This window comes from Oncorhynchus keta, chromosome 15 (genome assembly GCF_023373465.1).
Source record: "Oncorhynchus keta strain PuntledgeMale-10-30-2019 chromosome 15, Oket_V2, whole genome shotgun sequence".
In the NCBI taxonomy this organism is placed as follows: Eukaryota; Metazoa; Chordata; class Actinopteri; order Salmoniformes; family Salmonidae; genus Oncorhynchus; species Oncorhynchus keta.
This window is the reverse complement of record NC_068435.1, coordinates 21,271,765-21,395,887: the sequence shown is the minus strand read 5'-3', so window position 1 is coordinate 21,395,887 and position 124,123 is coordinate 21,271,765. Positions and strand designations below refer to the sequence as shown.

General features: G+C 46.1%; 1 protein-coding gene across 2 annotated transcripts; it reads left to right on the top strand.

Annotated features, from left to right (window-relative positions):
• Positions 1-40,577: 40,577 nt before the first annotated feature.
• LOC118370781 (neuropilin-1a-like) lies at positions 40,578-121,107 on the top strand. 2 transcript variants are annotated; one of them, XR_008065180.1, is made up of 19 exons: positions 40,578-41,251; positions 41,943-42,117; positions 64,116-64,297; positions 73,474-73,701; positions 76,210-76,374; positions 79,222-79,388; positions 88,172-88,327; positions 88,765-88,909; positions 91,581-91,815; positions 91,968-92,064; positions 93,941-94,085; positions 102,517-102,687; positions 105,732-105,779; positions 107,827-107,973; positions 108,180-108,529; positions 109,165-109,258; positions 116,604-116,657; positions 116,982-119,065; positions 119,113-121,107. XR_008065180.1 is itself a non-coding variant. In XM_035755921.2 (18 exons), the coding sequence occupies exons 1-18, from the start codon at positions 41,185-41,187 to the stop codon at positions 117,269-117,271; spliced, it is 2,916 nt and encodes a 971-aa protein (XP_035611814.2). In that variant the 5' UTR covers positions 40,578-41,184; the 3' UTR covers positions 117,272-121,107. The 2 variants fall into 2 exon arrangements, 1 of the variants encoding a protein (XP_035611814.2); XM_035755921.2 differs by having other exon boundaries at positions 116,982-121,107.
• Positions 121,108-124,123: the final 3,016 nt, after the last annotated feature.

Sequence of the window (124,123 nt, the reverse complement as noted above, 5' to 3'; positions counted from 1 at the left end):
AGGGCTAGAGAGGAATGGCTAGAGAAAATAGCTACAGAAGAAGGGCTAGAGAGAAAAGTTGGAGAGGAAGAGCTGGAGAGGAAGAGCTAGAGAGAAATTGGAGAAGACGAGCTAGAGAGGAAATGCTAGACATAAATAATTGGAGAGGAAGATGAAGGGCTAGAGAGGAAGGGCTAGAGAGGAAAATTGGAGAAGAATAGCTAGAGGAAGTGCTAGAGGGGAAGCGCTATAGACAAAAATTGGAGAGGAAGGGCTAGAGAGGACGGGCTAGAGAGGACGGGCTAGAGAGGACGGGCTAAAGAGGAAGGGCTAGAGAGGAAGCGCTAGAGAGGAAGCACTAGACAGGAAGGTCTAGAGAGGAAGGGCTAGAGAGGAAGAGCTAGACAGGAAGGGCTAGAGAGGAAGGGCTAGAGAGGAAGCGCTAGACAGGAAGGGCTAGAGAGGAAGGGCTAGAGGGAAATTGGAGAAGACGAGCTAGAGAGGAAATGCTAGAGAGGAAATGCTAGAGAGGAAGTGCTAGAGAGGAAGTGCTAGAGAGGAAGTGCTAGAGAGGAAGGGCTAGAGAGGAAGGGCTAGAGAGGAAGGGCTAGAGGGGAAAGGCTAGAGTGCTAGAGAGGAAGTGCAAGAGAGGAAGGGCTAGGGAGGAAGTGCTAGAGAGGAAGTGCTAGAGGGGAAGAGCCAGAGAGAAGAATTGGAGAGGAAGGGCTAGAGAGGAAGGGCTAGAGAGGAAGGGCTAGGGAGGAAGAGCTAGAGAGGAAGTGCTAGAGGGGAAGAGCCAGAGAGAAGAATTGGAGAGGAAGGGCTAGAGAGGAAGGACTAGAGAAAACAGCAAGAGAGGAAGGGCTAGAGATAGAAATGGGAGAAGAAGGGCTAGAGAGGAAGGACCAGAGAGGAAGGACCAGAGAGGAAGGGCCAGAGAGGAAGGGCCAGAGAGGAAGGGCTAGAGAAAATATTCTAGGGAAGAAGAGCTGGAAGGAAGGGCTGGAAGGAAGGGTTAGAATGATGTGCTAGAAAAAAGAGCAAGAGAAGAAGGCTAGAGAGGAAGGGCTGGAGAATAAGGGCTAGAGAAGAAGAGCTAGATACGAAGGGCTAGAGATTTTTTTTAAATTTTTTTTATTTCACCTTTATTTAACCAGGTAGGCTAGTTGAGAACAAGTTCTCATTTGCAACTGCGACCTGGCCAAGATAAAGCATAGCAGTGTGAACAGACAACACAGAGTTACACATGGAGTAAACAATTTAGCAAGTCAATAACACAGTAGAAAAAAATGGGCAGTCTATATACAATGTGTGCAAAAGGCATGAGGAGGTAGGCGAATAATACAATTTTGCAGATTAACACTGGTGATAAATGATCAGATGGGCATGTACAGGTAGAGATATTGGTGTGCAAAAGAGCAGAAAAGTAAATAAATAAAAACAGTATAAAAACAGTATGGGAATGAGGTAGGTGAAAAAGGGTGAGCTATTTACCAATAGACTATGTACAGCTGCAGCGATCGGTTAGCTGCTCGGATAGCTGATGTTTGAAGTTGGTGAGGGAGATAAAAGTCTCCAACTTCAGCGATTTTGCAATTCGTTCCAGTCACAGGCAGCAGAGTACTGGAACGAAAGGCGGCCAAATGAGGTGTTGGCTTTAGGGATGATCAGTGAGATACACCTGCTGGAGCGCGTGCTACGGATGGGTGTTGCCATCGTGACCAGTGAACTGAGATAAGGCGGAGCTTTACCTAGCATGGACTTGTAGATGACCTGGAGCCAGTGGGTCTGGCGACGAATATGTAGTGAGGGCCAGCCGACTAGAGCATACAAGTCGCAGTGGTGGGTGGTATAAGGTGCTTTAGTGACAAAACGGATGGCACTGTGATAGACTGCATCCAGTTTGCTGAGTAGAGTGTTGGAAGCCATTTTGTAGATGACATCGCCGAAGTCGAGGATCGGTAGGATAGTCAGTTTTACTAGGGTAAGCTTGGCAGCGTGAGTGAAGGAGGCTTTGTTGCGGAATAGAAAGCCGACTCTGGATTTGATTTTTGATTGGAGATGTTTGATGTGAGTCTGGAAGGAGAGTTTGCAGTCTAGCCAGACACCTAGGTACTTATAGATGTCCACATATTCAAGGTTGGAACCATCCAGGGTGGTGATGCTAGTCGGGCATGCGGGTGCAGGCAGCGATCGGTTGAAAAGCATGCATTTGGTTTTACTCGCGTTTAGGAGCAGTTGGAGGCCACGGAAGGAGTGCTGTATGGCATTGAAGCTCGTTTGGAGGTTGGATAGCACAGTGTCCAATGACGGGCCGAAAGTATATAGAATGGTGTCGTCTGCGTAGAGGTGGATCAGGGAATCGCCCGCAGCAAGAGCAACATCATTGATATATACAGAGAAAAGAGTCGGCCCGAGAATTGAACCCTGTGGCACCCCCATAGAGACTGCCAGAGGACCGGACAGCATGCCCTCCGATTTGACACACTGAACTCTGTCTGCAAAGTAATTGGTGAACCAGGCAAGGCAGTCATCCGAAAAACCGAGGCTGTTGAGTCTGCCGATAAGAATTTGGTGATTGACAGAGTCGAAAGCCTTGGCGAGGTCGATGAAGACGGCTGCACAGTACTGTCTTTTATCGATGGCGGTTATGATATCATTTAGTACCTTGAGTGTGGCTGAGGTGCACCCGTGACCGGCTCGGAAACCAGATTGCACAGCGGAGAAGGTACGGTGGGATTCGAGATGGTCAGTGACCTGTTTGTTGACTTGGCTTTCGAAGACCTTAGATAGGCAGGGCAGGATGGATATAGGTCTATAGCAGTTTGGGTCCAGGGTGTCTCCCCCTTTGAAGAGGGGGATGACTGCGGCAGCTTTCCAATCCTTGGGGATCTCAGACGATATGAAAGAGAGGTTGAACAGGCTGGTAATAGGGGTTGCGACAATGGCGGCAGATAGTTTCAGAAATAGCGGGTCCAGATTATCAAGCCCAGCTGATTTGTACGGGTCCAGGTTTTGCAGCTCTTTCAGAACATCTGCTATCTGGATTTGGGTAAAGGAGAACCTGGAGAGGCTTGGGTGAGGAACTACGGGGGGCGGAGCTGTTGGCCGAGGTTGGAGTAGCCAGGCGGAAGGCATGGCCAGCCGTTGAGAAGTGCTTATTGAAGTTTTCGATAATCATGGATTTATCGGTGGAGACCGTGTTTCCTAGCCTCAGTGCAGTGGGCAGCTGGGAGGAGGTGCTCTTGTTCTCCATGGACTTCACAGTGTCCCAGAACTTTTTGGAGTTGGAGTTACAGGATGCAAACTTCTGCCTGAAGAAGCTGGCCTTAGCTTTCCTGACTGACTGCGTGTATTGGTTCCTGACTTCCCTGAACAGTTGCATATCACGGGGCTATTCGATGCTATTGCAGTCCGCCACAGGATGTTTTTGTGCTGGTCGAGGGCAGTCAGGTCTGGAGTGAACCAAGGGCTGTATCTGTTCTTGGTTCTGCATTTTTTGAACGGAGCATGCTTATCTAAAATGGTGAGGAAGTTACTTTTAAAGAATGACCAGGCATCCTCAACTGACGGGATGAGGTCAATGTCCTTCCAGGATACACGGGCCAGGTCGATTAGAAAGGCCTGCTCACAGAAGTGTTTTAGGGAGCGTTTGACAGTGATGAGGGGTGGTCGTTTGACTGCGGCTCCGTGGCGGATACAGGCGATGAGGCAGTGATCGCTGAGATCCTGGTTGAAGACAGCGGAGGTATATTTGGAGGGCCAGTTGGTCAGGATGACGTCTATGAGGGTGCCCTTGTTTACAGAGTTAGGGTTGTACCTGGTGGGTTCCTTGATGATTTGAGTGAGATTGAGGGCATCTAGCTTAGATTGTAGGACTGCCGGGGTGTTAAGCATATCCCAGTTTAGGTCACCTAACAGAACAAACTCTGAAGCTAGATGAGGGGCGATCAATTCACAAATGGTGTCCAGGGCGCAGCTGGGAGCTGACGGGGTCGGTAGCAGGCGGCAACAGTGATAGACTTGTTTCTGGAGAGAGTAATTTTCAAAATTAGTAGTTCAAACTGTTTGGGTATGGACCTGGAAAGTATGACATTACTTTGCAGGCTATCTCTGCAGTAGACTGCGACTCCGCCCCTTTGGCAGTTCTATCTTGACGGAAGATGTTATAGTTGGGTATGGAAATCTCTGAATTTTTGGTGGCCTTCCTGAGCCAGGATTCAGACACGGCAAGGACATCAGGGTTAGCAGAGTGTGCTAAAGCAGTGAGTAAAACAAACTTAGGGAGGAGGCTTCTGATGTTGACATGCATAAAACCAAGACTTTTTCGATCACAGAAGTCAACAAATGAGGGTACCTGGGGGCATGCAGGGCCTGGGTTTACCTCCACATCACCCGCGGAACAGAGAAGGAGTAGTATGAGGGTGCGGCTAAAGGCTATCAAAACTGGTCGCCTAGAGCGTTGGGGGCAGAGGATAAGAGGAGCAGGTTTCTGGGCATGGTAGAATATTTTCAGGGCATAATGCGCAGACAGGGGTATGGTGGGGTGCGGGTACAGCGGAGGTAAGCCCAGGCACTGGGTGATGATGAGAGAGGTTGTATCTCTGGACATGCTGATACCATTGGAGAGGAAGGGCTAGAGAGGAAGAGCTAGAGAAGAAGGGCTAGAGAGGAAGGGGTAGAAGACTGAGCTCGGAAAGAAGGGCTAGAGAGGAAGGGCTAGAGATAAAAATTGGAGAGTAAAGGCTAGAGAGGAAGGGGTAGAGAAATGAGCTAGGAAAGAAGGGCTAGAGATAAAACATTGGAGAGGAAGGGCTAGAGAGGAAGGACTAGAGAAAAGAGAAAGCGAAGAAGGGCCAGAGATAGAAATGGGAGAAGAAGGGCTAGAGAAGAAGGACTAGAGAGGAACGGCTGGAGATAAACAATTGGAGAAGAAGAGCTAGAGAGGAAGTGCTAGAGAGGAAGTGCTTGAGAGGAACGGCTGGAGAGGATGGGCTAGAGAGAAAATGTGGAGAAGAATAGCTAGAGAGGAAGTGCTAGAGGGGAAGAGCTAGAGAGACAAGTTGGTGAGGAAGGGCTAGAGAGGAAGGGTTAGAGAGGAAGGGCTAGAGAGAACAATTGGAGAGGAATAGCTAAAGAGGAAGTGATAGAGGGGAAGAGCCAGAGAGAAAATTTGGAGAGGAAGGGCTAGAAAGGAAGGGCTAGAGAGGAAGGGCTAGAGAAAAGAGCTTGAGAAGAAGGGCTAGAGAGGAAGGGCTAGAGAGGAAGGGCTAAAGATAAAATTGGAAAAGAGGGGCTAGAGAAGAAGGGCTAGAGAGAACAATTGGAGAATAATAGCTAGAGAGGAAGTGCTAGAGGGGAAGAGCCAGAGAGAAAATTTGGAGAGGAAGGGCTAGAGATAGAAGAAGCTATAAGAGCTATATATAAGAGCTAGCGAATAAGGGCTAGAGAGGAAGTTCTAGAGAGGAAGGGCTAGAGAGGAAGGGCTAGAGAAAATATTCTAGGGAAGAAGGGCTAGGAGGGGCTAGAGAGGAAGGGCTAGCGAAAAGAGCAAGAGAAAATAACAAGAGAAGAAAGGCTGGAAGTGCTAGAGGAAGGAAGTGCTGGAGATACAAATTGGAGCAGAAGAGCCAGAGAAGAAGAGCTAGAGAGGAAGGGCTAGAGAGGAAGGGCTAGAGGGGAAGGGCTAGAGGGGAAGGGCTAGAGGGGAAGGGCTAGAGAGGAAGGGCTAGAGAGGAAGGGCTAGAGAGGAAGGGCTAGAGGGGAAGGGTTAGAGAAGAAAGTCTAGAGATAAAAATTGGAGAAGAAAGGCTAGAGAGGAAGGGCTAGAGAGGAAGGGCTAGAGAACGAGCTAGGAAAGAAGGGCTAGAGAGGAAGGGATAGAGGTTAAAAATTGGAGAGGAAGGCCTAGAGGGGAAGGCCTAGAGGGGAAGGGCTAGAGAGAGAAATTGGAGAAGAAGAGCTAAAGAGGAAGGGCTAGAGACGGGCTAGAAAAGATGAGCTAGAGAGGAAGAAGAGCTAGAGAGGAAGAAGAGCTAGAGAGGAAGCGGAGCTAGAGAGGAAGCGGAGCGAGAGAGGAAGCGGAGCTAGAGAGGAAGCGGAGCTAGAGAGGAAGCGGAGCCAGAGAGGAAGCGGAGCCAGAGAGGAAGCGGAGCCAGAGAGGAAGCGGAGCCAGAGAGGAAGCGGTGCCAGAGAGGAAGCGGAGCCAGAGAGGAAGCGGAGCTAGAGAGGAAGCGGAGCCAGACAGGAGAAAGGGCTTAGAGAGGTGGTTATATGATTGGAATTCCTAAAGTATACCTAACGTAACACCTATGATGTTGATATGGCTGGTGGGGAAATAGTGTTCAATCTAAATGAGAGAGGGAACTAAGGAAAAAGGTAGAATGACATTTCAGTGTGACATGTGTGACTGCTCAGTGCCGTGACATTTAGAAAAAAGCCCGGTAGACAGCCTGGGAGAAGGGCCTTATTGGTGTGGGATTCATACAGAATGAGAATGTGAAGCCTATCCCACCATGACTCTTTCCTCTCGGCTCTGGCTCTCTCGCTGCATGACCTAGCTATCTCTCATTTCTATCAAGACCCAGTATGATAGGATAGGAATGTGTTTCACGTTTTGGAAAAGGCTATATTGTCATGAAGGAATGTGATGGAAGGGAGGCAATAGACTGAACTGAAAGGCGTGTGTGTGTGTGTGTGTGTGTGTGTGTGTGTGTGTGTGTGTGTGTGTGTGTGTGTGTGTGTGTGTGTGTGTGTGTGTGTGTGTGTGTGTGTGTGTGTGTGTGTGTGTGTGTGTGTGTGTGTGTGTGTGTGTGTGTGTGATTGGTGCGTGTGTGTGTGTGTGTGTGTGTGTGTGTGTGTGTGTGTGTGTGTGTGTGTGTATGTGTGTGTGTGTGTGTGTGTGTGTGTGTGTGTGTGTGTGTGTGTGTGTGTGTGTGTGTGTGTGTGTGTGTGTGTGTGATTGGTGCGTGCGTGTGTAACAAAAAGGTCAGAGAGGGTTTATCCAGACACTCTACAGGAACACTGACCGTCTCAGGAGAATGGATATATGACTGGGGCTGTGTCTTAAATAACACCCTAATCCCTATTTAGTGCACGACTTCTTACCAGGTCCCATAGGGTCAAAAGTAATAGGGTCCGTTTTGAACGCTTCCTGGGTGTCCCCGGCCTGCTCCAGTAAACTCGCATGCATCTCTCTGATGTCTGATAGGTAATAATCATGTAATGACACTAGAACACAGTCAGATGTGAAATATGTTACATATGTTTCATATATCATTTGTTTGGATTTTCAACACTGTCATATCGGGGGCCAAGAAAATACATGACTGAAACAGGTTGATAAATTGTTTACATGCACTTTCTCAAGGTTGAGTGAGAATGATGACTATTGTATACAATGTTCTAATGGGATATGTTTGAATCACCTGTTTTTATCACAGGGCACAAACTTGTCATGATTTAAGTCATATGTGATAAACTTCCAACCATTTCATGCATTTGGTGAAAAAAAATCTAGTCCTCTAGCTTGGCACTTTTCACAACATTGTCTCTGAGGAAATAAAAGAGAGAAAAGTGAATTTTGTATTGAGGTTTTATTTTGAGCGATGACTTGTTGGTTTATCTCTTTCTTTCTTCGTGTCCATTAATTTGATGGATGAGAAATACACTGCTGTTACAGGTCCTGTTTGAACTCAGGGGTAACGTCTCTGTGTTATTGTGTCATGAGTCATGTTGTCTGTCTGACAGAGGGAAACGAGGAGCAGTGAAGAAATGGTTCCACGGCTGTTCATGCCTCAATATACCCCTGACACACACGCATGCACCCTCCACATGCACACACATGCGCATGCACACACCATCCACACACACACACACACACACACACACACACACACACACACACACACACACACACACACACACACACACACACACACACACACACACACACACACACACACACACACACACACACACACACACAAACACCTCTCCCCCCACACACACACACTCTCGACTAAATGAGTCATCTGGTGGGCTTCATGTTTGCCCAGAGAGAGCAGTTTGCTGCTGTTGCATTCTGGAGCTGAGAGGATGAGAGGGGCAAAGCCTCTCAATCCTCCTCTCTGTACCAGAAACCCATTTCAAGGTCCCCTGGTCTTAAACACCACAGGCTGGCTGTCTGTCAAATAGATATGCTGAGGTAGGGTGGACTGGAACAGGGCTGTGTCTACAATGGCACCCAAGTGCATTATAAAGGGAGTAGGGTGCCATCTGGAAGGAAATAGGGTGTTGTTTGGGACACATCCCATTGTTTACTAGAACAACGGCAAGATGACACACAGACATGTTGATACAGGAGATTGGTTGACACACTCACACCCTCTCACTCGTTTTCTGTTCTCCCCTCTCTATTTCTCTCTTTCTTCATCTTTCTCCCACTGAACTTGGAAGGGATGGTGTATGTTTCATACATAACAGAATTGACAGAATATTTGTAACCATTGAACGTAAACAATCACCAAAACCTGAATCGTGGATTATTTTCCAGCTGAATTTTGCTAACAAGATGACAACCTCCACAATGTGTGTGCCTGATCTAGTTTATCTATGCCTCTTAATGTAGACATCACAATGTGTGTGCCTGATCTAGTTTATCTATGCCTCTTAATGTAGACATCACAATGTGTGTGTCTGATCTAGTTCACGTACTGTATGTATTTAATGTAAACATCACGGAGGTGGACGGAAATGTCAAGTAAATGTCACAGGCATGATGTCATGCACACTGCGGCCTACAACTGGATACTGATAAAAGTGATTTAGGGCTGTCGTGTATGGATGCATATTTGGCACAAGGGAAAGTTATATATTTGAATTTGGACTGGTGAGCTGACATAATTAGAGGCTACGTTTATCCAATGTGCACTTAGCTCCACTGTATGAGTGTGTGAGCTTATACCATCTCATGATAGTTTGCCTTCCTGATGATAGAGTACAATAAGCTTAATGGTGAGATGTCCTAACACACCCCTCATCATCCATTCTGAATACAGATGAAGACCTCACTACCTCAGGGTTTTCCTGACTGGGACTGTCTGGACTCCAAACCAGTATTAACCCTGAACCCTACCCTGCTGGGCTCCTGGTATTGAGGTCCATGTCGTCTCTGTGTTGAACTGTCAGTGAGGTGGTAAATAGCCAAATAACATTCTAATGTTCTAGAAGGCCATCTGCTTTCAGAATGGAGACGGTACTTTCCACAAGCCTTTACTGCTTGGCCATCATTGCCAATCCATTCATAAATAGTATAGCAGTATGGTCTATAGAGGAAATGTACACTTAAATGTCCAGTCAATGACAATAGCATCACCACAAAATGAGTGTCAATTTGCTTTTGTTAAGAGGTGTGGCAGAAAATTGCAATGGCCATCTTAAGTAACTGTAAATGTCATTCTCCTCAGTGTTGAGAATGAGTGTGACAGACAGGCAGAGGTGATTCTGCAGTAGGCTATAATGAGAGTGTTTGTGTCCCAAATGAGTCCCTATTGGCTATGTAGTGCACTACCTTTGATCAGGGCCCATAAGGCTCTGGTCTGAAGTAGTGCAACAGATAGAGAAAATGGTGCCATTATTGGGATGCATCCAATCTGTTCTCTTCCCTAGTCTGGTGTGTCTAGCTAGGTAATCACACTAATGCAACAGCCATCTTTCATGACATTTTTCATTCCATCATTCCTCCACTCTCATCAGTGGTCTGAGCGATCCTGCATAATCCCCAGAAATGGGAAGAGGCAAAGGCTTAGTCAAACGATAGTGAATGTCATTATCACTTGCGACCAAGGGGAGATGTGTGTGTGTGTGTGTGTGTGTGTGTGTGTGTGTGTGTGTGTGTGTGTGTGTGTGTGTGTGTGTGTGTGTGTGTGTGTGTGTGTGTGTGTGTGTGTGTGTGTGTGTGTGTGTGTGTGTGTGTGTGTGTGTGTGTGTGTGTGTGTGAGAGATTGACAGTGGAGGGTAAGCTCGTGAGGGTTATTGATTGGAGGCCAGTAGAAGCTAGTCAATCACCAGTGGCCTAGATAGTGTTAGCGAAGCAGACTGTATTAATAAGATATCAGTCTTCTACTTTAACCACCTTGAGAAGTGCGCTTTCAGTTGATTAAATACTCTTAAATTCAATCAGGGCTATTGATATTCTTTATCATTGATTGGTTTGAAATTAATGTTTTTTTAACCAGAGGAATAGGTTGAACTATGGGAAGTAAGAAAGAGAGCAGCAAGAGAAAAATAATTAACAGACAGACGGACGGACAGAGAAAAGACCTGCAGTAGACATAAGGAGAGAGGCAGTGAGTTGGGTGAGCAGGTTGAGTGAGAGGGCCTGAGTGACAGATGCTCCCTGAGGGCAAAGCTGGAGCTGGTGTGTGTTAACGCTAGCAGATGATAGCACTGAGTGAGCAGACGGAGGGTGTGTGTTTGTGTGTGCGCGCATTTATGTATGTGTGCGCATGTGCATGCGTACGTGTGTGTGTATGTTTGCATGTGCGTGTGTCTGCTCATGTCTGTCTGTGTGTGTGTCTGTTTGTGAGTCTGTTTGTGTGTGTGTGTCCTACTATAGTAGGAATATTATGAAGAAAAATACAATTCAAGGTGTCTGAATTCTTTCAGAACGCAATCTATCCCTACTATAGACATATAGCCCTACTATAGACATATAGCCCTACTATAGACATATAGCCCTACTATAGACATATAGCCCTACTAAAGACATATATTCCTACTATAGACATATATTCCTACTATAGACATATAGCCCTACTATATAGACATATAGCCCTACTATAGACACACAGCCATACTACAGCCCTACTATAGGCATACAGCCCTACTATAGACATATAGCCCTACTATTGACATATAGCCCTACTATATAGACATATATTCCTACTATAGACCCACGGCCATACTACAGACATACAGCCCTACTATAGGCATACAGCCCTACTATAGACATATAGCCCTACTATTGACATATAGCCCTACTATAGACATACAGCCCTGCTATAGACATATAGCCCTACTATAGACATACAGCCCTGCTATAGACATATATTCCTACTATAGACATATAGCCCTACTATAGACATATAGCCCTGCTATAGACATATATTTCTACTATATAGACATTCCTACTACATATCCTGCCTGTTTGGCCCTGTCCGGGGGTATCATCGGATGGGGCCACAGTTTCTCCTTACCCCTCCTGTCTCAGCCTCTAGTATTTATGCTGCAGTAGTTTATGTGTTGGGGGCTAGGGTCAGTCTATTATATCTGGAGTATTTCTCCTGTCTTATCTGGTGTCCTGTGTGAATTTAAGTATGTTCTCTCTTTCTCTCTCTCGGAGGACCTGAGCCCTAGGACCATGCCTCAGGACTACCTGGCATGAGGACCCCTTGTTGTCCCCAGTCCACCTGGCCGTGCTGCTGCTCCAGTTTCAACTGTTCTGCCTGCGGCTATGGAACCCTGACCTGTTCACTGTGATTATTATTATTTGACCATGCTGGTCATTTATGAACATTTGAACATTTTGGCCATGTTCTGTTATAATCTCCACCCGGCACAGCCAGAAGAGGACTGACCACCCCTCATAGCCTGTTTCCTCTCTAGGTTTCTTCCTAGGTTTTGGCCTTTCTAGGGAGTTTTTCCTAGCCAACGTGCTTCTACACTAGCATTGCTGATGTAAGAAGGGCTGTATGAATAAATTTGATTTGATATAGACATATAGCCCTACCATAGACATATATTCCTGCAGTAGACCTATAGCCCTACTATAGACATATATCCCTACTGTACAGACATACAGTTGAAGTCGGAAGTTAGGTTGGAGTCATAAAAACCCGCTTTTCAACCACTCCACAAATGTATTGCTAACAAACTATAGTTTTTGCAAGTCGGTTAGGACATCTACTTTGCCCTGACCATAATCCCATAGAAAATGTGTGGGCAGAACTGAAAAAGCATGTGCGAGCAAGGAGGCCTACAAACCTGACTCAGTTACACCAGCTCTGTCAGGAGGAATGGGCCAAAGATCACCCAACTTATTGTGGGAAGCTTGTGGAAGGCATCCCAAAACGTTTTACCCAAGTTTAACAATTTAAAGGCAATACTACCAAATACTAATTGAGTGTATGTAAACTTCTGACTCACTGGGAATGTGATGAAATAAATAAAAGCTGAATCAAATCATTCTCTCTACTATTATTCTGACAATTCAAATTCTTAAAATAAAGTGGTGATTCTAACTGATCTAAGACAGGGAACTTTTACTAGGATTGAATGTCAGGATTTGTGAAAAACTGAGTTTAAATGTATTTGTCTAAGTTGTATGTAAACTTCTGACTTCAACTGTATATCCCTATTATAGACATATATCCCTACTATAGACATAAACTCACCAAAAAATAAATGTCCTGTCACTGTGAACTGCGTTTATTTTCAGCAAACTTAACGTGTAAATATTTGTATGAACATAACAAGATTCAAGAACTGAGACACAAACTGAACAAGTTCCACAGACATATGACTAACAGAAATTGAATAATGTGTCCCTGAACAAAGGGGGGGTGGGCTGCATTAAGTACTGCAGTGCGTCTCCTCCTCATGGACTGCACCAGATTTGCCAGTTCATGCTGTGAGATGTTACCCCACTCTTCCACCAAGGCACCTGCAAGTTCCAGGACATTTCTGGGGGGAATGGCTCTAGCCCTCACCCTCCGATCCAACAGGTCCCAGCCGTGCTCAATGGGATTGAGATCCGGACTCTTCGCTGGCCATGGCAGAACACTGACATTCCTGTCTTGCAGGAAATCACACACAGAACGAGCAGTATGGCTGATGGATTTGTCATGCTGGAGGATCATGTCAGGATGAGACTGCAGGAAGTGTACCACATGAGGGAGGAGGATGTCTTCCCTGTAACGCACAGCGTTGAGATTGCCTGCAATGACAACAAGCTCAGTCCGATGATGCTGTGACACACCGCCCCAGACCATGACGGATCCTCCACCTCCAAATCGATCCCGATTCAGAGAACAGGTCTCGGTGTAACACTCATTCCTTCGACGATAAACACGAATCCGACCATCACCCCTGGTGAGACAAAACCGCGACTCGCCAGTGAAGAGCACTTTTTGCCAGTCCTGTCTGGTCCAGCGACGGTGGGTTCGTGCCCATAGGTGACATTGTTGCCGGTGAGGATGTGCCTTACAACAGGCCTACAAGCCCTCAGTCCAGCCTCTGTCAGCCTATTGCGGACATTCTGAGCACTGATGGAGGGATTGTTCCTGGTGTAACTCGGGCAGTTGTTGTTGCCGTCCTGTACCTGTCCCGCAGGTGCGATGTTCGGATGTACCGATCCTGTGCAGGTGTTGTTACACGTGGTCTGCCACTGTGAGGACGATCAACTGTCCGTCCTGTCTCCCTGTAGCGTTATCTTAGGCTCCTCACAATACTGACATTGCAATTTTATTGCCCTGGCCACATCTGCAGTCCTCATGCCTTCTTGCAGCACACCTAAGGCATGTTCACGCAGATGAGCAGGGACCCTGGGCATCTTGGTTTTGGTGTTTTTCAGAGTTGGTAGAAAGGCCCCTTTAGTGTCCTAAGTTTTCATAACTATGACCTTAATTGCCTACCATCTGTAAGCTGTTAGTGTCTTAACAACCATTCCACAGCTGCATGTTCAATAAGTGTTTAAGGTTCATTGAACAATCATGGGAAACAGTGTTTAAACTAGATGATAGGAACACTGTGGACAATTTTCAGCAAGTTGCAACAATGAAATACAGAAATAAACACTTTTCCATAAACAAGGTCTAAATCCTGTTTGATGCACTCTGTAAGTTAATTGTTTTGCAGTACAGTTTAAACTAGATGATAGGAACACTGTGGACAATTTTCAGCAAGTTGCAGCATTGAAATACAGAAATAAACACTTTTCCATAAACGAGGTCTAAATCCTGTTTGATGCACTTGATGAGTATTTATTTTTTGCTGTACTGTTTAAACCCTTTACAATTAAGATCTATGAATTATCTTTTTTAAACAGGGTCCTGAGAAAGGGCTGTTTATTTTTTTGCTGAGTTTATGTCCCTATTATATACATATATCCCTACTATAGACCTATAACCCTACTGTATGCATATAGCCCTACTATCGACATATAACCCTACTATAGACATACAGTTGAAGTTGGAAGTTTACATACACTTAGGTTGGAGTCCTTAAAACTCCTTTTTCAACCACTCTACACATTTCTTGTTAACAAACTATAATTTTGGCAAGTTGGTTAGGACATCTACTTTGTACATGACACAAGTTAGTTTCCCAACAATTGTTTAAAGATAGATTATTTCACTTATTCACTGCATCACAATTCCAGTGGGTCAGAAGATTACGTACACTAAGTTGACTGTGCCTTTAAACAGCTTGGAACAGCTTGTCGTGACTTTAGAAGCTTCTGATAGGCTAATTCACATCATTTGAGTCAATTGGAGGTGTACCTGTGGATGTATTTCAAGGCCTACCTTCAAACTCAGTGCCTCTTTGCTTGACATCATGGGAAAATCAAAAGAAATCTGCCAAGCCCTCAGAAAAAAAATTGTAGACCTCCACAAGTCTGGTTCATCCCTGGGAGCAATTTCCAAACCCCTGAAGGTACCACATTCATCTGTACAAACAATAGTACGCAAGTATAAACACCATGGGACCACGCAGCCGTCATACCACTCAGGAAGGAGATGCGTTCTGTCTCCTAGAGATGATGTACGTTGGTGTGAAAAGTGCAAATCAATCCCAGAACAACGGCAAAGGACCTTGTGAAGATGCTGGAGGAAACAGGTACAAAATCTATATCCACAGTAAAACAAGTCCTATATGTTTTTTAATTTTTTTATGAATTTTTAATTTCACCTTTATTTAACCAGGTAAGCTAGTTGAGAACAAGTTCTCATTTACCACTGCAACCTGGCCAAGATAAAGCAAAGCAGTGCGACAGAAACAACAACACAAAATTTCATGGAATAAACAAGTGTACAGTCAACACAATAGAAAAAAGAGTACATACAGTGTGTGCAAATGGCGTGAGGAGATATGGCAATAAATAGCAAAGGAATTACAATTGATCAGATTAACACTGGAGTGATAGATGAGCAGATGATGGTGTGTAAGTAGTGATACTGGTGTGCAAAAGAGCAGCAAAGTAAATAAAAACAGTATGGGGATGAGGTAGTTAGATTGGGTGAGTTATTTACAGATGGACTACAGTGCCTTGCGAAAGTATTCGGCCCCCTTGAACTTTGCCACATGTCGCAAAGTTCAAGGGGGCCGAATACTTTCGCAAGGCACTGTATAGCCGTACTATACAGACATATAGCCCTAATATGGACATATATCCCTACTATACAGAGATATAGTTCTACTATAGACATACATCCCCACTACAGACATATAGCCTTACTACAGACATATAGCCCTACCATAGACATTTAGCCTTACTATAGACATATAGCCCTACTATAAAGACACAGTCTACTATAGATATATAGCCCTACTATAGACATATATCCTTACTATACTATTGCCCTGCTGTAGACATATAGCCCTGCTATAGACCTATAGCCCTACTATGGACATATATCCATACTATACAGAGATATAGTTCTATTATAGACATATAGCCCTACTATAGACATATATCCCTACTATACAGACATATAGACATGCCGCTACTATACTGACACATAGCCCTACTAGACATATAGCTCTACTATAGACATATATCCCTACTATAGACATATAGCCCTACTATACAGACATATAGCCCTACTATAGACATGTCGCTACTATACAGACATATAGCCCTACTATAGACATATAGCCATTATTTAAAGACACATAGCCGTGCTATAGACATTTTTCTCTACAATAGACATATATATAGCCCTACTATAGACATATATAGCTTTACTATAGACATATATAGCCCTGCTATGGACATATAGCCCTTTTATAGACATGTATAGCCCTACTATAGACATATAGCCCTACTATAAAGACACAGCGCTACTATAAAACATATATAGCCATATTATAGACATAAATAGCCCTACTATGCAGACATATAGCCCTACTATAGACATATAGCTCTACTATGGACATGTATAGCGCTATTATAGACATGAATAGCCCTACTATAGAAAAATAGCCCTACTATAGACATATATCCCTACTATACAGACATATATCACTTCTATACTTACATGTAGCCCTACTATAGACATGTATAGCCCTACTATAGACATGAAGCCCTACTATAGACATATATCCCTACTATACAGACATATATCCCTACTATACAGACATATAGCCCTACTATAGACATATTGCCCTACTATAAAGACACACTATACAGACGTATAATGCAGATCACCAGCAGGATAAGTGTTTGACACTCGACTGTTGGTCACAGTGGCTTGAGATGAAAAGTAAAGAGTGTAAACTTTCCCCTTCAAAAAACATAGTGACGTTGGTAGACTTAGACTTATCTGTAAATAGGGTTTATTACCTTGAAGACAGTTGTCAAGCTTTAAAACCACATTGCAATTCTCCAATAAAAAAAATGGAATCAAGTAGATTATCAAAGCATTTGCTTCAGACTCAAGAGGAGTTCCTTCCTCTTATTCCTCTGTTCTAAGAATAGAGAAATCAAACGATTCTCAATCGCCCCAGTTTTTTCCAAAATGTAATGACTTTCCATTCCAGGTGACCTTTCAACAGTGGCTAATATTAGCACTGTGCTCAAATCTCTGCAGGCCCCTTTAGAGAGAGGGGATGGGGGGAGATACCTCTTCTCTCCCCGTGGAGCATCTGTTTGAACCAGACGCACAGCAGGGGATAATGGCACAATGCCACCAAAACCAGGGGGATCCTTCCAACCATGGGTATCACACTGTATATCTGCCATTGTGCCCCTCAATACCCAGTAGTTATTTGTCCAATTTTATGTTAATATTGTGGCAGACGGCAGGGAGAGGTGAGGGGAGTTGTTATTGAGGGGAGATATCTGGCAGCCTGTTGACTCCACCCCTGGGCCCTATATGGAATTCCTGCCCCAACGAGGCAAGGCTGTGATCGTTAAGCCAGGGAATGCTCGGGGATAAAAGGGGAAGGAACCTGCACAAAGGGGCAGAGTAGGAGAGAGCCACGTGCGTGATGAAGAGTGGAAGAAGAGCAAGCAATACCTGTGTGATTACCCGTTGTGATCCCAACTTGGCCAGCGATCTCCAGCAGGTGACCATAGTTGACAGAAAGCCCGTGGGGAGGTTAAGTCAAATAACCTACCCCCATTTCGCTATAAAGAAGAAGTTGCTGTATCAGGTTGTGAAGAAGAATGACAAATGTCTGGAGTTGTTGTTAGTGCCCCGTCCCTTTGTACATCTTTCCTGCAGTTTGCGCACTCCCACCTTAGACAGAATCAAGGCACGATTTTACTGGCCAGGGGTGAAGAAAGCAGTGGAGGAATACTGCCGCAGTTTCCCGGAGTGCCCGCAGGTGGCTCCAAAACCACATTTCCGCAGTCCCTTAATTCCCTGCCCAGTTCCTTTCAGCAGGATCCCAATGGACCTGGTGGGACCTCTACCCAAGAGCAACCGAGGGCACCAATACATTCTGGTGATTTTGGATTATGCCACCAGGTACCCAGAAGCCATTCCCCTGTGCACCATGGACACCAAGGGAATCGCACATGAGTTGGATATGCTGTTCTCCCGAGTAGGCATTTCCGATGAGATATTGACTGACCAGGGCACCCCGTTCATGTCACGAATCATGAAGGATCTATGCAAGCTTATGAGAATAACCCAGTTGCACACCTCAGTGTATCACCCTCAGACAATGGATTGGTGGAAAGATTCAATCAAACCCTGAAGCAGATGCTAAAGAAGGTGATGGAGGCAGACGGAAAGAATTGGGACCAGCTGCTACCCTACCTGATGTTCTTGATCCGAGAAGTGCCCCAAGCTTCAACAGGATTTTCTCCCTTTGAACTGCTGTACGGGAGACGACCCTGAGGACTGCTGGACGTGGCTAAAGAAGCCTGGAACAGCAACCATCACTCCACCGAACCTTGGTGGAGCATGTGGGAGAAATTAGAGATTGGATGGAAATCCTGTGGCCCCTGGTACGGGAACATATGCTGGAGGCCCAAGAGGCCCAAGCGAGGGTGTACAACAGAGGGGCACAATGAAGGGACTTTCAGCCAGGAGACAACGTGTTGGTGTTGGTCCCCACCTCAGAATGTAATTGAGAAGGTGGGTGAAGTTAACTATAGGGTCAGACAGCCGGGACGTAGGCATCTGACCCAGATTTACCATGTGAATCTGCTAAAGAAATGGAATGCACGTGATGTACTCTACTCTATTTCCCTGAAGAAGGCTACCATAGTGACCAAGCCGGCGGAGGTGACAATGGGAGAGCAGTTGAGCCAAGCCCAGAAGCAGGAGCTGAGGGAGCTGGTCAGCCGAAACCAGGATGTGTTCTCCAGTGAACCAGTAGACAACGATTTGGTACAGCACCGCATCATCACCGAACCTGGGAAAAAGGTGAAGTTGAGACCCTACCGCATACCAGAAGCAAGGAGAGAGGCTGTCAGGACTAAGGTAAACGATGTTGGAAGCTGATATAACCGAAGAGTCGAATAGTGAGTGGTGCAGCCCCATAGTGTTGGTGCCGAAACCAGATTGCACTTGGAATTCTGTAAGGATTTTAGAAAAGTAAATGAAATCTCAAAGTTCGACACCTACCCCATGCCCCGAATTGATGAATTTATTGAATGGCTAGGGACTGCCCTATTTATCAGCACGCTCGACCTGACAAAGGGATCCCGGCAGGTGTCGAGGCATGGGAGAAAACTGCTTTCGCCACCCAGGATGGTCTGTTCCATTTCAAGAAGCTGTCCTTTGGACTGAACAGGGCCCAGGACACCTTCCAGATGTTGATGGACCGGGTTCTCTGACCCCATTGGAAGTACGCGGCGGCATACATACATTGATGATATTATGATCCATGGGAGTGAGTGGGAGTCCTATCTAAACAAGGTGAGCACAGTAGTGCAGGCCTTACGGGAGGCAGGGCTAACAGCAAACCCAAAGAAATGCCGGCTTGGCCTGCGGGAGGCTGAGTACCTGTGGTACATGATTGGGAGGGGATGTGTCAAACCCCAGATGTAGAAAGTGGTGGCAATTTGGGACTGGCCCCGCCCCCACACCAAGAAGCGGGTACGCACGTTTGTGGGGTTGACTAGTTACTACCAGAGATTTATTCTCCACTTTGCCTCCCTAGCCAGCCCCCTTACAGATCTGACCAGGAGCCGTCTGCCCGCCCACGTGAAGTGGACCAAGGAGGCAGAGAAAGCCTTCCAGGACCTAAAGGGAGCACTGTGTTCTGGACCCGTGCTGGTGACATCGGACTTCTCCAAACCACTGGTGGTACAGACCGATGCATCTGAAACAGGGGTGAGTGCCGTCCTAACACAGCTCCAAGAAGGTGAGGAACACCCAGTCATGTACATTAGCCGGAAGCTGTTGCCGCGGGAACAAAGATATTCCACGGTGGAGAAAGAATGTCTGGCAATCAAGTGGGCTCTAGAAACGTTGAAGTATTACTTATTGAGACGGCACTTCACCCTCGTATCGGACCATGCACCACTGGTTTGGATGTCACGGAATAAGGACAGTAATGCCTGGGTCACCCGCTGGTTCCTATCCTTACAGCCCTTTGCTTTCTCTGTCATCCACAGATCAGGTGCAGCCCATGGAAATGCCAATGGCCTCTCCAGGAGGGATGCTCTAGGAAGCTAGACCGCCCCTCCCTCCCGGTTGGAGCTGAGGGGAGTGTCAGATGGCAGGGAGAGTTGAGGGGAGTGGTTATTGAAGGGAGAAATCTGGCAGCCCATTGGCTCCACTCCTGGGCCTTATATGGACGAGGCAAGGCCCCAATGAGGCAAGGCTTTGATCGTTAAGCCAGGGAGTGCTTGGGGATAAAAGAGGAGGCAGCCTGCACAAATGGGTAGGAGAGAGCCAAGTGCGTGATAAATAGTGGAAGAAGAGAACAATACCTGTGTGATTACCGTTGTGACTGTCGGACTCCCTCCCTTGTGTACCGGACAGGATTGTCTGAGAACCCGAGTGTGAGGATTACCCCTGGAAAATGGATCGGACAACGTGAACGACTTGTGGACTGTGAGGTGATTGGTGAATTCCCCCTTCTTCCCGTGTTCAAAAATGTGTAATCAACTTCCCATTTGCATTCTATTTGTGCTAATGGTAGATGTTTTGGTATTGAACTTGGTGACAATATAGAGTGTGGGTGGATACAAAATTATAATTGCGTGAATCAACATAAAAACATTTGAATCAACTACTATAGTAGTCATACTGTAGCACAGAAAGCACACTTGACATTGGAGTGAAGAGCTTTGCTCAATGAGTAACAAGATGCTTGGAATGGAAGCACTGTGGTTATTTCTCGTTTTGAGGCACCAGAGGACTTTGAATCACCGAGAAGGCCTTTGCTCCATCATTTCTCTCTTGTGTCCAATCAGCAATCAACAGTCAGGCTCTAGTTAATGTGCTTCCCAAATGGGACCCATTTTCCAACATAGGGCTCTAGTCAAAAGTAGTGCACTGAAGGAAGAAGGTGCCATTTTGGATGCATAGGTAGTATACACGGTCGCCATGGAGCCCTTCAGCTCATAGGGAGCCGCAGCCGTGTTCCAACGCCAGGCAGAAATTCCCCATCGTCCTTCACGCCATGCAGTGTTAATCCTTAGAGCAAACTTCCATATGTCTGGACAAACTTAATTAACACCAGTCACTTCCTAACAGAGCTGCATTAGTCTAAGCTGGGTGTTTTTCTTCTAATTAGATCATTTTTACACAAGCGACAATGTTCAGGCGATGTTTAACGGCCATCGAACACTACTAACATATATTGTGGTCTTCATTTCAATTCCTCCTCTGGCTTTTGCATCAGCCATCAGTCATCAGCCATCAGCCCAAGTGATGCAAAGCCACAGCACCAAGGCAATTAATCACTAAGTCATTAGCTATGCATCAATTACTCAAGACGCCTGCCACGTTTTTGATTAGAGTGAACGAATCATGGAAGGCTGACTAACTGAATATTTAACAGTCCGCTCCAATAAGCTCTTTAATCCCTCTCTGTCTGACGACCCCTGACAGAAGGCAGAGCACATCTGTCCATGATGCAGGAACTTATTGATCAGAACAACCCTATATCAATAGACTAATACACATACATTCCAATGGTGGGTTCCCCAGTTCCTTTTGTCAGAAACTTAGTCCACTTGCTGCATGGTGCCCTCTCAGTGAAGTGGCTGTATACCTGTCTGCCAGATACCTATATGCTGCTTCTTGTAGATTAAATCATAACTTTAGTTGGACAATAATCAGATCTGTAGCCCGTAGCCTGTATGGTTCAAGTATCATTGCCCCTCCCCTGGGATGTGTGCTCACTGTGCTACTATGGGCTGTGGTGCTATGGACCCACTCAGTACTCAATAGTGGTGCGAAACATAACTCTGGGTATTAGTTAATAATTGTTTACTAGTCAGATGATAGGAAGTCATTGTTCATCTGTTGGGCCATAAACAAAAACAGATACATTAACAGTAGGGTTACATCCCTGGCACCCGATTCCCTATGTAGTGCACTACTTTGGACCAGGACCCATAGTGGGGTGCCATTTGGGACACAGTCATTGCTCACCAGACGAAGTCATTGCTCATCAGTAGGGCCATAAACAAAAGCAGATACATTATATTACCATTTGATAATAGGACTGGTCCTGCATGAAATGGAATCTTCAACACCAATGGCTTTTGCAGACCAAAATACTAATGCAGATGTGAATATGAAAATATAACGGTTGTAAAGAGGTAGTAAAAGAGGACTAAAAAAACTGTATCCCCCAAGGCCAGTGATATCCAAGTAGTGGTCCAGTGTAGATTGGAGGAAGGGCACCTTCAGGGTGGAACACAGTTGGTGTCTGGGAATTGTCTTGCTTGAAGGCTTTAATGAAATTGATGAAAAGTACAGGCTTCAGTTCAGAAAAGTGTTTTTAATAAATAGAGCAATGGTTGACATGAAAAAAGGTTCTCAAACATTAATTGGCACTCCCAGGTCTATTAAATATACGTGGCAATAGCCGGGTGTAATTTCTCTCCATCACAGGCACTCAATACACTGAGTTCAAAGTGATTGCAGACGTTAATTATGTTCAAAAGAGCTGTGTTGTTTCATCACACTAGATTGCAGGCAAATTAATGGCAGCAGGGGTGGAAGGAAAACCCAATAGAAGCATCATTAACATTCTCCTTTGAGATACTCATGCAGGTTCAGTGTATTGCTCAATAATCACTGCATACTCTCTGTTCATCATCATAGTCACTAACCATATATAAATGTACATACTACCTCAATCAGCCTGACTAACCGGTGTCTGTATGTAGCCTCGCTACTTTTATAGCCTCGCTACTGTATATAGCCTGTCTTTTTACTGTGGATGTATTTCTTTACCTACCTATTGTTCACCTAATACCTTTTTTGCACTATTGGTTAGAGCCTGTAAGTAAGCATTTCACTGTAAGGTCTACTACACCTGTTGTATTCGGAGCACGTGACAAATAAACTTTGATTTGATATTCCTCTTCTCAATACTGAACATGTAATTCCCTCCCAACAGGAGAGTGTTTTGTATCAGTGATATGAAGTACAAAATAATTTTGATGGAAACATTTTTCTGTTTCACCAAGGGTTTTTTGTGACTCTATATAGCTACAGTATTGTTATTCATTTTACAGTAGGTACCTGTTATTAGCTATTGTAGCAGGGGAGATTCATTATTTGGTTGTCTTCCAGAAAGGTAGCAGGGTCACATTGCTGAGAATGACACTGCTTGTCTGGTTGAACAGACCTTGCAGCAAAGGTCAGCCCCCATGCCTGTATCTCCTTCCCCCCACCTCAGACTCATTTCTGAAGCCCTGCATCCTTCAGAGCTGCACCAGGCATTGCTAATGGTGCTCAGGCATTCGCCCCTCTCCTCCCATGTGGTGTTCAAGCACTGAAATGCTCCTCCTCCCATGTTAAGCTCTGGGCTGATTTTATTTATATTTCTAGCATAAATATATTTTACCAGACACTCTTATCCAGAGTGCATTACAGAAACAATAAGGTTTGAGTTCCTTGCTCAAGGGCACATCGACAGATTTTTCACCTAGTCAGCTCGTTAATACGAACCAGCGACTTTTCAGTTACTGGACCAACACTCTAAACCACTAGGCCACCTATATGTATATGAGTCCTCCTCCCCCCTTTCCTCAACCAAACTCCCATGATCCAATTTGCAAATATAATTGCAAATCAATGTATTTCGAAGAAGCTCTATCGTAATGGCATCCCTGGGGTACCTGATGGTGAACCTGTAGACTAAGGATCCTACTGAAGCCTCGATACTTAAGCATCACTGTAGGGTGTTGACTCTGAGATATAGGGTGATTTACATTTCCGACAACTGTTATATTACTGTTGCAAGTTACATTATGGTTAGTAACCTATTCATTTCCCCTTTCCAATGAACTGACTTCATTCCTGATCAATGAAATAAAGACACAGTCGATACACTGATGAATGCTCCTGCAGTTTATACTGGGCAAAGTTTCAATCCGAACGTGTTCATCAGGCTTTAATGATGAAGACCTAGTCAGTATTTATTTTATTATAAAGACCTGGTGGTCGAAATGTTGTCTAATAATTTCACATGGTAGCATAAAACAAGCTGCCATAATGACAGTAACTGTCTGTTGTGACACAGAGGTCTGCTGTGAATGAGAACCTACATGGTTATGTGTCAACAATTAGGGATTCTCGTTCACACTTTGCATATTGTATGTTGTGTCGCGGCTGTCACCATCAAACTAATGGAAATGTCACTCCGCTGAATGACACATGACAAATTGAATCTCTTGACAATTTGTTGTCGACTAAATGGAGTCTCTGGTCTCCATATCTGAAATCAATTCATTGCTTTTCTAGGATACACCAATACCTGGTCAAGCCGGGTTGTTCTGATAAGGACTATGTTTGCATCCCAAATAGCACCCTGTGGGCCCTAGTCAAAAGTAGTGCACTATATGGGGAATAGGGTGACATTTGAGAAGAGCCTTAAAATGAACATGGTACATGTTTGACACCAACCTAAATACAGTGTAATTTTATCGTTTTCCCCCAAACCCTGCCAATCAGTATATCCTAGTACTGGATCTGATCTGCTAGCATGCAGCACTAATCATGTTAGAAACCAGTTCCTACAGAAAGACACCCATCTGGTAAACACTTCGAATGGAACCATGCAAATGAACTCTGGCTGATTATCAGTTTGATGGGAGGGGAGGTGACAAAATTACAACTCACCTGTTGATGCTGTTGGGCTAAGTGATGAATATCGATATTGCCATGGAAACGGCGAGTTGCGTATTTACTGTGCTGGAATGTTAGGAGTGGTGTGGGTGCTGGGTGTGGAGGGGGAACTGGGTGGATGTTTCAGAGAGAGGTGGCATAGCAGCACGGAGGGTGTCAAGGATTGTGCATCCCAAATAGTTCCCTATTCCCGATATAGTGCACGGCCCTGGTCAGAAGTAATGCACTACATAGAATAGGTTACCATTTGGGACTGAGCAAGGGTGTCAAGGATTAGTGCTCCAACCTGCCGGTGATAAATAACATGGACATGCTGATATTCCCCTGCTAGAAACCCCTCATATTTTAAGTGGTTACCTAGGAAACCAGAGCGAGAGAGAATGCCCCCTAATTTCATGTTGGACTCTGAGACAGATGAGCTCTTGAGTGCACAGGGTGGGTGGATGGGGAGGGGTTTGTTTTGTGGACTAGGTCTAGTATAGTTACAGTAAAATGCATGCAAAAGCACTTCATATACAGACAATCAATATAGGGCATAATAGCAACATAAACATGCTGTAATGCTCCTGTATCATAGCTACAGCTACGGTAAATGACGTACCTCCTCAAACTGCATAGCGGTCAAATTGAGTCTTGAGATTGAGAATCAATCTACAGAGGATGATGTATTGTACAACGTTTCTCTTTTTCTCATTCAATAATTCATTTGCCAATCATGTTCATCAAGAAATGACCTTGGCAAGTTTAGCTATCTCTAATTCGTCAAGGCGACCGCTTAATGCTCTAAATATTGAACAACAGCTTACAGCTCTAAAAAATCCCTCAGGACTTGGAGGCCTTCCATAATGAGAAGACGTCTCCCTGGTTCAGTTTCTACATGGTATGTTCTACAGCAGACTCGAAATCAATACTGTATCAGTGGGAATGACATCTGTGGGAAGGCTAGGGAATCAGTACCTTTAGGCAGAGAATGTGGATATGGGGAGACATGTTATCAAATGATCAAATAATGAGCATCTCCAAGAAATGTGAGTGTGTGTGACAGACGCAAAGAGAGTTCAGTGGATTAAACTCTGTCAAGTTGAATCCATTGAAAAGGTGCACATGTCTTTTGTGTGTGTGTGTGTGTGTGTGTGTGTGTGTGTGTGTGTGTGTGTGTGTGTGTGTGTGTGTGTGTGTGTGTGTGTGTGTGTGTGTGTGTGTGTGTGTGTGTGTGTGTGTGTGTGTGTGTGTGTGTGTGTGTGTCTTGCAACGTGCGTGTGTAAGGTTTTGGCTGGATTTCTGAGTTCATTCATAATGTATCAAGGAGAGTGCTCATAAAGTATTACCACGCTGATCATCTCTCGAGAGTCATCTGGCACTGATCCCAGTGCTGCCGTGGGCAACACAGGGCAGGACACACTGGGGAGGAAACCAAAGCACTTCTATTCAAATATTGATCCAACGCCAGCGTCTCCCACCCAGTCAGACTCAAACTTCTGAAATCCACATTCACTTCTTACAGAAAGACAAAGAGAAAAACAGTGGCCATAAAGTGAACTGTATCAATGAAAAGGGCTAACGTCTATATCAATGGAGAATTGAGATGACAATAACATTTTACACACCTGAAGGTAAAGGCTGCTATGAGTTGGTTTGTTGTGTTTGATTGTGTTTTTCTTACCCTGAATTGATTTATTTTAAAACACATTCTATATAATAAATGTTGACAGTTCTCTAGTCAATGTTTTCTCTCTGCAGACCCACCCAGCGATGGACTGGGACCAGAAATTCGCTCTGGCGTTTCTAACATGAACCATTTCTATCCTCAAGGCCCCCACACCTGCCCATTTCTTTCCTCAGGGCCCCCAGACCTGCCCATTATTATCCTCAAGGCCCCGACACCTGCCCATTTCTTTCCTCAAGGCCCCCACACCTGCCCATTTCTTTCCTCAAGGCCCCCAGACCTGCCCATTTCTTTCCTCAAGGCCTCCACACCTGCCCATTTCTTTCCTCAAGGCCCCCACACCTGCCCATTTCTTTCCTCAAGGCCCCCAGACCTGCCCATTTCTTTCCTCAAGGCCTCCACACCTGCCCATCTCTTTCCTCAAGGCCCCAACACCTGCCCATTTCTTTCCTCAAGGCCCCCAGACCTGCCCATTTCTTTCCTCAAGGCCCCCAGACCTGCCCATTTCTTTCCTCAAGGCCTCCACACCTGCCCATTTCTTTCCTCAAGGCCTCCACACCTGCCCGTCTCTTTCCTCAAGGCCCCAACACCTGCCCATTTCTTTCCTCAAGGCCTCCACACCTGCCCATCTCTTTCCTCAAGGCCCCAACACCTGCCCATTTCTTTCCTCAAGGCCCCCAGACCTGCCCATTTCTTTCCTCAAGGCCCCCACACCTGACCATTTTCCTCCTCAAGGCCCCCATTTTAGCCAAATAATGATCACTCTTCACACCAAAAAATATATATATTTAGACCGGCCCACTGGGCTAAAGATAGGGACCAGACCATCTGGCATTTGCCCAAACTACCCTATTTCTGGATCTGGACCTGCCCCCAGTAACTAAGTGAGTAAGTGAACCTCCACCTGTTCAACCCTCCATAGCCTAAAGAGTAGAAGACAGATGAGTGGCCTGGAACGGTCTGGTCCTAATGGACTGTGTGGAAACAGCGTAATGAGGCGATGTGTCTTCTGTAAAGGAGGGAGTCTATGGCTGTTGTCTTCATTAACCCCCAACACTGGGCTTGTGTTACATCATTCAGTTACAAAGCAGCAGGGAGAAGGTAGAGTACAGAAGTATTCCTAAAGGAGTTCTGTTGCTGGTAAATGTAATGAACCACAAGGGATTTTAACACTAAACTCCTGATGGTCTGTGGGTTAAACCGAACAGAATGGAAAAGCTGTGTAGTATGTCTTAATTGTTCAATGGCCTAATGCTTGAAAGTGGACGTTAAGGATATGACCTATTCTCCATGTATTGTTTTAACAGAATAGAAACATGCATGTACAGCAGAGGCTTCCACAAGACATTTCTGCTTCCCTGAAATTATTACTGATTGAGATGTAGACCCAGGCTGTGTCTCAAATGGCACTCTATTTCCTGTATAGTGCACTACAGTAGAAAGGGAATAGGGTGCCATTTGGGACACACAGCCTGTGAGCAAACTCACCCTCTCACCACCCCCATACCTTACCATGGAGAGCTGAGCTGAGACCATCTCAGAGAGTGAACAAATGTGCTCCTTCAAAGCTCAGTAAACCATTAACTCAGAAACCACTGGAGCCAGTGGAGCAGGAAAGATGCATGGTCCTTTAAGCCATTCCAGCTCTCCTGTCCATGCGGTGAGACTGTAACCTGGCACCGTGGCACTACGCATCACATTCAGAATAAAAATGAGGTGAGGCAGCACAAAAATTGAAAATGTTGTCAGCTGGGAATGGCCGTTCTGGGTGATTTAGTAACTGTGCTGGAGTCCATTACTGCCATTTATTACGCAAATGTAAATACTATGGCAAGGTTGGTCAGGTGGTTGGCTAGGGCTACTTTTAGAACTGTTGATGGTACTAAACTGAAATGAATGGGAGATGTTATGGAAAATAAAGTGGGTTACTCCCATTTTCTGTTTTCTGAAATGTGTACCAACTGCTTTTAATATGGTCTGAATGGTATTCGATTGAAATCAAGTAGCATTGAGTCACTCTATCTATGGCAAGTTGGCTTTGAAATGTAGATCCTTTTTTGAAAGATCAGTAAGTTTCCACATTGAATTCATACAACATGATCCAGCAACATCAGGACATGTGAATTATCGTGTGGATTATAATGAATGGACATTTCTGTCGGGGTTGATACATTTGTAGTTAGGGCAATCAAGTCTGACATTTTTAAATGGAAATCAAACTTTAGAAACTTGGAATACACATACCGGTTTTGAATTTCCAGCAACAACAGGGTGATCAAATGTAAACCCTACACCTGTACACTGTGCAAAATGTTTCTGTCTTGCAACCTGTAGATCAATACACAATCGAAAAAATCCAAAGATAATTCAAGATCAGAGTTAAATCCTTTCCTTATAAAGAAGTATTTGAGCGTAGCTCAGAATCAGTACATATTTACTCTGTCCCTCAGTACAAGAGCATCAACCGCCTTATCCCTTTGATAATTATATATCCCTTTGATAATAATATATCCCTTTGATAATAATTTATCCCTTTGATAATTATATATCCCTTTGATAATAATATATCCCTTTGATAATTATATATCCCTTTGATAATATCATGCATTGTGTATCAATAACAACCATGAACTCTAATGAAATCAACAATCATCTTATCTTGCTACATAAAACTGAATTTCAGAAAAGAGGTTTACGTTACCTCCTGATGGCAAATAGAGCTGTATTAAAGTGTCTTCCTCCACAGTTTCGAGATTTGACACAAATGAAAACACTACAGATGACCTTAATACTCTGACAGCCATAGGAAGTAGGGATGCTGAGGGTGCTGCAGCACCCCCTGGAAAATCTGAATCCCAAAAATATAGAAATATTATTTTTTTCACAAAGTACTACACCGGGGCTTTACTAGTCTCAGTGGATCAATATAGCCGTCTGTAGTGCGGATCCCCCCAAAATGTAAGCATCCCCCCACCCCCAAACTTCCTGCCGTGGTTATGTACTCTGAGCCAAATATGAGCTACTGCCAAATAGTCTTGATCTTTTTATATCATCCAGCTGTCTGGGTTTAATATGGAAAATAGATGGCTATGATATTGTGGGAGTGATGAATAATGAAAACTAATGTCAAAATAGGCCTAAACTTTTCATATATATTTTCAAATGTTGCCTTAATAAATTGAAGGCATTTGGTCATGAGTAATTTCTGGATTGTTAAAGGTTAAAATGTTATTTCTGAACTCGCTTGGTGCTTCTCAGGGCATGTTTTGAGAGGACAGGCATACAGGCCAACTAACAAGCCAGTGAGGCCACACTATCTGACCAGGGTAAACCCGACCAACAGGCCAGTGAGGCCACACTATCTGACCAGGGTAAACCCGACCAACAGGCCAGTGAGGCCACACTATCTGACCAGGGTAAACCCGACCAACAGGCCAGTGAGGCCACACTATCTGACCAGGGTAAACCCGACCAACAGGCCAGTGAGGCCACACTATCTGACCAGGGTAAACCCGACCAACAGGCCAGTGAGGCCACACTATCTGACCAGGGTAAACCCGACCAACAGGCCAGTGAGGCCACACTATCTGACCAGGGTAAACCCGACCAACAGGCCAGTGAGGCCCACACTGACCAGGGTCTGACCAGGGTAAACCCGACCAACAGGCCAGTGAGGGCCAGGGTAAACCCGACCAACAGGCCAGTGAGGCCACACTATCTGACCAGGGTAAACCCGACCAACAGGCCAGTGAGGCCACACTATCTGACCAGGGTAAACCCGACCAACAGGCCAGTGAGGCCACACTATCTGACCAGGGTAAACCCGACCAACAGGCCAGTGAGGCCACACTATCTGACCAGGGTAAAGCCAACCAACAGGCTAGTAAGGACACACTATCTGACTAGGGTAAAGCCACTCAATTAGGGTCTCAGTCAGTCAGATGCCCAGGCTGTGTCAGATCGCTGACCTCTGCCTAACTGATTACACTGTCATCTATTAACTTGAACCTTTGAGCTAGAAGCTGCTGGAGCTTTTTCTCCCATTATATCGAACAGGGGACTTTTCGATTAAACTCATTGTCGAACCAGCACAAAAAGCCAGTTTAGTCACCGAATTCAGGCACTTCATCCGAATGAATTACATTTAAACTAATTATAGGCTTTCTCTTTCTCAGGACAGTCTTATCCTTCCTGATGCTTTCAATCCAACAGGTTAGTTAGAGGTAACATGATCAATATGGATGGTATGATTTGTAGAGGCAGAGTGTATACGCTTATCTTTCGTTCTTTTCTCTAATACAGAGTTTTATTTTGAAAAATGTGTAGGCCTTTAGAACTTGTGAGACACCATACGATACCCTAACCTTTCAGAGACTTCAGAGCTATAGATCCCTCTAGGGACTTAACTTTCTGAAAGTTTCAGCCCTCTAAAACAGAGGTAATTGCAGACAGGCGATTTGCCAGCAGCTCCTTTGAAACCGGCACAAATACACAAACACACACAATTTCAGGATTTTAAAAAATAACCCAAACTTTAACCCCAAAAGCCTAATCCTAACCTTAACCCTAATCGTAACCCTAAACCTAACCTTAACCTCAAACTTTAAACCTAACCCTAAACCTAACCATAATTCTAACCTTAACACGAAACCTAACCCTTAATCCTAAAATAGCATTTTAACAACTTCAGGACCTGACATCAGTCAGGACATTCTGTTGACTTGTCAGGACATTCTGGTGACTTGTCAGGACATTCGGCTGACTTGTCATTGTGGTCCTGGTAATGTCGGAAAACATTTACGCACACAAACACACTCCCCCATACATAATCTATTCTCTGAGTCTGTCTGTCTCTGTGTGACTAGGACAGCAGGACTATCTTCATCAACATCTCCCCTGATCACCAGGGATTGGATCCGGGACGATAGACATAGATCTCTAGTCAAAAGCAGTGCACTATTTAAGAAATGTGGGACCCGGGCCCAGTCATGGTGTGGTCTATTAGGCTACTGACACCATGCGAAGGCCTTTCAATATATTTGGGTATATATATTTCAATAGTTTGTTTGTTTGTTTGGATCCCCATTAGCTGTTGTTCATGCAGCAGCTACTCTTCCTGGGGTCCACACAAAACATAAAACATAACTAATACAAAACCTGAATAGACAAGAACAGTTCAAGGACAGAGCTACATACGTTTTAAATAAGAATAATAGAAGATGCACTTAAAAAAGTCCTGTACTGGCACAATACTACGGCCTATCTACAGTATTCACTGTTAATTATATACTGTCCATTCCTATATACATATCAGCATACGTATCCATACATACACTCTTATAAAAAAAGGTGCTATCTAGAACCTAAAAGGGTTCTTCCGCTGTCCCCATAGTTGAACCCTTTTGTCACTCCCTGGTCGAAGTATTTTGTGTTTATCTTCATGTTTGGGTCAGGCCAGGGTGTGGCATGGGGTTTTTGTATTGTGGTGTGTTTTGTCTTGGGGTTTTGGTATGTATTGGGATTGTAGCTAGTGGGGTGATCTAGCAAAGTCTATGGCTGTCTGGAGTGGTTCTCAATCAGAGGCAGGTGTTTATCGTTGTCTCTGATTGGAAACCATATTTAGGCAGCCATATTGTTTGGTTGGTTTGTGGGTGATTGTCCTTCGTGTCCTTGTTCCTGTCTATGTTAGTTTACACTAGTATAGGCTGTTTCGGTTTTCGTTACGTTCTTTGTTTTGTAGTGTTTGTATTTTAGATTCGTGTTACGTTTTGTTCATTAAACATGGATCGCAATCTACACGCTGCGTTTTGGTCCGACTCTCCTTCACCACACCTAGAAAACCGTTACAGAATCACCCACCCTAAACGGACCAAGCAGCGTGTCAACAGGCAGGAGCAGCCCAAAGAGGAGATGCGCAATAAGGATTTCTGGACATGGGAGGAAATCCTCGACGGGAGAGGACCCTGGGCTAAACCAGGGGAGTGTAGCCGCCCAAAGGTGCAGCAGGAGAAGAGGCAACAGGAGCAGCCCAAAGAGGAGGACGAACTGGACGGTGAAGGACCTTGGGCTCAGCCTGGAGAATATCGCCGCCCCAAGGAAGAACTGGAGGTGGAGAAAGCGGAGAGGCGCTGGTATGAGGAGGCAGCACGGCGACGCGGATGGAAGCCTGAGAGTCAGCCCCAAAAATTTCTTGGGGGGGGGCTCAGGGAGAGTGTGGCAGAGTCAGGAATCAGACCTGAGCCAACTCTCCCTGTTTATCGTGAGGAGCCAAGGAGGAGACCAGAACCAGATCCGGTGTTGGAGGTGAGCGAAGCAGAGACTGTGAAGGAGTTTATGGGGAAATTGGAGGAGAGAGAAATGAGGGAGTTGCTGTGTTGGTGCTTTTTGCATGGAATTCGCCCGACGGAACGTGTCGGGGATTTGATGGCACCTGGGTCAGCGCTCCATACTCGTCCTGAGGTGCGTGTTAGTCGGCTGGTGAAGTTGGTGCCAGCCTCACGCATCAGGCCTCCTGTGCACATCCCTAGCCTTGCACGTCCTGTGCCAGCACTGCTCTCAAGATCTCCAGTACGCCTTCACGGTCTAGCCCATCCTGTGCCACCTCCACACACTAGCCCTCCGGTAGCAGCTCCACACACCAGGCTTCCTGTGCGTGTCCTCGGTCCAGTACCACCAGTACCAGCACCACGCATCAGGCCTACAGTGCACCTCGCCTCTCCAGCGCTGTCGGAGCCTTTCTCCTCTCCAGCGCTGTCGGAGTCTCCCGCCTGTTCAGCACAGCCAGAGCCTTCCTCCTCTACAGCGCTGCTGGAGTCTCCCGCCTGTTCAGCGCAGCCAGAGCTGTCTGTCTGCATGGAGCAGCCAGAGCTGCCAGTCTACATGGAGCAGCCAGAGCTGCCAGTCTACATGGAGCAGCCAGAGCTGTCAGTCTGCATGGAGCAGCCAGAGCTGCCAGTCTACATGGAGCAGCCAGAGCTGTCAGTCTGCATGGAGCAGCCAGAGCTGTCAGTCTGCAAGGTGCTGCCAGCCTGCATGGAGCAGCCAGAGCTGCCAGCCTGCATGGAGCAGTCAGAGCTGTCAGTCTGCATGGAGCAGTCAGAGCTGTCAGTCTGCATGAAGCAGCCAGAGATGTCAGTCTGCATGAAGCAGCCAGAGCTGCCAGTCTGCAAGGAGCTGCCAGTCTGCAAGGAGCTGCCAGTCTGCAAGGTGCTGCTAGAGCTGCCAGCCTGCATGGAGCAGTCAGAGCTGTCAGTCTGCATGGAGCAGTCAGAGCTGTCAGTCTGCATGAAGCAGCCAGACCTGTCAGTCTGCATGAAGCAGCCAGAGCTGTCAGTCTGCAAGGAGCTGCCAGTCTGCAAGGAGCTGCCAGTCTGCAAGGAGCTGCCAGTCTGCACGGAGCCGTCAGAGCTGCTAGTCTGTAAGAAGCCGCCAGGGCTGTCAGCCTACATGGAGCAGCCAGAGCCGCCAGTCAGCGTGGAGCAGTCAGAGCCGCCAGTCAGCATGGAGCAGCCAGATCTTTCAGTCTGCCAGGATCCGCCAGTCAGCCAGACTCTTCCAGATCTGCCAGTCAACCAGAATCTTCCAGATCTGCCAGTCAACCAGACTCTTCCAGATCTGCCAGAACTGCCAGTCGGCCAGGATCTGCTAGTCGGCCAGGATCCGCCAGTCGGCCAGGATCCGCCAGATCTGCCAGTCAGCCAGGATCTGCCAGTCAGCCAGGATCTGCTGAGACCACCAGCCAGCCAGGATCTGGTAGATCTATCTACCTGCCTGAGCTTCCTCTCACTCCTGAGCTTCCTCTCACTCCTGAGCTTCCTCTCACTCCTGAGCTTCCTCTCACTCCTGAGCTTTCTCTCACTCCCGAGCTTTCTCTCACTCCTGAGCTTCCCCTCAGTCCCGAGCTGCCTCAGTCCCGAGCTGTCCTTCAGTCCCGATCTGCTCCTCAGTCAAGTGGGGTTCTGGGTGAGGACTACTAGGCCATGGTCTGCGGCGAGGGTGGACTATCTAGGGACGCGAGGAGAGGGGACAAAGACATTGACTGAGTGGGGTCCACGTCCCGCGCCGGAGCCGCCACCATGGACAGACGCCCACCCGGACCCTCCCTGTTGTTTTGAGGTGCGTTCGGGAGTCCGCACCTTAGGGGGGGGGGGGGTTCTGTCACGCCCTGGTCGAAGTATTTTGTGTTTATCTTCATGTTTGGGTCAGGCCAGGGTGTGGCATGGGGTTTTTGTATTGTGGTGTGTATTGTCTTGGGGTTTTGGTATGTATTGGGATTGTAGCTAGTGGGGTGATCTAGCAAAGTCTATGGCTGTCTGGAGTGGTTCTCAATCAGAGGCAGGTGTTTATCGTTGTCTCTGATTGGGAACCATATTTAGGCAGCCATATTCTTTGGTTGGTTTGTGGGTGATTGTCCTTAGTGTCCTTGTTCCTGTCTATGTTAGTTTACACTAGTATAGGCTGTTTCGGTTTTTGTTACGTTCTTTGTTTTGTAGTGTTTGTATTTTAGATTCGTGTTACGTTTTGTTCATTAAACATGGATCCCAATCTACACGCTGCGTTTTGGTCCGACTCTCCTTCACCACACCTAGAAAACCGTTACACCTTTAAAGAACCCTTTTGGGTTTCAGATAAAACCCTTTTGAGTTCCACGTAGAACCCTTTCCACAGAGGGGTTCTACATAGAACCAAAAAGAGTTCTACCTGGAGATAGCCGAAGAAGCCTTTTGGAACCCTCTTTCTAAGAGTGTATCATACAAATCAGCATACACATGTACATATCAACATCATCAACAACGTCCTCTCACTCTGAAAACCTATGACACATGCTGTATTTCTGGAGACACTTTTATAAAAAGAACAACATTTCCATAGCAAGTTCCAAAGCAAGTTTTCATGCACATACTGTATGTCTTGAGCATATCATTAATCATGTCATAGGAAGGTGGGTGTTTAGGGGTGTTGGTTGGCAAATACAGAGTACTGTAGTAGGAAAGTAGTTAACAGATGTACAATCTCAAAAGGGTTACAAAAGGGTTCTGTCCCTATATGAGACGCCTTTTGGGTTCCAGGTAGAACCTGGAAGTACCCTCTATGGAAAGGGGTTCTACATGAAACCAAATGTGCTCTACGTGGAACTAGAAAGGGTTCTTCAAAGGGTTCTCCTATGGGGACAGCCAAAGTACCCTTAAAGGTTATAGATCACAGGAGGCTGGTGGGAGGAGCTATAGGAGGACGGGCTCATTATAATAGTTGGAATCACATGTTTGAGTCCATTCCATTCATTCCATTCCAGCCATTACAATCAGCTCGTCTTCCTATAGCTCCTCCCACCAGCCTCCACTGTTGTAGATTGCACCTTTTTTTCTGAGAGAGTAGAGTGCTTAAAGCTATCATACACAACAGCAATGTCATATAAGACCTTATAATACATTCACCATACAAACGTTGATAACCAAGGCTCCGAGGAGAAAAATGAACATTTGAAACAGCTGTTACTTCAAATATGTGAGCTGACTTAAATCTCCCACAGGAATGTGTCACAGACATTAATATATCACCCTGTAAGACCTGTCATGTAAATTATGTGAGGAAAGAAATCTTCTCAGTGGTGGTGATAGCTGACATGACTGTATTTACAAAATATTTGGGATTAATTCACTAATTCAGCAACACCCTCAATGGTATTAGACAACATTTTGAAAAGGTAGGCTGTGGCCCAATGGCAAAAGTATTCTCTACACAGCAGAGGAGACAAGAGACTCATATATCCACTTCACATTCAAATCAAACTGATGAGACAACAAAAGACAGGAGCCAAGGCAAGATAGAGTCGTAAATGAACTGTAGAAGGGTTCCTGGGTCAATGATAGAGAATTTAACAGTGAGCTAAACCTGGATCCTATGACAATGGGTCTTTTAGCCTGAACAGGAGGTTGCTTCACTATCTGATCCCCTCGCTGGTCCCTGAAGCTCTAGGCTGCGTCTCGCATGGAACCATGTCCTCTGTGTATTGCATTACTCTTCACCAGAGCCTTCATCAAAACTAGTGCACTACATAGGGAATAGGGTGACATTTGGGAAACAATCCCTAGTCTTGGCAGGACGGTTCACCAACAGACAGCACCGCTGGCAGCTTGGCCTTTGTCTAAGCTGGGTGTGAAACGATGACAGTTCCCTGGATGAGATCCACCTCAAACACTATGTTCTTATCACGGCTATATGACCTCATGATGTGTCCAACTATAGAAATAGAATGACTATTATTTGAATGTGTCCAGATGTCTTCCTCTGCTAGAAATGTGGTGTGATTTCACTAGGTTAAAGGAGATCAAACAAGAGGTGGTTCTTGGCAGCAGCAGAAAAGGCTTCTTCCAAGGTAGTACTTGTGTGATTTGCTCCATGTGTACAGGCGTGAGTGTAGATATGTGTGTCTACAGGGCTATACACCACTATGAGCGGTAGCTTCAAGATGGCGTTCCACCTCAAGTCCACCATAACTGTGTAATGCATCACTGTCCCTCAGCCTGTAATTATGGTGATATGAATATGTAATTACAGAAACTGCTCCTCTCCTCCGTCATTCCTGGCTTATTACCTGGCAGTCATTGAAAAATGCACACACACACACACAAACACACACACACATATGTCAACATTGTGAATGTATTCAACCTATAGTTCAACCCACATTATCAGGAGGATTTACACCAACGGCACAGGTGTCCCGATGACTGACCATGTGGAAATACTTGTCATCGAGTGTATAAGAGGCGAATTCAGATGCAGGAGAGTAGAGTGATGTAAACAGGCACACTTTTATTTTAGTTCCACAACGAGAGCACTACATAAATCAAACGCGCTCAAAACACAGAACATAACAAATGTAAAGCACGTAATAAAACACCACAATAACATGAAACAATTACACACAAAACATGATGGGAAACAGAGGGTTAAATACAAGTAGATTGATTGTGGAAATGAAAACCAGGTGTGTATGGAAACAAGACAAGATAAATGGACACATGAAAAATGGAGTGGTGATGGCTAGAAAGCCGGTGACATCGATCGCCGAACGCCGCCCCAAACAAGGAGAGGAGCCCACTTCGGCGGAAGTCAATACTATGAAGAACCCTCACAAGAGCCGTAACATCCCATTATCAATGTGCTAACATGTGTGGGCCAAATGGCACACTGTTCCCTGTATAACTAGTCCACTATATTTGACCAGGGCTCTGGTTTAAATTAATGGATTACATAGTTAATATGGTGACATTTGGGACACACACATTGTGTAATTACCGTTAAAATACGACGTTTGGGACAGAGTCGAGCTGTCGTGTGTGTGTGTGTGTGTGTGCGTGCGTGTGTGTGTGTGTCTTTCGTAAATCAGTGAGGCCTAAAACATAAATGATGCAATTTATGTTGATGAAGTTCTCCCTCCATTGAGGCCCTCGTGGCTTTGATCTACTCTCCCCAGAGAAAGAAACCCTCTCTCCCTCTTTCTGTCTTTCTCTCACTCTTTCTCTCTCTCTCTTTACTCTCTCTCTCTCAGTGCTCTGCTGTTGGCTGGGATGGGGGTTGGCTATTTTAGAGCTAAACTAGCTAGCTACAATAGTGAGCTTCTTCTCACACATACACATCCCTTGTTAGCTCACTCTCTCTGTACATCTCCCTCTCTATCTCTGTAAATATCTTTCTGTAAATCTCTCTCCCTCTAAATCTCTCTCTGTAAATCTCTCTCTGTAACGGCGTTCTTCGTTTGTCGAAAGAGAGTCGGACCGAAATGCAGCGTGGTTGTTACTCATGTTCTTTAATGAATGAATCGCGATACATGAAATAACTAATACAAATGAAAAACAACAAACGGAACGTGAAAACTAATTACAGCCTATCTGGTGAAACTACACAGAGACAGGAACAATCACCCACGAAATACACAGTGAAACCCCAGCTACCTAAATACGGTTCCCAATCAGAGACAACGAGAATCACCTGACTCTGATTGAGAACCGCCTCAGGCAGCCAAGCCTATACAACACCCCTACTCAGCCGCAATCCCAATAACTACAAAACCCCAATACAAAATACAACTAAATAAACCCATGTCACACCCTGGCCTGACCAAATAATAAACGAAAACACAAAATACTAAGACCAAGGCATAACACTCTCCCTCTAAATCTCTCTCTCTATCTCTGTAAATCTCTTTCTCTCTAAATCGCTCTCTCTGTAAATCTCTTTCTCTCTCTCTGTAAATGTCTCTCTCCCTCTAAATCGCTCTCCCTCAATCTCTCTCTCTCTCTCTGTAAATCTCTCTCTCTCTAAATCTCTCTCTCTATAAATGTCTCTATCTCTCGCTCTCTGTAAATCTCTCTTTGTAAATCTCTTTTTCTCTCTCTTTCTCTCTGTGTTACTACTCTCAATCTCACACACACACATAAGCACACACCCACACACAAGAAAGACAGGGCCGTGCACAGACCTTTTTTTTGGGGGGGGGGCAGGTGCTCAAATAAAATAAAAAGGGCACCCCCCTTAAGAAAAATTGGCAACTGCAGTCACAGACTCGTTGAACAATTATGACTTTGATTATGTAATTACATAAAAGCAATAGATGGTCACATCTTAATGGCTAATTAAACTACACATTTAAAGCTAATTTAACAACGTCTTACGGGCAGTAGGTTCAGGACAAAAGCGATAAGAAGTCTATACAAATAAATATATATACTGTATATATATATTTTTTTTTACCCATAAAAAGGGGGCACTTTGGAGACTGGTAGGTTAAAAGGCATGTGCTCTTCTCAGGTAGAGCCCTATCTATGCATGTGCCTGATGGTATTCTACAGCTACCATTAATCTTGTGTGAAACAACAGTCGGTTCAAATTACAGCATAACCATATAATCTACTGGTGAAAAAGCTGCTGCCTTGGTCATGTTTAGGATTATTTTGTGTCTTTAAGTTGTGCATGATTGATTTTGAAATCCCAAGGTAAGATCATTTTTCACCATACACACACACACACACAGACACACACAGACACACACACGCACGCACGCACGCACGCACACACACACACACACACACACACACACACACACACACACACACACACACACACACAGTGTAATTCTGTCACATAAAATGTGTAACAGTACAATGACGTGCCTTTCACTCAACATACTCAGTCCAGGATGACTGTACACACCTTCATATTCTGTCTATATACACCATGATATGTGTATATATATATATATATATATATTTATATCCCAGTCTCTGACATAGCTCGTTCTGCTATTTCTTTATTTCTTTATTATTAATCATTTTAATCTGTATTTTGTGCCTATGTTGTTTTTAGGTTTGTTATTACTCATATATTACTGCACCGTTGGAGCTAGAAACACAAGCATTTTGCTGCACCTGCGACAACATTGAAAATCTGTTTACACTTTAATCTTATTTAATTCGATTTGATATGAACAGTGAGGACCATCCCCTGGCCAGTCTCCACACACTACTGCCCCCCCCCCACACACACACACACACACACACCACTGCCTGCTCTGCTCCCACTCACCCCACAGGTTAAACTGTGCCTCTGAAGGCACTGAGGCTCGTCCCCTGTTTCCTGCCTGAATTAACGGAGGGCTTTTGCTGTGGTTTCAAGCATGTTCATATGTGTTGTTCCAGAGCTTGCACAGTTATACCACGTTATTAAATGTGCTGATATGGGTTTAAGATGTATTCCTGTTACTCATGACAATATTGGGGGGGTATTCATAGCCAGTGTGCTGATGATTGAGTTACTTTCTTTCTTTGTCACTCCCTTCAGAGACAAAAGCCTGCTTTTATCAACAGACTGTTGTGTGATGGTCATTTAGTAGTGGGCCTACACACTCTCTTATAAGCAACAGGCTACAGAACAACTGCTAGGGACATAGCAGCATTCTTAATAGGGACAGAAGACTGACTTTGCACAGATCAAAATATTCCTCTTTGTGTATAGAATTTAAGTGGTGTTATAACAATACATATATAAAATACTGATATTAAACTACTGTAATTGAATAAGAATAATGAGTATCCTATTCCAGGTGCAAGGAGCTATCAGTAAAGGAAAACATCGAATGCATGAAGTAACAATTCCTCATAAACCCTTATGCCGTTGTTATAAGGGCCCATTGTTATATTTTAATCACTTGTTATTTTTTCATTTGCAACAGTTTAGGTTTCTTATCAAAATGAACGCCTTTGTGTGCAATGTCCATTATGTTCCTTCCTTCCAAGTCAGCCCTCTCCCTCTGCTGTGCACGAGCGGGAGGAGGGCGCACCGGTGTCATTCGCTCCTGCCCACTCGTCTCATAGTGATCCGTCTGTGCGTGTTCGCGTCTTGGAGCTGGAATTTGGGGAGTGGAAATACCACTCACTGTTACTTTCACAGTTGGCGTCAAGTCGAATGAGATTGACTCCTCTGACATTCTACTCTGTCGGTCAGTCAGCGCGCTTCGGAAAAGGGGCGAACCGGAGTCCGCTCGCACTGTCAGTACGCAGGTGTTTGTAGCTAACTCATGCCTTGGTTGGTTTTAGACGGGATAGTGAGTGTATGAGATATTATTGAATTCTGGAACTTTTTCGTTACATTTTTTTATGTAAACATATCAATTTTTGAGTGATACCTGTCGGGGCACTTTAGGTGACTGGGTTTTCTTAATCAACAATTGTTTTCTGCGTTTGGATTATTATAATTTTCCTTGGAAATGGCACATTCTTATTCTGGGAGAGATACACGACTTCCAGAGAGAGGAAACCGTAGTTGAATAATAACACAGGATGCTGCTTGCGACCTGAAGCACTCAGAATAATTTAGACATTTCTGAGACGTTTGTTATTTTTCTTTGCGCACTGCACTATAAGAAGGTGGACATATCAAGTATTTTTTACTTTTTTTTACACGTGTGTATTTTACAGCACAATTATGTATTGTGGATTTATACTTTTCTTTTCAACCCAACTCCTCTTTGTGGCTTCATTGACTCAAAGTCGTAAGTGTGAACTCTTGAAATATATTTTCTAACATTAGCCTTATAAAATAATCCTTAATTTGCACCATTTCTCACCACAACTCACCTGTTTTCGGGTCGTCTACCGAGGTGCAATCTTGGCAACAGTAGGCTGGAGGGTTTTGCTGGGCGCATCTGTAGCCCTGTTCTCTAAATCAATTGGAAGTCAGGTTATCCAAAACGGGAGAGTGTATTATTTGTTTATTTATTTAAAGGTGTCTTTCCATCAATAGCGGAGAGAGGGAATACTGTACATTAATCTATTACTTTTGTTTTTGAAAAGCTGTTGGTTGTCCTTTATCGTTTATGGCGTGGGTACGTGCGGGTTCTTTTGCGAGCATGTCTTCATATTTGATGTTATTTACGATTCGTGTAGAAAAAGAAGGATATGAAAATGACAAAGTACCCTATTTCTGATTAATATCGCTTCACTACTAGTTTTGAAACAAGCACACTGGTAAATGTGTATTTTAACATCTTCCCCTGGTTAATTATTTCCATGTAGGATTGACTGAGTGTATCAATATTGTTTCTGAATGATCACATCGTTTTTTTTAGAGAGGAGACTATAGGCCTACACATCACCCTACTGTTTTTCTTTTGTTATAAAACTGATTGTATGTGTAATTTCCCTGTTGAATAGTTATCTCTCTCTATCTGTTTTTGTTTGCAGATAAATGTGGAGATAACATTGAGATAACCAGTGCAGATTATCTCACCTCTCCTGGCTATCCGACCTCATACCCTCCATCACAACAATGTATGTGGGTGATATCGGCCCCAGACCCAGGACAGAAGATACTCATCAACTTTAACCCTCATTTTGATCTGGAGGACAGAGACTGCAAGTAAGTAACGCGCTCTTTTCTGGATGAAGTGTGAAACTCTGCCACCTATTGGTCAAAATAAGAACAATGTTCAGTATTTCAAATATGTTTCACTTCCTTCCCTCTGGGGCCATATGTATCAGAGTAGGAGAGGTGATCTAGGATCAGGTCCCCTCTGGCCAATTTATTTGTATTGATTGTTGTCAAAAGGCTAAACGAATCCTAAATCAGCACTCCTACTATGAGACGTGATGCATACAGTACTGATATGTACTGACCTGTATGTGACGAATGCAATTTGATTTGATCAATTTGATCATTTGATTATGAAAGAAAACTAGACTGGAGCATCATCCATTACTTATGGATATTGGCAGTTGAAAGGAAATATAATTGGAATGAAGTGTTTTGGTTTTGATATTTGATTTTATATATACTTTTTGCTGTGTAGTGCTGTCTACAAAATTGTTGGGTCAATTATATAATGTATATTTTGCCTAGTTGTGGGTGAATGTTGCCTAGTCTCATTCTTGAGCTGTGCTATCTAGTCCTGATCATTGATTATGATTTGGGTTACACATACAGTATGACACACACACACACACACACACACACACACACACACACACACACACACACACACACACACACACACACACACACACACACACACACACACACACACACACTGCACCTCGGGGTAAGAATGCCTTCTCACAAAAGCCCATATGTTCACAATTTACCATAAATAAACCCATTTTTATTATGGTCCCTCTGTCTTTTTAAATGCTTCATAAACTATGTGTAAATCATAGGCTCACTGACTCGCGCTGGGGTCCTTAACTGCTATTGGTTCACGTTTCACCACCAAGGGACCTATAAAATGTTAGCAGTGTTTAGCATTCTGACAGATCCTGTAAAGTGTATAGCTGTAAGGATAGTTGTTGTTCTCTGGAACCATGGTTGGGATGCTTCCAGTTCCAACATGGAATGGAGGCATTCTCTACGTGTATCTACGTGTAGCCTGTCCTAGCCTGTGTTTTTGACTGTGATGATAGGTTTACTCTAATATTTGTTGTGCGGATTTATATTATAGTTCATAGTCATTGTTTGGCAGAAGTGAAAGTTGTGGTAAGAGACTATGTTTAAAATGCCAAATGAGGGGCCTGGGCTAAATCACAGTTTCCTAAGAGAGAAACTTGCAATTTTTCCTCCCATTAACAACATCCGCTAATCAAACTCCAAAACATGATATTTCAATATCATCTATAAAAGTCATAGTTGCAACGGTTAAGGTCATTGTCCTATGGTGGTTCCACTCTTTTCAAATGTCTCCTTTTAATTCAAATGTATTGTCACAACTGAATTCCTTCCTTCAGATACAATGTCCGGGAAGGCTGCAGTGCATGGCTGCAGTGCATGGCTGCATCGCAAATGGTACCTTCTTCCCTATATAGTGCACTACTTTTGACCAAGGCCCTGGTCAAAACTTGTGCACTAAATAGGGAATAGGGTGCCATTTGGGTTGCGACCCATGAGGCGCATGTCATCACCACCCTATATTATTAATTCAATTAAAGAACCAAATAGAACACACATGTCCCTGGAATATGGCTGTAATTAACTAGCTATCCAAACAAAGGAACCAAATAGAACAAAACATCAGGGGGGTTCTTCTAAGGAGGTGTTGGTCTATAATTATGTTTACAAATGCTACATTTTTATGCAATCTTGAGCTCTTCCCTTGATATCATAGTCGGAACTGACCACTTTACATTCCTTGAGTGGTCAGACATCTAAATAACATCAACCAGGCTTTTGTGAAGATGCTCTGGTGTCCATTCGATATGCCAATGTGGAGCCGTATCAAAGTCAGTGTCCCAAATCAGGCTCTGTTCCCTATTTAGCAAACAAATCACACACTATTCCCTATGTGCCCTGGTCAAAAGTAGTGAACTATATAGGGAATAGGGTGCAATTTGGGACACAGTCCTGAGCCTAATCAAAAACAGACTTACCTCACACTGACACTAAAATAGCATGACCGATGAAAAAAATCCCTCAACAGAAACTGGAGCAGAAGTCCAAAACAAGACATATGGATTATAGAGTAATCTGAGACATATTCTTTTGAGGTTGTTTGAACTTTTTCCTCAAGTGTGCGATAATGACCAAGTTTTTGCTCGCAAAGAACATTTTCTTTCTCAGAATCTGAGTTTTTGTCTGCTTTCAATTATGTTGCAGCTACTTAGTACATGGAAAGAAAAATAGTCTCAGAAGTAACTTCCATGGTATGGCAGACTCTTACAGCACCAATCCCAATAGTGACAGTAAAGACATGAAGACGTACACGGTAACAGAGCTACTAACGGTATTTACATACAAGACGGGAGATAAACAAAGGATAACATGACCCTCTACGGCTCTAATATAATCAGTCTCTGTCACTTATAGAGTTTAGCTGTTAAGACCCCTGTCAACTTCACTGAGGTGAAATAAAGGGGAATTGCCCATGGACCTGAGCACAAACAAAGAGATTATTGGAGTTCATAGCCCAATTTAGTTCCTTAGTAACCCGAACCTAAAACAAATCATGTTGTATCCAATAGTACACTTGGCCTTCCTGTTTTTGCCTCCACTGCCGAGAAAATGTAAAACAAGATGTCGGAAAGAGTCATTCTACTTCAAATGTATTTATATAGCCATTCTTACATCAGCTGATATATCAAAGTGCTGTACAGAAACCCAGCCTAAAACCCAAAACAGCAAGAAATGCCAGTGTAGAAGCACGCTGGCTAGGAAAAACTCCCTAGAAAGGCCAAAACCTAGGGAGAAACCTAGAGAGGAAACAGGCTATGAGGGGTGGCCAGTCCTCTTCTGGCTGTACCGGGTGGAGATTATAACAGAACATGGCCAAGATGTTCAAATGTTCATAAATGACCAGCATGGTCAAATAATAGTAATCACAGTGAACAGGTCAAGGTTCCATAGCCGCAGGCAGAACAGTTGAAACTGGAGCAGCAGCACAGCCAGGTGGACTGGGAACAACAAGGAGTCATCATGCCAGGTAGTCCTTAGGCATGGTCCTAGGGCTCAGGTCCTCCGAGAGAGAGAGAAAGAGAGAATTAGAGAGAGCATACTTAAATTCACACAGGACACCAGATAAGACAGGATAAATACTCCAGATATAACAGACCCCCGAAACATAAACTACTGCAGCATAAATACTGGAGGCTGCGACAGGAGGGGTCAGGAGACACTGTGGCCCCACCCGATGATACCCCCGGACAGGGGTACAACCATATTGAAACCAACACATTGAGGCTTGGGGAAGGCCCTTTCAGTTTGGGGAAGGCCCTTTCCTGTGCACAAAGCGAGGTCCATACAGAAAAGGTTTGTTGAGATCAGTGGGGAAGAACTTGATTGACCTGCACAGAGCCCTGACCTCATCCCCATCGAACACCTTTGGGATGAATTGGAGCGCAGACTGCGAGCCAGGCCTAATCGCCCAACATCAGTGCCCGACCTCACTAATGCTCTTGTGGCTGAATGGAAGCACAATGTACCAACATCTAGTAGAAAGCCTTCCCAGAAGAGTGGAGGATGTTATAGCAGCAAAGGAGGGACCAACTCCATATTAATGCCCATGATTTTGGAATGAGATGTTCAAAGGGCAAGTTTCCACATACTGGCGTAGCAGTCGGACATCTTGTTGTGTCGTGCCGTGTCCCTTGTATATATCGTTTTTTTGAACATATTTTTCTTCGCATATCTTTTAAAACATTTTACTAAATCTCAACTTCGAAATACTGTCCTGCAACCCAACCCGCCTCACCCAATGTAGCGCGGATCTGCTTTTTTTTCCTAAAGTACTTATATTTACTTCGGATCCGGAACCCCTCAACTGAAGCTAGCCAGCTAACTACCAGCAAACCATTGCTAGCGGTCATCAGCTAACTGGTCATCAGCTAACCTTTAGCTCGGAAAGCTCTCGCCAGTTCGAACAACGCGACTCTAACCAGAGCATAACGGACCTATTATTTTTATTTTTTATCCCCGGATTCCCACCGCAAATAGAACATTTTCAGCTGGATCTTCACAACTAGCTAACTAGCTAACCGCAACCCCGGATGATTACTCCTGGCTAGCGTTTCCATCCACTTAGCTTGAAGCTAGCCCGGCCAGAGCTCCTGTGCTACCACCGAAGCATACTCCTGTGCTACAATATCCGGACCCACGACCGGTCTATCGATGTCACCGCATGAAGAGGCATAAACAGACTCACCCATCGCGACGTCCCCCAAAGACTAACTTTCTAGCCCTTGCTATCTGCTTGCTTGCTAATTTGGCCTGCTAACTGATAGCTTGTTTAGCCCCGGTCCGCTAACTGCAACCTTGCTCAGCCCCGGCCTACTAACTGTTAACTTGTTAGCACAGGCCTGCTAACTGTCTGAATCGCCGCGTCCCCAGCCAGCCCAACCACTCACTGGACCCATATTTACTTTCAATCTCTTTTCGATTTTTAATTTGATTATACCTTCCGGTAACCTGCCTCACCCAATGTGGTACGGAATCGCTATTATTTTAAATTTTTAGAACACATTCAAGAACCTCCAGAAGCTAACCAGCTAACTAGCTACAAGCTATTTAGTCATTGTTAGCCACTGCTAGCGGCTTTACCTTCTGCACAGCCAGCCAGTTTTTTTTTACCTGGATAATACTTGCCAGTCCCATCCACCGCTGCCCCCTGGACATTGATCACTTGGCTACATAGCTGATGCATGCTGGACTGTCCATTAATCAAGGTACTCCATTCTGCTTGTTTACGTTTTATCTGTCGGACCCAGCCGCACTCAGGCTCTGTGTGTAATTAATCTGACCCTCCCTGCCTAGTCAACGCCATTTTACCTGCTGTTGTTGTGCTAGCTGATTAGCTGTTGTTGTCTCACCTACTGTTTAGCTAGCTCTCCCAATTCAACACCTGTGATTACTGTATGCCTCGCTGTATGTCTCTCTCAAATGTCAATATGTCTGGCTAGACTGTAAACTATCCTTCCAGGCTCATATCAAACATCTCCAATCGAAAATCAAATCAAGAGTCGGCTTTCTATTCCGCAACAAAGCCTCCTTCACTCACGCCGCCAAACTTACCCTAGTAAAACTGACTATCCTACCGATCCTCGACTTCGGCGATGTCATCTACAAAATTGCTTCCAACACTCTACTCAGCAAACTGGATGCAGTTTATCACAGTGCATACATTAGATTTTACTCTGGTGTTCATTATATTATATGTTGTGTTTGTGTTCCATTGCTTTCATGAGCTTTTCTCTCACTGTCCCCTGTTTAAGACAAGGGTTTAGCTATCTTGGAATTGAATACATTTCTAAAAACTTTATTTTCAAGACTCAAATTTCTTCTTAACTTTTTGCTGAAGGAGAAACAAAAGAAATAGCGCAAGAATATTTCCAATTATCTTTTCGAGGAACAGCAACTTTGCTTAACTTTCTTCTTAAGTCTATAGTTAAGGAAACAATGTCAGTTAAGAAGTTATTCCTTCTTAAAGAAGGTTTTGTGAATCTGGGTCCAGGCCCACGAGAGCACTGTCTTCATGTATTTACTGTCACTATTGGGATCGGTGCTGTAAGAGTCTGCCATACCATGGAAGTTACTTCTGAGACTATTTTTTTTCTCTCCATGTACTAAGTAGCTGCAACAACACTATTACATTACCCCATTACCCCCTTACCCATTTCGTGACATGGCCTTTATATACCAATTTTAAAACAACAATATCAGAGTTGTAAATAGATTCTTGTAAAACCCCTCTTTACATAATCTCATAAATCCAAGAGATAGTTTGCTGTAGGAATTTCGGGACAAATCCTAATTGAAGATATTTGGTTCTCGTGATTTTAATTTCAACTAAAGCCTCCCAATTACATCAATGAATGATTTATGTGAACTTCAGAGTTGCGACTGGCGTGCTTATCTGAAGTTATTCTCTCTTGAACTTCAAGTCATGTAATTGAATCAAATCTAAATGCCAGGATGTAGGTTGATTACAGGACTAAACCCAGACTGCAGGCTCCTAAACTACATGGATGAGGCACGTGCGTTAGTATGTTAGTCGCACGTTATATCTCAATTGGCCCAAGGGGGGGGCAATTGTTGTCTGTAGTTGGCTTAACCGTTGTGGTATGACACCTATCAAATAAAACCACAGCTGCAGACCTACAGACTCCCAACCAGCAGTGCCGCTACTAACCTGGTCAGAGACAGTGACTGTCCCAAATGCACTCTATTCCCTATGTTTTGCATTACTTTTGACCAGGACCATGGGGAAGTAGTGCACTGTGTAGGGAATAGGGTGTCCTGCAGGAGAGGATTGGTCCAGTGAAGGATACAACCCTAATTGAATGATCTTCTCAGTGTGGTCAATGGACATTCCCACTGCCCCACTGTTCTGTGGTCATTGTGGTCAACCAGATGAAATACTTATTTAGACTGCTGGTGGTGAGTGTTATAGAGCCATAGGCTAGTCAGCCTGATGGGCTGTCATACTATGACCTCTTGGACAGACTTCTGGATTTCATCTGGATTCTCTCTTTTCTTATGACATTCCATTTCTCACTTTGTACTGTGTGCACACTGAACTGTCTATACACTCATCAGTTTCCAGTTTTTCTTCTCCACACCCCATCTCTCTGTCTCTCTCTCTCTCTCTCTCTCTCTCTCTCTCTCTCTCTCTCTCTCTCTCTCTCTCTCTCTCTCTCTCTCTCTCTCTCACTGTCTCTGTCTCTGTCTCTGTCTCGATCTCTCTCTGTCTCTGTCTCGATCTCTCTCTCGGTCTCTGTCTCTCTGTCTCGGTCTCTCTCTCTCTCTCTCTCTCTCTCTCTCTCTCTCTCTCTCTCTCTCTCTCTCTCTCTCTCTCTCTCTCTCTCTCTCACTGTCTCTGTCTCGATCTCCCTCTCTCTCTGTCTATCGCTCTCTCTCTCTGTCTATCGCTCTCTCTCTCTGTCTCTGTCTCTCTCTCTCTCTCTCTCTCTCTCTCTCTCTCTCTCTCTCTCTCTCTCTCTCTCTCTCTCTCTCTCTCTCTCTCTCTCTCTCTCTCTCTCTCTCTCTCTCTCTCTCTCTCTCTCTCTCTCTCTCTCTCTCTCTCTCTCTCTCTCTGTCTCTGTCTCTGTCTCTCTCTCTGTCTCTCTCTCTCTCTCTCTCGCTCTGTCTCTCTTTCTGTCTCTCTCTCGCTCTGTCTGTCTCTCTCTCTCGATCTGTCTGTCTCTCTCTCTCTCTCTCGCTCTGTCTATCTCTGTCTCTGTCTCTGTCTCTGTCTCTGTCTCTCTCTCTCTCTCTCTCTCTCTCTCTCTCTCTCTCTCTCTCTCTCTCTCTCTCTCTCTCTCTCTCTCTCTCTCTCTCTCTCTCTCTCTCTCTCTCTCTCTCTCTCTCTCTCTCTCTCTCTCTCTCTCTCTCTCTCTCACTGTCTCTGTCTCTGTCTCGATCTCTCTCTGTCTCTGTCTCGATCTCTCTGTCTCTGTCTCGGTCTCTCTCTCTCTCTCTCTCTGTCTCTGTCTCTCTCTCTCTCTCTCTCTGTCTCTCTCTCTCTCTCTCTCGCTCTCTCTCTCTCTCTGTCTCTCTCTCGCTCTGTCTGTCTCTCTCTCGCTCTGTCTGTCTCTCTCTCTCTCTCTCTCTCTCTCTCGCTCTGTCTGTCTCTCTCTCGCACTGTCTATCTCTCTCTCTGTCTCTGTCTCGTTCTCTCTCTCTCTGTCTCGTTCTCTCTCTCTCTCTCTCTCTCTCTCTCTCTGTCTCGTTCTCTCTCTCTCTCTCTGTCTCGTTCTCTCTCTCTCTGTCTCTCTCTGTCTCTCTCTCGCTGTCTCTCTCTCTGTCTCTCTCTTGATCTCGATATCTCGATCTCTCTCGCTCTGTCTGTCTCTCTCTCGCACTGTCTATCTCTCTCTCTGTCTCTGTCTCTGTCTCGTTCTCTCTCTCTCTGTCTCGTTCTCTCTCTCTCTCTCTCTCTCTCTCTCTCTGTCTCGTTCTCTCTCTCTCTGTCTCTCTCTGTCTCTCTCTGTCTCTCTCTCGCTGTCTCTCTCTCTGTCTCTCTCTTGATCTCGATATCTCGATCTCTCTCGCTCTGTCTGTCTCTCTCTCGCACTGTCTATCTCTCTCTCTGTCTCTGTCTCTGTCTCGTTCTCTCTCTCTCTCTGTCTCGTTCTCTCTCTCTCTCTCTCTCTGTCTCTCTCTGTCTGTCTCTCTTTGTCTCTCTCTGTCTCTCTCTCTGTCTCTCTCTTGATCTCGATATCTCGATCTCTCTCTGTATTGGTGCAAAGTGCACACCATGGACACCAAGCATTTTTTAATCCTGGTACATTGGCACTCGATCTCTCTCTGTCTCTGTCTCGATCTCTCTGTCTCTGTCTCGGTCTCTCTCTCTCTCTCTCTCTGTCTCTGTCTCTCTCTCTCTCTCTCTCTGTCTCTCTCTCTCTCTCTCTCGCTCTGTCTCTCTCTCTGTCTCTCTCTCGCTCTGTCTGTCTCTCTCTCTCGCTCTGTCTGTCTTTCTCTCTCTCTCTCTCTCTCTCGCTCTGTCTGTCTCTCTCTCGCACTGTCTATCTCTCTCTCTGTCTCTGTCTCTGTCTCTGTCTCGTTCTCTCTCTCTCTGTCTCATCCCTCTCTCTCTCTCTCTCTCTCTCTCTCTCTCTCTGTCTCGTTCTCTCTCTCTCTCTCTGTCTCGTTCTCTCTCTCTCTGTCTCTCTCTGTCTCTCTCTCGCTGTCTCTCTCTCTGTCTCTCTCTTGATCTCGATATCTCGATCTCTCTCGCTCTGTCTGTCTCTCTCTCGCACTGTCTATCTCTCTCTCTGTCTCTGTCTCTGTCTCGTTCTCTCTCTCTCTCTGTCTCGTTCTCTCTCTCTCTCTCTCTCTCTCTCTGTCTCTCTCTGTCTGTCTCTCTCTGTCTCTCTCTGTCTCTCTCTCTGTCTCTCTCTTGATCTCGATATCTCGATCTCTCTCTGTATTGGTGCAAAGTGCACACCATGGACACCAAGCATTTTTTAATCCTGGTACATTGGCACTGCAGTTGACCCATTTTTTAACCTTATGACTGGCTTACACTGAATAGCCACATCATTGGAGCCACTTACATAAACATAACAGAACAGCCCCAAATAGGGGCATGGTGTTCCACAGGGATGCTGGCCCATGTTGACTCAATGCTTCCCACAGTTGTGTCAAGTTGGATGGATGTCCTTTGGGTGGTGGACCATTCTTGATACAACGTGAAACTGTTGAGCGTGAAAAACCAAGCAGCACTGACAGAAACCGGTGCGCCTGGCACCTACTACCATACCCCGTTCAAAGGCACTTAAGTCTTGCCCATTCACCCTCTAATTAATGGCACACATACACCATCCATGTCTCAATTGTCTCAAGGCTTTCTTCTTTAACCTGTCTTCTCCCCTTCAGCTACACTGAAGTGGATTTAACAAGTGACATCAATAAGGGATCATAGCTTTCACCTGGATTCACTTGGTCAGTCAGTGTCATAGAAAGAGCAGGTGTCATGATTGTTTGGATGCGTTTTTCCAAATAAATGTTGTCACTCACCACTTGGCTTACGCCAGACGAAACATTGTGGATGCATCCCAAATGGCACCATGTTCCCTATCGGGTGCACTACCTTTGATGGGTAATGCACTATATAGGGTGCACTACCTTTGATGGGTAATGCACTATATAGGGTGCACTACCTTTGATGGTAGGGTGCCATTTGGGGCAAAAGCTTTGTGTGTGTTGTTAACCGACAGACACAGGCAATGGGTCTAAAATGTGCTCTTCAGTCATCTTCAGTCTAAAGTGCACTTCAGTAATCAGAGCATCCAGAGGCCCTCTGCCTCCCTACTCATGAGCAGGCTGAAGTTCTGCACAGCCAAATGAAAACACATGTCAGATTACAGCCTAACGGGCAGATTAATGAGGAGAGAGTTAAGACAAAACTCAGATTCAGAGCGGTGCTGCGCTGCAATCTCACAGCTGCTGTCCCTCTGTGGACAGAAAACATCCCCTTCCAGATGTCTTCAAGACTTAGGAAATACTTCACAAGTCACAAGAACTGTGTACCAGACCTGGGTTTAAGGATTATTTGAAATAATTTCAAATACTTCATCTGTGCTTGATTGAATTTGCCTGGCTTTCATAGACCAATAGAATAGTAGCATAACTGTAAACCCAGCTCATCTGGCACTACAGGCAGGCTTAAGCAAATGTTCAAAGTAATTGAAAGATTTCAAATAGTGTTTGAACACAGGTCTGCTGTCTACAGCATGTACACAGTCTGTCCCCCTTGACAGTGGGTTTCTCCAGAGTTCACTGTGAATAGTAATATTGTCCTATTACCATGGCAACGTGATGTGTGTGTGCCTGTGCCAACAACAATCATGAGACACTGAACAACAAACTCGATGAACTAGTCAGTTAAAAATAGTGCCTTTTTACTCTGTTTGGATCATGTCATTGTAGCTTCAGATGATTTCATAGTGGACAGAAAAGACCATAAGGATGCAGGGAGACCTCTTACTGCTGGGGTCAGGGTCCCTTAAGGGGTCAAAGGGGAGTCCGACCGTCACCCAGTTAATGTCCTCAGGATGAGAGGGTGAGCCGATGGTCTATATCACTTCAGCATTGCAGTGGGTGTCTCAAATGGCACCTTATTCCATATTTAGTGCACTACTTTTGACTAGGGCCCATAGGGCTCTGGTCAACAGTAGTGAAATCTATACAGAATAGGGTGCCATTTGAGACTCATCCAGAGTCAGACAGACAGGAAGCCCATCCTCTGGTGCCAGGGTTATGGTTAGCCGCCCACCAACATCAGGGACCCTGGTGGATAATAACTCTCTATCACGAGTGGCATGGAGGAATGCCTTGTATCTGCTCCCAACACAAGAACAGGCCCTCAGGCTGACCCCCCAGTCTGTCTGAACTCATAAAGCAGCATTGTTTATAGGAGAGGATACGACAGCAGGCGTCTTTGATTCTTGACTGCTGAGACTCATTCTCGATACGGCTGTGGAGAAGTTGGAGATCAGACCTGCATCCCAAATGGAACCCCATTCCTTATTTACAGATACTATCTTAATTTGATCACTGGCTTGTCACAAATTATTTTAGTGTATTCAAGGTTTAAAAAGGCTTCTAAAGTTTGTAATTTCCACTTTAAAATGTCAGACTTGGTTTATCCTAACTAAACATGTAAAAACCCTAAACAAATATATATTATAATCCACATATTAATTTCCTGTTGATGCAGCTTTATTTTCCTGCTGTGAGAAACTGGTGAAATTAAGATAGGACATCTGTAGTGCTATAAGCCTTATGACCCTGTAAGCCTTATGATACTGTATAGTGAATAGGGTGCCATTTGGGATGGATATCAGGTCCCCCCGGTCACTCTTTTCTCTGTATACATCAATGATGTCGCTCTTGGTGCTGGTGATTCTCTGATCATCTACGCAGATGACACCATTCTGTATACTTCTGGCCCTTCTTTGGACACTGTGTTAACTAACCTCCAGATGAGCTTCAATGCCATATAACTCTCCTTCCGTGGCCTCCAAATGCTCTTAAATGCTAGTAAAACTAAATGCATGCTCTTCAACCGATCGCTGCCCGCACCTGCCCGCCTGTCCAGCATCACTACTCTGGACATCTCTGACTTAGAATATATGGACAACTACAAATACCTAGGTGTCTGGTTACACTGTAAACTCTCCTTCCAGACTCACATTAAGCATCTCCAATTCAAAATGAAATCTAGAATCGGCTTCCTATTTCGCAACAAAGCATCCATCACTTATTCTGACAAACATACCCTTGTAAAACTGACTATCCTACCGATCCTTGAGTTCGGCGATGTCATTTACAAGATAACCTCCAACACTCTACTCAGCAAATTGGATGCAGTCTACCACAGTGCCATCCGTTTTGTCACCAAAGCCCCATATACTACCCACCACTGCGACCTCTATGCTCTCGTTGGCTGGCCCTCGCTTCATATTCGTCGCCAATCCCACTGGCTTCAGGTCATCTCTAAGTCTTTGCTAGGTAAAGCCCCGCCTTATCTCAGCTCACTGGTCACCATAGCAGCACCCACCCGTAGCATACGCACCAGCAGGTATATTTCACCCGTCACCCCAAAGCCAATTCCTAATTTGGCCCCCTTTCCTTCCAGTTCTCTGCTGCCAATGACTGGAACGAATTGCAAAAATCACTGAAGCTGGAGACTCATATCTCCCTCACTAACTTTAAGCATCAGCTGTCAGAGCAGATTACAGATCATTGCACCTGTACATAGCCCATCTGTAAATAGCCCATCCAACTACCTCATCCCCATATTGTTATTTGTTTTTTGCTCCTTTGCACCACAGTATCTCTACTTGCACATTCATCTTCTGCACATTTATCACTCCAGTGTTTAATTGCTAAATTGTAATTATTTCGCCTTACCTCCCTAATCTTACCTCATTTGCACATACTGTATATGGACTTTTCTATTGTGTTATTGATTGTACGTTTGTTTATCCCATGTGTAACTCTGTGTTGTTGTTTGTGTCAAACTGCTTTGCTTTATCTTGGCCAGGTCGCGGTTGTAAATGAGAACTCGTTTTAAATAATAAATAAAAACTCAACCGCTTATATTTAGGAAGGGCTATAGGACTATCTATCACCACAGATGGTTATGTACCTATCTGGCCTTCCTCCTGTATTTAAACAGAATAAGCAGTGGACTGGAGTACAGCTGCAGTCTAAAAATAAGAGTTACTGCTGTGTGGCTGGCTGGCTAACCATGTGGATGGTGTAGAAATATATTATTGGCATCTACATAATGATCGCCAGGACAAGCATTAAAATGATCTGCCAGGACAAGCATTAAAATGATCTGCCAGGACAAGCATTAATATGATCTGCCAGGACAAGCATTAAAAGGATCTGCCAGGACAAGCATTAAAATGATCTGCCAGGACAAGCATTAAAATGATCTGCCAGGACAAGCATTAAAAGGATCTGCCAGGACAAGCATTAAAATGATCTGCCAGGACAAGCATTAAAAGGATCTGCCAGGACAAGCATTAAAAGGATCTGCCAGGACAAGCATTAAAAGGATCTGCCAGGACAAGCATTAAACGGATCTGCCAGGACAAGCATTAAAAGGATCTGCCAATACAAACATGAATGTCTAGATAACTGTGTTGTTGTTGTGCAGTAATATGGATGAAAAAAAGCCTTGATCACCAGTCATCATGAGAACTCCAGTCACCATGTTCATGTTTCCATCTCTGGTTGTGTCAGACACTACAAGGCTGAAACCAGAGGTGTTTGTGGCCAGCCGGCTGCAATCAGAAAGCCCAGTAAGTCTCATTAGATAACAGTGCTTTCCTTTTAGAGTAAAAGTAACAGCTTGTTCCTCTCCTCCCTGTCTGTCCGTCTGTCCAGGATGCGTCCCAAATATAAAGTATCCCCTACATATAGTGCACTACTTTTGAGCAAGGGCCCTTTTCCTCTTACCTCTCCCAGGTATATGAGTCTCCTTTCTCAGGATTTAGACTTTGGAACAACCTTTAAATGCTTGTTAAACCTATGGGGTACGCTGACTGAGGCATGGGGTATAGATAGTGACACATTTTATGTGATTGGCCCCATAGGTTCGATTTGACTGTATTCATTTGTTCAATGCCAGAACAGACAGCTATTTGGTTATGTTGTGCTCATTAATAGTGTCTTTCACTGTTTCTGGACACCTTTGGTAGACCTTGTAAAATAACATTCTGTTGTTAAAGAGGTAATAATGGTACATTGTTCTCCAACACCCAGCATGTGATCTACTGTGTGCGGCTGACATTCGCTATGCCATGTCGTGTCCTTAAGGGAGTCTGTCTATTATACTCTGCCCATGTGCCTTGTTTAGCTCATAGTCTACTATGCAAACACGGAGTAATTGACACATCAGGCAAGAGATCCTCGCAATCAAACAATAACATCAATCACTCCAAACAGTAATTATAACGACAATCTTCACACCTGACTGCAGTTTATTGGACACAGACAGCTTAGGGCATAAATATGTTTCCAATGCTTAAATGAACACTCTGCATTATAACATCTATTCATTCTGTTCACAGCAGGCTTTATGTGACCTGTGGGAAGCATTTGAAGTGCCCTCTAGTAAAGCACTAGCGCCTAGCTTACAGTGATGTTATGTACGTATGGCATTTTATTCCTGTGCATCATGCCCCCCCTTAGATAGACTTGTAAAAGCGGTGCCGTGGGGAGAGAGTATGCAGATGGCTACACACTTGGGGCTTTCATTGCTCACTGAGACAGCCCTATTAACCAACTGAAACTCTTTCCTCTCACCCTTGTTAAATAGAAACTTAGACTACAGCTACAGAACATAGCCTAACTGCCCTCACATTGTCCAATAGAATCACTGGTTAGGTTATTCATGCCCTCTTGTGAGGATGGTCTGGTAAGAGCTTTACACACACACACACACACACACACACACACACACACACACACACACACACACACACACACACACACACACACACACACACACACACACACACACACACACACACACACACACACACACACACACACACACGGAATGACTCAGTGTGCCTGCTAGGCTAGAAGCCTCCCTCCCGCCTCTCCTCTCAATGGGAGAAGTTAAGGCATTAGTTATTCCACTGACCTAGCCACACTCAGGGTTAATCCAGGCTGCAGTGTCGAACAGGCTGAAAACTGGAAACTGTCGACAGATGGACACACTCTGTCTCAGCTGGGTCCTGCCTTAGGGCAGAGTAGTCTCATCAAACAGTCAGACATACCACACATTTCTATGAGAATTTGGTCGGGTCGCCCAAAAAGTGACATATTGCAGCTTTAACCAAAGCCTAAAAGACCACAGGCATTGAAGGAAGCAAAGGTAATTTCACTGCCTAAAAATAGTAAAGCCTCCTTTTCAGTTTACTGCCTATTCTTAATAAACTGTTCTTAGTAAACTGATGGAGAGGATTGTGTTTGACCAAATACAATGCTATTTTTCAGTGAACAAGTTAACTACTGACTTTCAATATATACTTTTTTTACAATCACTTTGGCACTAATTTCGGAACCTTGATGTAATTTTTCAAAACTCACAACCAATGATCCAAATGCAAATTTTTCAAAACTCTTAACACTATTTCCCCCAATTGCTTGGATACAATACACATAAAACTAAGATCATTTGTTCATTTAACTAAAATCACCTGTTCAAAATGACACAACATAACATCAAAGTATTACCATTTCAAAATGCAATTCACACATTACATCTGAAATGACTGTCTACTCATTTCATTACAATGATCTAACTATCAATTTATACAACTGCACAAAATGATAAGTAAAAAAAAAAATTTAAAAAAACTTTTGCATTACTCTTAATGCATAGTTTTGTGGAAACTCACAAACAATATTCCATGTTTAGATCATGAAAGTTTCAGGATAACGAGAACCATTGACACCAATTACCGTGGAACATGAACCAATTGGACTACATTATCTATGGATGTAATATTTCATCATCATTCTTTATCAATGTCTCTATGGTCCCATGTACTACTTTTCCAGACCATGTTTTCAGATTTAACATTACTGTACACTCACCGGCCACTTTATTAGGTACACCTATCTAGTACTGGGTAGGACCCCCTTTTGCCTCCACAACAGCCTGAATTATTCACGGTGTTGTACGTTAAGAGATGCCCTTCTGCACACCACTGTTTTAAACAGCTGTTATTTGAGCATTTGTGGCCTTTCTGTCAGCTTGAATGAGTCTGGACATTCTCCTCTGACCTCTTTCATTAACAAGGTGTTTTGCCCACAGAACTGCTGCTCACTGAATGTGTCACTGTAAACTCTAGAGACTGTAGTGCATAAAAATCCCAGGAAGGCAGCTGTTTCTGAGATGCTGGAATCACCATGTGTGGCATCAACAATCATACCACGGTCAAAGTTGCTTAGATTACTCATCTGGCCTGTTCTAATGTTTGGTCGAACAACATCTAAAGCTCTGGTGAGGAACACTGCAGTGATGTTTTACGGTAAGCCAGGTGAGGAACACTGCAGTGATGTTTTACAGTAAGCCAGGTGAGGAACACTGCAGTGATGTTTTACAGTAAGCCAGGTGAGGAACCTGCAGTTGACCTTTAACTGTTTTTTCTTTTTTTGTTGCTAATTATTTTTACTTTGATTCAAAGAAACCTATGTTGTGATTTTATTGTATTTCATCAATAAATGTCATATTTTGTTCAATGATTCCACTGTGTCTGTAGTATTCTCTCTACTAGTTATTTTACAGTGATGCATTTACGTCTAGTAGCATAATGAAACATGTATCACATATTTTGTACTACAATATGTACTACAATATTTAATATTTAACAACGACACAGTGAAACTATCGGTATCTTGTGTGTGGGTGATCTAAATGAATGTTCCTATGGTATTTCACGATAAATTAGTTATTTGAACCAATGATTCTGCAAGTGCAAGGTTTCTTTAATGATATGAATGCACAATGCAATGATTTGAACATTGGACAGCCTGTATTACAAGTGACGACCATTTTGAGTTTTGTGTCTAGAGTTTTGAAAAATGACCACAATGTTCTGAAATTAGTGCCAAAGTGATTGTTAAAAACTGTAATGTGATCAATACAAGTGGATGCCAAAGATCCAACACTATTGGAATGCACTCTAGTTGGTTGAGTAATAACCTGGGTCATGTTACAGTCATTAGTCACAGTTAGAAGCTTCCTCTTGAGAGGAAAGCTAGTTGCTAACCAGTCAAGTCACCCAGAAAATAGACCTCTCTGTTAACATCACACACATTATCAAGCTTTGCAGACATATGATCCATTATCAGTTGCCAGAGAGGAAGAAATCCACTTAGGGAATTCACCATGAGGCTAATGGTGACTTTAAAACAGTTAGATTTGAATGGCTGTGATAGGAGAAAACTGAGGATGGATCAACAACATTGTAGTTACTCCACAATACTAACCTATTTGACAGAGTGAAAAGAAATAAGCCTGTACACAATAAAAATATTACAAAACATGTCCTGAATACAAAGGGTTATGTTTGGGGCAAATCCAAACAACAAATTACTGAGTACCACGCTCCATATTTTCAAGCATAGGGGTGGCTGCATCATGTTATGGGTATGCTTGTAATCATTATGGAGTTTTTCAGGACAAAAAAATAAACGGATTAGAACTACTGTAACCACAGGAAAAATCCTAGAGGAAAACCTGGTTCAGTTTGATTTCCACCAGACACTGGAAGATTAAATAACCTTTCAGCAGGGCAATAACCTAAAACACAAGGCCAAATCTACACTGGAGTTGCTTACCAAGAAGACAGAGAATGTTCCTGAGTGGCTGAGTTACAGTTAAAACTGCTTGAAAATCTAGGGCAAGACTTGAGAATGGTTGCCTAGTATTGATCAACAATCAATTTGACAGAGCTTGAAGAATTTTGAAAAGAATAATGTGCAAATATTGTACAATCCAGGTGTGGAAAGCTTTTAGAGACTTACCCAGAAAGACTCATGGCTGTAATTGCTGCCAAAGGTGATTCTAACATGTTTCGACTCAGGGGTGTGAATACTTATGGAAATAAGATACGGTATTTCATTTTCAATACATTTGCAAACATTTCTAAAAACACGTTTTCACTTTGTCATTATGGGGTATTGTGTGTGGACGGGTGAGATTATTTTTTTAAAATTCATTTTGAATACAGGCTGTAAGTCAAAGGATATAAATACTTTCTGAAGGCTAGCTAATAACCAGACCTCACTACATATTCGTCGCCAGACCCACTGGCTCCAGGTCATCTACAAGTCCATGCTAGGTAAAGCTCCGCCTTATCTCAGTTCACTGGTCACGATGGCAACACCCATCCGTAGCACGCGCTCCAGCAGGTGTATCTCACTGATCATCCCTAAAGCCAACACCTCATTTGGCCGCCTTTCGTTCCAGTACTCTGCTGCCTGTGACTGGAACGAATTGCAAAAATCGCTGAAGTTGGAGACTTTTATCTCCCTCTCCAACTTCAAACATCAGCTATCCGAGCAGCTAACCGATCGCTGCAGCTGTACATAGTCTATAGGTAAATAGCTCACCCTTTTTCACCTACCTCATTCCCATACTGTTTTTATACTGTTTTTATTTATTTACTTTTCTGCTCTTTTGCACACCAATATCTCTACCTGTACATGCCCATCTGATCATTTATCACTCCAGTGTTAATCTGCAAAATGGTATTATTCGCCTACCTCCTCATGCCTTTTGCACACATTGTATATAGACTGCCCATTTTATTTTTTTTATTTTTTATTTTTTTTTCTACTGTGTTATTGACTTGCTAATTGTTTACTCCATATGTAACTCTGTGTTGTCTGTTCACACTGCTATGCTTTATCTTGGCCAGGTCGCAGTTGCAAATGAGAACTTGTTCTCAACTAGCCTACCTGGTTAAATAAAGGTGAAATAAATAAAAAAATAAAATAAAAAAATAGAGTACTTTTTCCAGAGACTTTCAAAACAATAAACCGAGCTCTCCTTCGTTCTGGGTTCAACATGTGACATACTGAATGTGGGTGTGATGATGAGTCTTGATATGACCTACAAATGTACAGGGAGTGAGTTCATGGTTCTCACAGCCTAGCTCACAGTCTAACTAACATCGTTGGTATAGGCAAGAGAGACAATCACAGCGCAATCTCACTCTGTCACTCCCCAGCCCTAAAATTAGATGCAACCCTAAAAATGGTGTGTCTTAGAACAGAATGTAACATTGTGCCTCCCTGCTGGTGCAGATAGAAACAAATGGGTTTTCTTTCCCTCTCCTCCCACCCCTACTCCTTTAGCAGTTCAGTTGGGCCAACCCCATTTTTCCCTCTCCTCCCACCCCTACTCCTTTAGCAGTTCAGTTGGGCCAACCCGATTTTTCCCTCTCCTCCCACCCCTACTCCTTTAGCAGTTCAGTTGGGCCAACCCCATTTTTCCCTCTCCTCCCACCCCTACTCCTTTAGCAGTTCAGTTGGGCCAACCCCATTTTTCCCTCTCCTCCCACCCCTACTCTTTTAGCAGTTCAGTTGTGCCAACCCCATCTTTCCCTCTCCTCCCACCCCCACTCTTTTAGCAGTTCAGTTGTGCCAACCCCATCTTTCCCTCTCCTCCCACCCCCACTCTTTTAGCAGTTCAGTTGTGCCAACCCCATTTTTCCCTCTCCTCCCACCCCCACTCTTTTAGCAGTTCAGTTGTGCCAACCCCATCTTTCCCTCTCCTCCCACCCCTACTCCTTTAGCAGTTCAGTTGTGCCAACCCCATCTTTCCCTCTCCTTTGTTCAATCTGTTAAACAAAGCCTATTCATTATAATTGTACATGATATACTCAGTATACAAGACAAAACATGTTTGATTATGTGTGTGTGTGCAAGTATGTGAGTGTGACAGTTAGGCTATATGGAGGCAGCCAGGCTACATATAGGCAGCCAGGCTACATACAGGCAGCCAGGCTACATATACTCAGCCAGGCTACATATAGGCAGCCAGGCTACATATAGGCAGCCAGGCTACATACAGGCAGCCAGGCTACATATAGGCAGCCAGGCTACATTTAGGCAGCCAGGCTACATATAGTCAGCCAGGCTACATACAGGCAGCCAGGCTACATACAGGCAGCCATGCTACATACAGGCAGCCATGCTACATATAGGCAGCCAGGCTACATACAGGCAGCCAGGCTACATACAGGCAGCCATGCTACATACAGGCAGCCAGGCTACATACAGGCAGCCATGCTACATACAGGCAGCCAGGCTACATATAGGCAGCCAGGCTACATACAGGCAGCCAGGCTACATATAGGCAGCCATGCTACATACAGGCAGCCAGGCTACATTTAGGCAGCCAGGCTACATACAGGCAGCCAGGCTACCTACAGGCAGCCAGGCTACATATAGGCAGCCAGGCTACATTTAGGCAGCCAGGCTACATACAGTCAGCCAGGCTACATTTAGGCAGCCAGGCTACATATAGGCAGCCAGGCTACATTTAGGCAGCCAGGCTACATTTAGGCAGCCAGGCTACATACAGTCAGCCAGGTTACATTTAGGCAGCCAGGCTACATATAGGCAGCCAGGCTACATTTAGGCAGCCATGCAAAAAGTGGAGAGGTGGAACCCTTTATTGGTGTTCTTTAATCCACCCGAGGATGGGAACTTTTTTTGAGTGGAACAGAGACAGCTGTCGTCATCATCAAGCCTGCGTAGACACAGCAGTCATGGGATTAGGAAGAAACAACTACACAGGATTCATAAAATGCTGAACTGTTAATGTGTTCACATTAAGAGTTCATGTGGTTAGAGTAGATACTATTGGTCCACATGTCCGGGCCGTAATTGGAAATAAGAATTTGTTCTTCATTGACCTACCTGGTAAAAAAAAAAGGTTAAGTAACTCAAATTAATAAATGTGTTAGCAGTCTGATTTAAACAAAGAAACCTCAAACCCAGAGAGCTCAGCTGAGAACGCAATTACACACACACACACACACACACACACACACACACACACACACACACACACACACACACACACACACACACACACACACACACACACACACACACACACACACACACACACACACACACACAAACACACACACACACAAACAACACACACACACACACACACAAAGAAAGAGAGAGGTGCCTGAGAATCAAACTCCTGGGCAAACTGATGAAGTAGCTGTGTGTAAAGCCAAGGATATGTCCCAAATGGCACCCTATTACCTATTGTTTAGCTATTGTTTAGCTACCTTTTACCTATTGTTTAGCTATTGTTTAGCTACCTTTTACCTATTGTTTAGCTATTGTTTAGCTACTGTTTAGCTACCTTTTACCTATTGTTTAGCTACCTTTTACCTATTGTTTAGCTGCCTTTTAGCTATTGTTTAGCTATTGTTTAGCTACCTTTTACCTATTGTTTAGCTATTGTTTAGCTACTGTTTAGCTACCTTTTACCTATTGTTTAGCTACCTTTTAGCTATTGTTTAGCTACCTTTTAGCTATTGTTTAGCTATTGTTTAGCTATTGTTTAGTTACCTTTTAGCTATTGTTTAGCTACCTTTTACCTATTGTTTAGCTATTGTTTAGCTACTGTTTAGCTACCTTTTACCTATTGGTTAGCTACCTTTTAGCTATTGTTTAGCTACCTTTTAGCTATTGTTTAGCTATTGTTTAGCTACCTTTTACCTATTGTTTAGCTATTGTTTAGCTACTGTTTAGCTACCTTTTACCTATTGTTTAGCTATTGTTTAGCTACCTTTTACCTATTGTTTAGCTATTGTTTAGCTACTGTTTAGCTACCTTTTACCTATTGTTTAGCTATTGTTTAGCTACTGTTTAGCTACCTTTTACCTATTGTTTAGCTATTGTTTAGCTACCTTTTACCTATTGTTTAGCTATTGTTTAGCTACTGTTTAGCTACCTTTTACCTATTGTTTAGCTATTGTTTAGCTACCTTTTACCTATTGTTTAGCTACCTTTTAGCTATTGTTTAGCTATTGTTTAGCTACCTTTTACCTATTGTTTAGCTATTGTTTAGCTACTGTTTAGCTACCTTTTACCTATTGTTTAGCTATTGTTTAGCTACCTTTTACCTATTGTTTAGCTATTGTTTAGCTACTGTTTAGCTACCTTTTACCTATTGTTTAGCTATTGTTTAGCTACCTTTTACCTATTGTTTACCTATTGTTTAGCTATTGTTTAGCTACCTTTTACCTATTGTTTAGCTATTGTTTAGCTATTGTTTAGCTACCTTTTACCTATTGTTTAGCTATTGTTTAGCTACTGCAGCAGTGTTGTACAATAAGTAAGTCTTACTCCCCTCTCTGTGTCCTCAGGTATGACTATGTGGAGGTGTTTAACGGTGGAGATGAGGAGGCTCCGACCCTGGGGAAGTTCTGTGGGAAGATAGCCCCCTCCCCCATCATCTCCAGCGGCAACGAGCTCCTAATCAAGTTTGTGTCCGACTACGAGTCTCCCGGTGCTGGATTCTCAGTGCGCTACGAGGTCTTCAAGACAGGTCAGCCTCTTTGGATACGGTGTTGAACCGTTTCTAAAGTATTTATTACTATTATGTGTTATTACTTGTTTGACTGTTCAAATATTTGTAAGTCGCTCTGGATAAGAGCGTCTGCTAAATGACTTAAATGTAATGTAAATGTAAATACAGATAAGTGTGAATCCTAACTTCCACCTAAGAGGAATTCTCACTTAGTCATGCATTGACGGCAATGGGAGACTAAGGGCCAATTAGAATTCGCAGCTAAGAGGCTAAATCTTTTGTTCAAGGTCTTACAAGCTAAAGTTAAAGCTACTTAATCCTTTCCTATACAACTAGCGTCAGTACTGTGGGTCACCCTTGTTGAAGCCAAATGAACCCAGGGACCCTGAATGGCCCTCGGGGGGCAGGATGCAGGACAGGGAGAGTACTGTAAACATTCATATCAGCCTTTAAAGGAAGGAACCCCATTCCCATGTCCTTTATCCAATCCCTATTAGCCCGGCCAGTCTCTCTCTATCCAGCTGACTGAGAGCCAATCATAACAGATCTGATAAGGAAGGTACAACACACAATGACTCTCCTGAAAAGACTCCTCTCTACTCCTCTTGGAACCAATGGTGGCCAGGTTCATTGTAATGGCTGGAATGGAATGGAAAGGTATCAAACACATCCAACACACGGGAACCATGTGTTTGATACCTTTCCATTCCATTCCAGTCATGACAATGAGCCCATCCTCTGATTTCTTCCTCTATCAGTCATCACTGCTTGGAACCCATTACCTGGCTGTCTGAGTCTCTGCCTGTATCTCTCCCGTCCACGCCTGGTGCTTGTGGTTGTTAGAGAATGGGGATGGATGCAGTAGGAGCAGGTTTCCTGTTGTTGCTAAGTCTTCCTGCTGAGTTGTTCCTGCTCCCGTTTGGCTCTAGAAGTGCTAGTGGGAGAAGCTGGGAATTTTCCACTGGAGCGGACAGACGGACGGATGGAGGGAGGGAGGGACAGGTGCGGTAGCCCCAGGCTCATGTAGTTAATGGACAGTTTATCCTTGGAGGCTCAGGGGTGACCTGCACATTAGATGAATGCTCTGGCAAAGATAGGCTGAATCTGAATCTAGGACAGGGGTGTTGGGGGAGGGTGTTAGAGAGACGAATGGCACCCTATTCCCTATATAATGCACTGTTTTAAAAAAGTAGTAGTCAAAAGTAGTGCACTATATAGGGAATAGGGAACGATTTGAAGAAGAAATAATCACACGTGTGTAAGTCCCCCTGAGACACCCACGAGGAGTGGGGTCACAGCCAGGATCACCATTGTCCAGCACCCCTGGAGTAATCCGGGTTAAGTGACATGCTCAAGGGCACAGCAACAGATTTTTCACATCGTTGGCTCCTGTATTTGAACCAGCAACCTTTCGGTTACTGGCCCAACACTCTCACCTCGAGGCTACCTGCCATATGTATGACTTAAAAATTGCGCCTGCATTTGTCTCTCCTCCCTTTACAGCTCTTCTCCCTCTATGGCTCTGCTCCCTCTACGGCTCTGCTCCCTCTACGGCTCTGCTCCCGCTACGGCTCTGCTCCCTCTACGGCTCTGCTCCCTCTACGGCTCTGCTCCCTGTACGGCTCTGCTCCCTGTACGGCTCTGCTCCATCTACGGCTGCTCCCTCTACGGCTCTGCTCCCTCTACGGCTCTGCTTCCTCTACGGCTCTACTCCCGCTACGGCTCTGCTCCCTCTACGGCTCTGCTCCCTGTACGGCTCTGCTCCCTCTACGGCTCTGCTCCCTCTACGGCTCTGCTCCCTGTACGGCTCTGCTCCCTGTACGGCTCTGCTCCATCTACGGCTGCTCCCTCTACGGCTCTGCTCCCTCTACGGCTCTGCTCCCTCTACGGCTCTGTTCCCTCTTTACGCGCTGCTCCCTCTACGGCTCTGCTCCCTGTACGGCTCTGTTCCCTCTTTACGCGCTGCTCCCTGTACGGCTCTGCTCCCTGTACGGCTCTGCTCCCTCTACGGCTCTGCTCCCTCTACGGCTCTGCTCCCTGTACGGCTCTGCTCCCTGTACGGCTCTGCTCCCTCTACGGCTCTGCTCCCTGTACGGCTCTGCTCCCTGTACGGCTCTGCTCCCTCTACGGCTCTGCTCCCTCTGCGGCTCTGCTACCTCTACGGCTCTGCTCCCTCTACGGCTCTGCTCCCTCTACGGCTCTGCTCCCTGTACGGCTCTGCTCCCTGTACGGCTCTGCTCCCTGTACGGCTCTGCTCCCTGTACGGCTCTGCTCCCTCTACGGCTCTGCTCCCTGTACGGCTCTACTCCCTCTACGGCTCTGCTCCCTCTACGGCTCTTCTCCCTCTGGCTCTGCTCCCTGTACGGCTCTGCTCCCTCTACGGCTCTGCTCCCTCTACGGATCTGCTCCCTGTACGGCTCTACTCCCTCTATGGCTCTGCTCCATCTACGGCTCTGCTCCCTGTACGGCTCTGCTCCCTCTACGGCTCTGCTCCCTGTACGGCTCTGCTCCCTCTACGGCTCTGCTCCCTGTACGGCTCTGCTCCCTCTGGCTCTGCTCCCTGTACGGCTCTGGTCCCTCTGGCTCTGCTCCCTGTACGGCTCTGCTCCCTCTACGGCTCTGCTCCCTGTACGGCTCTGCTCCCTCTACGGCTCTGCTCCCTGTACGGCTCTGCTCCCTGTACGGCTCTACTCCCTCTACGGCTCTGCTCCATCTACGGCTCTGCTCCCTGTACGGCTCTGCTCCCTCTACGGCTCTGCTCCCTCTACGGCTCTGCTCCCTGTACGGCTCTACTCCCTCTACGGCTCTGCTCCATCTACGGCTCTGCTCCCTGTACGGATCTGCTCCCTCTACGGCTCTGCTCCCTCTACGGCTCTGCTCCCTGTACGGCTCTACTCCCTCTACAGCTCTGCTCCCTCTACGGCTCTGCTCCCTGTACGGCTCTGCTCCCTCTACGGCTTTGCTCCCTGTACGGCTCTACTCCATCTGGCTCTGCTCCCTGTACGGCTCTGCTCCCTCTACGGCTCTGCTCCCTCTACGGCTCTGTTCCCTCTACGGCTCTGCTCCCTCTACGGCTCTGTTCCCTCTACGGCTCTGCTCCCTCTGGCTCTGCTCCCTGTACGGCTCTGCTCCCTGTACGGCTCTACTCCCTCTACGGCTCTACTCCCTCTACGGCTCTACTCCCTCTACGGCTCTACTCCCTCTACGGCTCTACTCCCTCTACGGCTCTGCTCCCTCTACGGCTCTGTTCCCTCTTTACGCGCTGCTCCCTCTGGCTCTGCTCCCTCTACGGCACTGCTCCCTGTACGGCTCTGTAACCTCTTTACGCGCTGCTCCCTCTGGCTCTGCTCCATCTACGGCTCTGCTCCCTCTACGGCTCTGCTCCCTCTACGGCTCTGCTCCCTGTACGGCTCTGCTCCCTCTACGGCTCTGCTCCCTCTACGGCTCTGCTCCCTGTACGGCTCTACTCCCTCTACGGCTCTGCTCCCTCTACGGCTCTGCTCCCTGTACGGCTCTACTCCCTCTGGCTCTGCTCCCTGTACGGCTCTGCTCCCTCTACGGCTCTGGTCCCTCTACGGCTCTGCTCCCTGTACGGCTCTGCTCCCTCTACGGCTCTGCTCCCTCTACGGCTCTGCTCCCTGTACGGCTCTGCTCCCTCTACGGCTCTGCTCCCTGTACGGCTCTACTCCCTCTGGCTCTGCTCCCTGTACGGCTCTGCTCCCTCTACGGCTCTACTCCCTCTACGGCTCTACTCCCTCTACGGCTCTGCTCCCTCTACGGCTCTGTTCCCTCTTTACGCGCTGCTCCCTCTGGCTCTGCTCCATCTACGGCTCTGCTCCCTCTACGGCTCTGCTCCCTGTACGGCTCTGTTCCCTCTTTACGCGCGGCTCCCTCTGGCTCTGCTCCATCTACGGCTCTGCTCCCTCTACGGCTCTGCTCCCTCTACGGCTCTGCTCCCTCTACGGCTCTGCTCCCTGTACGGCTCTGTTCCCTCCATACACGCTGCTCCCTCTACGGCTCTGCTCCCTCTACGGCTCTGCTACCTCTACGGCTCTGCTCCATCTACGGCTCTGCTCCATCTACGGCTCTGCTCCCTCTGGCTCTGCTCCCTCTGGCTCTGCTCCCTCTACGGCTCTGCTCCCTGTACGGCTCTGCTCCCTCTACGGCTCTGCTCCCTCTACGGCTCTGCTCCCTGTACGGCTCTGGTCCCTCTACGGCTCTGTTCCCTCTTTACGCGCTGCTCCCTCTGGCTCTGCTCCCTGTACGGCTCTGCTCCCTCTACGGCTCTGCTCCCTCTACGGCTCTGTTCCATCTACGGCTTCCCTCTATGGAACCTCTATGGCTCTGCTCCCTCTATGGAACCTCTATGGCTCTGTTCCCTCTATGGAACCTCTATGGCTCTGTTCCCTCTATGGAACCTCTATGGCTCTGCTCCCTCTATGGCTCTGTTCCCTCTATGGAACCTCTATGGCTCTGTTCCCTCTATGGAACCTCTATGGCTCTGCTCCCTCTATGGCTCTGTTCCCTCTATGGAACCGCTCCCTCTATGTAACCTCTATGGCTCTGTTCCCTCTATGGAACCTCTATGGCTCTGTTCCCTCTATGGAACCTCTATGGCTCTGTTCCCTCTATGGAACCTCTATGGCTCTGTTCCCTCTATGGCTCTGCTCCCTCTATGGAACCTCTATGGCTCTGTTCCCTCTATGGAACCTCTATGGCTCTGTTCCCTCTATGGAACCTCTATGGCTCTGCTCCCTCTATGGAACCTCTATGGCTCTGTTCCCTCTATGGAACCTCTATGGCTCTGCTCCCTCTAAGGCTCTGCTCCCTCTATGGCTCTGTTCCCTCTATGGAACCTCTATGGCTCTGTTCCCTCTATGGAACCTCTATGGCTCTGTTCTCTCTATGGAACCTCTATGGCTCTGCTCCCTCCACGGCTCTGTTCCCTCTATGGAACCTCTATGGCTCTGCTCCCTCTATGGCTCTGCTCCCTCTATGGCTCTGCTCCCTCTATGGCTCTGTTCCTCTATGGAACCTCTATGGCTCTGCTCCCTCTATGGAACCTCTATGGCTCTGCTCCCTCTATGGCTCTGTTCCCTCTATGGCTCTGCTCCCTCCATGGATCTGTTCCTCTATGGAACCTCTATGGCTCTGCTTCCTCTATGGCTCTGCTCCCTCTATGGCTCTGCTCCCTCTATGGCTCTGTTCCTCCATGGAACCTCTATGGCTCTGCTCCCTCTATGGCTCTGCTCCCTCTATGGCTCTGCTCCCTCTATGGCTCTGTTCCTCTATGGAACCTCTATGGCTCTGCTCCCTCTATGGAACCTCTATGGCTCTGCTCCCTCTATGGCTCTGTTCCCTCTATGGCTCTGCTCCCTCCATGGATCTGTTCCTCTATGGAACCTCTATGGCTCTGCTTCCTCTATGGCTCTGCTCCCTCTATGGCTCTGCTCCCTCTATGGCTCTGTTCCTCCATGGAACCTCTATGGCTCTGCTCCCTCTATGGAACCTCTATGGCTCTGCTCCCTCTATGGAACCTCTATGGCTCTGCTCCCTATATGGAACCTCTATGGCTCTGCTCCCTCTATGGCTCTGCTCCCTATATGGTACCTCTATGGCTTTGTTTCCATTTAGGACGTGTAATATACTGTGACAAGCCAAGCTACGACTCTGGCTATAGGTCTATCTTTACGACGAGAGAAAAGTGACACTGGAAATTGTCATAAACTGCTCTCATGATGAAGACAAGCACCATTTGTGTTAAAGATAGTGTATCATCAGGGTGACTGATGAATGTGGTTGTGTCCCAAATGGCACCCTATTCTCTCCATTGCACACTACTTTTGAGCTGAGCCCTATAGGCCCCCGGTCAAAATAAGTGCACTAAATAGGCAATAGGGTGCCATTTGGAATGCAGAACGATTGGAACACATCCGGCCGCCATATCCAGAGCTCCTCCCCTCATTGACCACATAATACGCACCAGTGGTCTTATAAATGATACACACTGGGTGTTCCACAGAACCATGAGTCTATATCTATCTAGGCCTCTCCTCTCACTATTGTTTCACTGACATTCCTCAAACCAAAAACACATGTCTGGTGGTTTTGAAAGACAGACATTTTTCCAGGACGACATCAAACTGTGGCTTAAACAGGGAAAGTTCTCCGTCCAAGTGGGTGGAGTTTGGCAGGAGGTTAGTTGATAGACACAATGTACAGGCAAGATCACACACTCTCTCTCTCTTTCTCTTTCTCTCTCTGACACACACTCTCTCTCTCTTTCTCTCTCTCTGACACACACTCTCTCTCTCTCTCTCTTTCTCTCTCACAGACACTCTCTCTCACACCAGCTGAACCAGATCAAAACCTGCCCGCCTCTCCTCTGCCATTCATCATGTCACCCATATAATGACGCCACCTGTGTGAACATCAAGTGAGAGGAACCCTTACTCTTCTCTTTTATGTTGCATGCTCTCATGTATCAGAGGTCACATCTGGCCCAGCAACACGAGAGACACATCTCTCTCCTGTGGGTCAGTGACCCACATCAACACTGTGTGCGTCTGTCATCTCATCTTCTCTACATCAGTCAACATTACAACAGTAACCTGGGCTTGCACATGTTATTTTATGACAGTCGACTGACTCCCTGACTTTTGGACTGAGGTGAACTGTGTCTGTCATCATAGGCATCTTTGTGCAGATAAACTTTGTTGTGTCGAATGTCTTGTACATCAGTTGTAGAACTTGAATGTGTAAAATGCCATAATGTGTACAATGAGCGCTTTGTTGGGGTGGAGTGGAGGTGAGCAGTTTGTTGGGGTGGAGTGGGGGTGAGCGGTTTGTTGGGGTGGAGTGGAGGTGAGCAGTTTGTTGGGGTGGAGTGGAGGTGAGCGGTTTGTTGGGGTGGAGTGGGGTTGAGCAGATTGTTGGGGTGGAGTGGGGGTGAGCGGTTTGTTGGGGTGGAGTGGGGGTGAGCGGTTTGTTGGGGTGGAATGGAGGTGAGCAGTTTGTTGGGGTGGAGTGGAGGTGAGCGGTTTGTTGGGGTGGAGTGGGGGTGAGCAGATTGTTGGGGTGGAGTGGGGGTGAGCGGTTTGTTGGGGTGGAGTGGTGGTGAGCGGTTTGTTGGGGTGGAGTGGGGGTGAGCGGTTTGTTGGGGTGGAGTGGAGGTGAGCGGTTTGTTGGGGTGGAGTGGGGGTGAGCGGTTTGTTGGGGTGGAGTGGAGGTGAGCGGTTTGTTGGGGTGGAGTGGGGGTGAGCGGTTTGTTGGGGTGGAGTGGAGGTGAGCGGTTTGTTGGGGTGGAGTGGGGGTGAGCGGTTTGTTGGGGTGGAGTGGAGGTGAGCGGTTTGTTGGGGTGGAGTGGAGGTGAGCGGTTTGTTGGGGTGGAGTGGAGGTGAGCGGTTTGTTGGGGTGGAGTGGAGGTGAGCGGTTTGTTGGGGTGGAGGTGAGCGGTTTGTTGGGGTGGAGTGGAGGTGAGCGGTTTGTTGGGGTGGAGTGGGGGTGAGCGGTTTGTTGGGGTGGAGTGGAGTTGAGCGGTTTGTTGGGGTGGAGTGGAGGTGAGCGGTTTGTTGGGGTGGAGTGGGGGTGAGCGGTTTGTTGGGGTGGAGTGGGGGTGAGCGGTTTGTTGGGGTGGAGTGGAGGTGAGTGGTTTGTTGGGGTGGAGTGGGGGTGAGCGGTTTGTTGGGGTGGAGTGGAGGTGAGCGGTTTGTTGGGGTGGAGTGGAGGTGAGTGGTTTGTTGGGGTGGAGTGGGGGTGAGCGGTTTGTTGGGGTGGAGTGGAGGTGAGTGGTTTGTTGGGGTGGAGTGGGGGTGAGCGGTTTGTTGGGGTGGAGTGGAGGTGAGCGGTTTGTTGGGGTGGAGGTGAGCGGTTTGTTGGGGTGGAGTGGGGGTGAGCGGTTTGTTGGGGTGGAGTGGAGGTGAGCGGTTTGTTGGGGTAGAGTGGAGGTGAGCGGTTTGTTGGGGTGGAGTGGAGGTGAGCGGTTTGTTGGGGTGGGGTGGAGGTGAGCGGTTTGTTGGGGTGGAGTGGGGGTGAGCGGTTTGTTGGGGTGGAGTGGAGGTGAGCGGTTTGTTGGTGAGCAGTTTGTTGGGGTGGAGTGGGGGTGAGCGGTTTGTTGGGGTGGAGTGGGGGTGAGCAGTTTGTTGGGGTGGATTGGTGGTGAGCAGTTTGTTGGGGTGGAGTGGGGGTGAGCGGTTTGTTGGGGTGGAGTGGGGGTGAGTGGTTTGTTGTGGTGGAGTGGAGTGGGGGTGAGTGGTTTGTTGTGGTGGAGTGGGGGTGAGGTGGTAGGGTCAAGGGGGTTTGTTGGGGTGAGAGGTGTGTTGGGGTGGGTTTGTTGGGGTGAGGTGGTAGGGGTGAGGGGTTTGTTGGGATGAGAGGTGTGTTGGGGTGAGGTGGTGGGTGTGTTGGGATGAGGTGGTAGGGGTGAGGGGTTTTTTGGAGTGAAGTGGAGTGGGGTGAGTGGTTTGTTGGGTTGAGGTGGAGTGGGGGTGAGAGGTTTATTGGAGTGAGGTGGAGTGGGGGTGAGGGGTTTGTTGGAGAGAGGTAGAGTGGGGGTGAGGGGTTTGTTGGAGTGAGGTGGAGTGAGGGTGAGGGGTTTGTTGGAGTGAGGTGGAGTGGGGGTGAGGGGTTTGTTGGAGTGAGGGTGAGGGGTTGTTGGAGTGAGGTGGAGTGGGGGTGAGGGGTTTGTTGGAGTGAGGGTGAGGGGTTGTTGGAGTGAGGTGGAGTGGGGGTGAGGGGTTTGTCGGGCCACAAAGTCTCCAAAAACAACCCAGGGTGTTTGTGTCTGACTGCAGCAGTCAGTAAATACCAGGCGCCCCCCAGTCAAAACACAGACAGAGCCAGCCAGTGGCACTGACGATGTGACCAATAGGAACAGGCTCAGTGGACACCTCAGTGATAATGGAGTAAATGGACTCAGGAACCCATGAACCCCTGCTAACAATTGTTTATATAAATCCAAGTGACTACATTGTAGTTATGGCAACATATTGCTTGCTTTCAGATCCTCAACTGCTGTATGATTAGTGTTACAGACAAATACAGTGATTATGGTGATAAATAACAGCATTAATACATTTAATACAAACATAAAGCCACAAAACTACAGCCATGGACCCAAATATTATATACCAAAACAGGATAAAGACATGCAAAGTTTAACATACAATGCATATTTTTTTCCATCTTCTCATCAGGACCTGAGTGTTCTAGAAACTTCACCTCGTCTAAGGGCGTTATAAAGACACCAGGCTTCCCTGACAAGTACCCCAACAACCTGGACTGTACCTTCATGATCATCGCCCCCAAAATGTCAGAGATCGTGGTGGACTTTGACACGTTCGACATGGAGCCTGACACCACCCCTCCACCCGGGGCACTGTGTCGCTACGACTGGCTGGAGATCTGGGATGGGTTCCCTGCAGGTGAGAGAGTGAGAGTGTGACCCAACCAAATCATGAGAAAAGATCATTACTTGACACACTGGAAAGAATGAACAAAAAATCAGAGCAAACCAGACTGCTCTTTGTCCCTAAACAAAGAGTACACAGTGGAAGAATACGTGACCACTGTGACTGACTAAAACTGAAGGAAATCTTTGACTATGTACAGACTCAGTCAGCATAGCCTTGCTATTGAGAAAGGCCGCTGTAGGCAGACCTGGCTCCCAAGAGAAGACAGGCTATGTGCACACTGCCCACAAAATGAGGTGGAAACTGAGCTGCACTTCCTAACCTCCTTTAAAATATATATATATATATATATATATTTCACCTTTATTTAACCAGGTAGGCTAGTTGAGAACAAGTTCTCATTTACAACTGTGACCTGGCCAAGATAAAGCATAGCAGTGCAACACAAACAACAACACAGAGTTACACATGGAATAAACAAACATACAGTCAATAACACAATAGAAAAGTCCATGTACAGTGTGTGCAAATGTAGTAGGATAAGGGGGTTAAGGCAATAAATAGGCCATAGTGGTGAAATAATTACAATATTGCAATTAAACATCCTGCCAAATGTATGACCATATTAGAGACACATATTTCCCTCAGATTACATATATACACACATTTTGACAAACTCCCATATCTATTGGGTGAAATTCCAGAGTGTGCCATCACAGCAGCAAGATTTGTGACCTGTTGCCACAAGAAAAGGGCAACCAGTGTAAAATACAACCCATGTTTATGTTTATTTATTTTCCCTTTTGTACTTTAAGTATTTGCACATAATATGACATTTGTGATGTCTTTATTCTTTTGGAATTTTTGTGAGTGTAATGTTTACTGTTAATTTGTATTGTTGATTTCACTTTTGTTTATTATCTAGTTCACTTGCTTTGGCAATGTTAACATATGTTTCCATGCCAATAAAGCCCTTACATTGAAATGGAATTGAATTGAGAGAGAAAGAGAGAGAGTTGTTTCACCAGCCAGCAGCGCTTTTGTTTTTCATCCACCAGGCCACACAGATTGATTTAGCCCAGCACATTAAGGAGACAGGCATAATCTACACTATTCATTGTCTACAATGATGTTGTTTCACTGACCGCATTGCACAGTCTCCATTGTTGTGTGATTGGGTCTGAGGAGAATGGGAGGAAATGTACATTGACAAGCATCAGAGGAGTGCCTGGCTGGGCACATTGCTTTGTCTGGCTCCCTGAGACTTCTTCCTCTATACTAGGGCCTTGCCAGGCTAGGGCTGCATCTCCAATGGCACCTTGTTCACTATTTAGTACACTACTTTTGACCAGATCGCAATGGGCCCTGCTCAAAAGTAGTTCACTTAATAGGGAATGCGGTGCCATTTGGGAAACAGCCCTATAGAAACACACAAGGACCAAACAATCACACACCTCACAGCTGGGTTAGTGCTGTAAACAAGCCAGGCCGGCCATGTCTCTCTATAGACCTGTGTGTTTTCTGTCCCGGGGTCTGCCAAAGCTTTGTGATCGAGGTGTGTACATGCTTGACATCCCAGATGGAAGTCGACGCAATGTATTTGAAATGGAAACAAAAAGGGAAAAGGAGAAGCTTCAGACAATTGTTGACACATAATTGGAGATGAGAGATATTTATTCTGTACCAGACCTGTTCTATGTTGGCTGTGAACACGTGTTAATGATAAACACTGTGGACGTGCCATAGTCTCTGCTACCTGACATGTCACGTCTGTTTTTGACACAAGGTGTAAAGTCACAAACGAGGTGAGACCTGAGGTCATCGGAAAGTTCCAACCAGTTATCCTCTAATGGTTGTCACATGATCACGATAGAATGTTTTGTCAGATGACAGAGTGAAAGTTAGTGAAACATTTAATGGAGGGAAGTTCATTCTAGAATAGAGACTTTGTGCAGTAAATTAGGGTACTACTACAGATTATAAACTGGTTGGTTCGAGCCCTGAATGCTGATTGGCTGTTTTCTACTCCGCTAGCCAGCACCTCGCCCAAATAGGTGTGCGTTTCTTTTTCTTCTATATCAGACCGTATACCACAAATATGATAATTTTTTTATTTTTACTGCTCTAATTACGTTGGTAACCAGTTTATAAAAGCAATAAGGCACCTTGCGGGTTTGTGGTATATGACTAATATACCACGGATAAGGGCTGTATCCATAAGAACAGCCCTTAGCCATATATTGGCCATATACCATACCCCCTCGTGCCTTATTGCTTAATTGTAGAAAAGCTGAATCAATCGCAACATGGGATATTGAAGGAAGTAATTGTGATGTTGTAGCTGTGATGGATTTACATTGCTCTCTCTCTTCATTTCTCTCTTTCTTTCTCTCTCCCCTCTCTCTCTCTCTTCATTTCTCTCTTTCTTTCTCTCCCCTCTCCCCTCTCTCTCCCCTTTCCCCTCTCTCTCCCCTTTCTCTCTCTCTCTTTCACCCCCTTCTCTCCTTCTCCCTATCCCAGTGGGACCCCACATTGGGCGGTACTGTGGTAACAGCAGTCCTGGCCGAGTCATCTCCTACACAGGGATCCTTTCTATGACCATCAACACAGACAACGCCATCGCCAGAGAGGGCTTCTCAGCCAACTACACTGTCAGAGAGAGGAGCCTACGACAGGGACCAGAGGGTTAGTATGACCTACTGCCTTACGGCTCAGGGTCGTTCTAGCCCAGGGTGTTCGTAAATTCTCTCTGGCCATCTACTACGATTTCAGAGCGCTCTCGTCTCAGCGTGCCAGAGCATAGAATAACTGACAAATTTATGAACGCTCAACACGTATTGAATATGTCAGTAAATGTTGGCAAAAATCATGATTCAATTGTTGCCAGCAGCACAGTTACAGTCCCCAACTAGGTAACAGGAAAACAGCCTAACCAGCTCTGCTAGGGCGAGTAAAATGGTCTGGAAGTAGCTAGCTAACTTTAGCCGGTTAGCTTGGTTGCTTGACTGCCGTTGTGAAGTCAGAACGCTAGGATCAACTCTACCCCTTGGCCAGAGCGTCCAGTGTGCGCTCTGAATGCTCCGAGAGTGAAACACTGAATTTTACTAATGGACAATCTGACAATGCTCTGAATTTACAAACGCCCAGAGCGCACTCTGAGCACACACTGAACTCTGGCCCTTCAGATCTGGCCCTTCAGATAGAATTTACGAACACACCCACAGTAGGAGGGATGGGGGCGGGGGGGACAATGTGTGTGTGACTGACTGGTGACATAAGGTCTGTTTAGATGCCTCTCATACACACAGAGGCAGGATGGACTTACTCCCATCGCAGAGAATCCAAAAACAGTCTCTGTTCTTTCTTCATCTCTCTTCAGTGCTCTGCTAATTCTCTCATTTCTATTCATGTGTTTCCTTCGCTTCCATTTGCTCAGCAGGCATTGACAGAACATCAAAATGTCCACATATCATTGCAATCCAAATGAAAGACCTTATCAGAGACTATTTCAACAGTTCATGTGATCAAAGTCACAGTATGGGGTGTTTCCGATTGTTATAGATAAGATAACGCCATCGGAGAAATAGGAGGAATACTGATTTCTGAGAATTTTACATTCCACCAACCTTCCTCCCACGAAATGGAAAAAAGTATCTGAAGTTTTCCCAAAACAGTTTTAAGAACATTTAGGCACACACATTTCTACTACCAAACAGACTGATAGGGAGCTAATGCTGTGGAAAAGGCAATGTGATTGGGTTCACCATGGAGCCTTCATTTCAATCTGTCACGCTTAGCTGGAGGCCTGGTGACAAGACCAGTCATCACTCTGCTCTGTGTGGGTCCACTGTGAAAACACACAGCTAGCCAGCCACGGAGGGTGTGTGTGTGTATTTATGTGTGTGTGTGTGTGTGTGTTTCTACAGCCATCTGGGATAATTAGAGATTTTTCTAACACCAGCACTGCTCTTAGCCATCCAGAGAAAGGCTATGTGGACAGATTTACAATCTGATGGGAGCCGTGTGAGTGTGCACACACAAACAAACAAACACTCGCACATACACACATTCCTTCAACCAGGGTCAGAGGGACAGGTCGCAAGGCCCCAAATCACTGTAGGAGTCTGGGGGAATTTCAATGTGAAGTCTGTTTGTGATGTTTTTGTACAACCTCCTGATAAGTTTTGGTCATCCAACATGAACATGAACACCAACCACTGGTATTTTACAGCGGTAAAGAGTAAATAGAAATGGGACCCAGTCCCACTCTGCTTGGCACTCAGCATTAAGGAGATTGAATTGGCGTTAAGGGTCCATGCATCAGGGCAGTGAACCTAACCTGAACCTGTGTCTGGGGAAAGGGTCACCAAACAGACACTAACAAAGACAGGCATTCGACGTACTACTCCGGGGGTGTTGAGAGTGAGGAATTTACAACCATGACTAATCAGAGGAATTTGGTACGCTCTAGCTTCATACAAAATGTTCTGAATGGGTCATCTTTTAACATGTCCAGTTGAGATACACAATGCTCTTCTTTTCTTCTGAGCATTTCACTGTAAGGTCGACCTGTTGTATTTGTTTTTCGATTTTGAGCAAGTCACTTTTAGTTTCCAGTAAAACACAGTTAATATCACATTACACATGAATTGTCTTTGTGATTGAGACCTCTATGAGTCACACTAATACAGAGAGTCTCTTTAGACCAGTGGTATTGTAACGATTGTCGCATGAAGGAGTGGACCAAAACGCAGCGTGGTAAGTGTTCATGACAAATGTATACTCAAAACACTCGAACAAAATAACAAAGAGGGAAAACCAAAACAGTCCTGTCAGGTGCAGACACTAAACAGAAAACAACTACCCACAAAACCCAAATGAAAAAGGACAATTTATATATGATCCCCAATCAGAGACAACGATAAACAGCTGCCTCTGATTGGGAACCACACCAACATAGAAATAAAGAAACTAGAATGTCCACCCTAGTCACACCCTGGCCTAACCAAAATAGAGAATAAAAACCTCTCTATGGCCAGGGCGTGACAGGTATTCAAAATGAGTAACAAAAAATTAAGAGTACAGATTATTGTATGGGACAATATACAAATGTTTTTGAGAAAGATAATTCGACAAATACTATTTTATTGAGTAAATATATTTATTGGTTTCTTTCATTTTAATAAGAGATGAAAATGCAACGAATTGAAGGTTATTTGTTGATGTAGATTTGAGGTTACGAGAAATTATTTGGGGAAAGAATGGGGTCCCCTGAAATTCTGCCTGAAAAAAATGGTGTCCCTGCTGAAAGAAATTGAACACTGCTTTAGACAAACACGACAGGACAGTGGATGGAGTCTCATAGCCCTCACCCTAACCCTGACACTAAACCTAACTCTAACCATAACCCCAGCAAGTTGTTGTGTAACAACAGAGTTGCAGTTGATCATTTGTTGAATCACTATTATGTTGATCATCTCTAGGGGAATGTCCAAATAAAGTGTCACTCATGTTGTATTTCTCCTCTGACAGAATTGACCTGTCTGGAGGGCCTGGGGATGGAGTCAGGAGAGATCACCTCAGATCAGATCACTGCCTCCTCTCAGTACAACCCCAACTGGTCCCCAGAACGCTCCAGACTCAACTACAAAGAGAACGGATGGACCCCCTCAGAAGACTCTGCTAGAGAGTGGATACAGGTACGAGAGAGAGACAGCCCTGAGGAAGCTGGGTTACATGTGTGGTGTCTGAGTCCCAAACGACACCCCTTTTTACCCCTATGGGCACTGTCCCCTACATAGAGGAATAGGGTTCTGTGTGTCTGTCACTGACATTACTTATCCTATTGGTGCCTCGAAAACATTATGGCTGCATAGTAAGCACTGGATTGAGCAAGAGTTGGGTGTTCAAACTCTTTGGGACAGTGTGTTTAGTCCTTTACAGCTACCTGTTCAGCTACTGTCATGTGAAGTGTGTGTGTGTGTACTGTATGTGATTGTAGGTGTGCATGCGTGAGTATGATTGTGTGTGTGTGTGTGTGTGTGTGTGTGTGTGTGTGTGTGTGTATACACTAGTGTGTGTGTGTGTGTGTGTGTGTGTGTGTGTGTGTGTGAGAGAGCGAGAGATTGTAGTAGCACAGGTCATGAGGGTGTTTGTGAATGACGCCAGACCTACAAAAGCCAAAAAAGAAACAACACCAAGTCACAAACAACACCGATTATGATTGAGAGGCCAGACTGACTGGACTAGTTGGTGTTTGGGTTGATTAAGCTCCTACCTATGCACGCTGTAAACAAACTGTCCAACAGGGACATGGCTTCTAGAATCTAGATTTTGTATCAGCAACAACCTCAGGGGGAGGCCTCTTGTGGTAAATGCAGATTGTTATATGAGGTCGTTATGTAACACGACACACACACACACCAAACACTATGAACTGAACAGGAACATGTCAATCAAGATTTCAGTAGTTTCGCGAAACAGAACAGAATTCCAGGAATAATGCAGGGATTATAATGTATTTTAATACAACCAAATGCAATAGCTGCTTTTAAGGAACTGATAGGAAAACACACAGCATGTATCAAATGGGACATCCTCCATAGTTTGACCACATTGCATGATAATTCTGTTGTTCTTTGAATCGTGGGATGTGGTTACATTACCACAGAATAGTGCAGTAACATACACTACATGACCAAAAGTATGTGAACGCCTGCTCATCGAACATCTTATACCAAAATAATGGCCATTAATATGGAGTTGGTCCCTCATTTGCTGCTATAACAGCCTCCACTCTTCTGGGAAGGTGTTCCACTAGATGTTGGACATTTTCTGCGGGAACTTGCTTCCACTCAGTGACAAGATTAGGCCTGGCTCACAGTCAGCGTCCAATTCATCCCAAAGGTGTTCGATGGGGTTGAGGTCAGGGCTCTGTGCAGGCCAGTCAAGTTCTTACACACTGATCTCGACAAACCATTTCTTTATGGACCTTGCTTTGTGCACGGGGGCATTGTCATGCTGAAACAGGAAATGGCCCCAAACTGTTGCCACAAAGATGGAAGCACAGAATCATCTAGAATGTCATTGTATGCTGTAGTGTTAAGATTTCCCTTCACTGGAACTAAGGGGCCTAGTCCGAACCATGAAAAACAGTCCCAGACCATTATTCTGCCTCCACCCAACTTTACAGTTGGCACTATGCATTCGGGCAGGTAGCGTTCTCCTGACATCCACCAAAAACCCAGATTTGTCCGTCGGACTGCCAGATGATGAAGCATGATTCATCACTCCAGAGAACACGTTTTCACTGCTCCAGAGTCCAATGGCAGCGAGCTTTACACCACTCCAGCCGACACTTGACATTGGAAACCCATTTCATGCAGCTCCTGATGAACAGTTCTTGTGCTGACATTGCTTCCAGAGGTAGTTTGGAACTCAGCAGTGAGTGTTGCATCCAAGAGCAGGCGGTGGTCCCGTTCGGTGAGCTTATTAGGCCTACCACTTTTCAGCTGAGCCTATTCAGCTGAGCCGTGCTCCTAGACGTTTCCACTTCACAATAACAGCACTTAAAGTTGACCGGTGCAGCTCTAACAGGGCAGAAATTTGTCGAATTGTCTTGTTGAAAGTCACTGAGCTCTTCAGTAAGGTCATTCTACTACCAATGTGTGTCTATGGAGATTGCATGGCGGTGTGCTCAAATTTCATACACCTGTCAGCAACGGGTGGGGCTGAAATAACCAAATCCACAAATCTGAAGGGGAATCCACAAATCTGAAGGGGTGTATATATAGCATAGTCTGAAGGCACTCCCTCTTTCTTTTCTGGGAGAGGAAGAAATATCTCCCCGTGGATTTGTGTGGACTGTGTGAATGACAGAGTACCCCTGGGAACTGGGCTGTTGTGTTCCTTACTGTAGCCTATCCTGGTAAAATCCCTAGAGTTTCTATATATTCCCCTCCGCCTTCTATAAATGAATGGCAACCTACTTATAGCACACAAGCTACGCTGTTAGACTCTTTGAGCCACTTTGATACACATACTTGTGTATCGCACTTCCGGGTTGGAGCGAGCGGTCGCATTCGCACTTCGCTCTGCAGGAGACTCTGCTAGCTAGCCAACAGCTAACAGCTAACAGCTAGCCAACGTCACCACACGTCTACTGATTCGAATTCAATCGCCGGTCAGGTAGTATCACATTTTCATTTCATTTCATTACAGTACAACGGTTTGATTTGTTTGATCGTAGCTAGCTACATAGCTAGCTACATAGCCGTCTTTGTTTCAAAGATAATTGTGTAGTCTAGAGCGATTTCCTAGGTTAGCTAGCCAGCTATTGTCGTTCTTTTAACGCAACGTAACGTAAACAACACTACTAGCTAGCCAGCTAGCCCCCGAATAGCAGCACCGTAGAAACTATTACACTCAACGGAACGACTTGATTAGTGTAGTGTCAATAACGCAGCTACTGCCAGCTAGCCTACTTTAGCAGTACTGTATCATTTTAATAATTTTAGTCAATAAGATTCTTGCTACGTAAGCTTAACTTTCTGAACATTCGAGACGTGTAGTCCACTTGTCATTCCAATCTCCTTGCATTAGCGTAGCCTTTTCTGTAGCCTGTCAACTATGTGTCTGTCTATCCCTGTTCTCTCCTCTCTGCACAGACCATACAAACGCTCCACACCGCGTGGCCGCGGCCACCCTAATCTGGTGGTCCCAGCGCGTACGACCCACGTGGAGTTCCAGGTCTCCGGTAGCCTCTGGAACTGCCGATCTGCGGCCAACAAGGCAGAGTTCATCTCAGCCTATGCCTCCCTCCAGTCCCTTGACTTCTTGGCACTGACGGAAACATGGATCACCACAGATAACACTGCTACTCCTACTGCTCTCTCCTCGTCCGCCCACGTGTTCTCGCACACCCCGAGAGCTTCTGGTCAGCGGGGTGGTGGCACCGGGATCCTCATCTCTCCCAAGTGGTCTTTCTCTCTTTCTCCCCTTACCCATCTGTCTATCGCCTCCTTTGAATTCCATGCTGTCACAGTTACCAGCCCTTTCAAGCTTAACATCCTTATCATTTATCGCCCTCCAGGTTCCCTCGGAGAGTTCATCAATGAGCTTGATGCCTTGATAAGCTCCTTTCCTGAGGACGGCTCACCTCTCACAGTTCTGGGCGACTTTAACCTCCCCACGTCTACCTTTGACTCATTCCTCTCTGCCTCCTTCTTTCCACTCCTCTCCTCTTTTGACCTCACCCTCTCACCTTCCCCCCCTACTCACAAGGCAGGCAATACGCTGACTTCATCTTTACTAGATGCTGTTCTTCCACTAACCTCATTGCAACTCCCCTCCAAGTCTCCGACCACTACCTTGTATCCTTTTCCCTCTCGCTCTCATCCAACACTTCCCACACTGCCCCTACTCGGATGGTATCGCGCCGTCCCAACCTTCGCTCTCTCTCCCCCGCTACTCTCTCCTCTTCCATCCTATCATCTCTTCCCTCTGCTCAAACTTTCTCCAACCTATCTCCTGATTCTGCCTCCTCAACCCTCCTCTCCTCCCTTACTGCATCCTTTGACTCTCTATGTCCCCTATCCTCCAGGCCGGCTCGGTCCTCCCCTCCCGCTCCGTGGCTCGACGACTCATTGCGAGCTCACAGAACAGGGCTCCGGGCAGCCGAGCGGAAATGGAGAAAAACTCGCCTCCCTGCGGACCTGGCATCCTTTCACTCCCTCCTCTCTACATTTTCCTCCTCTGTCTCTGCTGCTAAAGCCACTTTCTACCATTCTAAATTCCAAGCATCTGCCTCTAACCCTAGGAAGCTCTTTGCCACCTTCTCCTCCCTCCTGAATCCTCCCCCCTCCTCCCTCTCTGCAGATGACTTCGTCAACCATTTTGAAAAGAAGGTCGACGACATCCGATCCTCGTTTGCTAAGTCAAACGACACCGCTGGTTCTGCTCACACTGCCCTACCCTATGCTCTGACCTCTTTCTCCCCTCTCTCTCCAGATGAAATCTCGCGTCTTGTGACGGCTGGCCCAACAACCTGCCCGCTTGACCCTATCCCCTCCTCTCTTCTCCAGACCATTTCCGGAGACCTTCTCCCTTACCTCACCTCGCTCATCAACTCATCCCTGACCGCTGGCTACGTCCCTCCCGTCTTCAAGAGAGCGAGAGTTGCACCCCTTCTGAAAAAACCTACACTCGATCCCTCCGATGTCAACAACTACAGACCAGTATCCCTTCTCTCTTTTTCTCCAAAACTCTTGAGCGTGCCGTCCTTGGCCAGCTCTACCGCTATTCTCTCTCAGAATGACCTTCTTGATCCAAATCAGTCAGGTTTCAAGACTAGTCATTCAACTGAGACTGCTCTTCTCTGTATCACGGAGGCGCTCTTCACTGCTAAAGCTAACTCTCTCTCCTCTGCTCTCATCCTTCTAGACCTATCGGCTGCCTTCGATACTGTGAACCATCAGATCCTCCTCTCCACCCTCTCCGAGTTGGGCATCTCCGGCGCGGCCCACGCTTGGATTGCGTCCTACCTGACAGGTCGCTCCTACCAGGTGGCGTGGCGAGAATCTGTCTCCTCACCACGCACTCTCACCACTGGTGTCCCCCAGGGCTCTGTTCTAGGCCCTCTCTTATTCTCGCTATACACCAAGTCACTTGGCTCTGTCATAACCTCACATGGTCTCTCCTATCATTGCTATGCAGACGACACACAATTAATCTTCTCCTTTCCCCCTTCTGATGACCAGGTGGCGAATCGCATCTCTGCATGTCTGGCAGACATATCAGTGTGGATGACGGATCACCACCTCAAGCTGAACCTCAGCAAGACGGAGCTCCTCTTCCTCCGGGGAAGGACTGCCCGTTCCATGATCTCGCCATCACGGTTGACAACTCCATTGTGTCCTCCTCCCAGAGCGCTAAGAACCTTGGCGTGATCCTGGACAACACCCTGTCGTTCTCAACTAACATCAAGGCGGTGTCCCGTTCCTGTAGGTTCATGCTCTACAACATCCGCAGAGTACGACCCTGCCTCACACAGGAAGCGGCGCAGGTCCTAATCCAGGCACTTGTCATCTCCCGTCTTGATTACTGCAACTCTCTGTTGGCTGGGCTCCCTGCCTGTGCCATTAAACCCCTACAACTCATCCAGAACGCCGCAGCCCGTCTGGTGTTCAACCTTCCCAAGTTCTCTCACGTCACCCCGCTCCTCCGCTCTCTCCACTGGCTTCCAGTTGAAGCTCGCATCCGCTACAAGACCATGGTGCTTGCCTACGGAGCTGTGAGGGGAACGGCACCTCAGTACCTCCAGGCTCTGATCAGGCCCTACACCCAAACAAGGGCACTGCATTCATCCCCCCCTAAAAAGATTTAGATGCAAGTGGCTGTTCCACTGGACGTCATAAGGTGTATGCACCAATTTGTAAGTCGCTCTGGATAAGAGCGTCTGCTAAATGACTTAAATGTAAATGTAAATGTAAATCTCTTTGAGAACCATAATCATGCACAGCATTGTATACAAAGTGCCCATCAACAAATCTGTACAAATTGAAAAATGCAGAGAATTTTTGCCAAAAGGTGGACAGACAAGCAGCTTGAGTACAAACTAGAGGGGTTTTGGACAATGTCCTGGACTGTCCTGGCAGGAAATACCTTGTTTCTCAGCTTCAGTCTCAGTCTCAGCTTGATCTCGCAAACGAACCAGAGCCCTTTATCGCAATAGATGGCTCTGAATCGAACGTTCTGTCCAGCAACCGAACACTCTGTCCAGCGCCTCCTATTCTATCTGACATGAGCTCCACAGTGGCTGGCCAAGCATATTGGCCAGACTTCCTCTATGAAAAGACTGATGCTAATTACTCTCCCGTATTCCTAATTACTCCACACTTGGCAGTGCTAACACTCTGCGGTTGAAAATTAAACCCTCCGCTCAGGCCTTTAATGGAGAAAACAATAAGAGGCAGACACAGCTGCATTCATCAGCCGGACCTTCACTAAATGAGATTCAACAAAAACATTGGCACATCCTTCAAAACAGGATATTGGTGTTTTTATGGCAAGGAGAGGAAGAGCTTGTAATCAGCACTAGGCCACTGTGACTGACTGCTGTGACCCACTTTTTCAGACCTCTCCGTGTTTTCTCAAGAAAGTGCTGTGCTATAATATTGGGTTTAGACTGCTTAAGATCAGGACAGGAAAAGGGGTTCCGACCACATGGAGGATTGTCAGCGAGGATAAATACTGCTCCAGATTGCTTCCAGAGGCATTTTGGAACTCAGTAGTGAGTGTTGCATCCAAGAACAGGCGGTGGTCCCGTTAGGTGAGCTTATTGGGCCTACTACTAAACAAGATTCTCTAAAGTGACAGGGTCAATCATGGTCAGGTCAGTTGAGATGTGAGCTGTCGGTTTTTGGCCATGTTAACATATTCTACATGGACCAGCTTTGAATGCATTGTAAAGAGCTTATTACACATCTCTTCTGTTCAGTTTTGCACTAACAATGTAATTATGCTAACGACTGCATAGCACAGAATGCTTCCATTCTTCTACCAAGACATCCAAAATTCCTAAATAAAACTCACGCCCTGCCTAAGTATAATACATTTTACTGTATGATTCTGACATGTGCACATCGACACTGGATCATATGCGACCTAACTAAGTTTTGCATTCTTCACTTCCTCTTAGGATGATGGGAGCTCCTCCAACAGTCTCTGAGGACTGGTTGTTTTCACTTTTCCTCTCTGTCCTGGAACAACATGTTCACTCACAGCACCGTCAGGTCCAAATGTGTTCTCCAGATGTACAGCCCTTTCCTGGTTCCCTACATCACAGACCCATGACAAACGTTTCTCCTCAAGCAGTAAACCTCTATAAATGCTTTGTCTTCGGTGAGGAAGGAAACCTTTCCTGCATGAGGATACTTCACAGGGTTCAATTACATGTCAATCTCACTACAATTCAACTCTTATGTACAACAATAACGGGCATGTTGGGGATTAATTACACACAGTGATGGGTTGGTAGTTTCATTCATACCTGTGGCATCCGGAGGAAACTGATTAAAAGCCAAGATGAGGCAATGAATCAGCATAATACCTATATGGTCAAAGATTCAAAACAAAAGAGTCGAAGCATCAATTCCTGTCCTCCACCACATCCAGGCCACATTAAAATGACAACATGGTGAAGAATTGTATCCTGGAAATAGTATCAATAATATATAAACTGTCGACACATGAATAATATAATTTTATGTAGCGAAGGCATGCATGCAGGAATTAGGTAACTCATTATATTCAGCTGAAGTAGGAAGAATGGAGCATTATTCTGTGTTCCAAATGGGACTGTATTTCCTACATAGTGCACTCCTTTTGTACTTTTGACCAGAGCCCTAGTCAAACGTAGTGCACTATAGGGAATAGGGTGCCATTGGGGACTTAGCCTCTGGCTAGCTGCACCATGCTGCGGAGTGGGACACTTACTGTAGCATACTTCATCATAACAAAATGGAAAATGATGTACCTAGAAAACACCTCATAATTCAAACCCCCTGAAAGAAGAAGGCATGGAGTTGCACTGTTTTTTGTCTATAAATCAATATTACCTCAAAGACACTCTATCGGTTATTTTGGAGGATACTCTTGTAAGAAAATGCTTTCATTTGACAAAGCAAAAAAGCATGCCACTGACTCAAGACAAATGCACAGAAACAAACGCATCTACACTATTATCACATAGCAACCAACCACGCTGTGCTCCAGCTACTTTAGAGCACATCAATATTGAATACATGAAGCCAACCGCAGCAGTGTAGCCAGCAGGCAGCCCTGCCCTCCATGCCCCTGTGCCCTTGAGAGACCAGGGTTGAGCCCCATATTCCATATATTGACCACTACCTTATAGGCCCTGGTTAAAAGTTGTGCACTATAGGGAATAGGGTGCCATTTGGGATGCAGCCTTAGAGAGACCAGCAGCTCAGGAATTCCCCAGACAGACAATTGAATTCCCCAGGCAGTGGAGCTGACTTCCTGTGGATCTACTCCTGCTCCCAGAGGAAGGGCCAACGCTCCTGTACTCACCGTCAGGGGCATTGTGTGCCTTCCGACTGGTTTCATCCTGTCCGCCACAATTGTACTAGCAGGCCCCGCCCTGCTCAGAATGCAAGCCCAGCCTCTCTGTTGATTCATTCAGAGTGTCTTAACATGATCAACACTTACAACCCATATCTTAACTGACCGTGAGTGGCTCTGTCACTTTAGGGACAAACACTAGCGGCCCGGACAGGTAGCTCAAAGTGGCTTCTGTCAGCTCTTTTCTAACACAGTTAGTAGGCCTGTATTGCATGTTTGCAATGTTCTTCTTATATTCCCTGTACAGGTCTTTCATTTCTTTATATCTGATTGGCCTAATAATGCATGAGCTAACAGGGTTCTAGCTAACTGGATGTTCTTGCCTAATTTGTGTTGCCAGGTGGACCTGGGATTCCTCCGTTTTGTTTCAGCTGTGGGAACACAGGGAGCAATCTCCAAGGAGACGAAGAAGGAGTACTTTGTCCACTCCTACAAAGTGGACGTGAGCTCTAATGGAGAGGACTGGGTCACAATAAAGGAGGGATCCAAGCAGATGGTAAGACTGACTGATAAGATATAAGTTAAGCCTTTTTATATCAGCAGTTGTCACAAAGAGCTTTAAAGTAACCTGCCGTGAACTCAAAGAGCAACCAAAGCAGAAGCGAGAGCACAGTGGTCAGGAAAAATGCCCTAGAAGGGTGTAACCCAGAGAGGTTGCAGAATAGTGATACATTGTAACTAAGAATGAGTTCAGTCTGAACATCAAGATCACACATTTCACAATACACATTTCACAATACTTTATGCAAGAGTTCCTGTACTCTGCATAAATGCCAGACATTTTTTTTGCCATATTTTACACAACTGTTTCAGACAGTTCTATTAAACTAAAGTGACTATATTGTCTATTATTCTGGAATAAAGCAGAATATATGTTTCTGTTGGACAATAAAGTCATCTTGTTCTTGTTTTCTTCTTCTTCTCCTCCTCCAGATTTTCCAGGGGAACCACAATCCTACAGAGGAAAAAAGGTCGTTCCTACCGAAGCAGACTCTAGCCCGTTACGTCCGCATCAGACCCATGTCTTGGGAGATAGGCATCTGCATGCGCTTCGAGGTGTACGGCTGCAAGACATCAGGTACACACACAGCTTTAGACATCAGGTACACACACACAGCTGTAGACATCAGGTATACACACACAGCTGTAGACATCAGGTACACACACAGCTTTAGACATCAGGTACACACACACAGCTGTAGACATCAGGTATACACACACAGCTGTAGACATCAGGTACACACACAGCTTTAGACATCAGGTACACACACACAGCTGTAGACATCAGGTATACACACACAGCTGTAGACATCAGGTACACACACACATAGCTGTAGACATCAGGTACACACACAGCTTTAAACATCAGGTACACACACACAGTTTTAAACATCAGGTACACACACACAGCTGTAGACATCAGGTACACACACACAGCTGTAGACATCAGGTACACACACACAGCTGTAGACATCAGGTACACACACACATAGCTGTAGACATCAGGTACACACACACAGCTTTAAACATCAGGTACACACACACAGCTTTAGACATCAGGTACACACACAGCTGCAGACATCAGGTACACACACAGCTTTAAACATCAGGTACACACATACAGCTTTAAACATCATGTCCACACACACAGCTGTAGACATCAGGTACACACACACAGTTTTAAACATCAGGTACACACACACAGCTTTAAACATCAGGTACACACACAGCTTTAAACATAATGTACACACACACAGCTGTAGACATCAGGTACACACACACAGCTTTAAACATCAGGTACACACACACAGCTTTAGACATCAGGTACACACACACAGCTGCAGACATCACGTACACACACAGCTGTAGACATCAGGTACACACACACAGCTTTAAACATCAGGTACACACACACAGCTGTAGACATCAGGTACACACACACAGCTTTAGACATCAGGTACACACACACAGCTTTAGACATCAGGTACACACACACAGCTGTAGACATCAGGTACACACACACAGCTGCAGACATCGGGTACACACACAGCTTTAAACATCAGGTACACACACAGCTTTAAACATCAGGTACACACACAGCTTTAGACATCAGGTACACACACACACACACATCTGTAGACATCAGGTACACACACACAGCTTTAAACATCAGGTACACACACACAGCTGTAGACATCAGGTACACACACACACAGCTGTAGACATCAGGTACACACACACAGCTTTAAACATCAGGTACACACACACACAGCTGTAGATATCAGGTACACACACACAGCTGTAGACATCAGGTACACACACACACACAGCTGTAGACATCAGGTACACACACACAGTTGTAGACATCAGGTACACACACAGCTGTAGACATCAGGTACACACACACACACAGCTGTAGACATCAGGTACACACACACAGCTGTAGACATCAGGTACACACACACAAAGCTGCAAGACATCAGGTACACACACACACACAGCTGCAAGACATCAGGTACACACACAGATGCAGACATCAGGTACACACACAGCTGCAGACATCAGGTACACACACACAGCTTTAGACATCAGGTACACACACACAGCTGTAGACATCAGGTACACACACAGCTGCAGACATCAGTTACACACACACACACAGCTGTAGACATCAGGTACACACACAGCTGCAGACATCAGGTACACACACAGCTGCAGACATCAGGTACACACACAGCTGCAGACATCAGGTACACACACACACATACACACACACACACACACACACACACACACACACACACACACACACACACACACACACACACACACACACACACACACACAGCTGCAAACATCAGGGCAGACATCACCAGGCAGCTCTCAAACATACACACAAATGCACATATGCGCACACACAATTGCATCAGCATATTTTGTCTCTTCCCCTAACTTCTAATATATACCATATACTGTTACTGGGTTCCCTAGTAAGTGCTCTAAGAAATCTAATGAATTCTGTTCTTGGTTGTAAAGAAGAAGAATCACTGCCTCCTAAGCCGGTTGAGGGTCATGCTTGGTTGTTATTCTAAAAGTGCAATGGAAAAAGGCAAAAAGGCATCGTACATACAGTATTTACGATGTTACAAAGCACAGCACATGGTTCATTCCAGAGATCCATATCCTCCCTTATTTCTCTCAGCAGGAGAACATCATGGTATTATACTCTTTCTCACTGCAGGGCTAGTGTGTGTGTGTGTGTGTGTGTGTGTGTGTGTGTGTGTGTGTGTGTGTGTGTGTGTGTGTGTGTGTGTGTGTGTGTGTGTGTGTGTGTGTGTGTGTGTGTGTGTGTGTGTGTGTGTGTGTGCGTGTGTGTGCGTGTGTGCGTGTGTGTGTTTGTTTTACTGTGCAAGGCCCAGGTGATTAAGAGGTTAGAATGACACAGGGAGGAAGTAGACAGTCTGTCTCTGTGTCCACTTATATTTCATGCAGTATACCCATGTACACACACACACATAGAGGGAGTTCCCACAAAGAGCAGTGGTAAAAACAAATCACACAAGAACTCACACAGACCTCAACACTGAATGACTGGGAACTAGGGGGAGTTGATCTCCACAGGGAAAGCTGTTACATACTGTCTCACTCAGACTCAGGATGTGTCTGAAATGGTATCCTATTACCTTATAGAGCCCACGAGGACACAGCAGCTTCACCCTGCACCCTCTCTCTCGCTCTCTATTTCAAAGACTACCCTTGCTCCGGCATGCTGGGGATGGTCTCTGGTCAAATCTCAGACGCCCAGATCAGCGCGTCATCGCACGCAGAGCGCGGCTGGGTACCAGAGAACGCCAGGTTGCTGACAGGGAGGTCGGGGTGGACCCAGCAACAGACCAGACATCCCTTCCGGAACGAGTGGCTGCAGATGGACCTGGGCCAGGACAAGCTGGTCAGCGGCCTGCTCATCCAAGGAGGACGTCACAGGTAGGTAATACGGAGGTTAGATAGGCGGGTCAGCAACCGGAGGATTCGAGCCAGTGTGTGTTTGTGTCTTTCGCAGAGGTTGGGATCTTGGCAGAAGAGTAACTTCAGTGGCCTGTAGAATGGATTAATGAAGTATTCTTCTTCTTCTACAGAGACAAGAATGTGTTTATGAAGAAGTTCAAGGTGGGCTACAGCAACAATGGCTCTGACTTTACTATGGTGAAGGAAGACAACAGCTCTAGGCCTAAGGTAAGGGAAGCAACCTGGGAATTCATTTTTGGTATTGTCACAAACGTTGTTGTAAGACTCGGACCAAAATAAAACGTGGGTTGGATTCATCATCTTTATTTAACGTGATCCGGCAAAAAAACAATAAAGAAGAAAGTAACGAATGTGAAGCTACGCAGTGCTCAGGGCAACTATACACAAACAAGATCCCACAACAAACAGGTGGGAAAAAGCTGCCTAAATATGATCCCCAATCAGAGACAACGATAAACAGCTGCCTCTGATTGGGAACCATACCAAGCCAACCTAGAAATAAAGAAACTAGAATGCCCACCCTAGTCACACCCCGACCTAACCAAAGGTCAAGGCGTGACAGGTATCCTGTGCATTCATCTCCTCTCTTTTCAACAGAGACCTAGAGATCAGTAGAAAGTAGGGCTGTCAGAGATGACTGTTTGTAATTTTAGTGCACACATTTTTTTTCATGACGATTAAACACATTGTCTGAAAGCATTCAAAATACATTGAAAACATCCACAATACATAATATATACAGCTAAAAACAACAAACAATGCGCTGTCTAAACAAGCTGACATTGAGGTTAAAGAAAGTGTGCTTTATCTATTTACCTGATTCTGCTAACCGTTACTTTGGGAAAAATCAAGATCTCAATATTCTTGTAATTGCTTTTGTATGAAAAATCTTGAATTTCAGGTCAAAATCCTGTGATTAACTCGCTAATTTAGAAAAATATTTTGACAAGAGTGCAACATATCCTATTGGTAAAGTCAAGGATGAAATGTGTTTGTGTGCAAACCACCAGCACCTAGCTATTCAAAACATCCAGCAGTACTCTCTGTACTCGCTGTCCCCTTCATAAGACAGTCTGACTTGAATTATCTGTCATAAAGTGCACCATATTCCCTATGTAGTACACACCCTTGTCAAAAGTAATATACTTACTACATAGGGAATAGGGTGCAATCTGGGATGCGGCGTTAGATATCCCCCTGTCCATTTTCCTGTCTTTTTAAAAAGCTAATTTCCAGCCTCCAGTCTTCAAAGATGAACAAACAGTAAGTCCATTTCTGTGGCTTCAGCTATACATCCAGGTTGCATCCCAAATGGCACCCTATTCCCTATAAAGTGCACCACTTTTGACCGGGGCTCTGGTCACAATTAGTGCACTATATAGGTAATAGTGAGCCATTTGGGAGGCAGACAAAGTGTTTTTCAAACTGCCACTTCAGGCTTCACTAAGATTGGAAACATAAGAACCTACCCAGCAAACCAAAATTGGTTCTGTGAAGATTCCCAGAACATTTGTTAAGTCACGGCAAATGTTCTCATAACACAAAAACTATCCAGCTGTGATGATGATTCTACAATGTTTCTTTTAGGGTGCAAAACACATTCACGAGATGTTACAAGAATGTTCCCAGAACAGATTTCATCTGTTCTTTAAAGGTTATCTGTGTAGGGTATGGCACCATGGTGGTAGCAGGCCTGGTGTCCCGGACATCTGCTACCTGCTCACAGCAGGGGCTAACTATTTTCACATGTCCTCTCACTTAAAATACTATATTAAGGATAATAATATATTCATAATATATTAAGGATATAATATTAGTTTCATAACTAATAAATCCCAAATGTTTTGTTTTGATAGAAAGTAATGTCAGCTCTAGTGTGTGGAACTGACATTACCCTTCTTGTAATGTTTTGCCCAAAATAGCCCCCTATTCCCTTTATAGTGCACTACTTTTGCCCAGGGCCCACAGGGTTACTGTGCAGAGCTGGCATAGTGGGGATGGAAAATGGGTTTCTGTCTCGTAGTGTACGGTCTGGAAATGGTTTGGTCTTCAACGCTGTTCTGTTCTCCTGGCTCTCTTCCAGATCTTCATTGGGAACCAGAACCATGACACCCCAGAGCTGCGTACGCTGGGCCCTCTGCTGACTCGCTTCCTCAGGGTCTACCCAGAGAGAGCCACCCCCGATGGCCTGGGGCTCAGACTGGAGCTGCTGGGCTGTGAGATCCATGGTGAGTTAGCACAAACATCTCAGCACACACACACACGATCACAGACGAATAGAAAGACAGACAAACATGTGCACACACACGCATGTACATTAATTGTCATGGCAACAGTTTTACTTAACAACGACAGCCACAGAGTCGACGAAACGCACAAACAGATCTAGGACCAGGCTAGGGTTATTTCAGTATTCAGTTATTTTCAGTATTAAAAGACCCCTCTGACAGTGTCTAGATTTAGACATCAACCATAGTGACCACACACAGATGGAATCCCAGATAGGTTTCACTTACCTACTCCTAACTACAGACCCGAGACCTGCGTTAGTGGCAAGACTTGGGAATCTAGCCTTTGCTGCATGCTTGATGACAGTCGTATACTGTACCCTGCCTGTCAGTCAGTGTGGGAAGTGTAATGAGTGTGTTATGTGCTATGTGTTATGTGGGAGGGTTAGGACATAAAAGACATGAAAGGCTGACGCGTGCCAGAGCAGGCTGCCCTGACTGGGCTGGAGGGGGAGGGGGGATGGACCAGTCACAGTGGGTGGGTGAGGGAGGGGAGGTGGACCAGTCATAGTGGGTGGGTGAGGGAGGGGAGGTGGACCAGTCATAGTGGGAGGGTGAGGGAGGGGAGGGGGACCAGTCACAGTGGGTGGGTGAGGGAGGGGAGGTGGACCAGTCATAGTCGGTGGGTGAGGGAGGGGAGGTGGACCAATCACAGTGGGTGGGTGAGGGAGGAGAAGTGAACCAGTCATAGTGGGAGGGTGAGGGAGGGGAAGTGGACCAGTCATAGTGGGAGGATGGGTGAGGGAGGGGAGGTGGACCAGTCATAGTGGGAGGATGAGGGAGGGGAGGTGGACCTGTCATAGTGGGAGGGTGAGGGAGGGGAGGTGGACCAGTCATAGTGTGAGGGTGAGGGAGGGGAGGTGGACCAGTCATAGTGTGAGGGTGAGGGAGGGGAGGTGGACCAGTCATAGTGGGAGGGTGAGGGAGGGGAGGTGGACCTGTCATAGTGGGAGGGTGAGGGAGGGGAGGTGGACCAGTCATAGTGGGAGGGTGAGGGAAGGGAGGTGGACCAGTCATAGGGGGAGGGTGAGGGAGGGGAGGTGGACCAGTCATAGTGGGAGGGAGGGTGAGGGAGGGGAGGTAGACCAGTCATAGTGGGAGGGTGAGGGGGGTGGGGTGTACCAGTCATAGTGGGAGGGTGGATGACGGAGGGGAGGTGGACCAGTCATAGTGGGAGGGTGAGGGAGGGGAGGTGGACCAGTCATAGTGGGAGGGTGAGGGAGGGGAGGTGGACCAGTCATAGTGGGAGGGTGAGGGAGGGGAGGTGGACCAGTCATAGTGGGAGGGTGAGGGAGGGGAGGTGGACCAGTCATAGTGGGAGGGTGAGGGAGGGAGGTGGACCAGTCATAGTGGGAGGGTGAGGGAGGGGAGGTAGACCAGTCATAGTGGGAGGGTGGATGAAGGAGGAGAGTTAGACCAGTCATAGTGGGAGGGTGGATGAGTGAGGGGAGGTGGACCAGTCATAGTGGGAGGGTGAGGGAGGGGGGTGTACCAGTCATAGTGGGAGGGTGGTGAGGGAGGGGAGGTCGACCGGTCACAGTGGGGGGGTGAGGGAGTGGAGGTAGACCAGTCATAATGGGAGGGTGGGTGAGGGACGGGAGGTGGACCAGTCATAGTGGGAGGGTGGGTGAGGGGGGGAGGTGGACCAGTCATAGTGGGAGGGTGGGTGAGGGAGGGGAGGTAGCCCAGTCATTGTGGGATGGTGAGGGAGGGGAGGTGGACCAGTCATATTGGGAGAGTGAGGGAGGGGGTGTACCAGTCATAGTGGGAGGGGATGAAGGAGGGAGGTCGACCAGTCATTGTGGGAGGGTGAGGGAGGGGAGGTAGACCAGTCATAGTGGGAGGGTGAGGGAGGGGAGGTGGACCAGTCATAGTGGGAGGGTGAGGGAGGGAGGTGGACCAGTCATAGTGGGAGGGTGAGGGAGGGAGGTAGACCAGTCATAGTGGGAGGGTGGATGAAGGAGGAGAGTTAGACCAGTCATAGTGGGAGGGTGGATGAGTGAGGGGAGGTGGACCAGTCATAGTGGGAGGGTGAGGGAGGGGGGGGGGGGTGTACCAGTCATAGGGGGAGGGTGGTGGGGGGGGGAGGTCGACCAGTCACAGTGGGGGGTGAGGGAGTGGAGGTAGACCAGTCATAATGGGAGGGGGGGTGAGGGACGGGAGGTGGACCAGTCATAGTGGGAGGGTGGGTGAGGGAGGGGAGGTGGACCAGTCATAGTGGGAGGGTGGGTGAGGGAGGGGAGGTAGCCCAGTCATTGTGGGATGGTGAGGGAGGGGAGGTTGACCAGTCATATTGGGAGAGTGAGGGAGGGGGTGTACCAGTCATAGTGGGAGGGGGATGAAGGAGGGGAGGTCGACCAGTCATTGTGGGAGGGTGAGGGAGGGGAGGTAGACCAGTCATAGTGGGAGGGTGAGGGAGGGAGGTGGACCAGTCATAGTGGGAGGGTGAGGAGGGGAGGTGGACCAGTCATAGTGGGAGGGTGAGGGAGGGGAGGTAGACCAGTCATAGTGGGAGGGTGGATGAAGGAGGAGAGTTAGACCAGTCATAGTGGGAGGGTGGATGAGTGAGGGGAGGTGGACCAGTCATAGTGGGAGGGTGAGGGAGGGGGGGTGTACCAGTCATAGTGGGAGGGTGGTGAGGGAGGGGAGGTTGACCAGTCACAGTGGGGGGTGAGGGAGTGGAGGTAGACCAGTCATAATGGGAGGGTGGGTGAGGGACGGGAGGTGGACCAGTCATAGTGGGAGGGTGGGTGAGGGAGGGGAGGTGGACCAGTCATAGTGGGAGGGTGGGTGAGGGAGGGGAGGTAGCCCAGTCATTGTGGGATGGTGAGGGAGGGGAGGTGGACCAGTCATATTGGGAGAGTGAGGGAGGGGGGGGGTGTACCAGTCATAGTGGGAGGGGGATGAAGGAGGGGAGGTCGACCAGTCATTGTGGGAGGGTGAGGGAGGGGAGGTAGACCAGTCATAGTGGGAGGGTGAGGGAGGGGAGGTGGACCAGTCATAGTGGGAGGGTGAGGGAGGGGAGGTGGACCAGTCATAGTGGGAGGGTGAGGGAGGGGAGGTAGACCAGTCATAGTGGGAGGGTGGATGAAGGAGGAGAGTTAGACCAGTCATAGTGGGAGGGTGGATGAGTGAGGGGAGGTGGACCAGTCATAGTGGGAGGGTGAGGGAGGGGGGGTGTACCAGTCATAGTGGGAGGGTGGTGAGGGGGGGAGGTCGACCAGTCACAGTGGGGGGGTGAGGGAGTGGAGGTAGACCAGTCATAATGGGAGGGTGGGTGAGGGACGGGAGGTGGACCAGTCATAGTGGGAGGGTGGGTGAGGGAGGGGAGGTGGACCAGTCATAGTGGGAGGGTGGGTGAGGGAGGGCAGGTAGCCCAGTCATTGTGGGATGGTGAGGGAGGGGAGGTGGACCAGTCATATTGGGAGAGTGAGGGAGGGGGTGTACCAGTCATAGTGGGAGGGGGATGAAGGAGGGAGGTCGACCAGTCATTGTGGGAGGGTGAGGGAGGGAGGTAGACCAGTCATAGTGGGAGGGTGAGGGAGGGGAGGTGGACCAGTCATAGTGGGAGGGTGAGGGAGGGAGGTGGACCAGTCATAGTGGGAGGGTGAGGGAGGGGAGGTAGACCAGTCATAGTGGGAGGGTGGATGAAGGAGGAGAGTTAGACCAGTCATAGTGGGAGGGTGGATGAGTGAGGGAGGTGGACCAGTCATAGTGGGAGGGTGAGGGAGGGGGGTGTACCAGTCATAGTGGGAGGGTGGTGAGGGAGGGAGGTCGACCGGTCACAGTGGGGGGGGTGAGGGAGTGGAGGTAGACCAGTCATAATGGGAGGGTGGGTGAGGGACGGGAGGTGGACCAGTCATAGTGGGAGGGTGGGTGAGGGAGGGAGGTGGACCAGTCATAGTGGGAGGGTGGGTGAGGGAGGGGAGGTAGCCCAGTCATTGTGGGATGGTGAGGGAGGGGAGGTGGACCAGTCATATTGGGAGAGTGAGGAGGGGGGTGTACCAGTCATAGTGGGAGGGGGATGAAGGAGGGGAGGTCGACCAGTCATTGTGGGAGGGTGAGGGAGGGGAGGTAGACCAGTCATAGTGGGAGGGTGAGGGAGGGGAGGTGGACCAGTCATAGTGGGAGGGTGGGTGAGGGAGGGGAGGTGGACCAGTCATAATGGGAGGGTGGGTGAGGGAGGGGAGGTAGACCAGTCATAGTGTGAGGCTGAGGGAGGGGAGGTGGACCAGTCATAGTGGGAGGGTGAGGGAGGGGAGGTGGACCAGTCATAGTGGGAGGGTGAGGGAGGGGAGGTGGACCAGTCATAGTGGGAGGGTGAGGGAGGGGAGGTGGACCAGTCATAGTGGGAGGGTGAGGGAGGGGAGGTAGACCAGTCATAGTGGGAGGGTGGATGAAGGAGGAGAGTTAGACCAGTCATAGTGGGAGGGTGGATGAGTGAGGGGAGGTGGACCAGTCATAGTGGGAGGGTGAGGGGGGGGGGGTGTACCAGTCATAGTGGGAGGGTGGTGAGGGAGGGGAGGTCGACCAGTCACAGTGGGGGTGAGGGAGTGGAGGTAGACCAGTCATAATGGGAGGGTGGGTGAGGGACGGGAGGTGGACCAGTCATAGTGGGAGGGTGGGTGAGGGAGGGGAGGTGGACCAGTCATAGTGGGAGGGAGGGGAGGTAGCCCAGTCATTGTGGGATGGTGAGGGAGGGGAGGTGGACCAGTCATATTGGGAGAGTGAGGGAGGGGGGGGGTGTACCAGTCATAGTGGGAGGGGGATGAAGGAGGGGAGGTCGACCAGTCATTGTGGGAGGGTGAGGGAGGGGAGGTAGACCAGTCATAGTGGGAGGGTGAGGGAGGGGAGGTGGACCAGTCATAGTGGGAGGGTGGGTGAGGGAGGGGAGGTGGACCAGTCATAATGGGAGGGTGTGTGAGGGAGGGGAGGTAGACCAGTCATAGTGGGAGGGGGGTGAAGGAGGGGAGGTCGACCAGTCATTGTGGGAGGGTGAGGGAGGGGAGGTGGACCCGTCATAGTGGGAGGGAGGGGAGGTAGACCTGTCATAGTGGGAGGGTGGGTGAGGGAGGGGAGGTCGACCAGTCATAGTGGGAGGGAGGGGAGGGGGTGTACCAGTCATAGTGGGAGGGGGGTGAAGGAGGGGAGGTCGACCAGTCATTGTGGGAGGGTGAGGGAGGGGAGGTGGACCCGTCATAGTGGGAGGGAGGGGAGGTAGACCTGTCATAGTGGGAGGGTGGGTGAGGGAGGGGAGGTCGACCAGTCATAGTGGGAGGGAGGGGAGGTAGACCTGTCATAGTGGGAGGGTGGGTGAGGGAGGGGAGGTCGACCAGTCATAGTGGGAGGGTGAGGGAGGGGAGGTAGACCAGTCATAGTGGGAGGGGGGGTAGACCTGTCATAGTGGGAGGGTGGGCGAGGGAGGGGAGGTGGACCAGTCATCGTGGGAGGGGGATGAAGGAGGGGAGGTTGACCAGTCATTGTGGGAGGGTGAGGGAGGGGAGGTAGACCAGTCATAGTGGGAGGGAGGGGAGATGGACCAGTCATAGTGGGAGGGTGAGGGAGGGGAGGTGGACCAGTCATAGTGGGAAGGTGGGTGAGGGAGGGGAGGTGGACCAGTCATAGTGGGGAGGGAGAGGGAGGGGAGGTGGACCAGTCATAGTGGGAGGGAGGGTGAGGGAGGGGAGGTGGACCAGTCATAGTGGGAGGGTGGGTGAGGAAGGGTTGGTGGACCCGTCATAGTGGGAGGTTGGGTGAGGGGGGTAGACCAGTCATAGTGGGAGGGTGGGGGAGGGAGGTGTACCAGTCATAGAGGGAGGGAGGAGGTGGACCAGTCATAGTGGGAAGGTGGGTGAGGGAGGGAGGGAGGGAGGGGAGGTGGACCAGTCATAGTGGGTCGGTGGGTGAGGGAGGGAGGTGGACCAGTCGTAGTGGGAGGGTGGGTGAGGGAGGGAGGGGAGGTGGACCAGTCATAGAGGGAGGGAGGGGAGGTGGACCCGGAGGGAGGGAGGGAGGGAGGGAGGGAGGGAGGGAGGGAGGGAGGGAGGGAGGGAGGGAGGGAGGGAGGGGAGGTGGACCAGTCATAGAGGGAGGGAGGGGAGGTGGACCAGTCATAGAGGGAGGGAGGGAGGGAGGGAGGGAGGGGAGGTGGACCCGTCATTGTGGGAGGGGAGGTGGACCAGTCATAGTGGGAGGGATGGGAGGTGGACCCGTCATTGTGGGAGTGTGAGAGAGGGGAGGTGGACCAGTCATAGTGGGAGGGTGAGAGAGGGGAGGTGGACCAGTCATAGTGGGTGGGTGACTGAGGGTTGGGGATATCTGTGTCTGGTATGGGGTATCTGGTTACCCTCATAGGGAGGAGGATAAGAATCAGACGGTGGAGTTGGGGAGAGGTGGTGGACTGGGTGGCAGGTAGCGTAGTAGTTAAGAGCATTGGGATAGTAACCGAAAGGTTTCTCATACAAATCCCCGAGCCGACTAGGTGAAAAACCTGTTGACGTGCCCTTGAGCAAGGCACCTAACCATAATTGCTCCGGTAAGTCACTCCGGATAACATTGTCTGATAAATGTAAAAAAAAATGAAGGAAGAAGAAGAGTGTGGCTGGCTGCTTACATGCTCCAACTTCTTTGATCTGTCCCAAATAAATACAATCTCCACATCAAAGAGCATCTGCATGTACACACTTACTAGGGAGTGGGCACACACACACACACACACACACACACACACACACTCACAAGGGCGCATTGGAAAATTGACTATGAGCAATCTACTCCAATTCACTTTCCAAATCACCTTCACACCTTTATTCCAAACCCTCTGTTCCACCACTCTCTGCCTGCGTCAGACTAGGGTTTATCTGTAGTGATCGTGCTACCAGTAGCTACCAGCCTCTCTCCATAGTCTCGTGTTACTGAATCATTTCCTATCTCCACCCAGACCATGTGGCCTGGAAGCCTGCTTGGTGTCACCATGTCAGGCACATTTCCATCTAAAACCCCAAATCCCCTAATCCAATCACAGAAGGTTGACCTGTAGACGGTCTGCTTGCTACAGCAGAGGTATCATTTCCCTGAAGGATTCTTATCCTCTCTCACCCAATTTAATTTCAATTTCATAGCATTATTGGCATGGGAAACATGTGTTTACATTGCCAAAGCAAGTAAAATAGATCAAAGAAAAGTTACACAATAAAAAATAAACAGTAAATATTACCCTCACCAAAGTTCAAAAAGAATAAAGACATTTCAAATTCTTGTGGCAACAGGTCACAAATCTTGCTGCGTGTGGTATTTTAGTTTATCAAAATTTGATTTGTTTTCAAATTCTATGTGTCTCTAATATGGTCATACATTTGGCAGGAGGTTGAGAAGTGCAGCTCAGTTTCCACTTCATTTTGTGGGCAGTGAGCACATAGGCTGTCTTTTCTTGAGAGCCAGGTCTGCCTACGGTGGACTTTCTCAATAGCAAGGCTATGCTCCCTGAGTCTGTACATTGTCAAAGATTTCCTTAATTGTGGGTCAGTCACAGTGGTCAGGTATTCTGCCACTGTATACTCTCTGTTTAGGGCCAAATAACATTCTAGTTTGTTCTGTTATTTTTTGTAAATTATTTCCAGTTTGTCAAGTAATTCTATTTTTGTTTTCTCATGATTTGGTTGGGTCTAATTGTGTTGCTGTCCTGGGACTCTACGGGGTGTGTTTGTGAACAGAGCCCCAGGACCAGCTTGCTTAAAGGACTCTTCTCCAGGTTCATCTCTATGTAGGTGATGGCTTTGTTATGGAAGGTTTGGGAATCGCTTCCTTTTAGGTGGTTGAAGAATTTAACGTCTCTTTTCTGCATTTGGATCATTAGCAGGTATCGGCCCAATTCTGCTCTGCATGCATTATTTGGTGTTTTACATTGTACACTGAGGATATTTTTGCAGAATTCTGCATGCAGAATCTCAATTTGGTGTTTGTCCAATATTGTGAATTCTTGGTTGGTGAGCGGACCCCAGACCTCACAACCATGAAGGGCAATGGGTTCTATAACTGAAGTATTTTTAGACAGATCCTAATTGGGATGTCAAATTTTATGTTCCTTTTGATACCATAAAAGGCCCTTCTTGCCTTGTCTCTCAGATCGTTCACAGCTTTGTGGAAGTTACCTGTGGCGTTGATGTTTAGGCCGAGGTATATATAGTTTTTTGTGTGCTCTAGGGCAACGGTGTCTAGATATAATTTTTTGGAACACCATTATTTTTGTCTTCCTGAGATTTACTGTCTGGGCCCAAGTCTGACAGAATCTATGCAGAAAATATAGGTGCTGCTGTAGGCCCTCCTTGGTTGGGGACCAACTCTCTCTCTCTTCACTTCTCTTTACCTCCAGAGCCCACAACTCTCCCACCGACCACGGCTGTAGCAACCATGTTTGCTGTAACCACGTTCGCTGCCACCACAACCGCATCTGTGACCATGCCCACCCTGACGTCAGAGTGTGACGACCAGGAGGCCAGCTGTCACAGTGGAACAGGAGGAGGGGAGGACTATGACACAACAGGTGGTGACCACCACCCTCCTTTTCTCTCTCTCTCTCTCTCTCTCTCTCTCTCTCTCTCTCTCTCTCTCTCTCTCTCTCTCTCACTCACTCACTCACTCACTCACTCACTCACACTCACTCACTCACTCACTCACTCACTCACACCACCACCACCACCACTCACTCACTCACCACCCACCACCACCACTCACTCACTCACTCACTTACCCACCCACCCACTCACAACCCCCCATTCAATTCAAAGGGCTTTATTGGCATGGGAAACATATGTTTACATTGCCAAAGCAAGTGAAGTAGATAATAAACTAACGTGAAATGAACAGTAAACATTACACTCACAGAAGTTCCAAAAGAATAAAGACAGTTCAAATGGCATTATGTATATACAGCTGAAGTTGGCAGTTTACATATTTAAACTCAGTTTTTCACAATTCCTGACATTTAATCCTAGTAAAAATTCCCTGTTTTAGGTCAGTTAGGATCACCAGTTAATTTTAAGAATGTGAAATGTCAGAATAATAGTAGAGAGAATGTTTTATTTCAGCTTTAATTTATTTCATTATATTCCCAGTGGATCAGAAGTTTGGGGCTGCGTTTGAGAGCAATGTCCTTTAGGGTCTGAGCGAAGGTGGACACTGCTGCCTTGTATAGGTGGGCCTGGTCATAAAGGCTGTTCAAGTCCCTGGTGGAGTGGTGGTCCAGGTAAACATTTGATTTTGAGGCACAGTCACAGGAAATACTTTCGTTTACCCACTGTATGGTAGCAGGATGGGCAAAGTAGAAGAAGCTTTTTCAATCACTCCCTTGAGGACTGTGGCCACCCTTTCCTGCTGTGCTCTCAGGTGGTTTGTGCATGTGTGTATTAATATGTGGCTGGGTGACCCTAGTTGGTCCTCAGACAGAAGGTCTAGGGCGCGCTGGGTGAACCTAGTTGGTCCTCAGACAGAAGGTCTAGGGCACGCTGGGTGAACCTAGTTGGTCCTCAGACAGAAGGTCTAGGGCGCGCTGGGTGAACCTAGTTGGTCCTCAGACAGAAGGTCTAGGGCACGCTAGTTGGTCCTCAGACAGAAGGTCTAGGGCACGCTGGGTAGTTGGTCCTCAGACAGAAGGTCTAGGGCGCTGGGTGAACCTAGTTGGTCCTCAGACAGAAGGTCTAGGGCACGCTGGGTGAACCTAGTTGGTCCTCAGACAGAAGGTCTAGGGCACGCTGGGTGAACCTAGTTGGTCCTCAGACAGAAGGTCTAGGGCACGCTGGGTGAACCTAGTTGGTCCTCAGACAGAAGGTCTAGGGCACGCTGGGTGAACCTAGTTGGTCCTCAGACAGAAGGTCTAGGGTGCGCTGGGTGTTTGGACACCAGAGTTTAGACACTCCTTTTTTTTTTCTTGTATATATTTTTTGTATGAGTCCATAAGGAGAACAATCTGTGTCTTGTGTATGTCCTCAGTGGGTGTGGGGGGGTGCTCAGAGGGGGTGAGATCCCCTAAGCTTGGGGTTCTTCATTTGTCTGTCTCGCTGGGTTGTTGACGTGGTCAAGGTCTGGGGTGGACTGTTCTGCTGTGGTGTCGAGACTTTTGTCAGCAGCTGAGGTGGGCTGTTCTGCTGGCTTCTCTGTGGGGGGTGACCACCTCGCTAATGGGTTGTCTGTCACACGCCATTCCCCTTACCCTCTCCTCCAGCAGTCTGATCCTCTCCTCTAGTGCTCTGTTCTCCTGCTCCTGCTCTTCTCCTGTTGAAGTTGTCTCACTACAGTCCAGAGTGCAGATATGTCTCTCTCCACCTCCAGCTCCCCAGGTCTAGTTAAGGGGGTGTTGTTGTGCTGGACTGTTGTCTGTGCTGACTGTGGTGTAATCACCTGCTGTTCTAGCTCCACCTGCCTTACGTCCAGCTCGGTGAATTTCTCCCTCATTTCAATGAGGGCGTAGTACTCTGTGCTGGGAGGTTGACTTTCTGCATGGGGTTGCTCGTCTGTGGGGTTATGTTATGAAGAGGTCTGGTCTGACCCTCTTGGGTTGGGGGTATCTTTCTCAAGGGAGAGCTTTTCCTGCTGAGCTATTTCTTAGATTAGGTGAAAGTCCATCTGAAACCGTTTGCGGTTGCCCTGTACCATTACTGTTCCAGACTTATAGAGGTTTATATTAGCTCACTCTGAGTCCTCGTTGTCTAGTATCCTGAGTTTCCACCCATCGGTAACACCCCCCCTCTTAACAGAGGGGTACTGTGTTAATATAGCACTGCACCATGCCAGGGGAGGGTCTGTGTGGAAGATAAGGTTGCTTATGTTCCCATTTTTATAATAGTCAGCGAAAATTGTCTCTTGATTTTGCATAAAGAGGTCAATTTTGTACTATTTTCTTGTCTTATTATTCTTTACATTCAAATGGTACTGTATTTTAATTACCTCTGAACAGCAGGAGGGTGCTTCTAAGGCCTCTCCATTTGGTTGGGGCTCTCCTGCCATTGTTGGGCTCAAGGGCTTTGAAACCTCTCGCTTCACACATGAGTGATAATTGAAGTTGTATCTCTTTGTCCGAGCAAACTTTGTAGCATTAGCATTCAGTCCTTATAAAGTAAAATATATGTATTTTTCTTCTTGGCTTTTGAAAGTAAAAAATAGCTTCAGACTAAGTATTACTCATTCAGTTCCAGGTTGGATGGTGTTTTCAGGTTTCTGTTTGTTTGACAGAGCATTTTCTGTACTGTTTGGGAATAATAATCCTTGGGTTTAGGAAGCATTCCAGGTAATTCCAGGTAATTCCAGGTAATTCCAGGTAATTCCGTCCAAAATCAGGTTGTAGGTTTAAAGTTTTGATTTGGAGTAAAGGTTATGTTGTTTAGGGTAGCATCCTGAATATGTCCCTGCCAAAAAAATCTAAGTTTGTCTAACTCTAAATGTAACTATTTTTTAAAAACATGCTGGACAATGTGGGAGCTCATCTGCTCATGACCTCTCTCTCTCCATCCCTCCTTCTCCGCTAACAACCTCTATCTATCTACAGGATCTATTTTGTTTGCATCCCTGACTGTGCCCGTCTGTGTCTGACAGGTGGCACCACATTGGCAGACCCAACCCTGGAGGAAGAGCTTGTGCCAGGTGAGAATGCCCATAAAGTACCGCCTCATTCACTTCATCCATCCATCCATCTCTCTCTCTCTGTGCTTTGGCCCACTCCTCTGTTGTTTGTTAGCATGTTGGGTATGACATAGACCAACAGTGGAGTTGGCTAAAGGACAAACATATCTGGCAACCAGGCACAAAAGAGAAGGAACATTTCCATTACTGTTCTACATTAGTCTACTTTCAGCAGGTTGCTCCCAAATCAAATTTGATTTGAAATTCCCTTTATAACTGTTGACCAGCAACCAGTCTTTGGCTTTGAGATGGAAAAAACTGAACTACAGAAACAGGAATATTGGGTTTCAATGAACTGAGTAAAGGGGTCATATGTCAACAACCAGAGGGCAAAACAACAGTTACTTATTCTCTGACTGCTACAGCAACGTCTAAACAAAAACGCTTTGTATTCATAGCAGTAGCATTCATTTGGATGCGTTGGTTAATCACCACCGTGTAATGTTTTGCCCCAAATAGCCCCCTATTCCCTTTATAGTGCACTACTTTTACCCAGGGCCCACGGGGTTACTGTGCAGAGCTGGCATAGTGGGGATGGAAAATGGGTTTCTGTCTCGTAGTGTACGGTCTGGAAATGGTTTGGTCTTCAACGCTGTTCTGTTCTGATGGCACTCCTCCCTTCTCTCTGGAAGGTCCCTTCACTCTTCCTTCTCTCTGGAAGGTTCCTTCACTCTTCCTTCCCTCTGGAAGGTTCCTTTACTCTTCCTTCCCTCTGGAAGGTTCCTTCACTCTTCCTTCCCTCTGGAAGGTTCCTTTACTCTTCCTTCCCTCTGGACGGTTCCTTCACTCTTCCTTCCCTCTGGAAGGTTCCTTCACTCTTCCTTCCCTCTGGAAGGTTCCTTTACTCTTCCTTCCCTCTGGACGGTTCCTTCACTCTTCCTTCCCTCTGGAAGGTTCCTTCACTCTTCCTTCCCTCTGGAAGGTTCCTTCACTCTTCCTTCCCTCTGGAAGGTTCCTTCACCCTTCCTTCCCTCTGGAAGGTCCCTTCACTCTTCCTTCTCTCTGGAAGGTTCCTTCACTCTTCCTTCCCTCTGGAAGGTCCCTTCACTCTTCCTTCTCTCTGGAAGGTTCCTTCACTCTTCCTTCCCTCTGGAAGGGTCCTTCACTCTTCCTTCCCTCTGGAAGGTCCCTTCACTCTTCCTTCTCTCTGGAAGGTTCCTTCACTCTTCCTTCCCTCTGGAAGGTTCCTTCACTCTTCCTTCCCTCTGGAAGGTTCCTTCACTCTTCCTTCCCCCTGGAAGGTTCCTTCACTCTTCCTTCCCTCTGGAAGGTTCCTTCACTCTTCCTTCCCTCTGGAAGGTTCCTTCACTCTTCCTTCCCTCTGGAAGGTTCCTTCACCCTTCCTTCCCTCTGGAAGGTCCCTTCACTCTTCATTCCCTCTGGAAGGTTCCTTCACTCTTCCTTCCCTCTGGACGGTTCCTTCACTCTTCCTTCCCTCTGGAAGGTTCCTTCACTCTTCCTTCCCTCTGGAAGGTTCCTTCACTCTTCCTTCTCTCTGGACGGTTCCTTCACTCTTCCTTCCCTCTGGAAGGTTCCTTCACTCTTCCTTCTCTCTGGAAGGTTCCTTCACTCTTCCTTCTCTCTGGAAGTTTCCTTCACTCTTCCTTCTCTCTGGAAGGTTCCTTCACTCTTCCTTCTCTCTGGAAGGTTCCTTCACTCTTCCTTCTCTCTGGAAGGTTCCTTCACTCTTCCTTCTCTCTGGAATGTCCCTTCATTCTGTGAATCTTGCTTTAGTCAAAAATGAAATACGGTATCCCAGTGGATCAGTTTGAGTGCTTTCAAGAGACTGTAAGGAAACTAGAAATTGTCATTTTTGTTAAGAAAAATTGTGGGCTTGCCTCAGCAGTGCGAAAGTATTTTCATGGTAGTGGAAGTTTAAATTGTTATTAGGAAATTAGAAATGACATGCTTTCACTTCCTTACCTCACCCTCTTTTCACATTGTAGAATAGTTACACTTAGCCAGAGGAAACGAGCGTGGTTACTTACAAGGTTGACCTCTTTTCCAGAGTACCTGTGGTTTGCTTGTGACTTTGGCTGGGCGGGCAACCCGTCGTTCTGTGGCTGGACACTGGAGAAGGATACTGGTGCTGAGTGGATGATTCAGACCAGCGGGGCCCCCACCGTCCACAAAGGGCCCAACCTGGACCACACAGGTGGGTGGGAGGAGAAGAGAACAGAGAACAGAGTACACACACACACACGCACACACACACACACACACACACACACACACACACACACACACACACACACACACACACACACACACACACTGTAGTAAATAAGGACTAACACAATGAACATGGACTCAGAAAATACTTCACTTGTCTCTTAGCTTGTCTCTTACTGCCCTCTACAGGAGTTCCAGGGAACTTCATCTACATGCAGCTGGCGGCTGAGACCGAAATGGAAGAGGAGGAGGACGAGCAGGAGGAGGACGAGCAGGAGGAGGACGAGCTGGAGGAGGACGAGGTGGAGGAGAGGGTGGCACGCCTAGCCAGCCTGCCTGTCACCGCCCCAGACACAAACCTGTGTGTGTCCTTCTGGTACCACATTTTCGGGGAGCGCGCTGGCACCCTGCACATCAAACAGAGGAGACAGACAGAGGAGGGGCGGGCGGAGGCACTACTCTGGACCGTCAGTGGACACCAGGGCAGCAGATGGAGGGAGGGACGGCTGTTGGTGCCCCACTCCAGCACACCCTATGAGGTAAAGCACTTGGCTAGGTTACGAGTCTCTTCGAAATACAGATGTAGGATCTTAATTTGAGCCAGTTTGCTCCAGCAGGAAAAAAAAATCCTGCAGCAACAAGAAAAGTGAATTATTATGTGTAATATAATTAATATAAAATGCAATAAAAAAAGGAAACCGCTGCACAATGCTGTTCGTGCTCCCAGGTGATTTTATTTACACAATGTTTTGACCCTTAGGTCTTCATCAGGCATCCAAGGTAATTAATGGACATTTTCTGGGGGGTTGAAACATTTTTTCATATGGTAAAATAAAGTCTGAAATGTTAAAGTGGAAAGTACAAACTTCAGAAGCCTTTTTAAACCTCAAATACAGAAAACGTTTTAAATGTCCTGCATTGCAGGAAATGTCTCCTGCAACAGGGTGATCAAATTAATATCTTACATCTGTAGGTTACGGGCATCTTAGGCCTAGGTTACGAGCTTCTTAGACCTAGGTTATGAGCCTCTTAGACCTAGGTTACGTTCCAAATGCCACCCTATTCCCTATATACAGTAGTGTGCTACTTTTGACAAGAGCAGTATGGTCCCCTAGACAAAAGTAACACACTATGTAGCAGTATTTCACCTGTGTGTTTGTGTTGTTGTTCCTAGGTGGTGATTGAGGGAGTGGGAGACAGGAGCACAGGACACATTGCGCTGGACAATATAAAGATCCTGGATGGACTCACACCAGAGGAGTGTAAGGGTAAGTGTTACTGCTAGTGTTGAATATTTTCCTTGTATTTTGCAAATGTTCAATCCTGAGAATAAATCACTTTTTTCCCGGGTAACACAGTATTTCCCGCCAAAACCGGAAGTGCCATTCAAAAGAATATAAATAGGCCTATGTCTGGATTTGATTAGAGCTTTGATTTTTTTTAAATCAAGCCTGATGCTACCTGAGCCTGATGAGCCATACATTAAATGCATTTTATGAGCCCTACATTAAAGACATTTAATGAGACCAAGTCCAAAAAAGCCAATAGAGCAATTTTCAATAGGCAGTGCCTTCGGAAAGTATTCAGACCCCTTGACTTTTTCCACATTTTGTTACGTTACAGCCTTATTCTAAATTGATTCAATATAATAAAATACCTCAGCAATCTAGACACAATACCCCATAATGACAAAGCAAAAACAGGTTTAGACATTTTTGTACATTTACATTTACATTTAAGTCATTTAGCAGACGCTCTTATCCAGAGCGACTTACAAATTGGTGCATTCACCTTATGACATCCAGTGGAACAGTCACTTTACAATAGTGCATCTAAATCTTAAAGGGGGGTGAGAACGATTACTTATCCTATCCTAGGTATTCCTTAAAGAGGTGGGGTTTCAGGTGTCTCCGGAAGGTGGTGATTGACTCCGCTGTCCTGGCGTGAGGGAGTTTGTTCCTGGGGGCCAGAGCAGCGAACAGTTTTGACTGGGCTGAGCGGGAACTGTACTTCCTCAGTGGTAGGGAGGCGAGCAGGCCAGAGGTGGATGAACGCAGTGCCCTTGTTTGGGTGTAGGGCCTGATCAGAGCCTGGAGGTACTGAGGTGCCGTTCCCCTCACAGCTCCGTAGGCAAGCACCATGGTCTTGTAGCGGATGCGAGCTTCAACTGGAAGCCAGTGGAGAGAGCGGAGGAGCGGGGTGACGTGAGAGAACTTGGGAAGGTTGAACACCAGACGGGCTGCAGCGTTCTGGATGAGTTGTAGGGTTTAATGGCACAGGCAGGGAACCCAGCCAACAGCGAGTTGCAGTAATCCAGACGGGAGATGACAAGTGCCTGGATTAGGACCTGCGCCGCTTCCTGTGTGAGGCAGGGTCGTACTCTGCGGATGTTGTAGAGCATGAACCTACAGGAACGGGCCACCGCCTTGATGTTAGTTGAGAACGACAGGGTGTTGTCCAGGATCACGCCAAGGTTCTTAGCGCTCTGGGAGGAGGACACAATGGAGTTGTCAATCATGATGGCGAGATCATGGAACGGGCAGTCCTTCCCGGGAGGAAGAGCAGCTCCGTCTTGCCGAGGTTCAGCTTGAGGTGGTGATCCGTCATCCACACTGATATGTCTGCCAGACATGCAGAGATGCGATTCGCCACCTGGTCATCAGAAGGGGGAAAGGAGAAGATTAATTGTGTGTCGTCTGCATAGCAATGATAGGAGAGACCATGTGAGGTTATGACAGAGCCAATTGACTTGGTGTATAGCGAGAATAGGAGAGGGCCTAGAACAGAGCCCTGGGGGACACCAGTGGTGAGAGCGCGTGGTGAGGAGACAGATTCTCGCCACGCCACCTGGTAGGAGCGACCTGTCAGGTAGGACGCAATCCAAGCGTGGGCCGCGCCGGAGATGCCCAACTCGGAGAGGGTGGAGAGGAGGATCTGATGGTTCACAGTATCGAAGGCAGCCGATAGGTCTAGAAGGATGAGAGCAGAGGAGAGAGAGTTAGCTTTAGCGGTGCGGAGCGCCTCCGTGATACAGAGAAGAGCAGTCTCAGTTGAATGACTAGTCTTGAAACCTGACTGGTTTGGATCAAGAAGGTCATTCAGAGAGAGATAGCGGGAGAGCTGGCCAAGGACGGCACGTTCAAGAGTTTTGGAGAGAAAAGAAAGAAGGGATACTGGTCTGTAGTTGTTGACATCGGAGGGATCGAGTGTAGGTTTTTTCAGAAGGGGTGCAACTCTCGCTCTCTTGAAGACGGAAGGGACGTAGCCAGCGGTCAGGGATGAGTTGATGAGCGAGGTGAGGTAAGGGAGAAGGTCTCCGGAAATGGTCTGGAGAAGAGAGGAGGGGATAGGGTCAAGCGGGCAGGTTGTTGGGCGGCCGGCCGTCACAAGACGCGAGATTTCATCTGGAGAGAGAGGGGAGAAAGAGATCAGAGCACAGGGTAGGGCAGTGTGAGCAGAACCAGCGGTGCCGTTTGACTTAGCAAACGAGGATCGGATGTCGTCGACCTTCTTTTCAAAATGGTTGACGAAGTAAATTTATATACAAAAAAAAGTATACCAGTTAAATTTAAGGACATTTTGTAACCCCCTAATTTACAACAGTTATTTTCAGGAGAGTGGCCTTCTCTTTTGGTCATCTTCAGCATGGTGTCATCATGTGCTGTAACCTTCCAAACATTGTATTTGTATTTATTACACACGATACCCCATAAGGACAAAGCGAAAACAGGTTTTTATAAATTTTTGCAAAGTTATTTATAAAAAAACAAACAGAAATACCTTATTTACAGATGCGAAATTCTGCACAGGTGCATCCTGTTTCCATTGATCATCCTTGAGATGTTTCTACAACTTGATTGAAGTCCACCTGTGGTAAATTCAATTGATTGGACATGATTTGGAAAGGCACACACACCTGTGTATATAAGGTCCCACAGTTGACAGTGCGTGTCAGAGCAAAACCCAAGCCATGACATCGAAAGAATTGTCCATAGAGCTACGAGACAGCATTGTGTCGAGGCACAGATCTGGGGAAGGCTACCAAAAAATGTCTGCAGCATTGAAGGTCCCCAAGAACAGGGTGGCCTCCATCATTCTTAAATGGAAGAAGTTTGTAACCACCAAGACTCTTCCTAGAGCTGGCCACCCGGACAAACTGAGCAAGGGAGGTGACCAAGAACCCGATGGTCACTCTGACAGAGCTCTAGAGTTCCTCTATGGACATGGGATAACCTTCCAGAAAAACAACCATCTCTGCAGCACTCAGGCCAATCGGGACTTAATGGTAGAGTGGCCAGACGGAAGCCACACCTCAGTAAAATGCACATGACAGCCCACTTGGAATTTGCCAAAAGGCCCCTAAAGACTCTCAGACCATGAGCAACAAGATTCTCTGATCTGATGAAACTAAGATGGAACTCTTTGGCCTGAATGCCAAGAGTCACGTCTGGAGGAACCCTGGCACCATCCCTACAGTGACGCATGGTGGTGGCAGCATCATGTTGTGGCATTGTTTTCGAGCGGCAGGGACTGGGAGACTAGTCAGGATCGAGGCAAAGTTGAACGGCGCCAAATACAGAGAGATCCTTGATGAAAACCTGCTCCAGAGCGCTCAGGTCCTCAGACTGGGGTTAAGGTTCACCTTCCAATGGGTCATTGACACTAAGCACACAGCCAAAACAATGCAGGAGTGGCTTCGGGACAAGTCTCTGAATGTCCTTGAGTGGCCCAGCCAAAGCTCGGACTTGATACCGATCGAACATCTCTGTAGAGAGACCTGAAAATAGCTGTGCAGCAACGCTCTCCGTCCAACCTGACAGAGCTTGAGAGGATCTGCAGAGAAGAATGGGAGAAACTCCAAAAAATACAGGAGTGCCAAGCTTTTAGTGTCATACACATAAAGAATCAATACTGTAATCTGAATCCGGCTGTTCTAAATTATACTAAATACTACATTTTTTGACAAAGCAGAGGTGCGTTTTCAAAAACAATATGTTTTCTTATTAAAATATATTTTGTTTTTTCAGGGTGTGTTGCAGCACCCTCAGCACCCCTACTTGCCGTGGCTATGCTTGAGTCCATCTTCAGATAGTCTATTGGTATAACAAGTGCAAAAATAATGTATGTCCAGCAAGCTATTCTAGTCTAGCTTTTCCTGCATGGGACTCCAAGAGCAAAGGAGCATTTTTTAGTAAGAGAGACCAGCGGAGCATAGGTGCGTGCGTATTGCACAAGTGACAAAGGTTATAAATTAGAAACGTATTATTATTATTAACCCATCATTAATTAGCTAAATATAAGGCTAATACTGCATTGAAAAAAAGGTAGGCTAGGACATCTACAGTGGGGAGAACAAGTATTTGATACACTGCTGATTTTGCAGGTTCTCCTAATTACAAAGCATGTAGAGGTCTGTACTTTTTATCATAGGTACACTTCAACTGTGAGAGACAGAATCTAAAACAATAATCCAGAAAATCACATTGTATGATTTTTAAGTAATTAATTTGCATTTTCCTTGCTCGCACACACTCTTTCAGTTCTGCCCACACATTTTCTATGGAATTGAGGTTAGGGGCTTTGTGATGGCCACGCCAATACCTTGATTTTGTTGTCCTTAAGCCATTTTGCCACAACTTTGGAAGTATGCTTAGGGTCATTGTCCATTTGGAAGACCCATTTGCGACCAAGCTTTAACTTCCTGACTGATGTCTTGAGATATATCCATATATCTATATATCTATATATCCACATAATTTCATTTCCTCATGAAGCCATCTATTTCGTGAAGTGTACCAGTCCCTCCTGCAGCAATGCACCCCCACAACCTGATGCTGCCACCCCCGTGCTTCTTGGTTGGGATGATGTTCTTCAGCTTGCAAGCCTGCCCCTTTTTCCTCCAAACATAACAATGGTCATTATGGCCAAACAGTTCTATTTTTTGTTTCATCAGACCAGAGGACATTTCTCCAAAAAGTACAATATTTGTCCCCATGTGCAGTTGCAAGCCGTAGTCTGGCTTTTTAATGTGGTTTTGGAGCAGTGGCTTCTTCCTTGCTGAGCGGCCTTTCAAGTTATGTCGATATAGGACTCGTTTTACTGTGGATATAGATACTTTTGTACCGGTTTCCTCCAGCATCTTCACAAGGTCCTTTGCTGTTGTTTTGGGATTGATTTGCACTTTTCGCACCAAAGTACGTTCATCTCTAGGAAACAGAACGCGTCTCCTTCCTGAATGGTATGACGGCTGCGTGGTCCCATGGTGTTTATACTTGCATATTATTGTTTGTACAGATGAACATGGTACATTCAGGCATTTGGAAATTGTTTTGCCTTGAAATACATCCACAGGTACACCTCCAATTGACTTTTCCAAGCTGTTTAAAGGCACAGTCAACATAGTGTATGTAAACTTCTGACCCACTGGAATTGTGAAACAGTGAATTATAAGTGAAATAATCTGTCTGTAAACAATTGATGGAAAAATGACTTGTGTCATGACATTTGTGGAATGGTTGAAAAACATGTTTTAATCACTCCAACCTAAGTGTATGTAAACGTCTGACTTCAACTGTATAGCTCCTGGTTCATTCCAGACTTGACTGCCCTTGACCAATACATAAACATCCTGTGGCGTATTGCATTAGCATTGAACAGCCCCCACGATATGCAACTTTTCAGGGAAGTTAGGAACCAATATACACAGTCCGTTAGGAAAGCAAAAGCTAGCTTTTTCAAACAGAAATGTGCATCCTGTAGCACAAATTCCAAAGGGTTTTGGGACACTGTAAAGTCCATTGAGAATAACAGTACCTCCTCCCAGCTGCCCACTACACTGAGGCTAGGAAACTCTGTCACCACTGATAAATCTACAATAATCAAGAATTTCAATAAGCATTTTTCATCGGCTGGCTATGCTTTCCACCTGGCTACACCTACCCAGGCCAACAGCTCTGCAACCCCGCAGCAACTTGCCCAAGCCCCCGGTCCTTCTGTAGCTCAGTTGGTAGAGCATGGCGCTTGTAACGCCAGGGTAGTGGGTTCGATTCCCGGGACCACCCATACGTAGAATGTATGCACACATGACTGTAAGTCGCTTTGGATAAAAGCGTCTGCTAAATGGCATATTATTTATTATTTATTTATGCTTCTCCTTCACCCAACTTCAGATAGCTGATGTTCTGGAAGATCTGGAAGATCTGCAAAATCTGGACCCCTACAAAAAAGCTGGGCTAGATAATCTGGACCCTCTCATTCTATCAGCCCCAATTGTTGTAACCCATATTACTAGCCTGTTCAACCTCTCTTTCGTATCGTCTGAGATTCCTAGAGATTGGAAAGCTGCCGTGGTCATTCCCCTCTTCAAAGGGGGAGACACTCTAGACCCAAACTGTTACATACCTATATCTATCCTGCCCTGCCTTTCTTAAGTCTTCGAAATCCAAGTTAACAAACAGATCACCAACCATTTCGAAACCCACCGTACCTTCTCCGCTATGCAATCTGGTTTCCGAGCTGATCATGGGTGCACCTCAGCCACACTCAAGGTCCTAAACGATATCATAACCACCATCGATAAAAGACAGTACTGTGCAGCAGTCTTCCTCGACCTGGCCAAGTCTTTTGACTCTGTCAATCACCGCATTCTTATCGGCAGACTCAACAGCCTTGGATAATCAAATGACTGCCTTGCCTGGTTCACCAAATACTTCTCAGATAGACTTCAGTGTGTCAAATCGGAGGGCCTGTTGTCCGGACCTCTGGCAGTCTCTATGGGGGTGCCACAGGGTTCAATTCTCGGGCAGTCTCTTTTCTCTGTATATATCAATGATGTCGCTCTTGATCACTGAGTGAGCAGCCTTAACTTATGAAACCCCACATCTCACATTTTAGAAGCTAAAATCACATTTCATCCCGTCACAAATAATTTCATATTCAAACATTTAAATTGGACAACAATTCCATGTGAATCCGATAACTCTGATGTGTAGACTTTCCACTGTAGAGTTTATGTCATCTTATCATTGATGAGAATGTCTCAGATGACAACCAAACTGACATCATATTCATTAAGTACCACTGCATATGTTTAATTGTTCGGATTACCAGAATATAGTTCATCTCCCCACCTACTGATGTTCCCAGAATCTCTATGTTAACCAAGGGTTTTTTAAATGTAACCTCAGTAGGTTAGTGTTGTGAGATGGGCTGTCTGTCCCCACCCTGAGCATTGATGATTCATCATGCAGAGGCCGTAGAGAAGCCAGATTTAAACGTTGCATATAATTTAACGGTTCCATTTCACGCCATGCTGTATATAAATAATACATTTAAATAATTGATTATAATTGACTGGATTCTCGCAGCTATTTATCCCGTGAAAAGGGAGTGGTTTTGGGCTGTAAATCCAGGTAAATGGGTTCCCACCCATCAACCCTGGTCACTGCCCACTTTGACTCTGCTAAGGTTCAAACCCTATTGGAAGGGAAAAGGCAGGAAATGTGAAATCCTTCAACCAGGACTTCTGGACATCTTTGGGAAGGTAACCAGAATGGTAGTTTGTTACAATACTGATCCTGCTTATGATGTAGAACAACTTTGTTTCTCCTCCAGATCCAGATGTACCAGAGGCTCCTACGTCCCAGCCAACAGAGATCTGCATATACCGTGAGTGCAGTACCTCACTGCTCATTGAGCTTGTAATATTTAAATAAAAATCTCTAACATTCTAAATTCGAGCTCATGCTAGGCCATATACTGTATCTATCCAACTGTCAAAGTGTTTTAAAAGGATCTTCCATCCTTAACAACTAACGTGAAGAGGGACAAGAAAGTAAAGAGGAGAGATGCTGTGTTAGAAGGACGTGGGCCAGATTCAAACCCATGCCAGCACTGGCATACAGTACATGTGTGCTTTGAAGGCAGCAGTAGTAACTGCTTGTCTAGAACACCCCAGGCTACTAAAGGTGTTTTTTTCCATCTCTATTTCAGCGATGGACCCCTACTACCCAGAGGAAGTGGAGAATAGCGAGCTGGGTGGCCCAGGCAACATGCTGAAAACCCTGGACCCCATTCTCATCACCATCATCGCTATGAGCGCTCTGGGGGTTTTCCTGGGAGCTATCTGTGGTGTCGTCCTCTACTGTGCCTGCTCGCACGGCCACATGTCCGACAGCAGGAACTTGTCGGCTCTGGAGAACTATAACTTTGAGCTGGTGGACGGCGTCAAGCTAAAGAAGGACAGCAAGCTGAATGCACAGAACAGCTACTCAGAGGCGTGAGCGTCATCCTCTGAGGGAAGAGAACACAAGCAGCCTCATGGCTGGAGGAACTAGACCACCGGACGGAGGGTTGTGAGTTGTGACTCAAGTGTTGTCCTATTCCTTATATAGTGCACTATGTAGGGGATAGGGTGGCATTTGGGATGCAGCTGGCTATAGTGATGGTGGGAGGTTGTGACTGAGCCATGCTATTCTCAGGAGCTGCAGTGAAAGGAACCTACCCGTAGTGGGCACTGTGTATAAATAAAACGTGTACAGCAAAAATGATTGTTTTGTTTTTTGTTTGTTTTGCGACGTGCTTTGTTTTTCTGTAATCAGATGCTGGTGATGTGACCAATTTAGATGGAAATACTTATCATGTTTTTGTTATTTTTCTTTTGGAAGGATAGGATATTTTATTTTTCATCAGAGGTCATTATTATTCACAGAAAGCGCATAGAAACGTATATTCACTATCCTGACACGTGGCTCTTCGGCTGGCCATGTTATCAGTTTGTATGTCTGCATCGATTTGTGCATCTTGTTTGTGTGTGTGTGTGCGTGCATGTATGTATGCATCCAGAGGGTGCTTGCCCTGGCCCTAGACCTGTGTCTAGTTCCACAGTGCCTTTTTGAAAGTTTATGTTGCCTTTTCTCCACTGATTCTGTTCTGATCATAGCAGTACATTAGGCATCGGCTGGTAGAGTCTGATTCTGATCATAGCAGTACGTTAGGCATCGGCTGGTAGAGTCTGATTCTGTTTTGGTCCTACCAGTACGTAGGCATCAGCTGGTAGAGTCTGATTCTGTTTTGGTCCTACCAGTACGTAGGCATCAGCTGGTAGAGTCTGATTCTGTTTTGGTCCTACCAGTACGTAGGCATCAGCTGGTAGAGTCTGATTCTGTTTTGGTCCTACCAGTACGTAGGCATCAGCTGGTAGAGTCTGATTCTGTTTTGGTCCTACCAGTCTGTAGGCATCAGCTGGTAGTCTGATTCTGTTTTGGTCCTACCAGTACGTAGGCATCAGCTGGTAGAGTCTGATTCTGTTTTGGTCCTACCAGTCTGTAGGCATCAGCTGGTAGAGTCTGATTCTGTTTTGGTCCTACCAGTCTGTAGGCAGCGGCTGGTAGAGTCTGATTCTATTTTGGTCCTACCAGTACGTAGGCATCAGCTGGTAGAGTCTGATTCTGTTTTGGTCCTACCAGTCTGTAGGCATCAGCTGGTAGTCTGATTCTGTTTTGGTCCTACCAGTCTGTAGGCATCAGCTGGTAGAGTCTGATTCTGTTTTGGTCCTACCAGTACGTAGGCATCAGCTGGTAGAGTCTGATTCTGTTTTGGTCCTACCAGTCTGTAGGCATCAGCTGGTAGTCTGATTCTGTTTTGGTCCTACCAGTCTGTAGGCATCAGCTGGTAGAGTCTGATTCTGTTTTGGTCCTACCAGTACGTAGGCATCAGCTGGTAGAGTCTGATTCTGTTTTGGTCCTACCAGTCTGTAGGCATCAGCTGGTAGAGTCTGATTCTGTTTTGGTCCTACCAGTACGTAGGCATCAGCTGGTAGAGTCTGATTCTGTTTTGGTCCTACCAGTATGTAGGCATCAGCTGGTAGAGTCTGATTCTGATCATAGCAGTACGTTAGGCATCAGCTGGTAGATTCTGATCATAGCAGTACGTTAGGCATCGGCTTGCAGTCTGATTCTGTTTTGGTCCTACCAGTACGTAGGCATCAGCTGGTAGTCTGATTCTGTTCTGATCATGGCAGTACGTTAGGTATTGTCTGGTAGTCTGATTCTGTTCTGATCATGGCAGTACGTTAGGTATTGTCTGGTAGTCTGATTCTGTTCTGATCATGGCAGTACGTTAGGTATTGGCTGGTAGTCTAATTTTGTGCTGATTTCAGAGTCTGATTCTGATTATTAGCAGTACGTTAGGCATCGACATATAGAGTCTGATTCTGATGATAGCAGTACGTTAGGCATCGGCTGGTAGAGTCTGATTCTGATCATAGCAGTACGTTAGGCATCGGCTGGTGGAGTCTGATTCTGTTCTGATCATAGCAGTATGTTAGGCATCGGCTGGTAGAGTCTGATTCTGATCAATGCAGTACGTTAGGCATCGGCTGGTAGAGTCTGATTCTGATCATAGCAGTACGTTAGGTTGGTAGAGCAGGGTCAGATTGGCAGGATTCCATGCCATCCCTCCATAGCACATGACACATCCAACTTATTGTACATAGGTTTTAATATATTTGAGCGCCTTTATAAAAAGAGACAAAATGCTGCAGTATCCTTTCTTTGTGGTTTATGTATCATAGGCAATGTTATCTGGCTGTCATCATGTATGTAACAGGCATGTTGTGTTGTTATGTTCCATCGGTGCTCTCCCAATGCTGCCTGGGAAATGAGGGTTATTATAGCCAATGGTTATGGCCTTTTGAGAGATGTTCGGATTCAGCCATGATCATCAGTATTGAGCCTTATTTAATAGGGGCAACAATTGGCTACAAAGGCCTAACAAGGAGAGAGTGATGAAGTGTCCAAAATGACACCCTATTCCCTAAAGAGTGCACTACTTTTTACCAGAGCCCCATGGGCTATATAAAAGTAGTGTACTATATATGGAATATGGTGGTATTTGAGACGTAGTCAGACAACAGACTGGGTGGCTGAAGCATCTCTACGAAGAAAATGCTATGACAATACCTGGGACATTATGGGCCAGTTTCTCAGACATAGATTCAGAATCTCGTTGAGAATGCTTTCAAGTCCTGGACTAGGCTTAACCTATGTCTGGGAAACCGGCCCTACATGTCTGTGGTAGAATGATGGCCCTTGATGGAATGAAAGAGACCTGTGTGACATCATGCTGTTTTTATGTACTGTAGCCTACATCCTCTTTGCTCTCCTTTTTGTCTGTATTGAATGTTAATGTGAAGAGTTCAGACAAAACAAAGCACTGTATGAAATGGCGAAGACATAGGTCCAAGGTTTAATCAATGGATGTGATGTAGATTATCCCTTCCGACGGGGTCTATGAGCTTCTATGCTTAGATTCTTTCATGTTTTCTTCATGCGGTGGTAGCTAGTTAAACAGCTGTTTCATAGTTCTGCTTCGAGCTCATAACAGTATTCCACATTCCATAGGATTAGAATGATTGTAATTCAAATGAGTCATTCTATTTCTATGGTTCCACCCCTTGTAAAGGCATAATGTTTTGGTGTTGTCTTCGTCAATAGGAAAGGATGCTGCAGCACTAGATGTGAAAACAATGTTGCACTGATATATTTAAAAGATCTTTGTGTTGTTTATGATATTCACTTGTGAAAAAAGAGAAAGAAAGCAAAAGAAGGATAAGACAGTGTTACAGATAACTCTTTTATATGGTTTCAGATAATATAGTTCTGAAATGTACAATTATGGAGATGTTTTTCATTATTGAAAAAGCTATACATGTCTCTTTACTTACGTAATGTTTAACTTGGTATGTTATATCACCTTGTGTTTTTTGTACTGTCACAAATGTCTGTGCCATTTTTTTTCTACAAAATGTTTGATTTTCAATACTGCTTCTGTAATTTGCAGTCCCAGATAAAAAAAAAAGAAGAAAAAAGACGTAAGCAGTTGAGGCCTTAATGACTCAAGTAATGTTTCTTTACTTGGACTCCGTCCCAAATGTCCCTATTCCCTATATAGTGCACCCATAGAGCTCTGGTCAAAAGTAGTGCACGATGTAGGGAATAGGGTGCCATTTGACTCCCTGGTCAGCTTCAAGACCCATCTGTCTATGTTGTTTCTGACTCTGATCAATGACTACTACATTCCAAAGAATTGGATCAAATAAAAGTTTGAATAAGATGAACTATTTCAAGTTGTTTTGGTTCAGAACGTGATAATTGTGTAGTTGCCCTATCATATACCCAAAGTTGTACCCTTTTAATGTGTCCTTTGTCATATCCACATTGAACACTGGAGGGCGGTGTTGTATAGAATGTTGCACGTGACAGGCCACTACAAATCAATAGCAACAAATCAAGTAATCTGGTGCATTGTCAGTGTGTTACAGTTTCTCACACATACAGTTATTGGGGTTATTACGTGATCAAATACAGTGAATTACCAGCACAGCTCAGTTCCTGTAAAGTATAGTTGTTTACGGGTAGAGATACTGTACCAATGTGCGAAGAAGTTGTGTGTGGTTAAGGAGAAATGTCCTGATAAAGCCACCATCACCATAGAGCTATCAGATATAGAGCTATTCTTAATATCACCATAGACCAGAGGTCCTTAAGCTTTTTCAGCTCAAGACCCAAATTAGAAATGTGTGGTCCTCGAACTACCCAAATTCTATTTGCCATTTATTTTTCAACAGTGCTGTGATGTTTCTCAAAAGTTCTGAACCTTTCTATTCTCATAGATTCTACATATTGTAAATTCAAGATAAACATTTTTGCTAAGAGTATTACATTATTGATCGATTGATTATGACTTTTTAAAATCACCCAGCAGTGCTATTTGCAGAGTTAGCTCCAGGTAAATATTACAATTCTTCAGCCATTCCTGAACCTGCGACCAAAAACAAACTACATATGCACAGTACCAAAACGATGTAATAATTCTGTCTCTTCTCAGCAAAATCTGCAGAGCTTCGATGGTTGTATCTCCTATATACAATTAATGTCAGAAGTTTACAAACACTTAGGTTGGAGTCATTAAAACTCATTTTTCAACCACTCCACAAATTTCTTGTTAACAAACTATAGTTTTGGCAAGTTGGTTAGGACATCTACTTTGTGCATGACACAAAACAGATTATTTCACGGACAGATTCTATTTCACATATAATTCACTGTATCACAATTCTAGTGGATCAGAAGTTTACATACACTAAGCTGTCAGTGCCTTTAAACAGCTTGGAAAATTACATAAAATTATGTCATGGCTTTGGAAGCTTCTGATAGGCAATTGACATCATTTGAGTCAATTGGAGGTGTACCTGTGGATGTATTTCAAGGCCTACCTTCAAACTCACTGCGTCTTTCAAAATGAAGTCTGCCAAGACCTCAGAAAAAAATTGTAGACCTCCACAAGTCTGGTTCATCTTCGGGAGCAATTTCCAAACGCCTGAAGGTACCACGTTCATCTGTATAAACAATAGTACGCAAGTATAAACACCATGGGGCCACGCAGCCTCGTTCTGTCTCCTTGAGATGAACGTACGTTGGTGTGAAAATCAATTCCCAGAACAACAGTAAAGGACCTTGTGAAGTTTGCAACTGCACATGGGAACAAAGATTGTACTTTTTGGAGAAATATCCTCTGGTCTGATGAAACAATAATAACTGTTAGGGCGAACTACAAAAATCTCTGAAACTGGAAACACTTATCTCCCTCACTAGCTTTAAGCACCAGCTGTCAGAGCAGCTCACAGATTACTGCACCTGTACATATCCCATCTATAATTTAGCCCAAACAACTACCTCTCCCCCTACTGTATTTATTTTTTTTATTTTTTTTAGCTCCTTTGCACCCCAATATTTCTATCTCTACTTTGCACATTCTTCCACTGCAAATCTACCATTCCAGTGTTTTACTTGCTATATTGTATTTACTTTGCCACCATGGGCTTTTTTTGCCTTTACCTCCCTTATCTCATCTCATTTGCTCACATTGTATATAGACTTATTTTTATACTGTATTATTGACTGTATGTTTGTTTTACTCCATGTGTAACTCTTTGTCGTTGTATGTGTCAAACTGCTTTGCTTTATCTTGGCCAGGTTTCAATTGTAAATGAGAACTTGTTCTCAACTTGCCTACCTGGTTAAATAAAGGTGAAATAAAATTAAAATTAAAATGATGACCATCGTTATGTTTGGAGGAAAAAGGGGGATGCTTGCAAGCCAAAGGATACCATCCCAACCGTGAAGTACGGGGTTGACAGCATCATTTTGTGGGTGTGCGTGCATTGCTGCAGGAGGGACTGGTGCAATTCACAAAATAGATGGCAACATGAGGGAGGAAGGGAAATGATGTGGATATATTGAAGCAACATCTCAAGACATCAGTCAGGTAGTTAAGGCTTGGTCGCAAATAGGTCTTCCAAATGGACAATGACCCCAAGCATACTTTCAAAGTTGTGGCAAAATGGCTTAAGGACAACAAAGTCAAGGTATTGGAGTGGCCATCACAAAGCCCTGACCTCAGTCCTATAGAAAATGTGTGGGCAGAACTGAAAAAAGCATGTGCGAGCAAGGAGGCCTACAAACCTGACTCAGTTACACCAGCTCTGTCAGGAGGAATGGGCCAAAATTCACCCAACTTATTGTGGGAAGCTTGTGGAAGGCTACCCAAAACGTTTGACCGAAGATAAACAATTTCAAGGCAATGCTACCAAATACTAATTGAGTATATGTAATCTTCTGACCCACTGGGAATGTGTTAAAATAATTAAAAGCTGAAATAATTCATTCTCTCTACTATTATTCTGACATTTCACATTCTTGAAATAAAGTGGTGATCCTAACTGACCTAAGAGAGGGAATTTTTGCTACGATTAAATGTCAGGAATTGTGAAAACTTAGTTTAAATCGATTTGGCTAAGGTGTCTGTAAACTTCCGACTTCAACTGTATATAACATTCTATTGTTTGCAATAATTTTGTAAAATATTTGAAATTGGAAAAACTCAAAGTTTTGAATCCAGCGTCGTTTTGTGTATCAGTTCATAAACCATACACCATGAATCGATATGTCGAAATCTCTTCCCAACTATTTTGCAATCTACAGTGTATTCCGAAAGTAATCAGACCCCTTTTTTAGTTTTTCCACATTTTGTGATGTTACAGCCTGTTTTTTGTTTGCTTCTCCTCATCAATC

What these genes read in the sequence shown, in the direction of transcription:
- LOC118370781 (XM_035755921.2), top strand. Translation starts at nt 41,185, where the DNA reads ATGTATTGTGGATTTATACTTTTCTTTTCAACCCAACTCCTCTTTGTG. An exon ending in ACAACAGCTCTAGGCCTAAG is followed by an intron (nt 92,065 to 93,940) that starts GTAAGGGAAGCA and finishes GCTCTCTTCCAG; the next exon opens with ATCTTCATTGGGAACCAGAA. An exon ending in GCCCAACCTGGACCACACAG is followed by an intron (nt 107,974 to 108,179) that starts GTGGGTGGGAGG and finishes TGCCCTCTACAG; the next exon opens with GAGTTCCAGGGAACTTCATC.